At 42.4% G+C, this 144,179-nt stretch overlaps 1 protein-coding gene across 9 annotated transcripts; it reads right to left on the reverse strand.

The window, feature by feature from the left end:
* Positions 1-8,066: 8,066 nt before the first annotated feature.
* On the reverse strand, positions 8,067-77,780 carry mef2cb (myocyte enhancer factor 2cb). 9 transcript variants are annotated; one of them, XM_033618692.2, is made up of 11 exons: positions 77,533-77,780; positions 69,265-69,395; positions 45,320-45,534; positions 35,233-35,436; positions 20,459-20,602; positions 17,375-17,564; positions 16,456-16,503; positions 10,979-11,151; positions 9,394-9,523; positions 8,875-9,010; positions 8,072-8,561 (listed from the first exon to the last, which is right to left on the reverse strand). In XM_033618692.2, exons 3-11 carry the CDS (start codon positions 45,371-45,373, stop codon positions 8,216-8,218), a joined length of 1,425 nt encoding a protein of 474 aa, XP_033474583.1. In that variant the 5' UTR covers positions 45,374-45,534; positions 69,265-69,395; positions 77,533-77,780; the 3' UTR covers positions 8,072-8,215. The 9 variants fall into 9 exon arrangements, with proteins under 9 accessions (XP_078026911.1, XP_033474583.1, XP_078026917.1 ...); XM_078170791.1 differs by lacking the exons at positions 69,265-69,395; positions 77,533-77,780 and adding exons at positions 20,129-20,266; positions 67,050-67,598 and having other exon boundaries at positions 8,073-8,561; XM_078170785.1 differs by lacking the exons at positions 69,265-69,395; positions 77,533-77,780 and adding an exon at positions 67,050-67,598 and having other exon boundaries at positions 8,067-8,561.
* Positions 77,781-144,179: the final 66,399 nt, after the last annotated feature.

Genomic DNA, 144,179 nt, shown 5'->3' on the forward strand with positions numbered 1-144,179 from the left:
CCGTGCACGCGCGCAGTGATGCCAGGGAACGAGCGCGCGCATGCAAGTGCAGTGCGCTTAGAGAAATATATCCACACTTATCACCTTATATAAGATAGATAGAAGACATTTTCCACCCAACTATCCCCGCTTTTTTTTTTACTCTTTTACAAAACTGCATCTGTGTGATCTCCAGCTCTCAATCAAACCTTTTTACTTACCTCCAATTAACACAATCCAGAGGCGCTGCTGCTGTTACGCGGTGTCTGGTTACGTGCCACGTTTAACATCGAGTTTGTGGGACGTTTTCCAGGAGGGCAAACTTTCTGGTATCAGCCCCAAAGCAGATGCAGTCCCCATAGGCTACTCCCCTCGTCATTGAACCTCATGTAAACTGCTCGTGGCTCAACACCAGTGGTCAGGCTGGTTCACTTAAATATATTCAAAGCCACAGGAGTCCGGTACCCCACCTAGGCTGGGCTCCTCACTCTATAAGAAGAAGTCATATTTGCTCTGTATTTGTGGAGAACATTTAGAATATTGGAGTTTAAATAGCCCACGTTTCCATCACCAATACCTAAAATAGAAAGGGTACACACACCTTCGTTTACCTTAAAAAAATGAGAAGGTCGTGAGGCATTAAGGGTGCGTGGTATTTCACAAAATCAAGCTATAATAATAGTTTATTTTTAACGATAGAGCAATGCAAGATTTTTTTCTTATAGAAAGGAATCGAGAAAGTTGGTTGTTTGGAGACGATTTATTCAGCTAATGCAACCTGTTATTCTTTCAATAAGTTAGTGTCATCTTCTTATTAAAAATAGTCAATTCCAGGACCTTCAGCTTCAGCAGGATGATTTACGTGAGGTCCTTTATTTTTTAAATACCTCTCCTGAGCATAGGCTGCACAAGTCCAAAGTGTGTAATGGGAGTTAGAGAGGAGAGGAAAGAGTTTGCGCTCTTCAGTGATCCTCATTTGAATCATGTAAAGGAGGAACGCAATTTATGGACACTGTATTCTTTCTGTGCGTGCTAATTAGAAATGACTTGGTGGCGTTTAATCTAACGGCGTTTTGTGAATACACAGCCACCAGGCCGCGTGTTCGAGTCCCAGCAAAACTTACAGACTCCAAACAGATGAGTTGATTTGGTTGAAAATGGGGACAAACAAAATAGGACATCATTTATGTCTTATTCATAGCCTATTTGCATTTCTATATTAAAACGAGCTCATATGGAGACGCAATGTGAGCCACAATTTGGCAAATATTTTATATAAAACAAGGATAGCAAAATACTTATAGGCCGTAATCCTCCGTCCATCGACACTCACCACTGAGACAAAAAGACACATAATAAAATATTTTCTGTCCCTCCACTTTGAGGCCAGACATCATGTAACGATGCAGATGTAACAGGCGAGCCTTGTCTGCCACAGGAGACATTATTTTAAAACTAGTGTAATGAAACACCTCCAAGTTAAAGAAGCAGCCATGATATTTTTTGAAGCGTACCTGTAGTTGTTAAAAGGTGTGAGGAGCCTCGTGCACAGTGCACTGATGAAAACTTTTCCCGCCTTTTGGTAAAAGGGGACAAACAGAAGTGCATGGATAAGGCTATATGTAAAATATTTTTATTATTATTATTATTATTAATTATCATTATTATTATTATTCTCATTATTACCTCCCTGTTGTTTTTACCTTTCATTTCATCGTATCCTTCTTTTTAAAATGTGGATCTTAAACAACTGTGTGTTTAACTGATGAGGGAGTAATATTCATATCTCATATTGGCACTCGCAGAAAAACTGCTCGTGCTGCACTTAGTGGAGAGTACACAGGCTTTTTATGTCTGGTCGATCTACATGAATAGCTTCGGAGACTGAAGATGAGGATGAGGAGGGTGAAGGTTGAGGGGGATTCGACTACACGACTAAATGGTGACATCTAGTGGCGATTCTGGAGAATGTTAATGAGGAAGCTGTGGCCAGCCTGCACGGTCACTAAAGTGCATGTACACCTGCTGCTGGCCCGCCACCCCACCCAAATTGAAATTTCATACACAGTGCATGCACGTGCACGATCATAAAATACAGTTTGTGTTTTTGTTAGAGCCCAAATTACGTCAGTGAAGTTAGATAAGATGCTACACCTGACTGACGTTACAGATCCTGCAAAATGCGGCACGTGTAGCCTGAATTGGGACATTTTTAATGCATGGCCACTATGTTTCTGCACTGATAAAACATTATTTAAATCTACTTATTTTTTTATTTTATTTTCCAGGCTATCAGTTAATTTAAATATGTTGTCTTGTTTTTAATTCTTATTTAGATCGAGACTTTGCTTTTTCTTTCATATTTTCTAGCCATACTCTTGTTTTTTATTCGTTTTTTTATTGCATCTGTAGCGTTTAACACGATGAGTGGGATCAGATTGAAGCAACCTGTTTGCCAGCTGAAACGATGACGTGTTCTGCATCAGTCTGACCTTTTGAGAAACTGTGAGAACTGTTGTCACAATCGATTATTTCTGACAGATAATAAATTATATTGCGCCTCCGGTGACTTTATCAGCCTCCCCTCACCACAGGCTACTGGAATTAACCCTTCGAGTTCACTAAAAGCTTAATGCTGTGAAGCAGTGGAGGGACTTCATGGAGTGCGGCCTAATTAAAAACTGCGCAAACGCATTACAGCAACCCACAGGACAGTTTTGAGGAACTCATAAGCTACAGGAATACTGTAGAGATTTAAAAAATATATATACTATAAACTGTAAAGCTATAAAACTCACTGCTTAGCAGCAGAGGCACACAGATCCCTGTCGGAATATTGCAGTAATACAGCAAATAAAATATACCGTTACAGTAATGTCATATTAACTACTGAGTACCGTAAATCACAGTGTTATGGGGCGTTTTAAAGAGAATCATTTCTACACTGCAGCCTTCTGTAGACAGGATTTCAACACAATTATGATTTCATAATTTTCGATTTTGTGCGCACGTGTAATGATAAAGGTACGTGTTTGTGTTTTGTGTTTGTAGTTACATTACTTGTGAGATTTAAAAAAAAAAAAAAATCCAAATTTTAATCTGCTTCTTTGAGGCAACATTATTACACAGCCTTATAACACGTTTTCCAGTTTTGCGTGTTTAAAAAACATAAGACTTATTTAGGATGAATCCATTGGATGCTAAATATATATGGCCATTTACCTTATTTCACATGGGAAATTTAACACCCAAATTAATAGTTTAATACACAAAAAGGCGCAAATACACAAAATAAAGAAAAGGGTTAATTGGAATATATCGAAAGAGTTACATTCCCACATGGTGGTGCTTTTACAATTAAAATCTGAAACGAATCATTGATGATGAAACGTGTGTCTTCATCCTACAAGTAGGCCTCACAGGTAGCCTACTTTCAGTAAACGCATCATAACACACTTTTCTTTTCAGGTTATTTCATCTAATTGATGGGCCTGACTTAATTAGAGAGTACACAAGTCTTTCTTTGTTTCTATATTTGTATTCCGGACCTGACATGATTTGATTCACGAAAAGATGGACGAATATTTAGAGGCTCTGCTTGACTTCTGGAGGACTCTGGCTGACAAGAAAGATTTGGTTTCGATCGCACCTTCTATGACCTGAGTGACCCTGGGCTTTTAAAAGAGTGTGTCAGTCCGAGTCTCTAACGAAAAATAAAATAAAACGAATTCCCCTTAAAATTATAAATATTAAATTAAGTTGCAACAGGGACACTTTGAAAAAAACAGAAAGGGTTCGCAAAGCTCGCTCTGGAATTTCAAACACACTGGAAGTCTCCATATAAAACAGAGTTTGTCTAACTTGCTTGTTAATGTATTTATCCACTAAAAGAAATAAAGGAAAAGAAACACTTGATTACTTTTAGAGAAATAGAAATGAGCAAAATGAGCAAAACGCGAGGCATGTTGGAGATGGAAACGCAAAGAACAGAAATCCGCGTCAGCTGGACTCAAATGTGTCTAATATTTAAAATCAGTATTTGCGTGTACAATCACACCAACATCTCTTAAAAGACGTGCAACTCTTGATTCGGATTACTGTATTTCCAGAAACCAGAAACGCCTCATCCACTGCCATTATTATTAAACACGCAGCTCCACTGTGCGTCAGACATTCCCACATGTAACACATAAAAAGAAAAGGAAATCATTGATTTAACTGAATTCCTTCCTTTTCTATTTTTTTCTTTTCGCCTTCTTTTTTATTCAGGAGTGTAAGATAGTCCTGGAGTAGGCCTGGACCATTATATGTGCGTGTGTGTGTGTGTGTTAGGGATTTTTTTTCTACATCTCTTATTTGTAGGAGCAGATCACTGTGTTTGCATTGTTTATGAATATGTGTTTTTCCCTGTGAATGTAAGGTCCCTATGTAGTGTGTAGTGTATCACTGAGAACGATGATACCACTGTGATGTTAAGTGGGATAAACCTTGGCTTTGAATGTCAAATAAATGTCATGAATACTTCTGTCAGACTGCCACATTTTTAAAAAATGTAAATGTAAAATGATGATGCTATTGTCATTATTTCAATGTCCTATATACAATGTGTTGTTTTAAAGTGAAGCTGCTGTATGGCACCATGCACTGACTTCATGATGATTTTTTTTTAAGCTCTGCACAGTATGAAAGTATAGCCAGCATTTGGAGATGCATGCAGAAACAAGTCAAACACAATGAAATCACACCAAGTCACATCAGGATAACTAAGAAAGCCAGTAACTTTACTGAAATCTCTGCAAAATACAAATAGCCTTTCCCTCCAGCAGAGGAGACTTTTTTTATTTCATCCCCATACGTTTTCACTACATACAGCTGAATCAAGTCCCTTGAGTTACAGAGATGTGGATTTAATTTAATACCATCTTAGTCTCAAGTGGCGACAAAGGCCAGCTTATGCCGCTGAAAGCCGCTCTTGCGTTCCAGAAAACATTAGTTCCAAACCTCCCCCATTTCTCAGGTTTATACAAGCTACATTTGATACTACAGACTGACTTTTTAAGCATTTTAACATATTACTCTTTTTTTTAAAAATCCTTTTTTTTCAGCTTTTGAATACAACTTAAATAAACCACAAACACGGTGGAGCAACAAAGAATCCCCCATGTGAATGCAGGGACCTTAAGCAATGGTATTACATGGTTATTACACATGGCTGTACAGGTGTATGGTCTCCCCTTTTTCACTGCAAGTGACTTATCAACACATCAGCTGAGGTACTGCTTGGGTCAATTTTGAGGTACCAACATTTAGTCTATTATAATAATGACAAAAGAACAACTGATCAACAGGTGATGAAAAAGAACGCCTTTCAAATTGAACAAACACAAGAAGAAGAAAAAGAAACAAAAACAAAGATATAAAGACAAAGTTTTCTCCGTGTCTTTGGTTCAAATTATTGTCAAAAAACTACAGCACTCGAATCAACCATCAGGACATGTTGGCATTATTTCAATCAGTGAGCAAGTAGCATGAGAATTAGTGTGTGTGGTGTGTTTTGATCAAGTGGACAGCAAGCATGCCTGATTCTGAGCGGATAACAAATTGTAAATACAAAAAAGGGTATTTCAATGCACAGGGGGGACAAATGAGCAACAGGTGAATTACTGTGGTTATTGGCATCTACAGCTACATTTGACTGACTGCAATTGAAATGTGAAACCAATTGTACATTTGAGCAAATTCTTTTATTGTCTTGTTTCAATGCTTGCAAAAACCATAAATGAATGTGAAAATAAAAGTTGAGTTTACAACACAGAAATGCCACTGGCTTTGGTTTCTCCACACTTTGCTGCCTGAAACATCATGTTTATTTTTTATTTTTCTCAACCTTTTTGTATTGAATTAAAAAAAAGAAAAAAAAAGAGAGAACACCATTATAGAGGCTCTGCCCCTGTTTTACTACACAGACTGTATACAGTAACAACATAGTGAACCTGCATGAAATATGCACATAGAAATATTATAACACTTAAGTGACAGCAGATACGGGAAGTGGGAGGCAGAGAGAGAGAGATATGTGGCTAGTTTCATTGTTTAAAAAAGAGAAAAATCAAAACAGCTATTTATTTAAAATAAACAATTGTGCTTCTTCCATACCAGCATGATCAATTTATCCTCGTGTGTCTGACTTCTGAACTGTCGTGTGACATGTGGTAAATGATGTGGAACCCTGTTTTGAAGAATGGAACATGAGGAGCCACAGGACGACGACGAATCAAATTAGGTTTGCAAATGATCGGGGGGGTAATTAATCACAATGTACAAAATTATATTACATAAATATGATTCGATAGAAAAATCGTATAGATTGGCTCTGGGCTTGTGCAGCATCTCGAACACAAGCTACAATTGTGGTGATTGGAAATGGAGCTGAACGTCGCTAATGTCAAAAACATGTTTGATGAGATTAAGTGTATTAAATTAAATAATTAAGGTTAAGGATGAAATATCTGATGCATTCAAATGCATCCAGGCATGGATTGAGGGTCAGTCATATTTCCTCATCAGCGTGACAATCATGTACATCATGTGGCAACATTTATTTCTGTGTCATCCCCAGTTCCAGTCTCGTGACATTTTCCACTAACAGGTTGTGTTCTCAGCATTCAGGCCTGTCTTCCCTCCGTCACACAAACCCTGGCAATGCTTTCCAGCTGGTTTTTAAGGTTAGACTAAATACACGCCCGAACAGCACTGTTCCAGGCTCAAATGAAACAAACCAGACAACATGTGCAACTGCACATAGAAACTCCACTAAGAAACCAACAAAAATCATTAGTATATATATTTATATATTAGAAAGCTATACACAAGCATGTTAATTTCACAGATTTTTTTTTTTAAAGAATCTTAATATTACCATTATTATATATAATTAGAAATACACGTTTAAAAACAAACCTCTACAAAGATAAAACAGTTCAGCAAAGCATTGGATCTCAGTCTGTTTTTCATGGCTTAGGGCTGCAAAATCCTTTCATTTCCCCTCTGGGCGAACTATCCATCTCTTATTAGCAAAGCTATCAAAAAACACATTCTGGCTTATAGAAACTACAAAAAGCCACAAAAATGCTTTGCATTGTATTCCTTTCATATGAAAATATAAGCAAGTGTATCGTACAATTGTTTTTTATTTTTCCGTTTTTTTTTTCTTCGTTTATTAATACTGAATATTAATACTAGATCCAGAGTTTTCTTGATTACACTAACGTAGCTCTTAGATCAAAGGGTGGTCCTCGCTCGGCTCCGTTCTTTAAGGGGAGCGCTAACGTCATCAAAGGTTCCACACGTCTAGCATTGGGTCTGCCTGTTTACCTGTACAATCCTTCAAATGTTGCATAATAGCTTTTTCATTTAGTGAGTAAATAAATCTTGTAATGTCTGGCAACTTTTGACCCCTGCCCCTTCCCCCCTTGACCCTCTATTTACATAAATACGTTGAACCTGCAACATGACATCATCTAATGTTAACACACATTTTTGCAAGGGAGAACTGCAGAGAAGTTATATAGCAATGAAACCGACACTGTACACATGTATTGTTTGTCCAACTCAAGTGCTAAGGTGTTTTCCATTGGACACACTCACTCTCATGTTAATGTTTTTTTTTTTTTTTTCTTTTTCTTGTCTCTAGTCACTGATATATCGCTGAGGCAAAGTGTAAGTACGTTTTATGAAACAGAGTACCTGACTATTTTTTTTTTGTTTATTTGTTGATATGCATATATGTACACATACACACACGTGTAAAGATATATGCATACGTGATTCTTTTTATCCACACACAATACAATTTATGCATAGTTCCCCAACAAAAATACCCCCGGATCCCATCCCAACCAACACCCACCCTCCCAAACCCCCATTACAACACCCCACTGGTTTATAATAATGTCAATATGTATAGCACACACACTCAGCAAAAAGAAAAAAAGGAAATAATAAAAGGAAAAGAAATTACAAACATATTTTCGAAAAGGGCTGTCCCTTTTCTTTCCTTCAGCGTTAAAGAGATAAAAAGGAGAGAGGCCATGGGGTTGGGTGGTGAGTGACTCGTGATATCGAGTGAGAGGAGGAAGAGGAGGGAGCTGACTCGGGTGGGCATCCTAACGCTGCGTTGTCGGGGAGGGGGGGGCTCAGGGCAACTCGGGGCACTGCCGGGGAGAGGACAGAGCTATCATGTCGCCCATCCTTCTGACAGGCGCACCCGTTTGATGGAGGGGCTCTCGCGCTCGTCCAGGGCGGGCCGGGCCAGTCCCAGAGGTGAGTGGAACTCATTCCTGTGCTCATCGCGGTCACTGCCCTCGTGGGAGCTGCTACAACTGCTCAGACTATCAACAGGGGAGCGTCCCGAGTCCTGGCGGGACGAGGGGTTCTGGGGAGGTGGTACTCCACCGTAGCCCCCCGGTGTGCTGCTGGTGCGATCTCTAGGAGGAGAAACAGGTTCGGACTTGATGTGCAGGCTTTGAGCAGAGGGCAGGGAGAGATTTGAACCCTGACATAAGTGAGAGCTAGAGCAATTTCTGTAGGAAGGAAAGGAGACGCAAGGGGGTTACAGAATTACAGAGCAAGAGACAAAGTCAGTCTGTCACACGCAAACATGCATGCGAGCGCACACACACACACACACACACACACACACACACACACACACATACACACACATTCATGTACATGAAAACAGGGAGGTGTGATATTTGTGTTGGACCTTGCAAGTGAAAGTTGAAAACAGTGAAGGACTCTTGGCATCTCAAAAAAATAATCTCCGGTGATTTATGTGTTACATCATGCATTTCACAACAACACAACATCTCAAATTAAGTTCAGTGCACTCACCCTAGCTGGCCGAGGGCTGAATGCTGCATGTTCTGAAGGTGTTGCTGTTGCCACCCGCTCATTGAGCCGAGGTGAAGGGAGCTGCCGCTGTTGAAGCCAGACAGGGAGGACAGGTCTGCACTATTCAGGGAATACTCTGTGTACAAAAACACAGGAAATGGAAGAGGAGGATGAAGATCATAGGTTGTTCAGAGAAGTTCAAACAAAGTTGAAAAATGAATGCAGCTCTGATAGATGCTGCTGCAATGTGCTCAGTGTTGGTTGGTGTGACAATAGCACCCTCTGCTGTTGGAACTGTTGTACGACACTTACATTTTGAGGTTTCAAAAGCAACACATGTACTTGAAATGAGTCAAATAATTATTTTTACTGATGCACCAAATCTAAAACCAAACATGTTTGGAGAGTACTGGGCAAGTGAAACTATATTTTACAAACTGACATGTGTAAAAGGGAATTATTGAGAGTGTGTTAATGGACAAATGAGAATTTAATGTATAAAGATCACACAGTACATACCGGTACCATATGAAGTAGAGATGGCAGATGGGTAACCGCCCATGCCTTGTCCTGGTAGAGTGGGAGTTGCTACTGATACCACTGGGGTGGCCAATGATTGAGCAGACTGGGAGTTGTTTATTCTCTGGTTCTGTGACAGAAGACGGGAAGAGACAGAGAGCAAGAGAGACGGGAGAGCAGGCTTGAGAACATGAAATCAACTCCCAGACAAAACAAACAAAAAACTGCCATAAACCAAGAAAGTTTTTTTTCCCTTTGATTTTCTTTCATTTCTTTCTTTCACTCAACAGATGCTGAGAGAATGAATGTGATGCCAACTTCTGGGGAAATTAATCACTTGACATGCGGCACGGCTGAACCCTGCCAACCCTATCATTTACCACCCTTTCTGAGGGCCCACTGTCGCTATAGTAACACCATCGGTCTCCAAGGCAACGCAGGGTAGCGACGGCAAGGGAGAGGCACTTTACTGTAGCAGAGGGGAGGGCTTGGCAGAAAATAATGGAGGTTTGATGCAAAATGAAAGAGTACTCTTTTGTTGCCCTTCATTTCTACCTTCCGGGTAATAAAAGCTGTGAGCTGTACGTGTGCGGCGCAAGACTCAATGCGCAGACGAAAAAGATAAAAGGAAGGAAGGGAGGGAGGAGTAGATAAACAAGGGCTGAGGCGGAAAAGAGGCCAGGCAGCTTTTACTCTGACGCACCACTGGATGGCACTATGTGCTCTCACAAAATGTCATGAGCGGTGACATTGGAGCCTTCAGCAGAGTCAGCAACAATAAAGGTGAAAGTTACTTTGGAGTCTCAAAATGCTGTATCTAGCTGTAATAATCTCAGCAGTGATGGCAAAAATTGAATGCAAATCAAGACGTCAGACTCAGGTGACTGAAATGCTCTCAGCTCTACAAGGCACATTATGCTCTCAAGAACTATCTGGTAAGAAAAGCTTTCAAGTTTCAGATTCTTAAAGCCCGTCTGGGTTGTTTTTGAATTCTAAATCTAAATCTGAGTGGCAGTCTGACTTACCAATAGCAGATCGACATCCTCAGACTGATGGCATTGAAAGGGGAGGGTGATAAATTCAAATTAGTGAGTGTAAGTGAGAATATAGAGGCGGTGACTACGTGTGGATCTAGGGATGGAGCTGCTGTAGGATCGAGCCAACGGACACAGAACTAATGTGACAAAGAACTAAGAACTACTGTAACTTTACTAACTTAACACACCTTATCAGAGAGAGAGGAGAAAGAAATATCAGGGCTTCATGTATCAGCACCCACATTCAGACAGCGGAGGAAATACGTCTGACAGTATATCAGACTTGGGCCAAAAGTCAATTTTAAAGAAGGGTTTTAGTTTAAGAAGCTGCCAAGGCACCAGAGAAAACAACAAAAATGCCATGTGCCTAAAGTCAAGCTCATCACAAACATAACCTCATCAACCCAAGTCTGATATGAAGAGATGAAAGCAGCAGAGGGGACATGAAAGGAAATCAACAATAGCGAACCCGCCCCCCCGAAGGACCCCCCTATAGATAGGAAGATATACAGTAGGGAAATGAAAAGAGGGTTAGAGAGATTACTCACAATGGAGGGCATGTTGTTCTTGGCGCCAGGGGGGATGAGCACACGTAGGTCAGGTTTGCGGTTGTTCATGCCTAAGTTCATGGGTGGAGGAGACTTTGCCTGCATGTTCTTGTTCATGCCACCTGGAGAGACCAGCAGACCTGGCGAGTTGCGGTGGTTCCCATATCCGTTTCCTGAGAGAGCAAAGGAAAATGGGAGAGAAAAAAAAGAGAAACATGAAATATACTTTTATTTATTTATTTATTTATTTATTTATTATACTTTATTATGGTACTTTATTTATGGTAATTGAACCAAAGACAGAGCTATATGGTATTAGACCTGTTTCTAAAGTTTAACGAATCTTGGAAATCCTGCTGTTCATGATAGTGTAGTCTAATGAAGAACAACAGGAATCCATTTTCACCTCTTTCTGTATTTCTGTCTCATCTCTACTTCCTGTGGTAGATATTTAATAGCTCAACAGTCTGAAGAAGAGACTTGTAAATGATGTTTCATGAAAGTGGTGCACACTGGTGGGGGCAGATAGTCAAACACCCGTACAGTTTTTTTTTGCTTTTGCTCTTGATGATCACCGCTGTTTGTTTGGCAGTCATACAATGAAGGCACCCACTTGAGAGGACCTCACCCTCCACCTCTGTCACTGTCAGTTAAGGCTACATGTGCCCTGCAACAGCCAGCAAATCGTGTAAAAACATCTAATTACGGGTAGCAAGACCACAGAGGGATGGGACCCATCATTTGGCCATCAGAGCTAAACACATGTGTGGTTGTTCCAGACAAAGACCCTGCCTTGGGGTTGCCACTAGATCTGCGTTCCCTAAATAAGGAGGGCCAAGTGCAGCACCCATTTCCTCCTTAAACCGGTGGGGCGAAATCCCAGCAACATCATTAAAAAAAAAGGAGAGTGGAGCATTCTTGCAAGCAACATAGTCTTTGTTTCTAACCCAATCCCGCAGGCTGTTTTCCCCCTTACTTCTCCTTCCTTCTTCCAAGGGGTAGAACACAGGGCACTGTGTGGACGTTCCCACTTGAAAGACGGGCAGGAATTATACGTTAGACATAAATGAATTTCCTAATCATATACTCCAGGGGAAAATGAGTCGCAGATGTCTTCCTGGGCAATTTCCCTCGCTGATCTTTGTTTAATTTGAGAGCGAGGTTTTTGTTGTTTGGAAATGAAAAGTCTCAAAAGCTCAATTTGAACAATCTGAAGAGTAAACGACCGCTAGCGGTGAGAGAAAATGAGGCCGTCTGACAGAAAACGAGAAAAACAGTGTGTGTGACGGCTGGAGTGTGTGTGTGTGTGTGTCTTAGTGCCTCCGCTGGTATGTGTGATCATGTACAAGTTGATGTTAACAACATAGACTTTGTGTGTTATTGTATGTTTAGCCGCATACAATTTTGCCATGTGCATGATTCTACATAAGCACCATTTTTCTGCCACACTGAGTGTACATAAGCACAGCGCGACTTGAAACTTCATGCTGTACGACTGCTTATGCGCGAGCCATGCATATGGATGCACGTGTGTGTTTTGTATTGGACCCTCTTGGTTCCAGTGTCAATCTCACATTAGCAAAGACGCAGCTGCCTCTTCAGTTTTCCCGCTCTCTCATTCTCATGGCTGGCCCTTTGTGAGATTGAGTGGGTGCATGTGGAGATAGATGAATGAGACCTCACACACACATAAAACACACACACCCAACACACATATGCACACTTTAGTAAATAACCCAGCAGGAAGTACATCAGTGTTTCTGTACAGATGAATGAAAAAAAGAGACGGAGCTATAGAGAGACATTAATACACACTTTGGTCAAGATGACACGGACTTCATCTCGGTGACAGTTAATCAGACATCTGTGTATTGCCACCCTGTAGAGATGGCTGCGGTCCAGTCAATTATCTGTTAGATGACTATGATCATGAGTGGCATAGGCCAGTCCTTAAGCACTTCAAAAGTAAAATCATTGGCTAATTAAGCTAATGAAGGAAGAACTGCGACTCAAGTCTCTCTATTCTGTAGCTTCATCACCCTGATTTTAGGACAGTTGCATTCAATGGGGACTAAGGGATGAGGGCTCGACTATCATATGAGCTGAAGACGTGATACCCAGAGTTCATTTCCACTCTGCTCTTCTAACGCTGCTTTGCACGGTCGAGCTGCGGCGCAGGCTGGCGTCAACCGTTTACAGGAAGTACCAAAATTAAACACAGCCCAGCCAGGAGTCTGTGTTGCTGCTGTACAAAACTCACACGTAGAGAACAACACCTGATTTGAGATTCAGATAAACAGCTCTTTCCTATTTCTGAGGTGTGGAGGGGACAGCTGAGCTCAAAGCTGAAGGATTGCAATCTGTCTCTAAAGGTGCCATGGTTACAACTTAGCACACTTTGAGATCCATGTGTTTGACAAGGCTCCCCCAGTGTTCACTCTCTCTCTTTCTCTTTCTCTGTCTCTGTCTGTCTGTCTCACTCTCTCTCACACACACACGCACACACACACACACACACACACACACACACACACCAAGGAGAGGTGTGGTTAAACTCATGTACATTTTACTGTTACTGAACAAATTTCTGATGTCCTGTTGTGGTCTAACAGGCGCACTCCATTCTATTCCCCATACACACACTCTTCCGTTGCGGTTTGGCCAAACGTGCATTCAACCCTGAATTCTCCAACTGAACTAAGGTGTCACACTCACGCTTACAACTTGTACAGTTGGTGTGAGGTGCTGCCAAGAATGAGACAAGCGTTGTTTGATCTGCTGAACCTGGCTTGTTGTCAGTTCTTGTACGTGTGCTTTTTAAGCTTGTAGTGCAGTGTGATTTTGACCAGAGATGTCTTAAAGATGTAGCTGGTATGCAGCTCATTTGAGGGAGTAATTGGGGTGTGATCAAGGTGAGAGGTGACTCGAGTTTCCGTGTTAATTCCTCGCAGTGCTTTGGTGAGCAGAGTGCTGATCGGAGCATAGATGACAGCTACATAATTGCACAAATGGAGGTGGGAGGTTTATACAAGCTGGGGCCTCGGTCCGGAGCTCCCTTCATCAGCTCTCTTTCTCTCCTTCGCTCCTTCATGTTCTGTCTCTTTCCTCCACTTCACACTCGCTCCTCGCCGGCGAAGGAGTTGACAGATTGAACACATACCATATATAAATGAGTGGACGTACGCATGCACGTGCACACTTCACACAATATTTCCATAGAAGAGACATGATGACTCAGCCTTTCAGTGGCGTGCCCTATTTGCACTGGACTAGCTGGGGACCCTGTGTGATTTAGACTTCACCCCCACGTCTGGGTTTCATGCGGCATATTTGCACAGGATAAACAAAAAGTCTGGGTTTCAATTAAATGTACCGGCCAGATCCCGAGGATTATCTGCAGATATGATTGGAACATAGTGCATCTTCACGCTAACGCTGCAATGAAAGGGAACTTTCAAGTTTGTATTTTTGACAAGGGAAGACAAGTACACGATATGCTTGAAGTTCAAGTGGTTTAAGTCATGACAACAGTGTTGCTAGGCGACCGACAACAAAAACGGACTTTGCCTTGTTTCCTTAACATAAAAAAGTGAAGGATTTTGGGTTTATTGCAACTTCACAATTGTTATAACCAGTATACAGTATTTTTTGGAGGCAACTCTGGCATCTTTAAAAATTTAGACTCCTCTCAGAAACGTGAAAACATACAGTTACATGACACTAAAAATGCTATCACATCTCTTATTTCCACTGTTACCCTCATCATCGTTTGTCCAGACAAGGCAGTTTACTGAGATGACAATTCACACCAAATTCAAAATATCTGAAGAACTATGCTTGGTAATATATGTTAGGTAAGCAGCAGTGGCAAAATAACTTTTCAGACTTTTATGGGATTAAGACTCAAACGACTTCTGCAATCTTCCCAAACTGCAGAAATAGCATTAGCCCAGGTAATACTAATTCCATGTGAGAGTGCTGTTTAAAAGCTGTCATTTTCTCTCGTCAGTCTCTTTACAGACAGTGGAACCATGACATCAGAGGCACAAAGGAGGTGTTGTGTTTATGTGCATGTCGGAACCACACACACACACACACACACACACACACACACACACACACACAAGGCACCTCCTATGTCACTTAGGCCACACCACTTAAGACACTCATACATGGGCCAGACAGCTACTTGTACAATCAGCTTATCAAAACGTACGGTGAGGAGAAGAGGAACATTAAAACAGCCTTTGTGGTGCCACAGTGGCTGGGCCACCTCACACTGAGTCACTTAGAGGAACATCATTAAAATGGCTGACCAAGTTCACAGAACACTTCCATCTGTGTTCCCCCACTGTTTCTCCTTTGCACACATGCTTCCACCATCAGTGGATATTCATCACTGGGGTCCCCCCCCACCTCCTTACACACACTCTTTCTCTCTCCCCCTAGTCCCCCTAGATGAGATTTAAGAGAGCTTTGAATGGAATCTTTTAGCTCCCACATGACTCTCTCTCCACGTCGTGTTTTTCGCTGCTGCTGAGCGACGCACAGCTCTCACAGAGCGCCTCTGTTCCTCCAGCGCGGTGACACAAAGGCTACATTTGAAGCATGATCTGCAGCACGCCGTCGACGGAACACACACCACAACAAATGGTCCTGTTGTGTGTGTGATGAGTGACCAGACAGAGAAACCAGGCATTGACCCCTTGTGATGGAGCCCTAGGGGCCAGACAAGGCTGCCCAGCTGTACCCCTCTGACCCCCCCACTCTCCATTTTTACACTCTGCACTGTACGTCCAGGCTGTAAAATTTAACCCCTTAAAAGGCAGTCTCTTTGCCATAAACTTGTCCTCAGGGACAAATCCATTGACACACAGAAGCTAACACATAAGATTCCTTACACATGTTCCTCAAACATGGGTCGCTCCACTCTCCACAGGATCATTATGGCATGGTGAGCCACTCTAAACATTAAATTAGTTTGGTTGCAGACATGTGATAGCAGTTACAGTGCAACAAGCATATGTGTGCTCCAAATGGGAGCTATGGGTGTTGTCATTTTGAATTTACATCCAAATCCAGGAGGTGGTAGAAATGAAGACACGGCTCATTGTACAGAGGAACAGACAAAAGCCCACCATCCCTCCTGACTGCCCGTCACTCAATCTGCTGCTTCAAGTATTTAGTGCGATTTTATTTCTGTTTCCTCACACTTGTTGTACCGTTTTATAGCTGAACGCAGGCAGGATGTGTCACAGCCCCAGCACTGGGCAAACATTCCCAGATGAACTCCACGACCACTAACATCAACACACCATGGACAAAATCTCCACTTGGGGTTTGGGTTACTATTAGTCATGCATTTTATGGCCCAGAGTGGGTGAGTGGGTGCCATGTAAGTGTGTATGTGTGGGTGTATGTGTGTGTGTGTGTGTGTTAGCAGACAACTGTGAACGAGAAGAGGAGGCCATTCTTACCAGCACTGGTGCCTGCGCCAGTGGTGAGGTCAGCACCCATGAGGCCACCTGAAAGATGAAAGAGAGAGGAGAGCAAAAGAGAGAAAACCATTAGAGGATAGACACCCACATAACATCCACTATGCCTCATGTCTCTTACCTTGCTGGCCTTTCAGAAGCTAACTCAATTTAATCACAATCCAACTGTGTGTGTGTGTGTGTGTGTTTGTGTGTGTGTGTGTGTTTGTGTCAGTACGTCACATGTGTACTGATACCAGAACTAATACTGCTTCCCACTCAAACCTTAACACTCTGAGCAACTGGATACTGTGAGTGGATGCATTAAGCTGCCGTCCAAGAAAAATGACACATTATTATTTTTAAGCCATGTGAGGTGGAAGAGTGGGAGGGTCCAGAACGTGTGCGGTTTGGTGTGGATGCTGCGAGCGCCAAAACTCATATTTAGTTTGTGCTAGCGCTTCTAGCATCCAGTTGTAATGACAGGGTGAGGGTGTGGGCAGCAGCCTTCAGACCAGAGGGACAGAAAAAGGACTTTGGACAACAATAACAAACCAACAGGCCTGATTTGCTTATGTCACCAGCAACTAAAAGCCTATACATAGGGCCAGACATCCCATGTGTAGAACCTCACACTAAATCAACGAGACTGTGGGCTGGGATTTAATATGATTTAAATCTTCAGGTTACTTTGAACAAAAATCCTGAGCAGGCATTATGTGAAAATATATGGGAGGGACTTTAGATTCATTCACTGCCTTTAGGTGGAATATTGCGGGTAGCCGTCATAAAATAAATCACGCATTTAATGTGTGTGTGTATTAGCTTGACAGACGGGCACACACACACACACACAGTTGAGAAGATAGACAGATGGGATAACAGCATGTACATGGGTGCATGAGTGCGAGTGAGACCCTACCTGTGTTACCTGCACTGGGGGGTCTGTGTGTGACTCCGGGAGACATGCTGTTTCTCTGTAGGCCATGGTGCGCCAGTGGCAACAGGTTGTGGTTGCCTAGGGAACCACCTGGATGGCTGTAAATGAGATTGTTCTGGTTGCTAACAGGAATGGACACAGGCATGTCATAGTTTGATGGGGGCACGGCCTGCTGAGAGAGAAAGAGAGGGGAAAAGAGAGACACAGGCAGGAGTTTGATTAAACTGAAGATGCTAACGACTGCAGTGAGTGAAGAAAAAAAAAACAAGGCCTTCGAGTAAAGGATACAGAAAGAGAGACAGACGTGACAATTCAGAAACACTCCAGGAACACAAAGGAATTTAAAATTGTTTGACTACAGTCAAAGCAGAAGAAAAAAAAGACAGAGACAGCCAAGTTCAAAAGGACAAATGGACAGCTAACAATAGACAGCCATGCATAGATGAATGGTACAACTTCCTAGAACAGAAGACTAAAAATACAAGACAGTATGGATGGTGGAGGGGAGCACTGAAATTAAAGGGTAAGCGCCTAGAAAACTCCTCTCAGAGTTACTCAAATTGCCCCCATGATGATAGATGGGTTGGAAATACTTTGTCACTCAAACTTGATCCAGCATGGGCAGGTTGCTTCGGAGGCTACAGAGAACTCCCTGTAAAGGACTTCTGCTGCTGACATGTTGCAACTTTTGTCATTGTGATGGCAAAAGGTTGACCTGAGGAAATATTATGTTGCGGTCATTACATTTATATTCCCTGAAATACATTCCTGGTTTATTATATTAAAGAAATAAGGAGGCTATGGTTTACTGGGAAGAAAGCCAATGGCATCCCACTGTTCTAAAAGAGCTAAAGATAATTCAGTCTGTCTTCACCTCACTTAAGAAAAAGTCTGCAATATTTCTTGCAAGAGTAGCTTCAAGACCGGAGAACTGAATGCAATTAGGAATAATTTATTTTTCTGCCACATGGAGCTAATGCAAAGTGTTATTAAGGGGTAGACTCAGATCAGTCAGCAGTCTCATCAGGAACATGAGTAGAGGTAGCCTGTCGGCCCCAGGCGTCTAGTTTGTCATGTTTATTGTGTCACTTGGCAGAGTGGCTTAACCTTGGGAGTGCCCTGGAAGTGGTTGATCCTGCATGTTAGCTTTAGGAAGTAGAAAATAGGGCCCTAAATTACTGCCATGTGTCTCAGCGCCATGGAGGAAGCGCATCAGGGGGATCATCGGCCTGGCTTACGTGGAAGTGGGATGTGTGCCCCGGCACTGCTTTGTCTTCTTCAATTTTATCCCCTTTGCTAATGTTCTTTTTGCAGGCCAAATATTATTTCATTGCGGGCCTCTGAACGTTTCGCTTTTACTGCAACTTTACACAGGAGTGGGCTCGCCAAAACGCCATGGAAGCTTTCTTTTATAACCAGTGAGGGACTGTCTCTGGTTCTGTTTTATTTTTTGAAGACTTTCAGTAATTTCTTCCATCTTGGATTCCTTATTGGAGTTTTTATACCTCATGACGTCCCTATGTGGTGTTTTAAAGAGTGGGGGGAGCTGTCTCTGTGCTCACATTTGCGTGTACACACATCCCTTCGCTGGGTGTAAGGGCCCCGTCTGTAAGCTGTCCTTTAACTGGTGCCATCCTTCCTGTTTTTACTCATCTTCCTCCTCCGCTTCTCTCCCCTCAACAGTCCCCTGCAATCCAGAGGCCCAGTGCTTGGCAGCCACCCTGACCACACACTGAACTGCCACTTGTTGTGTGCAGAGTACCCCCACCCCCGCTCCCCGAATACCACCACCCTTGCTGTTCCACCCCCCCATCCCCACCCAGCTCCGATCCCAAACCCACCCTACACCGCCACGCCATCCCAGCTCACCAACCCCAGCCTTGCTTCTAACCACATCTCCCCCTGCTCCACGCGGCTTAGACACTACTGTTCTTCTCTAAATTATCTACCATGGAATTATCTCTTTCTCTGAAAGGCCAGAGCACTAACCATTCCAAGATGGTGCTTTCTGAACGAGGGGGCAGGCTCAGTTTACATAGAGAGCAGCTTTTATTTTGTGGTTTCTGGCAGCTGACTATAGATTAGATCCTTTTGTAAAACGAACACTATATAATATAAATCCAGCAGCTGACATGTCCTGACACATCTTTGTCTATTAACAAAGACGCTGTGAGGCTACCCGAAGACTTTGCCTTCGATTATTTCAGCGAGGAGGAGAGATAATTGAGTTTTGTGAGGAAGGAGATATGCTTATGAGTTTTTAAATGTCTGCTGCTGTTTCATCGCCACAGCGCCTGTCCTTGTTGTTGCGGGTGACTGAGCACTGTGTTTTGGGGCAGGAAAAGGAAAAGCGCATGCAGACCACACCTCCCCCGAGAGCCAGGCAAGGCATTATGGGTAACGGGTTCAAGGAGGGAACCCAGTAAGGTTAAAATTTGTCATGAGAGAAAGTCTGCAATTACTACAGCAGAAATGCCTGCTAGTTATGGTTACAGTAATGTCAAATTAGAGGACCGTTCCTCAACTGTAATCAAGCAAAATCAAAGAACTGTCTTTTTTCTTTTTTCACTGTGAGTATACAATATCATTTCACTCTGGTCTTACTCTCACTCTCACTTTGTGTATTTAGTCTAGTGGCAAACAATGGTGGTTAGCTGGGTTAGCTCAACAGTTACTGGCCAGTCAGCACTTTGTTAGCCTGCTGAGGATGCGGCGTAGTGTCAGCCCAGTACTTACAGGTATCTTATGAGTTTTAATCATGTGATCAAACTCCTCGTTAATCTGTTTGTATTTCTCCTCAGTGCGTGGGGTGAGGATGAGAGCAGACTCGAGCTCCGGGCTTTCGCCGCCTTTGTTCTCCTTCTTGCTTAATGCCTGCCAGGTCCCACAACCACAGAGACGGACGGACGGAGGGAGACACAGATGACGGGACGGAGAGATGGGTGGAGGGAACAGATGGCAAAAACGAGGAGACGAAGACGAAGCGACAGAAAGCATAGGGGAAAAAAGGGAAAGAGAGGAAAGAAAGGTGAGAGGAAGGTTCAGGGTTTAACGAGAGGTACTTACACACAGTCTCTGTCTGCTGATCATCAGATCAATGTCCTCGTTTATTTTCCTGTACTTGTCCTCAGACTCGGGGCTGTGGCCGACCGAGTCGTCTGCGTCGGGGTCTGGGCTGTCACAGCCGTTTAGGCCCTTCTTTCTCAATGTCTGCAAACAGAGTAGTTGCACAACATAGTTGAGGGGCTTTGGGGTGGGGAAAAGTGACCCAGGTAAACAGCTTGGGAAGGACAAATGGTGATGACCGGTGAGGAGGTACCCTTTAGAATCGATCCTGACAAAAGACCAATTTGAGGAAAGTCTGGAAAACCATTAAAAGGTTTCTCACTTTATTTAAAATGAACAGATTTCCAAAGTCATTCTTTTTTCTGTGAAAAAAATTTGGTCTGTTTCTGAGAAATTGTTCCACAAAAGAATTTAATCATTTTGGCAGGCTCCATTCTAACCTCCGTCAACATGGGGTGACACGAGGATACACTGGCCGCTTTGTGCACAAGAAAACATGCAGCTAAACATTCAAGATGGCACAAAGGATTTCATCGCATCCAATAACGAGACATAACAAGTGATCAAACTCTTGACCAGATGACAAATCATGGGACCTTGAAACCTCATAATTACACAGGAAAAGGAAAAGTCATAAAAGTAAAACACATTTTATAACCATAATCATCAGTGTGTCATGATTCATGAAATAGAATTAAAACTCAGTTGAGGTGCTTGAGTTCACGACTGTGGTATGTGTGCAATTAAATGTGGTAGTTTCTGTTTTGGCCACCTGATGGCCACCTGCCCCCATTAGAGTGGCCAGAAAACAGCAGACAGGCGGAAAAGCACACTCTCCACTGGCTCACCACTCCCTCCGAGTGGAAGAGAGACACAGACAAAGAGAGCGTGAGAGGGAGAGAGAGCTGCCTCTGTCCTTTTTTAGATATTGTTGACAACCATAACAACAGGGATAAGTTTCAGAGCACATTACTGTGTGTGATAGCACGAGGGTATGTTTGCTTGAGCAAGTAGGCATGTACCGATAGGTGCTGTGTTCATTTGCCTCATAAAGTGAGAGACAAAGACAGAGCGGAAGAGAAGAAAAGTACAGTAGCTGACAGTTAGAGATCTCATCAAAGGCACCCCACTCCCTCCTCCTCTCCACCCTGCTTTCACTCTCTTCTCCCCCCCCCCCCCCCCCCCCTCTCTCCTCCTGGCTTTAATAAAGGGAGATTAGTCTACAGGAGGAATATCACGGGCCTGCTCCTGTCTGTGCAGTCGTCGCTTCACACTGCGCTCTCCTACTTTCATCTGAAGCTCCATATCAGACAGACGTAATTAAATTTACTTTAGCACACCCTGTATTTGATGCTGATCAAGTGTGTGTGTCTCTCTCTGTATATGTTGTAGTGTGCGTACGTGTCTACTGGTGTGAGTGTGTGTGTGTCTTGTGTGTGTCTCTGTGTGGGAGGGAGGGAAAGAGGGGAATGAGTCTGTGTTTGTGTGTGCATGTGTGGGTGTGTGAGAGTGGGTGTTAGCGTCAAGAAAAAAGAAAGAGAGACTGAGCAGGAGCAAGGAGGAAGATAGATGCTAAGATAAGTTAATCTCAGTGAACTTCTTCCTCTCATTTGTTTGTCTCCGTCAGTGCTCACTCACGGAAGAGATACGAGTGCTAGCTACTCCATCACAACCAGCAGCACAAGTGACAGGGAGCGATCTGCCTGCTTAGAAAACAAATAACAATCCAGTCATCTCTCATGTCAGCACAACAAAGGCCTGTTTTGAGTGTGGTTTTAGTGAACTTAGAGGGCTTCTTTTGTGTGTGTGATAACTGTTTGATTCCTGAGGCGTCTCGTGGCGAGGCAGCTACTGTAAGCGTGTCAACATTTGCTGGCTCTCCTCTTCTCTCTCTGAATCCTCACTTGGCCCCCAGAGTGGAAATCTGGAATTCTGAATTTGAAAGCGTCTCTCACATCTTTGACAGTCTTCAGGAAATCACACCAAACAAATCAACCAAGGCGGTGCAGGAGATCTGACTTCTAAAAGACCTACAGTGAATCAGGCACTCTTGCTCTATCAGAGGTGGATGAGTCAAAAGAACAAAGGGGTTGCAGAGGTTTAGCATGCTGTCTTTTTTGGCAAAGGCGTGAGATGTAAAACTTTTCGCTATTTCTTTTGTGTAGTTTCATTCTGGCCTTGGCGATGCATCATATCGAACTGACAAGAGCTGAACCACTGGCCTTTTTCTGTTCACATGAGAATGCATGCGAAAAAAAACCAAACCAAACAACAACAACAACTTTTCTTCCTACTTGCACAGATTTCCACCACCTACCGCCGCCAGCACAGAGTGCATGAGAGATTCACTTCCATTCTAGGAAGAATAACACTGGGGGCAGCGCTGGAAGAGGAGAACGAGGGCTGGGGTAAAGGTGACACCCAAATGGGGCGACTGAGCTGGTGGTCTGGCAGGGGGGTGAATTGGGTGTTGACTGGGTGCAGGGAGCCAGGACGTGAGTGTTATATGACTATGAAGCATGTGGCAGAGGCTTAGCTTTCCACCAGGGCTCAGCACATTGAGGGTGCGGTACAAGGATGGTATGCCGCTCATCCCAGTTATGCCCACCTGTTTTAAGACATCACACCTGTTGCCAAAGGCTGACACACAACCCAACAACCAATTGGATCTGTTGCAGTGCTCATATAGCCATAGAAGGGCCTCTCACACTTGCCGTCCTACTGCCGCCTACTCTCGTCATCCTATGTATTTTCCCCTTCTCTCATAGCCCATTGCTTAATCTCTGCACTGAAATTGTTATGAATTTCATGCCCCTGTGTCACAGATTCATCGACTGCTGCTCCAAACAAGGCTCTGAGTCTCTTCTTCAGTGACATCATCACTAAATAAGACACAACAAAGACATATATTTCAAAATGATCTAGAGAATAATGATCATTGGAAAAAGTTGCTGCTACCCTCTCACTGAAAGACACAGGAGTATGGGTATGAAGAGCTGGCATGAAAATAGAGTCTTTGGGGAATATGCTAATAGGATGAGGATTAAACAAAAACACTTTGGTGCAGTTCACTTGTGCCAAGAATTCTATGCACACAATATTCACTCAAATTATCATTCTCATATTGAAATTATTCAATTTCACAAGTGACTCGGATTTTAAGTTTCATGAAGAAATGCTCATTATTTTATTCTTACAAAATGACTGCTGGCATAAAATGAAAACTTTTCTGAGAGCAATATTTAAGTTTATTGCCTTTGTTTATAACATTTTTCATCATCATTTAATTCATTTAACTTAATATATTAAGATATATAAATTAATTATTATTTACTTATCAGACGTCGGTTTATTTCAAAATAAAAAAGGCTTAGAATAAAACTAAATTTCCTTTCATATTGCTACAAAAAGAAAAAAGTAACCATATGTGGACATATTATGAAGTTAAGACAGACTGATGGAGAGAGGGGGAAAGAACGAGACTACAGCGTTAACAGTCACCAGGCACGCTCCAGAAAGTGAGTACATTAAATGGGAGAAAGAAGGAGAGGAGGAAGAAAAAGTATGACGGAGAGGAAAGACTGCAAAAAAGCTGTGTATGCTTGCTTGGCTCTGTGTCTTTCTCTGTGGCCCCTTTGGAGGCTTGCTCCTAATTAAACTCCTTCTTCATGATGCTCCCTCATGACTCGACTTGTCACAGGGCCTGTGTGAAGCAGGCACAGCATAGACACGGCGTCCTACATATTTAGACACCCGTCTCATCAGTACCCTTCAGCTCTGCACCCTCAGCTAGGCTGGCCTAGACTGGGCTGGGCTACGACGGGCTACAGGACTACAGCGAGAAAGACTAAGTGAGGCGACTTGGGCTCGATCAAGATCATCGGGGGCTAAGTGAAGCAGGCGTGAGCTACAGGGGAAGTGATTCATATTGTATACTGCTTGGTGTTAGGACATCTGTCAGAGATTTGAGTCCTCTGATGTTTTAATTGCAGGGAAAAAAAAGTCCAGCCTTATATTCATTTCATAGTTTGGGGTGTGGGTAATAACTTCATGTTGCTCTTGAGAGAAACTGTGGAGGGTATTTGGGTGTGAATTCTGGGTGGCCCCAGGGGGTCTGCTAGGGACAGCTGACGCCTGCCCAGAGCTCCTGCCATACCAGGATCCGTCTGCTCGGCATTCTGCCACCCTGCTCACCCTCTCTTTTCCTCTATCCATCTTTCTACCCCCATCTTTCTGTCTCAGTCTGCTGCTCAGTCTGTCTCCGTCTCCCTACCTCTGTCCTCTTCCCCTCGTTTCCTGCAATACTACCACGTCTCGACAGAAGCTTGAGTCAAAACACTGTTGGCTTGATGGGTACATCTTTATTTCTGATAGACTTGGGCTGGTTGACGGGTTGTGTTTGGAAAGAGCTCTGTTGCTGACCATTCCCCTCTGCAGTTATCTTGGCAGTGGCTGAAGGGTACGACACATTCAATATTGTGTTTATGGCTATTGGCGACAGCCAGGCCAGTGAATGTATTTCAATGTCTTCAACCCAATGGCTGACAGCATCCGTAAAAAAAAAAAACCTTCTACAAAAACAACCAGTTTATAATAGGCCTTTTATATCTTTGCCAACACTGTATGGTCTTCGGAATACACATACTATTGTGTGCAAAACCAAGACTTATGAAAGAAGATAGTATAGTACCAGAGTACAAAGAGCTCTCCCAAATAAATGTAGCAGTTTATGGTTCCGCAGTATATCTCAGCAGTCGATGGAAAACAAGTCGCTGACAGATGAGCACAATATAAAAGCATTAATAACTGTGCCACTTATGGTTAATCATGTTAGCTGTACTGTTAAAATATAATAAAATTGTGCTGGAATAAACAGCTTTGCCTGGCAGGGTCTCAGCCTCTGTTTGTCACTATGTTAAAAATGGTCGAGAACAGATTGATTCACTCTGACTATCAGAGACATGACAGTATGCAAATTATACAGACCTGCTTTCAGGATGTGTGAGACTGTGTGTGTAGGTTGAGTGTGACCACAGGGTGCACCTACAGTATGCACTACAGTCTTTCCAGTAACTGGTTTAGGATCCAAAAGTGAATCACAATGGGATTTAAAAGGGCTCAAATAATCTGCGAGAAAATGTCATCTAAAGCTAGGGGCTGCAATAATTAAATAGACTGTTTAAAATCAGACAGTGAAAACAAGTTTGAATGGAACACAGCTGGTTTAATGGTATCTGTGTACTGGTCTTGCACACTAACTCACAAACCCAATATTTAGATTATGTATTAGGGGGAAAAGGTGACTAAAAGTTTGGAAAACCACAGGACAACAGGGAGCTCCCTTGCTTTTACCAATTGACAAACTCAATTTCGTCAGAGCAGATTGGTAAAGAGCAATGTCGCTCGGTGTCAGTAGGGGTGAGGCAGTGGGGAGAAACACTGTCCCTTCCCATCACAAATAACAAGATGGAGGTGGTCATGAAGTGGACCCGCTGTGGATTAAGACCCCCCAGCACTGCTGCACAATGAGCACGCTCAGGGTGGCCTTGCTGGCGGCAGTGATGGGGTAATAGTATGTTTGAGATGTGCTCTCATTCTCCTTATTTCTATTTCTTTTTCTGTCTGTCTGTCTGGCTTATTCTTACTTGCTCTCATTTTTTTGTTTTTTTTTGTCTCTCCCCCTCACTCTCTCTGTCTCTCTTGCTCACTCTTTCTTTCTCTCTGCTTTTCAGAGTGGAGGGAACATCAGAGGGATCAGGCTGGCTTAGCTTATTGGAAGCAGATGGCAGACCAAAGGCAAGAAGGCCACAGTTTCATGAAGCGTGGTTTGAACATGCCAGGACCATGTCGAGGGGCATGCCCATGGATGATGGCTACATGGTGTGTGCAAGTGTGTGTATGTGTGCGAGGGAGTATTGGGGGGGGGGGGGAATGGTTGATTTTGTAGGTTACCAATCTGAGGAATGGGACCCCCAAATCACAGCCTGCCCCTGCCTGTTTTTTTTTTCAGTCATCATCATCTGTGCATCCCTTTGCACTGGTTGAGGCGACATTTGAAAAACTATGCATCAATGACTTTTCAGTGATTTGGTGGCTTTGAAGCCCCTTACTCCTGGTGCCCTGCTGCACTATAATCAAGAATCAAAGGCTGGCGCCTGGGATCCATCATCCCTGGCAAAGTGGTCGTGTGTTCAGTAATAACGCTGGCTAACTGTGTATGTAATTACTAGCTGTCTAGGGATTACTAGATTGACTAGACATAAAAAAGGGGAGTGAGAAGTAGAGCAAAAACTAGAGGAAAGTGTTAGGAGTAAGTGAGAGCGATAAGGTTCCTCCATGTGGCATTGCGATGGTGCATGTGCTAAAATCGCCATTAAGAAGAGCCCGCTGCAGACGAGAGCCCACTCACAGACAGACAGTCTTCGCTAGCCAGTACACAGCACAATACCAGATGGTGCAGTGTTTCCCATATGGAATAGACAAACACTAAGCACATGTCAGAATCCAACACTGTTTGCTACAGCAGCATCCCGGCCCTGGGAACAAAGTGGTCATTCACACTAGTCACTACACTGTATAATTACCCAGATAGACATTATGAGACACAATGCCAGCTCAGTGAAACTGGATAAAGAGGGCACTTATATGTGCACCCTCAACATACCCATCTTTCATTCTGTCTATGCTCCAGTTGCATAATTTGCCTCTATTCAAATCAGAGAAATGAGAATGTGTCTTTATGTATTTTTGATTCAACATAAAAATCAATTTGCAAAATTGTGTGTGGAAATCACTTGTTCTTGCCTTGTACATTGTGATGCCACATGTGTGGTGTATTTCAGTTATTCACATGTGTCCCCATGTGGTTTCACTGTGACATTATCAATAAAGGCTTTAATTAAATACTTAAAGTTATGATCAGATAGCAACAGCCTCAGCAAAATGTCTCTTTCTCTTAGGGTGGCAAACTTGTAAAACTTCAAGTCCCCCCTCCAGCCACCCTCTATTTCTTCTTTGTCCCCCGCACCAATCGTCACTTATCGTCTTTTGTCTCTCTGTCTCTTATCGCGTGGTGCCACAGCAGGAAAAGGGAGCCTGAGGGAGGCCTTGAGTAACAATGACCAGCCGGTTGACCTCTATACTGTGACCTTGAGTTTCCACACCCTGTCCAAAGCAGCAATCATGGCAGGGGAGGGGCTGAGGCCAGGGGGGAAGCTCCAGGCAGGGCAGGGAATGCCATCTATAAAAATAGATCTTCATTATTCTGAATTTTCCACAAATAGTTTCAAAGAACAAGGCATCATTTCATCTTAATGGCTGGCGTGAATTGTTTTGGGCTGTGTAGTGGAAAAGCCTTGCCTTTTGGCAGCGCGGCCTTAGAAGTGGCCTGCCTTTTTCACCGCTCCACACCACAGGGACCACATATTGGCACATTTCAAACAGTCTATTTTTAAAACCTCTTCTTGTTGTTGTGTGAGTACCTCAGACTTCCGCTTTGGCATATTGACCTTAAAAAACATCTCTGACAGAGATCCAAGTGCTACTTAGTTTCTTGTCTGGGGAGTTCTGCTTTTCTGGGCAGCGGGCATCTGATGTGGAATAAAATGCTAAGCCTGTAGATCATATACATTATCTGTCATCTTGCTTTTAGCCACTCTTAAGAAGTGGAAGAGGCATATAGTCTATAAAATAGGAACTCAGTAAACTTGGTCTCTTTATGTCTGAGGCTGGCGCCACAGACAGATGTGTTCCAGCGTGCCAGCTTCAAACGTTAGAGCAGATTGTGTGAGGAGACGAACTTGTTTGTGTGACGATGACACTCTCAGGGTTCGTCTCTTGTAACAGAGGTAGATCAGCTGATTAAAATGCACTTAATTCTACTGACTATTAAATGTAGTTTCACTGTAATAGAAAAGTTCTCAAAAACACCCAGACAGGAAGCCTCTGTTTGGTAAAGTGTGGGGGTATAAAAACCAGTGAATTAAATAATAGGCTTCTTTATCCAAGGGATCAAATGTTTATAGGCACAGCAGGGCCTCAGATCAATGGTCTTATGCATGTGGTCGCCGAGGGCAACTCTTCACGGTCGGTCCTCAGAAGGAGAGACGGAGGCTGAATGAATACTCTGACACTTCGCTTACTCACTCCTCTGTTTCAAAAACAACCCCCACCCACCCTGTTTCAAACACAAGAAGGGGGGGAGAGAGGGAGAGAGAGATTCCATGCCTATTCTTCTACCCTCTCCCAGCAAGGACCGCCAGCAAGGCAACTATTTTTAGCCTCACCACACACTATTTTTAGACCACTACCACTTTTTGAGCCATTTATTAGACAAAAAAAAGAGCACATCAAATAAAAGAGCGTGATGGCGGTGGTTGTTTTGGGGGTGGTGCTTTATTTCAACCATCTAACGAACTAGTTTTATGTGAGTGTGTGACGGAAATGCAGAGACTAAACGTGGAGACTTTTTTTTCTTTTGCTCTCTGCTCTTTGTCTCACCACGCTTCCCTATGCATTAGAACAACAATTTTCTATCTGATGCTTTAAGTCCACACCGAAGAGGACGGAGACGGGTGTTGACAGGAAAAGGAGGAGGACAAAGGCGCGCCTCTGTTTGTGGATTCACCACACTTTCAACACCGGAAAGATGTTACACATATGTATCATATGTGGTTGCTTGTTTGTTTTTTCCACCAACCTTACAGCTCGTCTGTAACTCTGCCAAAGACTTCCAGAGCCAACTTTCCCATTGTTAATAACGCATAAAGTACAGTATAAAGTGTGTGAAAAGTTATTGACAATTTCCCTCGCCCACTTGTTAACGTGTAATTTTCAACCCCATATACTAACTAGCATCGTTGTTTTTTTTTTTGAAGATGCGCTGTGCACGACATGTCACCACTCTTTGTTTTAACAAACTGCGATGCTGCTAGCTTTCCAATGTCACAAGGTTAATTTACTTAGTCAGTCAAAGCAGCTTCAGACCTTAATCCTCAGCTCACCAGGAAAAACAAGCCATGTTGCTGATCTCTTCGTCACTAGTAAACACTGAGGTACTGTGATCGCTGTGACAACCCCGCCCCTCACCTCCACCCCATGTTGCACCACACGTACCCTATCCTAAAGACCCTCCGAAAACGACTCCAAAGCAAATTACTGTGGACAACTGTGAGACAGGAGATATGATATGACTCCCTTATTTCTCTTGGATGCTGACACATGTCAAAGTCGTACAGGATAAATTAGTGAAGGCATTCAAGCCAGAGTAATTATACAGTATTTGAAAGCCATGAGAAGAAGTCATTCAGTGCGCTGATCAACACAGAAAACTCCTTAAGGCTAATGTTCTCCATGCTGTTTAGAAACCAAATAAGCACACAGAATAGCACACATGCTGGAAAATATTTTCACAAGAGCGAGGCAGAACATGAGCACACTGGCACTTCAGAGAGGGAGATCACATGTCCTGTTGACTTGAGAGAATATTATGAGAAAGCAGAGAAAAAGGTGTTTGAATTAATAAAGACAGGAATTTTTGAGGTAAATGACAGTGAAATCCGCCAAATTAGTCTCTGTAGTATTTGGAACGTGTGAAAAATCATGCGTTATTGCCAATTGAAACATTGTGCGAGGCATGTAATGATATGCTGCATTCGCTCGTTTTCTTTTTGCCATCTCCCAGACATACCTTCTTGATTTACTTTCTCTTTATGTTTCTTCATCTCCAACTCCACACCCCTCCTTACTTTCCCTCCCTCCCTCCCTCTCTCCCTCCAGTGGACTGTCACTGGGCTGAAATCACACCTGTGCTTCTCACACATCTCGGCACACGGGTGAAACATACGCAGGGTGAAACATGGTGAGGGAGCTTTGCTGAATCTCATTAGCCAAGCGGGTAGTCATTAACAGAATGACCTTTGGAAATAATTACCAGCCTTCCTCCCTCCATCCCTCTTTCCCTCCCTCCTTCTCTTCTCGCACTTATCCATCCCTCTGTCCCTCCCCTTCCCCCTCTCATTCAATAGTACCGTCTAGGTGAGGACAGAGGGAGAGAAGGGAGAAAAGAAGGGAGAGAAACTAGTTAAGGATGGGTGGTGAGGCAGGTCCCTGCTGCTGCTGTTTAAGATTACAGGGTGAGCTGAACTTTCAGATTAGGTTAATCTGCTGGAAATGGGATTGGCCAACAGCCTTTCCTCTGGCAGGCAGGCAGGCAGGCAGGCAGGTCAGCACAGCACCAAGAGGCATGTGCCATTCCATGTGATACTTGAGCCAATGGCATCAGAGTGTGCTGTGCTGGCTGAGGTCATCACAATGCCGTCAGCTCTGCAGGGTCCGAGCCAATTGTCACCGTGTATGTACACACACATACACCCATGCAGTGCAGCCATTGCGAGCACACACTTAGACCAAACGCACTTCCGTTGGTGTGTATATAAGCACAATACCATGCATGCACATGGTACACACAAATATTAAAGCAACCTTGCCTCTTTACACTCAGGTATATCCAGGCATTGAAGGGATATAGCTCCCTATCACAGCTCACTCACTAACCCTTTAGTTGTTTCACAAACCTGTGTTCTTTGTTTCGACAGTGGGGAAAACAAACACATTGTGGAACAGGGATTTGGCACGGCCCAAGTGTGTTGTTGGATTTGGGGCCGTTCAATCACAGCAAGAACCAGCCAGCGCCGCTTAGGTTTGGGCTTGATCTGCAGTCATCGGGTGGGGAAAGAAAAGACTCTTTCATGTGCTATTGCAATTAACAACCCCCATACTGGCATAATAAATCACCAATAAGAGCTGCAAGTGATTGTTCTTTTGCAGGAATAAAAAAAAGAGAGGAAAAAGCAGAGATAGATCTGTTCTCTTGTCATTTCCCAACACGGCTTCCCATTTCTCCTCTAATGCTGTTCGCATGTCCAGGAAACCGGCCTGGCAGACAGCAAGTATAGGAAATCTATCTGCGTGTTTGACTGTTTTATCTGGAGCCAGACTCAGAGTGTACTGTAGACCTGCCAGGACGACACATTTGGACCCGGCTTGGACATCCAATGATGGGAGGATCCGCTTTCTGTGTTTGCTTTCATCAAGCTACGAGAGCCTAGATGAGCTTACATGTCTCTTTGAACAATTAGCAATTAATTAAGTGGACCTCCCCACTTGTTTATGTAACAGCTGATAACACCGTGTAGTGCATGTTTTATTACCATCTCTTGGGGGATTCTCAGCCACTTTAGATACCACTGTATCCTGCATGACTTACATGGAAGCATTCAGAACATTAAAAGTCCTACATTTGTTTCAGATTGCCACCTTCTTTTTGTAATTATTATGGGTTTCTGGATGTCATTTGTTGTGGATGTGACAGTAATAACGTGTAGCCATTCTGATTAGCAATGCTTCTTTTGTTTTACCACTTGTGCTCCGAAGAGGATTAGCTTTGGTTTCTTGGTCTTTTGCTTTCACAGATATTTGTGGAAGTGTCATTCCCAGCTGAGACTGTTTTCAAGTGAGTCATCAAGACCTTCTTTACCACTCCTCTCGCTCCCTCTCTCTCAGTATCTCTTTCTTTCAACCCCCCTGTTTCGGTCTCTTACATGCATACACCCGTTGACCCCACATAGATTCACCCTAATGTGGGAAAAAAAGTATCTTAGAGATTATACACGTTCAGTGAAAAACTGAAAACTGAAAAAAGAGAAGAGTGAGGGAGCGATGAAAAAAAAAGCCCTCCAGCCTCTAGTAAACATGCTGTAGCTAGAGAGGCTGTGCAACGCTCTCAGTGCCACTCTCTCAACAACGCTAATTATCAACCAAAGACATGCTAATTACATAGAGCTTTATTGCTAATGTAGCAGGCCTCTATGCCAGCCGCCCACACTCTGAGCTCCGCTCCCCTACCTCTGCCTCTCCTCCCACTACACCTTCAGGCACAGCAGCAACAGAGGGAGAGGGATGCGTGCAGTTTGTATACTTCTAAAGACAAGAGCTTTCTACAGATTTGAAATTAAATATGTCACATATCACATGTCATATTTAAAACCATATTGTTCCTCTGTGGGGGGATTTAATCTACACCCCTGAATCCAGCCCTTTATCTTGTTCTTGACCTCCTCCTCATCATCTTGCTATCACAACAGGAAGTCCGCTTCGATCCTGCCTCCCTCCAAACTCAACAACCCACCCACGTTCCTGCACCTGTGACGTAGCCTAGCAGCGGCACACAAGGCTCACAAGGCCCCCCCCCCCCCCGACACCACCACCGCCGCTGCCGTTCCCCTCGCTCCCCCTCCCTCTCCAAGCACCCTCCTCCCACCCCATGCTAAACGTGCCAGTGTCAGCCCTGTGGCCAATCCCGTTAGCACGCCGCAGCTAAGGCTGAAGGCCTCTTCAGATCGATTTCTCCCGCTGTGAGTCGCTCCGAGTCCTCCAGGGATCACAGTGTAGGTAGTGCTCCGCAGCACTCTCCCCCACTAGGCTCTTTAGCGTCTTCCCCTGACACGGCTGTTTACACGTTAGCCATCCTCTGCTCTCTAATGGAGACACAGTTAAAGAGAGAGCTTCAAAGCAGGGAGCTCTCGTCACAGGCACTTGCTGAAACATGTGACAACTCTCTTCGTAGGTTCAGCTGGGGCAGGGTAATACACTGACTACACAGTGGCTGAAGGGCTTGGTGCATAAAGGATATCAGTGCTTGCAGGCACACAAGGGATATGAGTGGATGCTAAATGGGTTAATGTAAATGATATAATGCATAGAGGATTACTTTTTATCCCTTCTGATATACTTGGATATGATTAATTTTGCACAAACTGTGGCAATTCATATGGAGTTCTAATAAGACTCCAACTAAGCTTTGGGGACGCCGCATAGATGTAAACAGCTTTACTGGTTATTTAATGTTTTAGGCTTGCACATACGATTATAACTTTGACAAAACTGATCTCATGTTTAAAAAAGAATCCGAGCCTCAAAGTTATAGCCTCAGCCACATTAACAATTCAAAAAAAGGCTCAATAATATGAATTATAGAATGGGAATAAAAGCACACGCTACGCTGCAAAAAATAATAAGCTGTTATGCTTTATCTAGTGGATTTATTTGCGCTTCTAAATACTGTCCACGATAATGCACCCAGTCCATTCCCTTTGTTTTTGTCATTAAGGTTAGCCATACGTTGAGTGCTGTATCCCTTGATGTATGAGCTGCATTAACACACTACATATCTGACTGCACCAAACGGAAATGGCGATGGAACAAAAGCAATAATGACATCAGCGAACCACGTTTATTTATGGTGGGGTTTTTTTTTAACCTCCAGACATGATATGAAGGAAGAGGTGATTATATAAAGGGATGGGAACAATGTAAGATGAAATCTATTCCAAAGCAAAGGACATTTCATACCAACGCGAAAATGCAAAAGGTTTGTAGTCAGGTGCAGAGTGCCATCTGGAATAGCAGGACTGTTCCCGGTGGGCCTGTCCACCCGTGGGCGGGCGACAAGCCCAGCAACACCCATATGATATAAAAACATGTCCCATGCTGTTTGATCCTGTGTTAGACTGGCCAGCCAGCTCCATAGGTACCTTGCTAACGATATATATTCGTTATTTCTCACCAGGTCCCCACTTTTTCTTTTGTTTTCTTTTTAATCCTTATCTTACAATAACTATAGTGCTGTGCATGTTGCCATCAGGTGCCTGTTGAATTACCAATGTGCATGCACAGATGGACACACTAAAGGGTTTTCTGTGACCTTTAAGCTGCCTAAATTATACATGTTGGATTTATTATCATTTTTCTTTTATAACCATATATACAATAAAAAAAGGGGGGAAAAATAAATTACAAAAAAACCTTCTATTAAATGTAATGTCGCAGGAATAAAAAATGCCATCTGAATATGCATTTTATCACAATACAGTATAACCATCATATTGCTTTTGTGTGTCCACGTAACAAGCAGGCAAAGAATATTAAATGTACTGTATGTGATATTTTTGCACCGTTGAAAAATATTATTTTGTATTCAACACGACTTTGTGGGACAGGTGCAGTTTAATCATCGAGCACGGTGTGAGTGTAAATGTGTGTGCGCAAGAGAACAGGATAAACTCTGCATGAATGCATGCATGTCTGTGTGTGTGTGGCCCACCGGGTTTGCCAGAGCTACAGTGTGAATGTTGCATAACAGGTTCACGTTGAGAGCTTAAGGATCCTGGAGGGTGCCAGCGTCATTTCCTGCTTTATCTACCTGCCTACTGGCTGGCCTGACAGCGCAGTTTAACATCGCCTTGAGCCACACAAGCGACATGTGTCCAAAGCAAGTCAGATCAACATCCTCATCTAAGAGGCACATCAATGGTGACAAGACACCAAGGGCAGGGGTTGGTGATTGCACACCGCAGGGGATAGTCTGAAAGATCCAGATCAATGATAAGCTACCACTTTTGTGTCACAAAGAACACACAACACAAGGAGGCAATTTAAATAGATATGTTTTCTTGAAACAGATGATACACTGTGAGTATTCAAATGCCTTAAAAGTGACTGATATTCGGAACGCATCTTCAGGGAAGACTATGAGAGCGTTTCTGACACTATGTTAGGTGTAAAGACCAAAAGAGAGAAGTAAAGGTTGCTGAATGAGTCACAAATGCTGCAACCATCTGTCTGCTTGTGTGTTTGCATGTGTCTGTGCATGCCACAGTCCTCAGTGCATCTGTGAGCGCATGCATGTGCGCCGTCCGCGTTTTCTTGTAACTCACCTCCACAATATCAGAGTTGGTCCTGCTCTCGTGGGGCTCGTTGTACTCGGTGTATTTAAGCAGGACCTTGTCCATGTCTGTGCTGGCGTACTGGAACAGCTTGTTGGTGCTATTGAAGATGATCAGGGCGATCTCACAGTCACACAGCACACTCAGCTCATACGCCTTCTTCATCAGGCCAAACTTTCGCTTCGTAAATGTCACCTGGGTAAAAGAAGGAGACAAAAGATAATTCACAATGAGTGGATGAGGATTTATGTGTTAACATATAGTGTCACTGAACTGAATTTCACCTACGTATCGTCAAATCAATAAATCTTCCTGACTTGTAGTCATCATTTATATATAGAAAAAAACATCCCCCACCCTCAACATAAACAGGAGCCTGACTGAACGACTTTTCCTTTTTAAAATGAGTAATTCACAGGGAATTAAACGAAAGTGAAGTCTGCTGATGGTTCAACGCCCTCTGACTGTACCACCCCTCCACCATACCAGGGAAAAAGAGAAAAAAGAAAAAAAAAAGCTGGGCTTGTTTTTAAGGAACTGAAAATACTCTGTCTCAGACAGATAACGGTAAAGAAGATCAGTTGTTGCTCGTACATCAAAGAGCACAGAGGTTCATCATGGAACATATGTCACAATAAATCGGCCCTTTCATTGTCTCACTCCTACGTTTTTTTGCAAAAGAAATACACACACCTATTACTATTGTAATCTAAAAAAAAACAGCTGAGGCATTTTCTCAGAGTGACATTAACACACATTGTTCAGTTGTTTTGTTGCCCAATTAACCGCCTCTCATAGTGAATAACAAGCGATTGATATAAATAACGGATGGGTTCCCTGACTGTGCTTGAAGCTATTTGTGAGTGCTCAGATAGTGACGATGCACTCAACTTAAACCACAAGAATTGTCTTCTCTAATGGGGCCTTTTCTCCCTCTCTCTCTTTCTCTCTCTGGGTATCTGTAAGTGCATGTGTGTGTTTGTGTGAATGTGTGGCCCAAGACTGGTATCTTTAATAACACACGCATACAAGTGCCCACATTGTCAAAATAGAGCAGCCTCTATTCCTCTATTGTTTGGATCAAAACTAGAGCAGTGAAAGTGAGTTAATTCCAGTGAGCTGCACCTGGTTTCTTTTCCAAGCCATGTGTGCGAGCTCTTTGGCTGTATGGGAAAACGAAGGAGAAAAAAAAAAAAAAAACAAAAAAAACCTGCCACTGCCAGCTTTCTTCTCTGAGCAACACTGCTTTTTTATATTGAACTTTCTTTCATTTCCTTCTGTGAGTGTGTGTATTATTTACATTGGAGATCTGTATTGACAAAGCCTTTTTTTTGAACAGAGGGGAAATACTGCCAGAACTGTGCCCAGCTGGTAGCTAATGATCTCAGTTTGTTGATTAACTGCATGTTTGTCTATTCTCTTCTGACACTTAAGTGGGCCAAAAAACACAGAATGAAAACCTCCCAACACTCAGTTAAACATGCTCTGAATACAATTATAAAGGCTTTAACCGTGGGCTATAAAAACCTTTACAAAGAAAGCCTGTGTGTGTGGCACATCGGGGTAATGCATGAATAGATTTGCGGCATAAATCTATCACGCATTGCCCTTCACATTTTCTCTTTACAACTGCGATGTCTGAAAGGGGAGATAGGGTTGAATGTATATTGATAGATAGTTTTGGATTTCCTGAAATCATATCTCCCAGGATGCACCAGAGAAACTGAATATCAAACTATCCCTCACCTCCACCCTGTCTTTCTCCCTGTCTCCCTCACCACTCAGAGTGGGTGAAACCTTGCATGAACTGCCATATCCTGGACCAGCTTCCCCCCCTTAAAAGTTTTCCAGTGATGTCATCGCGTCACGCCGAGCTGTGTGTCAGACAGCGAGGGCTGAAACCAGAGACACGGACGGCATTCTAACTCCTTACAAACCAGCGTATGCAATGTCAGGTTCTGCACCTCGGCACAAACACGCATCTGATTCACCGACGACATCAGGAGAGAAAACTCCCCTGGGCTTTAAATACCATGCTGACATTTACACAGTCATACTGAAAAGTGAAAAAAATAAAACAAGTCTCATTCTTAACACTGTAGGATCAAAAGGCATCTTGTGACAATAAGATTAATTGTCATATCCAAGCCCACTCTGAGATGTACCGTCCAAAACTGAAACATGTGCACCCTAAAGAGCTCTGCCTGCCTTACAAGCACAGCGCCACAGAACAAATCGCACATGAGCGAGTGAATAAGATGACAGGACTGTAGGACATAAGGTCAAAGCAGACTGTTCAGGAACAGGACATGTGGAGTGTTGTCTTCCCCTGGTGTTTTGATGCAAGGGGCACCGGGGCGAACGCAGGACACAGCTAGCTGCCGGCCCAGCTCTGTTATCACCCACTCACTCAGTCACACACTCTGCTGGGGCCATTAATGTTTCAAAAGGTGGCACGTGGCGCACACAGTGGGCTGGGTGTGAGTCCCAGAGGTCCAGAGCAGCTGGTCTCAAAGGGGAGGTCCACAAACACTGGCTCGGATCGCTCGCATATTAGCGGACCACTTGCAAACATCAGCACAACCACACACACACACACACACACACAAACGCAGCAGTGTTTTTTTTCTAAGTTTTACTTGGAGACACTCCTTCGCTGCTTCTCGTTTCAAAAGAAAAGCAGAATCCAAAGTTGTCTCAAGCCTCACACTTTAAATGAGGAACTTTGCGTTCCCACATATTATAATTCGCACATAGACTGACTTTAACAACACCACAGGACGAGAATGAGTGTGATTATGAAAAGCCTTAACTGACCAAACAATAACACCTACATAAATATAACACCGCACCCCCACATCTCAATCTGACACGTACAACCTGCTACCTCCAAATCACATATATTACTAATGCTATGCACATACATCCATAAATACACGGGCATGCATATACAGTGCAAGCTCGCCTGTGCAACTACACACATCTTAAACGACAGTTGGCTTGCACATAAATGCTGTCCTGATGGTAAATACTGGTGCAAAACATCATGTGGGATGTGCTAATTTGTGCTGTACCTCAGCTATGCAATTTTTATGTTCAGTGTTCAATTTCACTGCTTGAGGTTGCTCTGTCGTGACTCCGTGGCCTCACATGATGCCGTCATGTGCCCATCCACATTCAAGCTGGTGTTGTCACCACTGGCCTTTCCTGTGCTTGCTCAAAACAGCTCTCGGCCCACACAGCAAACTACTGTAGCGTGTTGGACTCGTATTCGAGGAGTGACTGCTCTGCACTCTGAGTGGGTACAAACAGATGCTGTGAATGGCACACCTGAACCACAAACATTTACAGTTATCTGACAGTGAAAGAACCCGTGTTTCTGAGACTGTGTAAAGGAGCTAATTATTTTTTATATCTTATATCTAATTTATTGTATACTTCGAATATGCTCAAGGCCCTGTTATTCTGATGTTGGTGTATAGCCTTTGGATTTACTTTGACTCTATCTTTTCTTTCACTGAATGAGGCCTCTGTTCTTGTTCAGGAAAAAAAAACAAAAAAACTTTGTAAACCACCCGTATGTCAGTGTGGGTGTAATCTTCCAGTTTCCTTGGTCGGTGGGTGCTGTTAGCCACACCACTATGTTAATAACAGAGAACATGACGTTACAGCACATGTGCAACTGTGCGTCCTGGTAATAGGGACCAGTGTAAGTGTGTGAGTGTGAAATCAACTGTGTCTTTTCACAGTAAATTGGTAACCAGGGTGTGAAACCTATCTTCACACGCACACACACATACAGACAGGAAAATTTTGTAGACCATTTTTGGCAGTCGCTGAGGTAAAGACCAAATCATGGCATAATGGGACACTTAACTTTCAAACTGTCATTGTTGTACGCGTCTCGGACAGTCTCTGTGTATTCCTGTGAAGTGGTCGCAATCTAAAATTCTCAACCTCACACCCACTCTGTATTAAAAAAAAAAAAAAAGATGCAATACATGTTTAACACTATGCATCCTGGCTCTGCGTCTACAGCAGAGGAAACGTTGAGAGTTTTGGCCTGAATTTATTAAAGTGTCCTTCAGTTTTTGTGCTAGGAAACATCTTAAACAAGCAACTCAAAACAGTTTAACCTTCTAAGAGAGTGCTCAGTTTTGGAAAAACTTGTAGCAACAATAAGAGATAGCACAAAATTTTCTTTCAAAATTTGAGATCTTTTCTTCGACCAAAACACCACCACCCTCCCACCACCACATGTCTACTGATATTATATACGCAAATGCCTTCTTTTTACATGCTACACAATGTAACTTTCACTTACTTTGGCACACACTCAGCACTCACTCATAAGCAGAAGCATCGTGAACATTCACTGTAGACTCATAGTGACACAAAAGCCTTAGTCGTTCACCCCTATCCTCCTCCACAACCCCATCCCAAGAGAGATTCAGACTCATGCACACACAAATGCACTCAGACACACACCCCTGTAAACACCTAAACGTGTTATCATCACACTTCCTTTCACAGCGTATTCCTCTTTTTTGTAAATTTTCATTCAACCCCTTTTTTAATTAATTTATTTCATTCTTTCCTTCTTTGTCTTCTCTCTACATGTGTAGTTTTTATGTGTAAACTATCGCTGGAAAATGACCAATAAAAAAATATTTATAAAAATTAAATGATCAGTTTTGTTCTGCACAACTGACCCGTCACAAAAAAAGGACAAAGGAGAAAAACGCCCAGGATAAACAGAGGGACAAAAAGAAAAGCAGGGATAGTGGCTGATTCTCTGCCACATGGGTGAGAGGGGAGAGAGAAAGAGGGGAGGGAGGGAGGAGGAGGAGGAGGAGGAGGAGGAGGAGGAGGGAGGGAGAAGAGAGGGGGCGGACGCACAGGAAGCACATTTGTATGCATTTCCTCTCATAACAGGAAGAGGCCAGTGGCTTCCCCTTCACAATGGCTTCGCTTCTGCTTCCCACCTCCTGCCTGCTTCCCTGGGGGAGGAGGAGGTGGAGGAAGAGGAGGAGTGGAGAGACAGGCACCAAAAACTGCTGGTTAGCAAACCAAACATGGCCATGTGGGGACACACACACACACACACACACACACACACATGCAAGCGCGTGCACATACACACATAGATGTCAGTCAGCTATGGAGCAGCACGATTTGTCTTGAGACAAACACTTATCCCATTGTCAGGGGCCAAGCAGGAAGACATGGGCTTACGCAAAAGGAATAAGAGGAGCCCAAGACCTGGGTCTGAACTCTGCCTCACAGCCAAAGAAGCTGTTAAGAGGGGCATTACGACAAAAGAAGCTTTGTCCCACCTCTATGCTATGCTCTTCTCTCTCCTCAAAACCCCACTTATCATCCTTTTTCAGAGAGCCTTCATTATACAGTAGGAACAGGAGGCAGCATGCTCCAAACATTTCTTCGTCCGGCTTCTGATTCAAAAGCGTCCACTTTGAGGAGTTAAAAGCTAACCTACGGACCTGATTGAGCGGTGTCTTAATTGTGCCAATTTTAGTTATAGGTGTCTTAAAATACAGTTTAGATTGTTCTTCTTACCAGAACTTGTAATTACACTTCAGGACATCACTGTAATGGCTGGCTAGGCTCCTTCTCTGTATGCTCCTGTTTATGCTGAAAAACCGCAACTGGAAAAGGATATGCCCACTGACTGAAGAAAAAAAAGTGGATGTTACATCGCGAGGCCCAAGTTAGTGGCCGGAATGACAAAAATAACTTTGTTGTCATCCATGTGAGGTGGATTCACTTTTGTCGTGGCACTGAGGCTGGCACTGTATACTTAAGGCACATCATTTTCACTTTTTAACAATTTACACTTAAAAAAACAAAAAAAAAAAAACAAGAGCAGATTGGTTTAAACTGATTTTCACACAGATTGTATGTCCCCTCACATCTAATTGCTTCAGTGATTTCTGCTGCAGGAAGACCCTATTAACCCCGGTTTTCACTAAATGAAGTCTTCTTATGACAAGCACAGCTCAGCATTAGTTTCTAGTTGTAAAAAGGGAAGAGCAATGTGAAGGGGAGATTTAAGCGAGCTGTAGATTCTGAGCCTTTATGTGCAACAAATGTTCTCCAAAAGTTTCGGAAATTTTTGCTTTTTTTTTCATTCAAAATACATGCTGATAAATACCTCTACTTTGAAAATAAAAGCAACACAATGAGCACTATACAAAAGAAAGCAATGAGAGGAAGCTATACAGACCATTAAGACTTGCAGTGAGAGGAAATTAGAGAGGTGAGGTGAGAGAGTGAAATGAACCATGTGAAAAACATGTGAATGAGAAACGAAACAAGCCATACGTTGAGGAGGCAAAGGAGAGTAAAAATACAGCAGAGAGAAGGTGAGAGCTTAGTGAGCCCTTTTCAGGTGAGGTCTCGAAGCGCTGAACATATGACAGAGAGGAGCGCTGCGCGCCGTGGTACAAGGAGGAGATGGTAGAAGGTGGGAAACAGGGAATTAGAGGAGGGGTGCAGGGGTGAGGGAGCTACCCTGTGGGCCTCATTATTTTCCTGCTGTTAATTTCACTCGCACATTTTCTCACCCCGGTGCTGTTGATTGGAGAGAAGAATGCTTCGTCGTAGAAACAAAAAGACCCCTTATTTCAGCTGCAGCGCTGCAGTTAACATGGTGAGGGGAGAGAGAAGCGGCGCATGCAGGAGGGCAGGAAGATATAAAAAACATTTTTTTTTTTTTTTTTTCATCTCTTCCAGCCAAGTATGTGTTAGTGTGACTGTTGTTGGTGGGAGCTGGGAGATCCTGTTGTTTTACTTCCTGTCACTGATGACCTGATCCATGTTTAACCTTTGGCCCTGGGTCCCTTCCCCATTGGAAACCACATGTCCCACACAAACACACACACACACACATACACACAGATTTTCACAAACAAGTCATCCCAAATTAAGCCCACTGAGTGTACTGGCTGGAGAGGTAACACTAATTAGAGCCAATTGCAGTAAATTAGTCGATCCCCAAGACTGACTCCAGAGAGATAGATGCGTTTTCGATGTGTACATGTGTTTACGAGCATGCATTTGTCTACGCTGTGGAAACAAGACACTAAATACACCATCTAAGTATGTGTCTGAGTGTATAATCTGCTATGTCTCAAATCTATGCGCACACACACACACACACACACACACACACACACACACACACCTGTGCATGCATCTTGTACTGTAGGTGTGTGCCTATCTGTGTGTGTGCTAGCTGGGGCAGGAGAGTCTGCTCTCTGTGTGCAGCCCAAGAGTTTATGGCACAGGGGGCTCTTTCATGTGCCCGAGGCTGGGAGAGGGTCTGAGTGGTCGGGGGGCTTGGAGCCAGGGCTCACACACTACTGCCCACTGTCCAGAGCTCCGGGCAGCCAGTCAACGCCAGGGAGGCCTGGCCCTTCTGCCCCTGCTCTGGGGAAGTGTTTCGGGGCCTGGGGGTGGCAGCCCAAAGTGGCCGCCCAGAGAGAGCCAGGCCCTGTGCCCACTGTGATACTGCTGCTGCAGGGAGGGCAAGGGTGGGGAGGCAGTGTGGCCCTGTAGGTGGCAAGGTAGCGTTGACAGCCACACAGAGTGGTGCCACTCCAAAGTGGACTGCAATATGAAGAGTGGTTGTAGACATGTAAGAATCAGGGGGAATGTTACAATAGCTTTATACTGGTATATTCTATACTATACTATATTCTGTTTTATACATCTTAATGAGCTGTTGGATATTAATGTCAAACAACTATCACTGAAAACTATATTTATATTTTTAAACATCATAAAACCAATATCAATCTTTAAACACAGAGAGAAGCTTTAAGAAGACTTAATGCAAACCTTTTTAGACATAAAACAGTAAAAATATGTAAAGAATCTGAGGTTAAAAGCAACGCTATACAAATTCCTCTGGTGTTTATTTGGCTTGGGCTCTGGGACATTTCCTCAAAAAGGAAGTGAAAATATGCAAAGCCAAAGCTTCCGTTTTTTTTTTTTTTTTTCTTAAGAAGAAAATTTTAGTTTCTGTGTCTGTCTTGTGATGTCCGCCTCTACAAAATGCGGTGATGTCACTTATTTAGGCCATAGGTTGAATGACACCGAATAGCATATGCTCAGCGTGCATGTGGTGCTTTCCACATGACTGGGTGACATCATCTCAGTAGGGATCGCTATTCCACTAAAACAAACAACTAAATGAGTAATCTATCATATCAGAGATCAAAACAACAAAATCCAGTGATATATTGATTTTCCTTTCCCTGAACCCTTTCTCCCTCTTCTCCTCCCCTCCCTCCTCCTCCTCTCTCTCTCTCTGTAAGTAAAGCCCGGATATCTCAGGCATCGATTCCCCTCAGGTGTCCTTCCTGTCTCCCTCTTTCCCCTCCTTATCCGCAGGAGCCGGAGTGCCTGGTGCAACTGGCGGGCCCAGTCTAAGGTGGGATGAGAGAGAAGGGCTGAGATAACAGTAAGGAGGAAGTGTGGGTGCTGCAGCAACACGATAGCTTTAGTCCTCATCTGAAACTCTGTGACCTCCTCCTTGCTCTTGTCTCTGTCTGTCTGTCTCTCTGTCGGCCTGTCTCTCTTTCAATAATAAATACATAAATCTGAATACAGAGCGTATAGGCGCACGCTGTCACACACCTTCCCTGCCTGTCTACTAAATATTTCCTCCTATGTATCTTCCTCACTTTGCTCTTTCTGTGCTGCAGTTGTGACTCAAAAGGCACCCAGTTTTCGTGACGAGCTCGCCGTGTATCACAGACAGTAAAATCACGATTACTGGAAGTTTCGTCTTGATCTCAGGCTCACTCACATCCTCACTCCCCTCTCACTATCCTCTTGTTACTTGCAATCACTCTCATTGAGATCAGTCATGACAAGGGTCGCAATCTGCTTCAATTACTCCTCCAGTACTGCCCAATCAATTCCTCCAGCCTTTTTATGTCACTTTACTCTGGCCGTAAATGACTGGTGTTTGATAAAGCGTGCTGTGAGAAACTGTTGTGGACTATTCTTGTGGATGTCAGACGATAAAGATGTTACAAAAGCGATGAAGTGGGTCTGTGTGCTCAGACGAGAAGGCGTGTGTGTGTGTGTCTCCGTTCATGTTTGACCTGTGATCCAGGGGCCACGTTAGCAGCGTATGGATCCAATTGGGCTGCCAGGAAGCTGACAAAGTGTCAGTGGTCAGTCGTGCCACAGGAAGTGATCAATTGTGGGCCTCGGGGGCAGAGAGAGAGCTCTGTCTCTATTTCCTGCCACAGACGGTAGTGTCTGCTCGAATCACGCTGTCTACAATTTATTATGTCTCTTTCTCTCTCAAGTGATGCCAGCTGTTGTTCAAAAATGTCTTGCAAGAAATCCATTGTTGCTAGGTTTACTTGATGAGGATTTTTAAAATGTACATCTTGTGCTATGCAAAGGAAAGCTACTCCTGGTAAACGTACTGTTACTAAATTAGCTCAGGGAAAAATACGGTTTCAGTGTTTGTCTCCCAGGCTGCCCTTCATCTCCGCCCTGTTGGCCCACTACAGTGTGTCACTATAGACCATCCCATCTCTGTTTGGTTGTTTGTTTATGTTTTCTCCCACCCTGACTCTCCGACACTACCACCCTCTTCCCGGTAATATTCCACTGCCAGTGAGCTAAACTGGGTGGCATGGTGTGAGAGGTTGGGTGTGTGAAGGGTGCTACAGTTGCGTGTAGGCCGCAGCCCTCAGAGCGGGCAGTGATATGCAGAATGGTTTTGGAGAATTACAAATGTTCTCATGCAAATCCTTTTTTTGGAAAAATCCCAGTGCCCTCACACTGGTTTGTAGGATTGAGGGGAAACAAACCTGCCATTATAACCCAATGGAACTCTTCCACCCAAAGCAATAACTGTGCTATCCCCGCATACACCTCTCTGTCGCCCAGTGCACATATTGCCCAGACTCCCAGAAGACCTTCATTGTTGAGGGCTATGTGGGGTGTAGGGTGTTTCTCCTTCCTCCATCCTCCACCCCTCCTCTCCCCCCACCCTCATACTCATCCATCCTCCCATCCCCCAGGGACTTACCTGTCTGTTGCGTTCATCCATAATCCGCGTGATCTGAATCTTTTTCCTCCCCATCGTCCCCGTCTCTTTCTTTCTCTCCTCTTTCTAAAGAACTTTATGCTTTCTTCTCTCTCCTCTTTCTTCTTCTTTCTCTTCACTCTTCTGCTCTTCCTTTATCTGTCTTTTTTTCTGCTTTCTATTTGTTCCAATCAACTCAAAGATTCCAGCATCTGTACCTGCAAGAAAGAAACAGGGAGGGGGGGAGAGGGGAGGATAAGCATTAAATGAAATGAAATATGGCAAAATACTGAGAGAAAAAAAAAATAAAAGTGGCATCATGGCAGCCACAAGGGAGGGTGAAGAAAGACAAAGAATCTGTCAACAATGTTGTGAGAACCGCTGTGTTTTTCACTGTCGATATCATGCAAATCAGTTTTTGCATTTTTTTTTTCCCAGGCACCGACTATGAGAGGAGACAGCGCTGTCAGGATCTCGCTTCGTTCACAGAGAGTTTGACAGTGTTTTGGAAGTGCCGCTAACTTAAACGCTCTAATCACCAACACTGTAACATTACCTCCAGACTGAGAAATACATTTTGTTTCTTCCCACGAACTGCACTGTATTGACAGTGGAACTGCCAGACACAGCTTTTTCTACTCTATCCGCAGCTCATCTCCAAAATGGCAGACATGAGTCGCGGGATAGAATACAGATGTAAAAGCGAGCTCAGTCTTGCCATGTTCTAGCAAAACAAAGCCGAAAAACAAAAGAAGAAGAAAAGAGGAAAAAGTGCCAAGAGTGATCTTTTGAAACAAGGTAAAAGGACGTTTCTTAGAGACAGAAATCAAACAAAATTCCAACATGAACTTAATCCAGCTGGAGACATTGCATGTCAATGAGAGCATCTGAGGAGCATCTGAATGAACGCACTTGTGCATTTGCTTGTGAGTGCACAGTGGAGAGTGTGTGTGTGTGTGTGTGTGTGTGTGTGTGTGTGGGTATGTGCCCATATTCGAGGAGCTGAGGCCAGCAGCTGATGAGCTGGACTGCATGTGCGATGAAGAAAGCTGCGCTCCAAAAAGTTTGCGTGAGTGAGTGACTGTGTGTCCGTGTGTGCGTGCACGTGTGTGTGAGTGTGAACATGTGTGAGTGTGTGTGTGTGTGTGTGTGTGTTCTTGTGTGAGCTTGGCTAAGCCAGAGCTCCAGTGCATCTCTCCAGAGTGCTAAAGTAGGCCAACCCAATCTATCTCAGGGAGGAGCAGAAGAACTGTTGTTGTGTTTTCTTTTGACAGTAGAGGTGATAACGTCCCTCGTTATGCAAATGAGCATCCCATTATTTAAGCTCAGTGCAATGCAGGGGAGCTGTCAGCGCCGTCACATAAAAAAAAAAAAAAAATCCTCCATCTACCCTGCCTTTTTTTCTCTACTTTCCCCTTCTTCTCTCTTCTCTCCTTTCTGAACCAGATTTCCGGCACCTGGCAGCACAAGCATCAGACATTGATGTGGAAGACGACACCGCTTCACCAAAAGACATGTCAGTCTCAGTCTCTCTCTCTATCACTCTCTCTCTATCTTCTCTCATACACCCATGCTCTCTTCCTCACTCTCTCATATTCTCTCCCGCACACACACATGCACATTGTAATGCACTTCCCCTTCTTTTTCTTTTTTTTCTTATCTTCCCCTAACCTGAATCCATGTATTTATTGAGTAACATGCATGAGAAAGCACAAGAAAGCTCCAAACCCCTGAGGTGAGCGCAGCACATTGCTATGCACTTGACCTCTTTGTGCTAGAGAGTAGGACATTGATAATGAAAGCGCGTAATAGGGACATCCAGGGATACGGTGTCTCTTAGTGACAGACGGAGGCCTGTAGCAGTAGTGCATAACTGTAGATCTTTTCATTTGCAACAGACAAAAAAAAAGGCTGTGCACAACTTGCTTGGTTCTTTTAAAATCTATGGTACAGTAGTGTTTAGTTCAGTGAGACCAGTTTGATGATGTGAGCGAATGTATGAGATTTTTAAGGCTAACTTCACATTGATTATTGTGTATATTATAAGATTCTCTGCCAAAAACTTCTATCAGGCAAAATGGAAAACAAAGTGAGACAATGCAATCTGAACAATGATGAAATGCATGACAAAAAACTTCCTGAGTTGATGGTTTGGAATACGCCCACCTCATGGAAGAAATGAAACACAAACATAAATGCATCATTTGGCAGTTAGGACAACAGCCGGACTGCACCATCATAATAATAACAAGATCTAAAATAACTCTGTGGCAGCTCTGAAGAGGCTATCCAAAACATTTTAGCATTGCTCTGCGCAAACACACCCATCCATAGACAGAAAAACAAAGAGCTGCCCTCTGGAAGAAAACAAAGAAGGATGTTGTCAGACAAACTAGGATTACAAGCCAACACTAAGGCGCTTGGCACAAGACAGCCAGACAAGGATATCAATCAAGCCGGCGTACTTCAATCACAGGCTGACAGCATCATCCCCTCCCAGTCTTTGTGCTCAACACTACCCAGCCCGGGCATCGCTCCAAACAAGGAGGCGTTACCTCCGTGATCCCTGCCTCCTGGCCTCCACCTCCTCCTCGTTCCTCCCACAGCCCACTGAGCAGAGCTGAACCTCTCAATGTCAACAACCGCTGGGGCAACACCTTAGGCCTTACGTAACATTAACGCTAAGACTAAGCTCGTGTCCTGAACATTTAATCCCTGCTTTTGGCTCCCAGCACCAGCCAACGCTCCCTGAGGTGAGGCTCTGCTGCCGCTTAGCCCCGTGTCGGCGCTTCCCCGCCTCAGCCTACCTCCCACCTTCCCCATCCCTTCTCACTCTTGCCTCCTCTACCTCCTCCTACACAACCAGGCAAGTTCCCTCCGTCTCCACCTCTACCCCCCCCCACCCCCACCCCCCCCCCCCCCCCTTTCTCCCGCCAACACCCCCCACTTTTCCTCACACCCGCCCCCGTCCCATATGAGTGCCAGGCGGCTTCTGGATAAGAACTGAGTGCCCACCTCCTCATCGGGCTCCCTTCCCTCTCCTTCCCTTGTGGTGGATAGAGCATCAGTTAACTTAACAGATTACCACTGAATCACTCAATCCAATTTAGCCTCATGATGCCAAGATGGCGAAATGGAGCGAAATGCAGGAAACAAGCACCGCTCAGTGAACATGGTCAAGTGGCACAGGGCAGTAATCCGCAGCAGGAATTTTTCGCAGGGGACTGACACCGACACCTGACCTTGAGAGGGCAAATGAGGTGAGGAGGAAACAAGAGGAAAAAGAAGACACACAGAGCGAGACAGAAGAAAGAACTAACAAAGCTTGAGCACATTAAGCCAATTTACTAATCCCAGAGTAAGGCGCAGAGGGAAGAGGGAATGAGCTGTGGAAAATGAAGAATACACAAAAGAGTTTATTTATCTTCTCCGTGGAGTCTGACTAATGGTATGCCTGCATTCACACTAGCTTGGTAACTGGAAGGAGGCTGGAGCGAGCAACTGCTAGGGTCAGAGTGCACGCTGGCACCAAGCAGACAGAAGGACAACGGTTGCTCCTCTGCTTGTTTTATATCCTGGGTCCCAGCTCTCTGTGCATTTGAGTTGAGGAGGTGACAATGAAAGAGAAGGAGAGTAGAGAGAGGGAAACAGAGAAATGGAGAGAAGAGAGGGAAATGGAGTGAAGCATAAAGAGGGATCTTTTGAACAGGCACCAGGCCTCTCCAGGGGGAGGGGAAGAACTGTACCCACGACCCTCCCATCTGTTAAGCAGACGGACGGGGAGAGAGAGAGAGAGAGAGAGAGAGAGAGAGAGAGAGAGAGAGAGAGAGAGAGAGAGAGAGGGATGAAGGTTGGGGGAGGATAGGAGAGATGGAGAGGGAGCAGCGATTCAGCACATAGATCTAATGAGCATTCTCTCTCACTCTGAGTCTCAGAAGTGGAGCTGAGAGGACGATGAGAACATATACACTCAGTGCACCACAAGGCTTGATTCTAGGTCGCCTCTCTCCCAAGTGTTTAGTCACTAAAAACTAATATACAGCACACGGCGCTTTTTCACATTCTAATAGACGGTCTGTAGGGTGCTTGTTAATGTGGCTTTGTTATTGAGGACAGGCAGTGAAGACGACTCCTTTAAGTCGAGGTGGGGGCGACAAAAAGGGGAACTTTACCTTGACTCATGCTCGGGACTAATTCGTCACTTTGAAAGACAGCTGCAGAGTTTGTGAACGGGGTGAACCTAGAAGACGAGTATACGAGTCCAAGTTCCAAGAACAAAAGTTTCACGTAGTCATCTATCAGACTGTTTCTTTGAAATTGATTTGTGAGGAAATGCTCAAGTGAAACCGGTGCTCCTGTAAATGCAGTGTGTGTAGAATTTTGCTGATGCCGGTGTTCTCGAATCCTAATTCTACACATGTTATAGCAAATTGGGGAAGGTGATTTATCATGACAGGATTGGCGATGTTTTTCCAAGAAACCCCACCTCGGCAGCACAGCCTTGGCTCATGGTACATCTGCAACACATTTGGTAATAGTATGTGTCCTGAAAAAAAAAAAATACATATATATATATATATATATATATAACGCCAGTATCCCCTATCCTCCTAGGAAATGTGGTTGTGAGGATTTGAAATAACATATTACACTGCAGTAAGTAAACCTTTTAGGAGGTGTATGGTACATTAAATAAACGCTCTCTCTTTTTAAATAAACTCCCATTTCCTTGAAGAGGAGGACGAAAAAAAGCGCTTTAATATGGTTTTCCAAATACAATCTGAATGTCAGTACACACTCACACTGCTCCATTTTTACTTGAGCATTTCTGTCATGTTGAAGATTTTTTTTTTTTTTTCCTGGAGAACATTTAAGTTTTTTTTTTTTTTCAGATGTGTAGATTTTTGGAGGTTTCGTCTTTGTGTATTTGATGTAGCTATTTACGCGCGTGCCGGTGTAAATGTGAATGTGAGCACATTCATGTGTGTGTTTGTGCTTTATTTGGAAATAGTGGTACACAGCACTTTATCTCCTGTCAGGATGGATGGAGATGTACCAGCAGAAATGAGAGGAGGGGAAGGATCAAGCAAAGGAGCGAGTCGATGGCCAGGCAGGATGGGAACAGAAAAAAAAATGTGTATCAGGTCTCATTGTGCCTCTAATGTCATTACAGGCAGTGACTCCTCTATGTGGCACGCCGCACTCCCCATCTGTCAGAGCGAGATAGGCAGGGTGACGAATGGCTATCACTGCTACTTCCCTCAGCCCCCACCACCCCCACCCCCCACTCTAATGTCTGTATCTTTGTTGAGTGCTGGGGGAGAAGAGTGACCTAAACCTGGGCGGTAGCCCACGCGTAGGTGGGCCTCTATGGCTCTGAATCTCAGCAGATATTAGGGCTAATTTAACATGTTAGCGGCTAAAGAGATTAGCAACATGTACATCTGGGGATTAGAGTGATAGTGGTGGATCATCTTATAATGTGTTCCTTTTTTTTTTTTTTCTTCCACTGAGCGTTCAAGCTAAACTTGAATTTGAGAGGCTGTAATGTGTGTGTGTGTGTGTTCTTATGTGTGTGTTGGAGGATATGTCTTCACCTGTCTCTCTCTATTAGCTCATGATTTAGTCGGATCATTAGTGAGACAGAGACGGTTTTACATGTATTCTATTTTCAATCTCCATGTGCCTTAGAACTGAGACACCTGTCTATTGATGAGGGGGGAAAGTGAGCCAATAGCCTGTGGTTGGCACAAGTTTCATACACACTGTCAAGCGCTCATGAGTCTGATTGACATCACGGAACAACGTATATTGTTATAAGTAGCAGCTTGAGTGCTACGAGATGAGTTCTAAAATTTCTGGCCAAGCCCAGTTCAACCAATTTCTCAACTTAAAACTTCATACTTCAACTTTAAACTTAATTGATTTTCATACTAATGAGACTCTGCCAGCACTTTCCCCTCTTATCCTTCAATCCAACAGCTCTGCCCCGGGGTCTTGGAGGACAGAAAGACAGGAAACGCGCACACACACACACATACACACACAAAGACAGCTCAGCGGAAGGATGTGACATCAGCAGGCACAGACAATCAAAGGTGCTAAAGGTGCTTCCTTCCCTAAATCACTCTGTTTAGAGAGCAGAAATTGGGAATCAAAATACAATCAGCGACAGCAGATGATAAGTGCAAATAAACAGAAGCAAAGCAAGCACTTTGACTTCCCTAAAATGTCGAATTCGCTTTACGTTGCCTATACTGACACTGATTTATGTATATTTATAAGAGAACGCCTCGATTAAATTAAACTTATCATAGAAACCCTAACTTTTTCATATTGTGGGAAAAACTGACAGGAAAACGGTGTTGAAAATAACAACGTAATAAAGTGCCTCAATATAAATTATATTAACTTTTGAATCAATTTAAAATATTAAACTTTGTATAAAGTATATGTTTGGGTGAATATGTCCCTGTGACTGGAGTGGCACGATGTGAGATCAAAATATCAGCATTAACAGAAGTAGTTTCATACTTTTTTATTTACTACTAATTGATTCAGCACATTTGCTGCTCTAGCTTTTCATCACAACAGCAGTCAAACTGAAATAGGATGAATATTTCCTAAATAAATTACATTGCTTCTGGTTAGAGAAAATTTACTTGTCTTTAAAATGCATAAGAAATAAAAGCACTAATACGTGAAAGATTATGGGTCCACAATTAGCTATGATGCGACAGCTTTTCATGTAAAATGCAATCTAAAATTCTACATTTTCATATACTGAATGTGCAGTATATGTTTTTAAATTGTGAATTCAAACAGTCCAACAGCTTTAGCAAAGTTAGTTGTTCAACATTTAAGTGTTTGTATTATGTCCTAATTTGGCCTCTGTAGCATTTTGTTGTGGGTCCAGAGAAAATCTATTTCCTACCAAAGGTCTGGTCTGACTGCAGCTGTGGTTTCATAGAAAACAAAATGCCCTTATAATTTCCTGTTGCTGAAGAAGAACACTTGAAGTGGAACACTTTCCATTAAATTTAATATGATTAATTAAGGATATGTATATCTAGATGTAGACATCGTATTGTTTACGAAGAGTTTTGCCAACTGTAGTGTGATAGTATAAGAGAGTGGGGAGAAATGGAGGTAGAGGTAGTATGAAGCCCTGCCCTCCGTTTGGGCAGCTGCACGTCTCACTCAGCACCAGCAAACAGGGGCCTTGGGCCATCAGAGCTGCAATGAAGGCAGGTAGCCATCCATCAGAGCCACTATGGAGACAGGTGAGAGCCATCTTTCCATAGCCCATTGCTGGCTTCCCCAAGGACAAAATGACTTGACACAATGCGTCAACCCCCCTGTTTGAAAGGAGGCCAAGGGCTGTAAAGCCGCAGCTGCTGGGCCAAAGGCAGACGAGCAAGAGGGCATACGTGAAAAGCCAGGCGAAGCTAAACAGACGCGGATGGGGAGGCAGAGTAGCCGCTGCGGTTGTGGTTAAAAAGGCATTCCCTGTCGATTGTCAGCAGCTTTGTGTTGTGACAGTGGCTTATGGCCATGAGTGATAAACAAATAAACTTAGAGGACCGCAATGACAAACTTGCCACACACATACCCTTGTGCCAAGCTGGAAAAAATGGTATCAGAAAAAAAGGAGAAGAGAAAAAAAAAGCAGAAGCATAGGCGAGCCACAATTTGGAGAGGCCCCGGAAAGGCTGGAATGAATCACCATTTAGTGCATTCAGTCTTTCCATGGCATGAGCATAAGGAGGGGCTTTATTCAAAGTTTAAAGTAGAGATAGAAAAGATGATAGAGAGACAATAAAAAAAGACGCAACTTAATAGAGGTGACACAGTACAAGGTGGAAACAGAGTGAAGTTGGGCAGAGGGGTTAAAAAAAGATAGGTTCTGAAATATTTTTGAATATGGAAGTGGTGCAGATTGTGGTGATATGCACATCTGATGTTTAAACACAAATAGCTTCGCTTAAGTTTCACTTTATCAACACTGCCACAAGTTATTTCACTTCTTTCTCTTCCTCCCCTCTCTGTCTGTCTCTCTTTCCAGTCACTGTAAAGTCATTTACAAAGCTCTGCCGCAGGTCATGTTTTCCAGTGAGTGTAAACCACTGTCTCAATTCACATGTTGCCCCATGCACCGCAGGACCCAGGTGTGACCAACTGCTGACACTGAAGGGACGGGAACAGAAAATAAACACACACATGTACATGAATGCTTGCAAGTGTGTGTCTCGGCGCTGATAACTCATCTTTTGCTTATCTATTATGTTCATAAAACAAAAGAGCAACACTGTAATGAACAATGAACCAATGCAGGGGAATTGCAGTATAAACTCTTCAATGAGTGTACCCAGCCCCCACAGGAACAGCCGGGAGTCATGTCACTAAGAACACAAAGCACTGACATATTCACCCAATTATGTTCCCTGCCGAGTATGACAATGTCTCAGGATGTTAGCAATGTTCTCCAGTGGGGGGAGAAGGGCAGAGAGTGCGTGTATGTGTGTGTGTGTTTGTGTCAGAGGTTTGAAACGGAGGCTAAGGGCTCACTGCTGCACGGGCCACGCTTACTTATGTTCGAGCACAGCAAACTTCCCAGTAGTCGTGTGCCCCTGCCCCCCACCTCCACCCCACACTGTATCAACACCAGACATCATGGTTAAGACGATCCGCTGATGATTTCATCACACCCCCACCCCTTACTCTTTCTTTTTGCCACAGCATTCTAATCACCCTAATTAAAAGCTTTGTTCATTTAGAAATCTCTGATGACAATTTGTTTCACTCTACCCTACAGCAGTGGTGGCTGTGAAGAGAGGAGAATTAAATTTGATCTTCTGACAGCAATTATTAAATGCTCCCTCCTGGCCTCAATTAAGGTCTGCAGGCTAATGCTAACATGGCTAACCCTCATGCAACCACGAGGTGCTGGCGCACTTCCTTTTTCTTCGCCAGCTTTGTTTTGTCAACCCTTTTCGGCGTGTGTGTGTGTGTGCATGTGCATCCGTGCATGTCTATTAACTTGGTGGGTATGGAAATGTGTGCCTGCTAATGGGTCATTATCGGTTTTGCATACTTGCTGATGGGAAAGAGTAAATGAAATTATTTCCTTTTTTGGGGGGGGCTGTTTGTTGTAACTAAGTCAGCATGTGGTAACGGGCAGCTCAACAGGGGAAGTTGTGGAATTTACTATTTTCCCTTGTCTCGCTTAATCAGCAAATTTAGATTCCACAATGAAACTATTACATCAAATGATTATTTTTGAAGTTGTGACCGTAACAAACAAATACCGAGGCTGCTGGTGATCCCCTCTGCTTCTCTGCGGTTAAGACTTGAGCTCAGTGGGGTGAGGGATTCAACTTATTTCCTTTAAAGACGATCTATAAAACAGACACTTGTCATAAATAGCCTCACACAGCACTATACTGGGCACACACATGTTCAGGTTTGGCTATGTGTAAGCCTCAAAGGGAAACAAATTAACCTTTAAGGAGCAAAAAACCCCTACAAATTACAATCAACACTCTAAAGAACTCTGCCTAGTCTCCCTGTAGTTGTGACACTCCAACAGCATTATGTGTCATGGTCGCAGCCTTGCTGAGCTGAAGTGAGAGCCACAGCACTGCTTTGAGTCTATGCACAGCGTGTGGGTAATTTGCAGAGAAGGTTGCACACTTCAACAAGGATGTCCTTCATAGATTCGACCTTCTGTTTTTTTTTTTTTTTCTCTTCCCTTCCTCCGGTCCCTGTGCTCTGCTAGGAAACCGAGTAACCTAGATCGTAGAGTATAGGGAGAGAGAGGGATTGTGACAGAGAAAGAGTGAGACAGAGAGAAGGAGAGACAGAGGTGGAGTGGGAGCCTGAGCAAAAGAAGCAGTAGGACAGATTGAAAGGAGACAGAATTTGACACCCCGCCACCCCACCCAGCACTTAAAAAGATAAAATAAAATAAAAACAACTCTCTGCTAGGATGATGTCAGGTTCACTCCTCTTTCTTTTCTGGTTACCACAAGCTGATTGTGCTGATTATTGGTGAGCATTGTTTCCCTGTTGATGCTGCGCATCATTAAACAGAGATTGTTCCACTGTTAGTGTTTGTTTAAGCAAGACTGGTATAATGTTTCTAGGCACTGTCTCTCCACCACACACACATACACATATACACACACACAATGTAAACTTGAGACACAAGTTGTATGCATTGCATCTATAATTTATGTTACTCCCGTGCTTTTGTTCAAGTCAAACATACAAGGAAAGCATATTAAATCAAAAAGCTATATATCGAAAACTTTTCCAATCTCCACGGTGAAAAATCGACACGCACATTGGTTTTAAAACTATGAATCTTTTTCAGCACGTCGCCTGAACTACTCACAGTGCTTTACAGTTCCCACAGGAGATCTGGTGGCGGGGTGCATGAGGAGAAAGGTTGTATGGAGTGTGTGGAGGGTGTGTGGCGGCATACGGTACCTACAGATCAGCCTCTGTTTAGGGGAGTGGCCCCACCAAGGCCAGAGCCGGGCCAGACCCAGTCCAAGCCTCTCATTAGTCATCGGCTGGGTGCCGCGCTCCTTTTTGGAGTGGTTAAGGGGGAACCGGCGAGGGTCTGGCAGTTCTACTATACTCCACTCCCAGCACCATCACAACCCGACCTCATCAAAGCGAGCGCTCGTAATTTGTCACAGAAAGCAGCCAATTAACATATGTTAAGGGAGGAGGGACGACGTGAAGAAGGGAGGAGAGGAGGGGAGGGCGAGTGAAAAAAGATAGCGTATGATTAAAGAGTCTGCACAGCTGCACAAAATCAAGATGGCAAAGAGAGGTTTGAAAGAGACCTCAGACCCAGTAATCTGATAAAGCTTACTGTTACTTAACCCCCATAAGCAAGGGAGAGAGGGAAGAAGGAGAGAGGGGGAGAATGAAATAATAGAGACAAACAAATATTAAATTACTGCTGTGAAGCTACATGCTTTGGCAGAGTGCCTCTGCTCTCAATATGTGGCTACAGTGAAGGCCACTGTATCACACGGAGATGACCCTCTTGCCAAAGCACTACTGCTGTTTGACCACGCTCTATTTTTAGCCCAGCATTCACCATTGTGCTCGACGTAGTTCACAGTTGTGCTAAAATCTGCCAGGAACTTTTTTTTTTTAACTTTTTTTTTTTTTATTCCAAATTTTGAATGCCGGGTGCACCACAGCAATTTAGCGAAACAAAAAGGTGTTTTTTCATTTTTCATTTATTTTTCTGTCACAAAGTCTCAGACAAGTTGCTTACATTCTGACTTGTTTGTTTGCTTTCAAATTCTTGTTCCTCATGGTTGGTTTTTAACATGCTGTGTGTGGTTATTTATGCATGTGTGCACGGCTGCGTGCGACTGTGTGCCTGCCTGCGCGCGCGCGTGTGTGCATTTATGTGTCTGCTATTGTTGATGTTGTTGTTGTAGGAACATCTTGTGAAGTGAGTTGTGTGATATTTTGCCTTGTTGTTGGATATGGTGGCAGGCTGAATGCATTAGCAGTGCACGCCGGTGCCATTCTGTGTTCTGTCGTCTCTCAGCCACCTCTGCCTTGTCTCTCTGCAGCGACTGATCACACAGGCTGACAAGCAAGTTTGGGTCTTCGTCTGCCGCACCATCCTTCGCTACGTGGGCTCCGACTCTTTCAGCGAGCAAAATAAGAGAGGCGGGGAGGAAGCTTTAAACAAATTTGAGTGATTTTGGAATTGTACGTCAAGTCATGGGGAAATCCCCCCAAACAAAAAAGCAGCAAACTTGAACAACAATTCTGTATTCCTAATACAGTTATTTGAAAATGAACATTATTATCAGTATTATTAAATGAATGAAATGTTATTTTGACTGATATCAGGGATGGAAATGGACAGTAAAGCCACAAATGGCCGACAGAAAAGCATACCCTACACTATATATAAATCATGACTGTTTCTTTTTTCCTCCTCTTCCTCTCTCTTGCACTCTTATCCTTGCCATCAAGCATCAATCATTATTTATTTATTTTTCCTATTTGGGAAGTAAAGGGCTAGAGTGGAGGAGCGGAGGAGTGAAGAAGTGGGGGATGGAGGGATGGCGAACAGAGGGGGCGGCGGCGAGTTGTGTTTGGTTCACAAGGCTCGCTGCTCGGTTGAATTTTTCTCTTCTCTCCTCCTCTGTGTTGTGAGCTGGTGGTTCAGTGAAGGACCTGGCTGCCTGGAGTTCCCCCCCACCCACCCCCCCCCACTCAAATCCCTCTGCTGCGAGCACAGCTGCACCGTTCACATAACCTCGCCTGCCCCCTCCTACTCCCCCCCACCCCCCAGCTAATGATAGCAGAGCACGTCCCCTCCACAAGGCAACAGCTTTTTCCACTTCATGTACATACACACATACACACAAACTTGGCGTGTGTGCACACAAGAGCATCGGACACACATGCGGACTGGCGGGCACAACATATCCCTTTTCCTTCTCTTGGTTCCTTCCCTTCATTTTTTCTCATATCATTCAATTTCTTCCCCTTCTCTTCACCCTGAGAAAAATCCCCTGGCCTTATGACCCAATGAAGGCCTGAGAACGTTACCCCCCTCCCCACCCACACACCAGACATACACACTCACTCACACACACGAACACACTCAAAACCCACCCCTTCGACTCCAAACTCCCAGTTTTTCTCCCTCTGTACAACCCTGCACAGCAAGTGACCTGCATCACAGCTGTGTGTGGGAATTTGTATGGGTGGGTGTGTTTGTGAGAGGGCTGAGTGTGTGAATGTATGTATTTGCACATACCTGCGCACGTCAGTGTTCGCACCGCGTATGCTCCACGTACATTGCTGTGTTACTGCATGTGTTATACATTCACTTGACGTGGATATTTCTGTTGCGCGTGTGAGTGTCTATGTAAGCAGAAGAGGAGGGAGGTGAGGGCAGCTCTGGGCTCCTGCTGCACCTACTGTGCATTATCCCAAATAAACAACTCATTACACGTGTACTTAACCAAGGGGAGCTGGCGAGCAGTGGAAGCTAATCCCCGTTATCGTTCCTAGCGTTTCTCTTCCGATTAGGCTACAGGGAATGAGGAGCGCGAGAAGGTAGGCTGCTCGGTGCAGGAGGAGGAAGAGCGAGGAGGAGGCGAGAGGGAGAGAGAAGAAAGAAAAGCATTTGAGTTAACTTCCCACAAGTGCCTTTCTTACTTATAGTATCCCTCCTCACTCTATCTTTCTCTCTCCCTCTCCCTCTACCCTCTCGCCTTCTCTCCTTTCTTTTCCCTGTGGATTTTGCACTGCTCTTCCTTGTTTTCGACCATCTCTCAGAACTGGGTCATCGACAGGCTGTGCGGCAGCATTTTGAAGAACATGGGAGGGAAAAAAAAGCGTGTTCTTTCTATGAGAACAATCCAAGGCTTCTTTAACAAGTAGCCCGCTTATCAAATTAAGCTGTCAAAAGCACATTAATAACAGGCAGCACAATTCCCTTCACAGAGAAAGAGGGAAAAAAGCACATTCGGTGGGAAAAAAAGGAATGATTTCTCTTTTGCCGTGTAGAGAGACAGTCCACCAAGGGCAGGAAAGCTTTTCAAAGATTTCTCCCTCTCTCTAACCCACTCTCTAGTTCTCTCTGTCTGTCCCATCCTTAATATGATTATTGGGCCCCTGTTATGAGGGGCCAAGATGTAGAGCGCCACTCATTTAGTGGGTGAACAATATCTCGGGTTGGGACGCAGCAGGGAGGATGCTCATGTTTAATGGAATTACAGGCTTAACATGCGCTGTTTTTCCACTTTCTACCAGACAGGCTCCACTTGTGCTGGATGACAGTTAAACAGATAAAAGAGCGTCTAGGAGTGATGATGTTGTTTTAAGACTGAATAATTAGATGGTTCAATGGAGGGATATGATGCCCTATAAAGGGTAATAGGAAGAAGTAACAAGAGTGATATCTGACCACATGATTGAGACGTTAAATAAGAGCTTGACCCCGCATGATCTGAACCTTTTCATATATAAATAACTGCTAAATGGTAAAGCAAACAGGCTATAAGGAGTCATTTCTACCCTTAAACGTCATTGTCAGGGTGTTTTTTAGTTTTTATTGAGGGCTCCGTCATTCCAAAACTTGGATAATGCCATCAAAGACGTAGAGCCAGTTCATTCGGTAAGAAAGTGAGAGCAGAATATGAGGGAAACAGTGTACATTGACGCAAAGACAGAGAGTTAACACTCTCAGTGCTGTTCACATGGCATATGCCTGAGACGCAGAAATGAAATTAACAAGACACCTCGGCATACAGATGGCAGAGAGGAGAGAAAACCACCCTATGACCTTACACGCGTAGACTGAGTGTCGAAAAAACACACTTCTCATTTTGAAGACGTTGTATTATGTTGCCATCTTGACACTCCTCTTAAAGCCTCATACCCTGCTCAGTGTTTGTGAAAAGAAATTAACTTGCTAGTTTTTTTTATTTTTTTTAATCCACACTTTACAAAGTCTGACAGTGTCAGCCCGGCTGCTCATGCTGAACTGCGAGCCCTTTTGCGTTTTTACTCCAGAGACTGATTTTCTCACACCCTCAATTTGAGTCCCATCCTGTTTGCTCTGCCCTGAGGGGCCTGCTCTGCCGTAGCCCGGAGTGGGCCGACAGTGGATGGATGTGACGTGGAAGGCACTGGGACTCTGCTGGAGGGAGGCTGGAGCCACGACAGGTATCCCCCGCACTTCCTCTGCTATTTATAAAACCATGAGTCCAGCACAGGGCCAAAAATAAGACGGAGGCCATTTTTATCCCAAATAATAAAGGCGGCTCGTTCCCCTGCTCACACACTGTTAAAGCTCACACACGCCAGAAGCGTGGAAACATCCTCCAACACTGTACAGGAATTAACAACAGATACTAACAAAGTGAAAAACTCCTCACTAGACAATGAAACCATCTCTGTCCTCCTATCGAGCATGCTCAAACGTGCACACACACACACGCATACACACCAGACAAAAGTCAATATCAAGGCTGAGCTATTTCTGTAGAGAGCACTATTTAGGAAGTGTGGGCTGGGTGCCAGTATTCTCCTCAGTATCGTCTGGGCGTCATTGCACTGCTGCTGTTATACAAACTCACCTCTTTCCTCTCTCTCACCCCGCTCCTCACCCTTTCCACCCAGCCCCTTGCTCCATTGTCAGCGCTCCCTCTCTCCCCTCTGTGTTTCTCTTATACACACACAAGGTTATTTGTTTTTCCACTGGGTCGAACCACAGTGCCAGGTGAAAGCATCTATTGGCAGGATAAAGAGAGTGGCTGGTGTGAGATCACAAGGCCCCACTCTGCCCAGCAAACCTTGAAGTGAAGCGCCGGGCTGGAGTTTCAAACAAAGTGCCCCCTCATTCATTATACATGCAACTGCACTGAAAATCTCCTTCCGCAACACCATCTCTTCTCTCTGTCTCTCTCACTCTGCCTCCCTCTTTCTCTCTATCTCTCTCCTCACATCGTCCCTCTCCTTTTTCTCTCATTTTTTTCCAGACAGAGCATCCATAAAGTATGAATAAAATTAATGACATCACGAGCTGCACTTTGGAAGAGCCACTGTAGGAAAAAGCCATACATCACGGGGCAGAAGGAGCCGGGACCGAAAAAAAAAAAAAGTAAAAAAATTGACGGAGAGAGAAAAAAGGGGTGTGTGTGGGGGGCGTCGCTTCACCCTTCTCCACCCTCGGGGAACTTCATATTGCTGTGTGTTATTGAGTTTTATTTCAGATGCACTTCAGCTGAAAAGTTTGAGCACAATTCATTTTTTCTCTCCTTTTCACATTTCTTCATGTAGCAGCAACACCTCCTTTTCTTCTTCTACATGTCTTTGTCCTGCTTTCTCCTGACTTTTTTTTTTTTTTTTTTGGTCAGCTGAGTAATGTAAGTGTTCAGAACAGTCCTGTGCCGCGCATTCTTTTACAGGCTGGTCTTTGGTGTGGGAATGGCACAGATGACAGTGGAAAGGAACACTGGTGTGGACTTTGGCAGGACACCGCCTGGTTAAGCTGTGTGCTCTGCAGAAGAGGGAGAGCACTGAGCGTGGATTCTTCTATAGCTGTTTCTCGACTTAGACAGTGTTAACAGCATTTTCAACAGCACGGTCCCCTCGGAGTTGAGCAGACTTTGCCCAGATATCTGAGATGCGAAAATGAAATATAAGCACCACATTTGAGACTGTAATATTCTTCCTTAGAGCAGAAAAAGGAGGTAGATTTATCAATCGCGCTGCCTATTAGTGGCAATTTAGTGTGACACTGTTCCATTACAAGAGCAACATCACACAAAAGCCTGACTGGGTAAAATCCGAGACCTTATTCCTCTGAATCTAGTGTGAACACAAGATCTGCTAAAAATACGCGATAGCAGTGTGAGGCTCGGCCGCAGCGTGGATGGGGAGCAGTGGCGGCAGCGGCGCAGATTGTGGCAGCCGAGTGAGCAGGGGTTTCAGATGGATGTGAGCTTGTGTGAGGCCAAGGCACAGAGCTACCTCTGTGCGTCTCACCGGACTACGTTGCAGAATGACTCGGCTATGTTGCAGTCGTGACAAAGATAAATTACAGCCACTGGAAAACATTTCGACATTTTTTTTTCTCCCCTTCTCCACACCTCTTTTCTTTTTCTTGGCATTGGGTGTAGTCCAAATGTGTGCCACACTAAAGGGAGATGGTGAAGGAAGGGGGGGGTCTCTCTCTGAAAATATATTAGGGGGTAAGAAGTTGCCCCTTTACATTCACAGGTCAGGCACTGTGTTTTATGATGGAACATGCGCTGTCGCTAGATTTATGCACATGGACAGCAAACACCTCTCTCCCAACTAACCCCTAAAACTCACTGAAAAGGATTCCCAGTTAATTCTGGATTTACCACACGTGTTTCGAGCAGGTATTTCAGATATACGGTGTTTGTGGTAATGCAGACTAGGCTGATACTGATGCTGAGTAAAGATTAAAAATCTCACAGGAAGGCAACTAAAGTAAGTATCTGGTGGGGAAGTTAATGGACTCTTTTATAAATGTGTTCATTCAACTCCCATTGCAAGATTGAAGTCTTGATGCTGAGGCATTCAGCCTGATCTGAACTATCCGGTGTTTAGACAAAGAAATCCAACCTCTGTTCTACTCTAAATGTTTCTCTTTGTCTTATCATTCAAAGTCCTCTGCTCCCTGCACTCCTCCTGCCTTCTCGCCTCCCAGGACTCTCTCCTTGTCCAAATAACTCAGAGAGCAGGCCTCAAGTATGGCAAGGTGTTTTGGGTGTCTCTTTAGGTGGGCCGCAGCTGACGATATGATTGTGTGGTCAGCACAAGTGAGCAAAGACCACCCAGCAGGCAGCTGCTGCCATAATGACCAACAGGCCCGTGCAGGAAACAGGAAACAGGAAGAAGAAGGCAGGACATCCTGTTCATCTACATCGATGTGTTAAGCATGACATCACAAAAGCATCACTCTGTAATGAAGAATACCTGATCACAGGCCAGACGCTCTGTCGCTCTGCTCATAAATCACCTAAGCTCAAATAAATTTCTATCTACGTTTTCTGTGTGTGTGTGTGTGTGTGTGTGTGTGTGTCTGTCTTTCTGCGCATCTGTCTTCTCAGTTTGCCTTTTCAGCCCTCACACTGACACTGTTTTCCAGACTGCTCCATCATCCCAGACATCAAATCCTACCCTCCTCAGTGTGAGAATAAAGGAGAAAAAGAAAAATACACGCATTTTCATTTGAATATACACCAGCGACAACCTCACAAAACTCAGACAAAAAAACACAAAAGCACAAACATTCCGACGCGCAAACAGACGGAGACAAGACACAAACTTGAACGCACACACACACACACACACCTCCCAGACACACAGCACATACTGACAGACAAACACACAAAGAAACAGCAAACACAAAGCACAGCACAGCCAGAAGTCTACTTTATGCAGAAATATTCTAAAGTGTGTTTTACAATACAATTAAACATCAAAGGCTGATATATTCCTCTGTGATCTTTAACACCCCAGTGAACAAACCCCATACACCCCCATCCACTTACAGCGTACAGAGAAAGTTGCTGAACGTCACCGCTAATTACTAGATAGAGACAGAGGAAGACTTTGCATCATTATGCAAAAACCAGGACATATTCAAATATATGCATTCAATCCACCATAAACCATTCAAGGACTGTGTTATTTACTTTAGATGATTATTTTTTTTAAGTTTCATGAGTAATTGCAGCTCTTATGAAGATATACAGACAGTGCTCCGAAGGCAAAGAAACATTTGGGTAAACATTTCGAACATGCACAACAGTTAGGGACAAAGAAAGGGAGATCTGTTCGAAATGAGTAAATAAACACATGGTGAGGTTGAGCCCTGCGCTTTTCATTAGTTCTATAAAAATGTATGAAAACCAAAAAAAGAGAGAAACTTTTCCTCCCATGTTGCAAAAAAGAAGGAACACCTGCCTTGTGCAATAAACAAGAATACAACAAGCCCTTGAGTTATTATAAAACTTAAGTATTTTCATCTGCTTATAAACAGGCAAGAAAAAAAAGTTATTCTAAGCAAATGGCTTCACATTTCTACACGCTTTGTGTCAGATACATTTGCTAAAAAGAGAGTTTATCTTTAATCAACCACATCTGGATTTTTAGTGTTCTCCAGCATTTATTAGAAAGGACGTAAACCAAAGTACACTGCGTTATTTACAGGGGTGTCTCTTGACAGTTTAAGATATTATTTACTCCTTATATATGAGGTAAATAGGATTCTCTACAATTGACTCTTATATTACCTTCTTATTTGAGCCAAGGGGCATGAAGTCCAATTACAGTGCTCCAATATCTACCTGCAGATCTTGCCAACCTGCAATCTGCAAATGAGTGTTTTACTGAAGTTTAACTGAGCAAACTCTGCAAACCCCTTCCAAAATATTTGAAACCATTAGTGAAAAAAAACAACTTTAAAGCATAGCAAAAGGGGCCATTAAATTATTTGCTTAAACATAAATGCTTCTGATGTTTCCATTAAGAATAATGTTTTCACAGAAGGAGGGAATCTTGAAATGTGCCTTCTGTGCAGTATTAAATGTCCATGCTCTGAGGCAGCACACTGGTATACTTTACTCCTTTTTAAAAAGGCTTGATAGCACAGATTTTTGCAGCACTCAGATAAGCATTCACACATTAAACGGGCGTAATATTATTTGATTAAAGATAGGAGCAACAGTCCATCCTGTGCTGGTTTTGTCTGAGCACTTTTCAAACACATGGCGAAACCCTGACCATGGCACACAATGTGTCCCTTCCCTTCACTTAACTAAAGCTCTACTGAGCCCCTGGTGTACAGCAAAGTGCCCTGACAATCGGCTCAATGCCCTGGCCAATCACAGGGACACGTGACCTTCTAATCCCTCTCTGTGTGAGGGGGTAAGAGTTTGTTGTCAGTGTTGGTTTTGTGAATCAGCGCCCAAAATCCCAAATGATTTGTCAAGAAGGAGAGGTCTTAAGAGAATAAGAGAAACAAAAGCAGCGCAGGCCAGATAGTGTGGGTGTCGGTGTGTGCGTGTGTGTGTGTGTGTGTGTGTGTGTGTGCGCGCAGCAGAAAGACAGAGAGGGAGAGAAAGGAGGCAGACCGTGCCTTCGCCTAGGCATTTGTGTGAGTTTGCGTGCGACTGCATGCGAGCGTGCATGCGTGTATGTGTGTGTGTTTGCACAGGGTCTCTGAGATTACAGAGCTTGGCTGACAGAGTCCTCTGTGTGTAATCGTGGGTCCACATGCGAGCGCTCACCTTCCTCTGAGCGGATTAACCTAACGCTAAATCCCAAGAGAGCAACAGGCCAGACAGGCCACACAGAACAACTTCATTGACGATGGACAGGAGAGAGAAGGCCATGTGTAAAATCTTTTTATAGACTAATACACTTTTATATATTTTTTCACACGTAAACAACTCGTAGGAAACAGCATAAAGGATTATAAAAGTAATGGGACAATGCACAGGACCACTACATCCTCTCAAAGTGTAAAAAATGTATCTCAAATGTTGCGTACACTTTATGCAGGCGCTATATTTTATTTTCCAAATTTAACTAACTGTGAAATGCAATCAAGCAGTAAGTGAGTGTGTGCAGTACGCCTTTCACAGAGTCACAAATTAGGTTGATATGTTGAAGCAGACAGCAACACTTTATCACTTAAAAATGTACTTTGCCTTCAAAATATCTCACTAATAGACTACTTCAAATTTAATAGTTCTTATATATCTCAAAATGTGCTGTGAATATTAGATCAGTTTTATTAATTTTGAGAAACTGCAGCCATCTCTACATTAATAGCATTTTTTTAAACTTTTAAAATGAACTGTATTTATTTCAGAAGTAAAATTGATGTTTAACTTTAAAAGAATTTCACAAGAAAATAAGGGTATAGATGTGAACTTTTACGCTTGTATTAATGAACATGAGTTAGATGCACACAGCCAAGGCATCTCCACAATCTGTCTTAATTAAAACGAAGTGTGCTGTGGTAAATTTAAAATTTCATAACCCACCCTTACTTCATCTGCACATTTCATCAGTGGGCCTCACAACCACACTTTAAGCACAAAACAAATAAATCCAATTAGATTTCCAAAGCTGCAACCTGTGAAAGTTGCCACAGGTTAATTATGGTGTCATTATTAATCCTCTCACTGCAACAGGTTCAGTTGAGCCACACGAGACTGAGCTAAACTCACTGGATAAATATATCATTCTCGCTGTATGGCGAAATAAGTCCGAACAGTCTCAGTCACAAAGTCACAGAGGAGAAATTAAAATTCAGCCTGAAGACGCCAAACCTCTGAAACACTGATTTACACTAGCACTGTGTCTCTGGTCTGCATGAATTCACGTCCAAATAAGTCTGGAAAACTGTGTTCTCTTGTATTGTAGTTTGGGAAATATTAAAGTTTACATTAATCAGTCTTTTCTTATATATTTATGAAAGTTTAAAATGTGCAGGTTGTCCTGATTTAATGTGGAATAGCATAATAATTGTGATCACCTCAGTTTGGCACATCCAAACCACTGCTAAAGAATTACATCTTCACAAAGTAAGGCCATGTAAAGTGTAGTTTCCCTTCATTCTGCTGCTTTAATAAAGGTAATTATCTAAAATTTTAAAACTTCTAAACTCTACGTATTTTTTATTTTCCATTGTCTTCAAGTTTTTTAAGTTTCCTATCATATTATTTTGTAAAACTGCACATATCAGGCTACATTTTAAACTAACTAACTTTTCCTGTGCCATCCCACAGCGCAGAGGAGCAGATCATACTGTATTGTGTTATATTAAGGAGGGCAGCGGATTCAGTAGCTGTGGCTTTGAGGCTGTGCGCCTGCATGTGGACATGAGAAAGCTCCACAAGGTCGACACAACACAGTAACCCTACCTAAAACACGAGACAGACCCTGACCCCCTCTAATAGACCATAAACAGCTATTTGATGCCGGCGTGTAATTATATGACATAGTTGTCACCGGCATAAGTCGATCAGGGTCACAACAAATCAATAGGCGCAGTTAGTGTACTTTGTTGAGGAGGAAGCGCGCGTCAAAATAGACCCTCAAGTTTCCCTCTGGAAGATTAAAAAACACAGATCATATGATGTCTTGTGGATGTTTCTGAGCGTGTGTGAGCGCCGGTACTTACTTTATTTCGCGTGAAATCTTGCCCGGGTTGAAGTGAAAGATACAACAAGCGCTCCGCCGGTTGTTTGGTCCGGCCGATTGACAGGAAGGCTGAAGCTTGCTGCTTGATGGGGACGGACTTCGCCAAGACGCACTTAAAATCCAGGAGCGCAACTTAGCTGAGGACGTCGCCGGGAGGAAAAAAAAGTAACCTACAGTACGTGGTAGGAGTCTCTATAATGTCAGAGACAACTACACTCTCTCTCTCTCCCTCTCTCTCTGACTCTGACTCTTTCTCCCTCCCTCTCTGTGTCTCCTTCCCTCTCTGATCGGACAGTGTCTGCTCAGGAGGCGGCGAGGACGCTTCGCCTGGTCTCTCTGCTCTCTGCGAGGTGCCGGTGAGCGGAGAGGGACCCGGTGGAGCGGCGATGGTGATGGTGATGGTGTTGGAGGTGGTGCTAGTGTGCTGCTTGCTGGACGTCTGGAGCTTGCTGGTGATGTTGAGGAGGCTGTTTCTGTTCCTTCCCACAATCCTGACCGAGTCTTTCCCCAAGCCCTCTCCTCTCTCCAAGCGCGAGGAGAAATAATCGATTTTTTTTTCTGTCTTTCTTTTTTTTTTTTTTTTTGACTCCTGAAAGGGGGCGGGCTCACATTTCCCAACTCTACTTTAATGAAAGAGGCACGGCTCTTAATGCTTTATTATCGCGCCAGCCCCGATAGAGTGGACGCACAATTAACTGCTCAGAGAGGACCACTAGAGGAAGATGATGGGGAATGTGTGCTTTAACTAATGAACCAACGGAGAGCACGTTAAGCATCGTTAGCTGACTTTAGACAGCTAAATCCAGCTGCCCAAAGTTGATGTTTGTGTTGTGGCCTGTTGTTTTGTGCAGGTATCATCAGAAAAAGACAGAAAAGGTAAATCTCTCCACTTTGGAAATGGAAGAAACAACATAAATTATTTATTCTAACACTCATTATTTCAATATATGACACCCTTCTTGCAATAAAAAGTAGACCCGATTCATATATCTCGCTAACAATACCCACCATCATCCACTCCCCAACAGATTTCTTCCATGCCTGTGCAACACAAATGCTGCCTCCTCTCCGAGTTACTTACAAACTTTCCACCTCCTGCATGCCGCCAATCATTTTTCAGGACCCAGCTATCTCGTGCAGATAAGCCCTGACACAGACAGTAAGCATGGGGGAATTACCAAGCCTTTATCCATCCAACCAAATGATTTCAAAACATCCACTCTATTAGTGTGAAGATAACAATTAGAACAGCAAGTTTGCCACTTCAGATAAGACAGAGACAGGCAGGCTGTACAGAGATGTATCCCAGATAGGCCTCGTAATACTGCGGGTCTATTATACTCACATTATATGGGTGCTGCATCGGTTTAAAGAGTGGCTGACTTGAATGGAGCCTGTGGTACTCCAGTACACCATCGGGTCTCACTCTTGAGTTTCATCGATCCATACTCAGGGAAAGAAACTATATAATCCTGGGTTTTGATTGACATGTGTGCTCGAATATTTTTTGGTCAAAGTTTTGCATACAGTTGTTGATCTTTATCACTTCCATGCTAAAAAAAATCTTAGTCTAATCCCAGTTAATCAACTTTTTTTTGTCTACATGTAGACAAACAGTGAAGCATTTCCGTAATGAGCTTTGCAGTACATGTCTGCACATACAGACTGCGTGAAGTGTAAGTGGACACCAAGCAGCGTCCTAATTTTCCCCTTCCTTTTGAAGTTCACCTGTGAAGCATAAGCCATGTATGCAGTCAGTCACCCAGTCAGTCAGTCAGTCAGTCAGTCAGGGTAGGAAATGGCGGGACATGAAATCAGTTAATAAATAAATCAAGCTGGCTAATCTGCCTGACGGGCGGACATTACAGTCTGTAACTGAAGCCGCTGGTGTCTGATGACTCGGGATACCACCTTCACATCACCTGACCCTTTAATCTTTAATAGCATTTCCTCTGCTCCCCCCCCAGACCTCCACAATAATCAATAAGGTGTAGTTTGTTAGACACAGTGGGCTCATAAATGCAACATGGCACATATCAATGGCATCACATATCAGCGTGTATGAAACATACAGATCTGACACCCTTAACAGACAATTTCCTCCATTCATACCTTTAAGCGTGCGCCACCGGCAACTGCATGAAAAATGTCACCGGCATATGGACACCTATGGGTGCCTGCGTGCTCGTACATACCACGTTCAGTGTTCCTTCGTCTGCCGTCTTGCGTGCCCTCGGTCTCGTAGCTTTTCTGCGCTGCCTGTCAGCGATTCATCGGAGAGGTCCTTTCAGTGTTCACAATGCTTGAGGTTGTCTTTGGTTGGCACCTGGGAGGGGAAGTAGCATAGGGAAGCGTGAGGAGGAGAAGAGAGAGTGAACCTGCCAGTGAAATGGTAATTGTTTGCATGCACATTGCACATAGTGAGCAAGATCCATGTTAACATCTATGTGTGGATGTGGATGTGGATGTGTGTGTGTGTGTGTGTGTGTGTGTGTGTAATGTCCACATGAAGTACAGAGAAATAAGTGGGGGGAGGTGGATTGAATATATTTGAATGGTGAAAAATCATTAAACGAGGCAAACACTGGCTCATGCATATTCATAAATGACTGTCTGACTTGTCTACAGGGATAAACTTATAGTGAAGGCATACTTACAGCCTCACACATTTAATGCAAAGTAGGGGAGACCTACTGTATATTTTGCTCTTGAGACTACCAAGTGGGGGTCTACGGCTAAATCTGAATATGATAGAAACAACTCAAAGCATTACAGCCAGATTACTGTTACATTGTATGGTGGATAAATTCAGACATAGGTACACAATAAGTGTATGCAAACCAGCAGAGTGTGTTGCACGTTAAACACTGTAGGTTGTGGCAATCGAGCCAAACGATTTTCTCCTTAATTAAAACGAACTAGATTATTAGTCTCTTGCTATCTGAAACTTTTCTTGCTCAACTCATTAGCCATTGTCCATCCCTCCCACTCTCAGAACATGCAATCCTGAACTTGAGCTTTGGTGTGTGTGTGTGTGTGTGTGTGTGTGTGTGTGTGTGTGTGTGTGTGTGTGTGTGTTCAAGTGTGGGTTGACAGTCTCATCAAAGCCTGGTGGAGAAAAATCAACAGTTTGCCAAAACAATTATGTAATTTCAAATATGTCACACTGTGTACACACACACACTTTAGGCTTTTGGGTAAATGCAATTTCGTGAGGTTTGGCATCAGCTGTGCATAAAAAGAGAAGAGGGGAAACTGCGACTGCATGTTAAGTCAAACACATAAGTGCGGTTTGCTGATATTGATCTTGCTTGGATTGTTTCTTAAGCCTCTCCTGGCAGTCACTTCTCAGCGTGTGTCACACACACATATACACACACACACACATGCAAAACAGCTCGCCTGAAAAAAAATGTGTGTTTTTTTTTTGTAACGGAGAGGGAGAAAGAAAGGAATGCCTCTCTGAAGCAAAAGATAAACACTAACACATTTCCAGGGCAAACAGGAACAGCCCGGGCTCAGTGCAATCTGTTGTCGATCACGCTCACGTGAAAACACAATCTGCCTGTCACAGTCGATGATGTTGTCAAGCACTCTGCCTCACTGCTCCTGAGAATTAGCCAGCTATTACAGAAGCACTACGAGACACATGGAGTACTTTGTTGCATGTCAGATATGTCTGCGGATGCTTCCAGCTTTTATTTGGTGTGAGTACTGCGTTCAGTCACTCTCCCTGCGTCCGTTCCCTGATGAATCTGAGAGACATTTGGTGTTGTGACACTAGATTGACGCCACATGATGTGACGACCAAGCTTCGCAGGGGGTACAGAAAGACCTGCAGGCCAATTTAACTCACAGGCTCAGCTGGGAGTCTATAGATCTTACCTCTGCACATGTGTGTGTGTGTGTTTGTAAGTGTTTGTGCATCTTCAGGATAGACCGATACGGTTGTCTGAGGGGCAGTCACAATACCAATATTTTTAAACTGAAGTCATAATACATCATGCTGATGTTCAGCTGGAATATTGTGATTTTTTTTTCCTGAAATGTTATTGTTGACAGACTGGAAGAGCCTCTGAAACAGCATTTACACCGTCATGTAGTTTTAAATTCTGACAGATGTGTAGTTGTAGGAAATACTGGGAGCTTGGAGAAATAAACTGAGAAGTAAAATGACAAAATAATCGACAAAAATATAACAACCAATGCATTTCTAAAATGTCATATCAGCATTATATGGCTCCTACTGGTCTATATCCATATTTTTAAAGGCCAGTATGAAGCAAATAAATCATGCTACGTGTCATTTTTGTTTGGGTGCATAATATATGTAATATTCTCCATGAATTTTGGATAATTTACAGTGAAAACAATTATTAAACTACACTGTCTTGCTTTCACTCTTTGTTCACGTGAACAGATGACATCCATATTGTACAGGACCTGATCAGCCTGAACATCTGGGCTCTGTTCACAGGGAAAAACATACCTACTTAAGAAGTAATCTCACACTTTGTAAGAGATGTGAGACATTTCCCTGCCGATCCACGCATGGTCTTTGTTTAAGTCATTCAAAGCGTTATATTGCACATGATTCGGAGCTCCTTATTAACAAGGCTTATAATGAAACTCAGAGGGCAATATCATCAGTAATTATAGTCGCAGGAATTGTACCACTGTACCGCATAATTAGGGGAGCAAAGGTGAGAAAATCACTTTTAATTAACTGAAATCATATGTCCTCATATTACAAAATATATAAAAGAAAGAAATTCAGGATTTGGGGGAAGTATTTATTTGTACACTCAAATGAGCTTTTTCAATATAAAGGTGACGTCGCCCTTCCTATATTTGGATTGCAGGCAATATTACCTTGATAATTCTACCACTGGAAAAAGCAGTTAACCAGTATCTTCACACTGCTCGAGTCAAGACCATATAAATCAGTGGCTTGTGTTAATTATATTGCAAAAATATGTTATATGCAATAAGTAACCTTGGACATTTCTGTCAGTTAAGCCTTGCACTTGAATGACAGCTCATTAAATGCAGTCATTGCACTTCTGTTCTCAGCATCACTTTGAAGAACTAAAGAAATCACTCCACAATAAACAGATTTTTGACTTGGACAATATATGACCCCACACATGTCAAAAAGTCGCCTCGGTAATTGTATCTGTTACAGCACTGCTTCGCCGTAATTCTTGTAGTTTTCTAAAGCAAAGAGAGAAAAAAAGTTCTGTCTGCTTATCATTAGCTGATGTGTTCTATAATGGTATGACTCATTTTTCAGTGAAACCATACAGAGCCTTATTTTCAATAACACGGTTTTTCTGTGTGGTTTGGCCATTAACCGTGTCGGGTCGGCAGTAAATTCACTGTACCATTTCATATATTTCCTTGTTCTTACAGTTCAGTTTCAGAACAGCACCCTGTTGGATCAGAGCATACAGAACAGGCTTGAGTGCAGCAGCAACAGAGTCAGGAGACCTCTGAAACTGCCACGGCCACATAAACGACCCCTCACCGAGCAGTGTCAAAACGAGAGACAGCGCTGGTGATTTGCATGTGTCGTGTTTAACCAACAGTATTCTGTCTGTACACCTTTTATGCATTATGGATGAGGCACAAGCTGAACAACAAGCTCTCCCTTTGTTCTGCCTGATGCTCCAGTTACATCATAGGAAAAGCCCGATGGTCCTGTGACTGCGCTGACTGGCTGAGACACAGCGCCGCTGGGCTGGCCATGCTGCTGATCAGACCTGTTGCTTCTTCACTTCGCTATACTACCACATAGCTGTGTGTATGTAGATACAGACACACACGCAGATACACACACTCACACTTACAGTGGTGCCTGCTGGGAAAATTCACACCAATTTTTGTGCTGGATATATGAAACTTCAAAACATAACAACCAGACAACTCTTGAATTTTGAATTTAATGAACGATGATAAATGATTTCCACGAGACAAATATCCAAATAACATTTTGATATTTACAAGAAAGAGCAGCTGTTGACTACATGCATTATTTGATTATTCAGGCCTGATATCTGCAGATTAATTAACTTGATGAAACTGTCTAAACTGCTTACTGATTTTACAATCAAAATGCTTTAACACTGTGTGTGTCACAAATGTATACGTGACAGGTGCCGTCAGTGTGCCACCTGCTACATATGAACAGCATATTTTGCCTGTAGAGGTGCATTCAGGCACTGCTGTGTAATTAAATGTGCTGCCTGCAGGGGTGCTCTGCATCCTTCCCAGCACATTTAAACTGGTTTACCCGCATTGGTTAGCTGGAGGTATCCCCCATACAAAGTTTAACCAGTATTTTTTTTTTTTTTTTTAATGTGGTGGATAGCGTAATAACATTTTCATTTAGAGCAATAATCTAAACATTTAAGTAATTTTATATTAACAGAAATTAAATATCAGTGTAGCCATTATCCCACATCCTAACATTTTAATTATTTTTATTTCAATTTACTTCCCTTTTTTATTCTAATCCCTGACACTGGCACTCTAGCCTCCCCTCCTCCTCCTCCTCCTCCTCTCCTTGTTTCTTCTCTACGCTCTAGCAAGTGTAATTGCTGGACTTTCTGTCTGTATATCAGGGGCTCAAAGTTCTCTTTGTCTGCACTAGATTGCTTCATGTGAAGGGGAAAAAAAGAAACTCACTTTCAGCTAATGATTTTTCCTCCTTTTGAATGGTTGGAAAGTAATTCCCTATGAACTGCTCCAACACAGGCACAGTTATTTCATTGTTCTCGCTGCCCTTTCTCTAATTGTGCCCATAAAGAGGAGATGCCAATGTTAGATTTTTTTATTTATTTTGTCTCTGTCCAAGGGGGTGCCCACCGGTGTTTCCTGAGGTGCACAAGCTGTGTCTGAAACATCATTAGAGTTAAATATGCAGAAATGGAATAGATCCCAAGTTCCACGATCAACATGTCAAAGTTTAAATGATCTGAAATAATGCAACGTTAAATAAGCCACTTTTCATTCAAGTTGGGTCCAAATATTCCTCAGCAGAAAAATGACATGATTGGTTGTGTGTTTAAACGCCTAAAATGACCCCGTGTTTTCACTTACTTAACAAGGACCTCTGTAGCAAGGGACTTTGACACGGGAGGCCGCTGTTTGTTTCCCATTTCCTGTAACTGTCACCATTGGTTTCCTTTAACCATGACCACGACAGTTCCCTAAACTTAAGCAATAGCTCTTTTTTCAAATTCAAACCACTATCTTCCCCTAACCTTGTGACTAAACCTAACCAAGTTTTAACCAAAGTGGTTGCTGTTCAGAAAATAAGTGGACATGATCTCTAATGCGCACTGACAAACTGATAACAGATCAGAAAATGCTAATGTGGATTATTTTAGAAGGTGATTACAACGCATTCAGCCAGTTTGGAGGATACAGTGAATAATCTGTCATTTTACTTGTGAGTCCTTTTCTATGGCTTTTTTGAGTCCTGTAACTGCCTCTTCAGGAAGCTGCATTCTCTGCTAAGGCATAGGGAAAAAGGGATTTCAAACTCTAACAGACTAAAGCTGTTACAAAAATTCTACTGTCTATGTTTAATAGTAGTGTGATCTCAGTGATTTCTACGTTTAGAGTACAGGTCTGTGCGGGGGATCTTTTGATCACTCTTTCACTGATAATGTTTAACACTGACAGGGACCTAACTCCTATGCTGTAATACATTCATCTATGGCACAAAAGCCTACAGTCATTACTGTTTCCAATTCCCATAGTAACCATTACACAGCAGAAGTCCCTCCTGCAGCTGTTGACCTCAGCCAATTCCCTTGACAATTAAAGATCACTCAGCATGGCTATGCAACTTCTCCCACACTCTCAACAAGCAGCTGATAGCATCTCACTGTGAAGAAAAGCAAGTGGAGCAGAATATAATGTGTGTCTAAATGAGGGTTTCCCAGCTCTGATGTGTGATAGCGAGGCCTAGCGACCATCGGCGCGGGCCCGCGTTACACGGTGGAGCTCGGCAGACGAGCGGCTGCGTCTAAAGCTCTTTGTGCCTCCAGGATCACCCCCGACTCATTCTTATTCAGACATGATCAGAGGGGAGGCAGGCAACTGAGATTAGCTGCAGATCAAAGGAGCTGCCTCGCGCCAGCACTCGTGTTTTGTAGATTTAGGCGGCCCCAGCACACAGGCGTTGTATAGTGGCGGCAGAGCGTCATACTGTTTTCTGGCCTCGACAGTGCTCAGGGGGGTAGATGGAAAGAGAGAGTTTTCGCACAGGAGGCTGGACTAGTGCTGGAAATCTTCCATTATTAAATAATAAAGACAATAGAAGAGAATGAAGAAAAATAATACTATGCCATAAGTCATTACAGTGGAACAAACTTGTGCTTTCCTGCCATCACAATTGAAACTGCTTCCATATGTGTAATGGGTCGTGCTTCAGTGATAATTTGTTTTAAAAATGAAATGCACTTTCTACAGTAACATACTTAGGTAACTCAAGAGCATCTGGATCAGTGGTGCCCACCAAATAACCATGGAAACTAACTTCTACACTAACTACTGCTTCTGTCAGCGGCTGTTGCAGAATAAACAAACAGCAAATTACTTCTGTGCTGTATCCTAACCTTCCTTTTCATTTACACAAAAACACCAGTGGAAACCTCAAAAAGCATATCTGCATTGAATTACATTACACTAAAAACTAAACAAGCTGAACCCACAAGTCTTTGTCTTTGATACATTTCATCAGGTTTCACCTTTTATATTATGACACTGAATGTGTGTCTCTTCCCTCACTTTGAATAAAATGTGATTTCATCTGCATTCACATTTCAGACATTACCAGTGAGGAGATAAATAAACACGCCTCTACTTTTCATGCTGCATAAAGAACGGCAACAATGAAACTAATAGCAGAGTGTGAAGGTGAAGTGACAGGATGAGGAGAGTTTCAAAGGCAGAGAGGCAACTGCGTAAGAGCGCTCACCACCCCACAGAGAACGAAAACAACGCGTTTCCTCAACTCCGCTGACCATCAAAGCCGTGGAATTCAGGGGCAGAAAAGCTAATAAGTGAGGACTGAGCGGTTCCTGTAAACTGGGTCAAAGTTTCTCAGGTCCTGCCTCTTTGAGGTTAATAGCAAGAGAGCAGTATCTCTCCCCAGGTATGAAACAAGGGACATGAGTTCATTTCTACCCATCTACTTATTTTAATCTGCACATTTCCTCTAGTTTAGCTAATTACTGTTTTGTTTGCACGGAAAGGGTGGTTTCCATTTTTCATTATTACAGTAATGTTAATTGCAGTTGTGGTAGCAGATTGTGCAACAAAGGTATGGAATGTAAAATTAAACAACAGAAATCAGAAATAAAATTAACTCGAAATACGAGGATATCAAATTCAGGAATAATATTACTTCTTTTATTTTATCCAAAAGCTACAGTTAAATCATATGTCAAAGGAAAATGTCCAACGGAGTCATTCACCACTCATTAAAATCAAACAAAGCCTTTGCTTTAGTATGAAATTCCATTCGGTTGTTTTGGGAAAAGTGCCCTACAGTAGAAAGCCGTTCTAATGTCTCCATAACCCATTTGGTTGGGAATAAACCTCTCTCTGTTCATTTAACATGACAAAAGTTTTCTCCTTTGTTTCAAAATTGGCCTAATATGTCTTACTTAAACACTGAACTGTGTGACACATATTGCTACTGAAGTGCGTATTTGCCACTTAGGTTGAGGTTACCTTGAGGGAATGAGTCATTTCTAAAGCAAACAGCATGTTAAGGCCATGCTCTTTTCTCTCGCTGATAATTCCAGATTGTGCAATGAGATGTTCTAAGCAATTACCCTTAAAAGTACCAGTAACCTAAACTGACTGTGAAGAATTAGAAGCAGAGAAACAACACAATATAAAGTTCCACTTTAGCGACTGAAACCATTTGTCTTGCCTTGGAGAAATAAAAATGTAGACTTTTAAAACTTAAACACACACCGTTCCAGGAGCCTCAATAAGCTATTCCCCAAGTGCTCCGCAGAGGTGATTGGCAACAGCTGGGACCTGACTCCTCCTTCAGCAGTGTTAGAGCTTCTCTGGTGTGTCTCTCTGCTTTGTCAAGAGCAGGAAAAACTCAAAGTAAACACCAATTATATCTATCTTTTGGCCTTGTTCATACTGGCTTAGTCTTTTCTGTATTGACACCTAACAAAGACATCATTCACTAAATCCAACAGGGCTATAATGAAACAATTAGGCAACGGCACTTCAAAATAAATTTCGAGAACAGCTGAAATTGAGCAGCTCAAATATCAAAATTATGGCTTAATCTGTTAAACATGTCATGACCCACTGTGCCGAGTATGGTTTGAAATCCTGACAGGCAGGTTTTCCACCGACAGACTGAGATCCAGAGGAGCAGGGGGAGAGAAGGGAAAGGGAATAGGTGTAGTGTGAAAACTCACCCGTGCCGTTTCTCTGCTTCCCCAGGAAGTTACACCCCGCAGCACCAGTGAAGGCCCAGCTCAATCAAACAACAAAAAAAAAGTTTTAAAAAAGAAAGTAAAGCAAAAGAGATAGTTGACCACAAGAAAACAAAAAAACACCAACAAATTGCCTAAAATAAATGTCCTGCATGTGATAAAGCCAGACCAGCTGGCTTTGAATAGAAACCCCTGATTTGGGTTGTGTGTTTGCCCCCGATCTCTGTCTGAACTGAAACCGGGTCTGGTTCTTTCCAACCACCCCCCCGCACCACCACCACCACCCCTTCCCCACTGTCCCAGCTGAATCCACCTGCCCCTATCACTCCTGGGTAAATTTAGCCTTCTGAGGGATCAGTGACACCCCCCCACTCCCTTTCTGAGAGACACACACACACGCACAAACACACCAGACCTTTGTCAGCACTGGCATATATGCCCTGGATTATTGCCCCCCCAAGAATGCTGCCATCTTCACAGTGGCAAAAAAAGACCACCCTTCCCCCTTTTCCCCCCTTCACACATCCACAACTCCAAACTGCAGACGACATTCTTCTTTTGAATCACAGCTGCTACAGGTGGAGCTAAATATCCATACACTACAAACTTTCAATGTGTTTTTGTAACCTTTCGGTAAACATTGGACAGACTAGACGCCATGTTACATTAAATGGGCCACATCTCTAAGAACTGTATTGTGGACGATTGGAGATGAAGAGCACCTTGAAAACATTATTATTTCTTTAATTTGACGACCTATAAGGTATCACAGCTGCAAAATCACGTTAGATAAACTTTGCTGCACAAATACCGTTACTGCTTTCATAACCAGCATCAGCGTAATCTATGTCAATCATAAATAAATTACCCAAAAGGAGGAGATTAGCTGGCATTGATAGCATCTTGTCAAATGTCAAAATACCAGGTGCAATGGTATACACCTATAATTTGGTAATTATAAGCTCATTTAACTAAGTATATCTATGACTAAAATCCGCCTACATACTTGTTTTTCTCAAAGAGCCACAATGCTCAGGAAATGTCAGTTTTTCATTAATACCTGATAAAAATCATACATCTCCATCCAAGAGAAAAGTTTTCCTAAGCTGCTGGCATCTTGACTGTGAGCCATTTCTCTTTCTAAATGATACATTCAGTAGAATGTAAGTATCAACAAGCTTAAGTCGTAATATCCTCTGTGACTGTTTTCACATTAGAGTTTTGTGGGGGTGGCACAGGGGTAATTGCATTTTTATCAAGTATTTTCCAGTCAGGGTCTTATACCTGATGCCAAAATCTAATGTAGATAATGACACTGAATCATACATCCAAATTGGTGTTTTATATATCCCTCTTAAATCAACCAATTTGCGAATGTGGAGATTGATGATATGAAGGAAAGCTGAGTAGAATATAGATTGATATTTTCCCAGAATACATCCAAAAGAGGAAATCCACCGTGAGACGAGATAAAACAGTGGTGTTCCCTTGATGATAGGTATTCACACCCTTCTGACAGTGAAATATACTTTGTATTGATCCGGTTGTATTGTTTACATGTTTCTGGGCACAGGTAATCAACTAATCTGTTTATTTTTGGAAATTTCTGTCGCCACAGCTACCTGCGCGCCTATACATTGAGGGATCAGTGTCTGGCCAGTCTGGTATTTGTGATGACCTCATGGACAGGAATCCAGTGATCCTTTAGGATGGAGGCGGGGAGCTGTTAATGGATGTTGGTGGGAGATCATTTAATTTTGGCATCCCCAGATGAGGGAGGGATTCAGTGTCTTGATCAAAGCTTTAGGTTCAATCCCAATACGCCCCTTACCACTACCACTTAGCCCATACCCCTCTGCTTTGCACGTTCATATCTAGGGGTAAGGTGTCCCAATTCTTGTTGGGACAGAGCGGTAGGGTGAAGTGTTAGGACTACATGATCCTCCAAACAGAGGTTTTTCATAAGCCCCTTTTACACTGCCAGATATTCCGCGAATGTTGGGCCGTTTTGCCGGCAAGCTGCGAGCATTTAGACACACAGACTTGCTGTTGTTACTTGCTCACACCCCCCATTGCCCCGAAAAAGGCACATTCTGTATAAACAAAAGTAGGTAGGTGGCATTTTGCTGCACTCCCTGATTTTGTTTTTATACTGCCAATGCTGAAAAAAGACTGATTGGGCTTTCCTGCAAATTTGCACAATTCCTGCTAAGGGCTATAGACACTCTCCGAGTGTTAGGAGAAAGCTTTGGCAAGATAGCTGTACAAGGAACCAAAGAAACCCACAATCGTATTTTCCTTGTTTATAAAGATTTAAAGATTACGATAACCATTGAATTATCTTGGTTTAACGTCGTTTCAGTGAATTATGGTCCTTTTCTGTATAACAAGCATAACAAAAAATGCTAGTAGTGTATGTCTCGGTAGCAACATTACTTTTTTACTGCTGATTCATGTATTAGAGCCCCACATTTTTTCATATGTCTACATTGCTCCCCTTCTTTGATGGCATATGACACCCACAGTTTAACTAAAGTCCAACAGTGAAGTCGCTGCACCTGTTACTGCTTCTCTAATATTGGTGCAGACTGGCAGGGTAGAAACATCGGCTGCTAACATTAGCCTACGAAGCACCACTAGTGGCCTGGTAATGAAACATCATTCATTTTTATATGATGATAAACTTAAATTGTGAATGAATCGTGAGAAGCCATGCTCTTCTATTTCCATTAGATAAATGGCAAATGTCAATGTGATAATACCATTACCGCCAAATTTGCTTCTGCTTATGTAAATGCCATCCTCTATGATAACAACACTGATGTCATACCAGGGTCTTGAAGGGTTGTCTATTTCACAAGGGAAGATTTCAATCATTACCACCTGTAACTCTGCTCTGAGGGGCAAAGTGGCACTCGAAAACAAGGGGTTAAGGTAAAAATAAGAAATGGGACTGGGCCTTAATATGGTGTCATGATCTATGCTGTTCCCACAAAGCCAAATTACTGATTTTAATACCACAGAGCCTGAATAATACCCAATCATTTGCATGTGCACACACATTCACATTGTGCTGTGTGCGTTTTTATTGGCTTGTGTACTTTGAATAAAGACTTCTTCTGAATGCACTGCATTGCCAGTAGGGGCCTGGTGAGAGGGCATTTTTAGCTCTGTCTCCCTTTTAATGGGGCTTGTGGGGTGACTATGTAAATGGACAGAGGACTAAAGCGTGGCTGTCTTTTTATGAGTGTGGCAGGGTCAAGAAGGGGAAAAACAGCGAGCAGCATGGCAGTCTGTGGCACGCTGTCGACCACAAGAACCAGCGAGGCTGCAGTACAGTCCGTAAACTTTAAGAGTACATCCTGTCCTAATCAAACGAGGACCAGCCAGTCCACATACACTCTGTTTGGTTTGGGCGCAAGGATTTTGTGTAGTCAATGTATTTATGTGTGTGTTCATGCATGTGCATATGGAATTCACTCATTAGTGTACATATGTGTGTTCTTGCGCATATTAGTGTGCGTCCCCGAGGGGTGAGGCCGTGTGTCCGTGCTGTGGCTCACAACACTGTGGGCTATGCCAGCGGTGAAACACAAAGTGTTCTGTCAGCTGAGAGGTGACAGGAGCTCAACAGGAAACGTGGCATGGCGTCTCCTCTGAAAACTCCTTTCAGTCTGTTTTATTTTCTCTCTTTTTTTTGCTGTTGCTTTATCATTAAATCATCAACAGAAAATTAAAGTAATTATTGTAATGAACCCACTGACAGGTTTATGTAACTCTGGGTGGATTTATGAGCGCTTCTATAACAACTCTACAGTGGTCCAAGGCGGCCCCACAGTCTGGCTTGGAGCTGATGGTTATGAGAATCACTTGTAAGAATGCACGCATGTGTATGTTTGTTGTCTGAATCTTTCTTTAAATGATAATACTGCAGAATACTATGGTAGATGTTATGATTTCTTGGTCAATATTTGTGTGTGTGTGTGTAATCCAGAGGGGTAATTTCTTCTTTTGCCTACAGTGCACTGCATGGCGTGAGCTGACTTCAGCGTGTCTGCCCAGCCCTCTGCTCCACACAAGGTCGCTCTGTGTGTGTTCGGCCTCGGAGAATGAGGGGAGGCCACGGCGCACAATCACCACTAAGCACATACCTTTCTGCCCCACAGCCCCACCAGCCCAGACACAAACCCAGGGGCTGTATGTTTATCAAGCGTCTCAGGGTAAGACTGCTGATTTAGGACCACTGCTCAGGTCCCGTTAACCATCGTTTTCATCGCAAAATCATTCTCAATGAAAAGGATTTCAAGCGCTGACTTTACATCAGCGCTCAGAATCTGATATGCTCAGTAAATACCAGCCGAGGCCTTAACCCAACCAGGGCTGCAGTAGATTAACGAGGGTTGACCGAACCGGTTCTCTGGAGCTCTATCCTGATGAGCTCTGTTGGTTTTATAAGAGGCCCCCTGTGACAGGATCTGATAAAACACAGCAGGAGGAGGGTTTGAAAGAGAGCTGGAGAGTACAAGAGAGAAAGATTGGGAGAGACAAGGACATAGAGAGATTGAGAGAGCGCGAGAGTGAGAGAGCGAGTACACACCTCAATCCAAAAACAATATTTTGACTGAAACCTTACCCTCTCCATCTGGCTCTTTTGAAGGGTGGATTATGACTGGTGCCATGGCTAACTCTTTATCCCACACTGTTCCTTCTGTAAGTCCACTCTGACATTTTTCCTAAAGGACAGTTGTACAGGAAATAAATGAGTCCTGTGACTACTATCGGGCATTCAGAACATAACTGAATACAGTGAGGAATTTTTATTGAATGTGAAAGAATACAGGTAATATACTGAACATTTTCTGTATAGAAATATAATACAAAAAATATTAAAAACATATATAATATGGTCCTTTCTGAACTTGTAAGAGGATTGTAGGCGGCAGCACACGCTCTCCTTTCCTCCTCTCCCCCCGTACTGTGATTCATTGGCCTAAGGCACCATCTTTAAAGTGGCGGGCGGTCCAATTGAAACGTCAGCCCCATATCTGCAATTTAGGGGAAACGTCAAAGATATTAGCGAAAGAGTAAGAAAGGGCAAAAATAGGATGACTTCTTGATTAGCCACATCTCATAAGCTTTGGACCGAGCTCACAATATCAAAAAAAAATGAGCACTTGATTAATATTCACGCTTTAAGTTTTAATCACTGACGTCGGATAAAGTGTGACCACATCATTCAATTAAATCTCAGTGCATTGACTCTCATTTTCTCCTCATATTGCTCTTTGAGTGTTTTCACCCCTGAGTAAACCTCCATGGCAGATGTTTTGACTTGAAAGCCAATAGGAACGGAGACAGTGATGAACTTGTGATGCAATGTGAACCCAACTAAACTACATACTGTACCACATTCAATAATGCCATATTAACTCAGTATATGATCCCGACTTCCTTTGAACGCATGCCAAGCAAGAAATTGCCTATTAGTGTATTTTTCAAAGTAATGCTATATTTAGCATCAATGCATAAAGAGTTGATCCTTAGCTTGTTCAATCAGAGCATTGCATACTATGTATGTTTGTCATGTCAGTGCATTAAACCATGTAGCGAATCGTCGTTTAATGAATCATTCATTTTTTAATGTAAACACCTGCTGTAGGTGATTGAAATCAAAGTAAGATAACACAGCACTGAGGAATCGTTTAGCCCTATATTTACCTAATGGGCTGTACATTAGTGCACACGCGTACCATTAACGCTATATTGCAAACATTATCATGGTCTGCACAGTACTTTAGTGTCTCATGATTACTGGTGGTCCATATGGTAAACCAAATGAAGAACACTAAAATGTATGGAAAATGCAATTCTCTTAATTAATCTGTGGTTTTGCATTTTGAACAGGATGGGAGAGACACATGTAATGAGAGATTATGGTTCTTTTCAGACACTGCTTCCATGAGCACAACAACCCATGTCTTCACATTTTGGCTTTGCTGCACCTTATGCGTCATTCAGCTTAACTTATGCCCTCTATACACTGTGTGATTTTAGCAATCTTATAAGACCATTGCATGACACACTGTGAGACGTGGATCTAATAAACTTTGGTACGACGACACATTTGATGTGTGCAGATTGTATGATGGCCGTTTACAACTGAATCGCAGGTCACGACGTACGTCAATATGCAACGTCATCAGCGTACACCATCCATCTGTACCACCATAGGTCGCTTGCGCACCTGAAATTGCAGTTCCTCTGCAATTTCCTTCCATGCAGCGTCTTTTTTCTTGCCGCCATGATAGCAGCTGGAGGAAACATCAAATAAACAAGGCTTCTGCTGCCACAGCTCCACCAATCTTTCCTCTCTCTGGGAGTTCCACAGACTTTTGTTTGTATTACCTCCATGGCAAGCGATCATTTGTTTGGGTTTAGCGCCGGTGTCGCGGTGACCAGTGTGTCATTTCGTGCTGCATTTCTATTGGTTGATTAGTAGACGTAGGTCATAGCAGCTGTCACACTATGAGATACCTAAATTTCTGACACCATCAGAATTTTATCTGGGAACTTCTCATTGGTCCGACAGCCCATTGGTCCGACATCCCATTGTTCCAACCATATTAAACCCATTGTTCCGAAGTCCCGTTGTTCCATGGACACTTTTATGTGCCGTCTAGAGGTAATTCATGTAAAAACAAGATAGCAACCATCACTGCCAAATCAGCCTACAGCTGATTCAGAGACAAAAACTGACAAGATGAAAAACCTGATCAAATTTTAAGGTTGAAACTTGTTTATTTATGCTAAATAACATTTGTAGTTTGACATGGCATATGTATTTGACCAATTTTAACCATAGTAACAAGCTAAAATTGGGAAAATACTCATTTAAGGAAACTGAGACTGTTGAATTATTGCAACATTTCACACAGGCCAATTATTAAGTGTGACAGATAAACGGATGTTCCTAGCTTAGATTATGGAGCAAGGAAAACTCATACAGAGTTACAAAAAAAAATCACAAGGCTTCAACATTCAACACTGAAATAAACACGTTTATACTCTATCACACACTTGTAACTATTTGAAATAAACCCATTGTCCCCATATGAGGATGTAACTCTTTTTGCAAAACTACGTACTGACAATGCTTCGTTTTTTAAGCTCATTATCCCAAATAACTAGGAGAAATTATAAATGCATACTAAACAAAAGCATGGGTCTTAGAGTATCATAGGTTAGAATGAGGAGAAACTAAACCATTGGTGATGTCTTGGTGTGTGTGTATCACATCATTCCACTTAATTTATTGACATCCTCTAAGGTGAGGTAACTCATTTGCTTTCTTCATTCCTCCTCATTACACACCTCTTTCATGTTTTACAACTTGTTTTTTGTAAGTGTTAAATCACTTTGATGGCTCATTTTCAGTTTTTATTAAATGTGGATTCACATGGTAAATAAACAACTAATATCAGATTAATATATCACTTTCAACAGCTTAGGTTTTTATTGTTTCCTCCGACTATCTATTTTGGATATTTTGCTGCTTTTGTTTGCAAACCTCACAGCTCAAGTATCAGAGGTCTTGCTTCAACTTTGGTTTATATGTAGTCTGGTGTGGATGAGAAATTTCAGTTGACCCAAGGTCTCTTGAATCTTATTCAAACTTTGGATAAAATATTGAACTGCACCCCTGTCTGAAATTCTGAAATTTTGACTTGATATACTCATTGATGTGAGCTGATTTTCAGAATTTTTTTTGCTGTTGTGTCCTGGGTAGGTTTGGTGTCATATACAGCGTGGCTCTAGGGTCCAGTGGGCTACCCGTTAATACAAATGAAGGCATGGTAAGGTCTTCAGTAAGGCATGCCCTCTTAAAAATACAAGTTTGATTTCTTTGGATAATATTAGATAAATCCCATATTTTAGTATTAATTTCCAGATGGAATTCCCAATTGTCCCATTGGAACATCTGACGGTTAGTAAGTCATAAAGAGATATGACAAAATTTCTATTCTTGTCTTGCACGCAACTTGCAATATCCTTTGTAAATTTCAAGAAGCTACTGTCAGTATCGTGCGTGCAATGACATCTGGGTAAAACTATATGACAGCTGAGGTATATCCATACTTGGCTACACCCTTTCAGATTATGATGACAAAGGAGTGTTACCAACGCTTATGTTAAATGTATAACATGAGAGAGTACAGTGAAGCAGCCACAGCCTGCAGCTCACAGCAGACCAAAGCCTGAGGGAGTACAGTGCTTTGGTGCCCAGGGAAAACAAAGTCTCAGGCCAGAGGTTTAGGGTGTTGCCTGGCTCCTCTGTCAACTGCATTTAACATGACAGAACACAACTCTGACTCAGACCACATAGATAGAAAACTTCTGACTCTGTCAGGGGAAAAAGTGATATGTCAGTCGTTTCATTGCGGCATATTCTGTATGACTGCCACGCATGCAATGGAGTGGAAGTCGTAACTTGGTTAAGAAATATGGAAAGGCTTTTTAAAAACCCATTGTTGTTTCTTTATGAACAGTAGAAAGGGGTAGGAATAATAATAATAAAAAACTTTATGTTGTGGTGAGTTATCTGCTAAAAAAACTGTTCAATATTACTAAATTACTTCCCTCACATATCAATAAATTATGACTATAGACTTGCTATTGTTTTACATATAAGAAATCATTTATAAGGGGGAAAAAAACTATTTGAAGGGCATCATTAGATAGAATTTAGTGTTGAATACAACTTAATAAGGTGGGACATCCCTGTGTCAGGCCATGTCTTCCCTCCAACGTTGCATCTTCGCCTGATTTATATTTGTATTTCTGATTTATATTTCAGAGCACAGTGTGATATTTCTTAAATTAGCGTCTTCATTAAAAGGTGTCTTGTTTCTTCCATTAGATGCTGTCATGGTGGCAGTGCTGTAATCTGTCTGATGTAAATCCTCTCTGCTTTGTGGTGGCTCTGAGTAAGGAACTCCGCAGGGCTTATACGCGTGCCCGCCAGCCATATCACACGCACATTCACACATCCTGCAAAGACACACAGAGAAGTTTATGCAGAGCACACGAACCCATACACAGTGAGTACCAGCACACACACACACACACACACACATACATACATTGACACTGTATGTATAGGTTCACGGAAAGGAAAAAAAAAGAGAGCGAGACTTGTCATCCACCTGTCAGGAGCAGTAATCATTTCAAAGTGTTTCTCTCTGTGGCCTGTGCTCCACGCCCTCCGTGTTGAACACTGGAGAATAATCATTTAAATGTCTCCCAATCAGCCCTTTTGCCATCTTCAATTACACCTTTCCACCCTTACATTTGTATAATTTTCTAATCTAGCCGAGGCGTGGGGCTGTCAAATGTGCCAGAGAAAGCAGCATAGCACCGCCAAAGACTGACAGATGGATCCACCAAGATGGTGAGGCATGTCTCTGGATCTTCCATATGCCCTGGCACTGCTGGTGGATTATGGTCACATCCGGCTGGATTTTCGCTATCATTATTGAAAGGACTTGTGGTTGTTTTCTGTCTGTTGACAACCATGTATTTCTTTATAAAATAAAAGCAAAGCAGATATACAAGCTTTTCTGGAGGTACAAGGCGACTCAGGATGAAAAACAGCATGTTATAAATTCAGACTAAAAGCGACAGAATAAAAAAGTCAAATTTCTTACTAGGTTTTACGGTAGTTTAGCACTACACAAGTTGACTAGTTATTCTAACCTAAGTACAACAGAGTGATTACTTGTGCTCGCAGTAGCTCTGATTCTACTCAGTATTGATTTTCTGCCATTTCACAAGTCCAGAACTCACTGCCTTTGTGAGGAGCCACTGAGGGGTAAAAGCATTTTGAAAGGGCAGCTCTTGGCTGAGCTCAGGTTCTGGTAGTGCTGTTCTGAGTGGATGGATGTGGAGTGCCAGTATAACCCAGAGTCATCACCCATTACAGTGTTTTAGGTTAAAGTGCCCAACTGCCCACCACTCTCCGAACTGAAAAAAGCACCTAAAAGGACAGTGAATGGTGCATTGGACCCCTTGCTTTCTTTCTTTTTCCTCTTTTATTTCTGGAGCTGACTTAATTGGAAAAACTACATGGCTAGATACTTTATAGTCACATTTGCTCTCTTTCTCATTTTAATAGTATTTCAATGTAACACTCCTTGTAATATATATATATATATATATATATATATATGTATATACACATGTATATGTATATAGACTATGTACATAGACTATATGCCATAGACTCCTTTCCTATTTACAGTAGACCAGAGCTGTGTACATGGCTATGGCTACACGAGTATGGCTTTCTGTTTTTGTTTTTGTTTTTCCTGTAGTGTCACATTTGAAACTAGCGGCGACCTCTAGAGTTGAAAAATGATGAAGCCAACATGGAAGTGCCAAAAACTGCAGTTCCTTGAATGGCCACTTGAGGCTGGCTCCAAAGACACCCATGGTAAAATGGCTAACTTTACAGCAGAAATAAACTTGTTCACTGCCTGATAAATAAAAACTGTTTTTGTCTCTATAGCTAATTTCCCTCTTTGTGACAACTCAGCTGTTTACATTTCTTTTAGGCTTAAAGTCACACATGATTAAGGGCAGGCCACTTTGACTGACAGCATCAACCCCTTACTCCTCCATATACTAACCTCTGGCTCCAAACAATCACAACAGCAGTGACCGAAACTCCAGGCTTCAAAACGGGAGTCCATAAACCAATCAATAGTACATTATTTTTACAGTCTATGGTTTGATGTAACAGACAGGCCGGAAAACAGGTTAGTAAACAGTAGAAAGCAGCATGGAGGCCAGTGAAAATGTTACGGTGGTTTCTTCTTTTTTATATCCCCTACTTACACAGTTTCTTTCTAAAACTGGTGCCGACTAGATTTTGAACAATATTTGAGTGCTGCTTGGACAGAGATGGACAAGATTTTGTGATGGCGTGTCATTTTATTGCGGCAGAAAAAGGGCTAAAATTAGCACATCCACCAGGGTGTCATATTTCCATCAGTGCAAATTGGAGGTAAATGAAGCTGGAGCTGATAAATACGTGACTATTGCAGAGTCATTGGTAGATTGTAATCTTTCTCATTTAAGACAAAAGGCAGATGTTAGTGGGTGTTTGTAGTTTTTTTGTTAATCGGGAAAGGGGCTATACAGCCAATAGGTAGAACGCAAAAGTATCTCATGATTGTGTCTACAGTCGTTACATGGAAAAAAGTTAGACTTTCAGAAGCATCATTAGGAGGAATGAAAATGTAATCAGTGTGATTGCCAGGCAATGACAATGTACATAAATAACATAAATAAACGCTTCTCCGATGACAGAAATAAGAGATCAGTGGTAATCACTGCCACAGTGATGTTCAAAGATTGGTCAAACACACACACACACACACACACACACACACACGCACAGACATACACCCACACACACACGCACACGCACAGACATACACCCACACCCACACGCACACGCACACATGCACACACACACACACACACACACACACACACACACACACACAAACACAGACATACACCCACACACAGACTGATTAGTTAATGCAGATTAATTATGAACAAATGTGATGCTTCAGTTCTCCTGGCAAACTAAACAGCTTTGGCGTGTGATTTCTGACTCCTTAGAGTAGATTTAAGGGATCTGTTAAAATGGAACATGTGCCCTTGGTTTTGACTCAAATACCTGATTCAATCCATCAGCTCTCAGAGTGAGCCGGAGCCAAGGCCAGCACATCAAGTCACATTCATCTGCTCTAAAAGTGCGGATAGAGAAACATACAAAAGGTTTCATTCCAGTAGAAAAATGCAGCACTTTTTAGAAAACATGTATCTATGGGGCGTCGGTAGCATAGTGGATAGTGCCGGCGCCCCATGTATAGAGGTGATGCCTCGCTGCAGCGGTCGCAGGTTCGACTCCGACTTGCAACCCTTTGCGGCATGTCAACCCCCACTCTCTCTTTCTCACCCCATTTCACTCTGTCCTGTTCATTAAAGGCAAAAAAGCCCCAAAAAATAATCTTAAAAAAAAACCAAAAAAAAAACAACACATATCTATAGTTTAATATGCATATATGCTATTTAGGGATGCACAATAATACTGACACGTCATCAGTATCAGCTGATATTGGCTTTAAAATGAAATACTGGAATCGGCCAACATGCTTATTTCTTCTGATACGACAAACCAGTATTTTTTTATTCAATTTTTTTTTCATTGACAAAATGAACATGTACCAAACATCAGGTAAATTATACAGCACAGGTAACAAAACAACACATCTGATAGATACACAATATGAAGAGAATGAATGACAAAAATGAAAACAGACAGATAAAGACAACCCTTTCACAGTCGGCTTGTACAGCATTAATTACCACCAGAGCAATTAAGCCGAAAAGATAACTCTGGCATACTTGTAAATGACGGTGAAAGGATCATTAACCAAAGATAACATGTCTTAAGTGCTTATGATTTGGTTACTAACTTCCCAAGGAAAAAGACTGACAATATGGTATGAAATGCTGATACCCCTGTGTGAAGATAATATTCACGATCACCCAAGACACCCAAATCAGTCTGTAATGTCAGTGTATGAACAAGCTGTTATGAGTAAAAGGTAATGAACAGTAAAACAATTGGGCCCACAAATAGTAAGTCTGTGAAAGTCTATGTCGTATGTTGGAGCTCAGAGGAAAGAATCCATGCACCTAGAGTTCCATAATTTATGGCACCGCAACATCCTGACCATGGTAAATCCAGAGGTCCCTCCAAAGCAAAAACACTACAATGTCTAAGGATGAGTCCCGCAGTGCTGTGTTGTTGTCTTCTGATATAGTGTTATCCTCTCTTGATCCACCAACTGATGTAAACTCAACTGCTAAGCTAGCTAACAGCTAGCAAGCTATAGTCCACCCTTGCTAAAAGCTGCTAAATTAGCTAGCTAGATGCTAGCGGGCTAAACCATACACACAGTTCTTCCGATACACCACTTTGTCAAAGCGTTTTTTTAAGTCACTGAACTAAAGTCACTATTTAGTACTTTTTCCTTTGCCACATGCTACCATTACTCCAAGGTTGCCAGGTCTTACCCTTTTTTTCTTCGCTCTCGTCACAGGCTGACAGCTTAACAAGCAAACTACCATGCATTAAACTTGAGCTCTACTTAGTAAACTCTATTTTACAAATGTCTTAAAGCCCCACAAGGTAAACACTTTTAGAAAACAAGAGGTTGTAAATTACTATTTTCCTGAGGGCTTTTCAAATTCTAAAGGAAATTATCTTTATAAAAGCATATAAATCAGACAATGAAATATTAGTATTACACGAAGCAAACACAATAAGCTACACGGTCTTAAACCAAGGTAGGCCTACATAAATGAAAAAAATAAAGATAAACTGGAGTACAAGCAGACAGATAAAGAGATATATTCAGTCAGAGAATTTGGGGAAGAAAGTTGCATAATTTTCCACAATATATGGATATATCAATAACGGTATCGGTATCGGTTATTGTCCAAATGAGACGTTATATATCAGCATATCGGATATCGGCAAAGGTGTAATACATGAAAAGAGATGTAATAAACCTCAATAAAGCATTTTGAAAGCCATGAGGCACTGTAACTAGCCTATGTAATACTATGATCCTTCTTCCGACTCAATAAGAAACAATGCTCAGTACAACTCAGTTTTAACTTATTCAAGCAGTCTCAGCTCAACTTTAAGTGTCTGCCTTGGTCTCAAAGTTCAACCCTTTCTCAAAGAAATGACGTTTGTATGTTACAAAACAGAATTCTTAATTACAGTGTTGCGGTAGCGTAAAATGCTGCTGGATTATGTTCAGAAATTTCTTTTAGTTTACTAAAAACACGGATGGTAGGGGTATAAAGTGCAGGACCTTGACACCAGAAGCTGATGTCGATGTCAATGTTCTTGCCAGATACGTTAATAAGCAACAATTCTTCATTGTGTTAATCGAAAATGTAATTTGCTTGGCATTATTTGAAATTTTAACTTATTTTAAGTCATACCAGTGTTTTATAATTTATTTTATTGTATGTTACATAATTTATGCGTCTACTCAGGAGCCAAAGTAACGAAATCTCGTTTAATATGTGCACCGATGGTGTATTTGTTGAATGACAATAAAGCAAGTCTAAGTCTAAGTCTAAGTCTAATTATGTTTGCCTTAGAAATGTTTTTGCTGTTTTAAATTACTTGTATATAAATGCCATCTCCAGGAGACAGGGCTGCGAAGTTTTGATCGCAGGCTCTTGTATAAGAATAAACAAACAGTATGTTGGCCATAACTGATCACACCCTTATTACTAAATTAACTAAATCAATATTGCTCACTGCCTATCTTTCATACATGCAAGAAAAAAAGAAGGATACAAACATGTCATGTTCTGTCCTCATGTGTCAAAACATATACCAGATATGAAACCTGATAAACTAATCGTACAACACCTTGATGATAAGCCATTAGCAAAATCTGAACTAAGTTAAACATCTTATGAAAACATGTAAAGCTGTCATCTGCATTCCCCTGTCGTGTCAAACAGGTCAAAATAAATTAATTGTGTGTGAATGCATTTTTAGAACTTGCAATTCTATCACTTGTGCAATTACAAAGTGTCATTTTTTTGGATACTCCTCATCTGGTTAATTTGCCCTCGGCAGTAAACATCAGAGAGTCACTGTAGCTACAGCGATGGACAACTTAAACTTAATATCTGTCTCTTGTAAACATGTTTATTTTTTCTCTTTTATTCAGCGGGGTCTGTGTACCCTTCTGAAAGTGGAGGACATCCACTGATATTCTTTCGTCTTTCATTTTCTTCCTCTGAACTCCATTTCCTTCAGCGTTTGATTAGATTCCAAGGAGCACGTTTGGCTGCAGCTTTACAACACAGATGTGACAATTTAATAAGGCAAACGCGTGGTCTCCTCATCAGAAAACAGTCCCTCTTTTGTAACCATCTGTTTAGAGCAGTTTAAACCAATGCTCCATGTTATATTTAGTGTCATTTCTCATTTCTCACAGGCAGTTTCATATTGCTGAGTGACGAGAAGGATTTGGCCAAGGTCTGTGTTTTGGTTGAAAAGTAAACAAAACTGAGGGTATCTTTACCTTTGGCTCGATATAAAAGGTAAACAGGAATGAATGAATGGGAAAAAAAGTAATTTGTTAACGTAACACATTTTCAACAGTTTTATAAAATGCATCTATGGCTTACAAAAGAGAGACGGAGAGAGACAAACACTGCCTAGGGCTATTTTGCACAAAGCCCAGGACTTCATTGATCTCATCCTCATCAACACTTTTTCTCACAGTAGTCCTGTCCTCACATCGCGTACACATACTGGCTTGGGTTATCGGATAAATAATGCTTCCTGTCATAAGCCTTGCAGGTTGAACAGCTGTCTGTTTGAGGACAAGTGTAGCTGTTCAGATTTTTCCCAACTGGACTTCTGACAGACACTTAAACAAACAGAAATGCAACACCTCTGCATCAGATTCCTCACCACGGCTGAAGGAAGGAGTGAGAGATGGATTGTAAGACAGGGGAAAACTGACATAGTGTGGGCTATATATATATCAATATATATATATATATATATATATATATATGTACTAATATAAGATAATGTTGTTACCTGTCTATTCAGAAAACATACCGAATCAGTGCAGTGATGAACATTTTGTTCTCACACTGTTCAAAACACCCTCTGACTGGCTATGAATAAGAGTCATCTGTCAACACTATTTTCAGACTCACTCTCCTGCGAGTATCAAAACTAAACCGGGCTTTCCTCTAAGAAACCAGGAGAGAAAGTCGACACAAATCACACAATATAATCTTTATGTTTAAAGACAGCTGTTCTAAATCCTTAATTGAAAGTAGGAACCAAATGAACCATGAACATGAGCACACAGAAATGTGAAGTAATCCAGTGGAGCTGTTTTATGTGTTAAGGCGTAGCGAGGCACTTTTATGCTTTTCCAATAATGTAAAATGACACTAAAACAGCAAAACCAATGTTTAACACTGACATGTGGAGGCAGAATATTGTTCCTTACATGAATTTTGCATTGCAGGGTAGTCATAGTGACTCATCGAGCAACTTGGTCTCCTGCTGTTTAGCACAAAACCTGTCAAGTAGTGTGTGTTTTTTTAATCCATATATTCTTAAATCTAAATTACACTTCTGTTGCTGTGCACCTATGCACTCTGTGCGGGCTGGTGCAGGCACCTTGTGTGTGTGCCAGGCAGATAAATATATATATATATATTGCAGCAAATTGCGCATAGCATGTGATTTCACACATGCTTACATATAACATGCTACATACTAAAGCTCCATAACTGCCCTCCCTTTCCATTTGCTTGAAAGGGAGAAGTCAGGAGAGCATTACATAAAAGGCCACCCCCCATACTTCCACTTCCATTTTTGGGTACACTCTCCAACGTTGAACTCCAGCTCTTCAGTGATCTCCTTAAATACATTGTGAATTGAAATTAAGTATTTTTATAATCTGTCAAAGAGGGGTCATACTAATGCTTTCTAAATGACTAATAGGACAGGATAGGTTGATTGTCAGTGACTTTCAAAACGATTTATATGACCAACCCCCAAACAGCATGTACTACCATTCTGACATTCGCAGTTTTCCTTAACGTCATGAAACAAACGCAGTTCAGCTCAAAAACTACCTACTTAGGTGCTGGAAAAACAACATGGTTTGGCATTAAACTAACGAAACGTGATGTATATCACATACAACATGTCACATATGTCACTAGCATGGCATGCTACACATAACTGCATACTAGACTACGTTGTTAATTAAACTCAAGGACTTGAGTGAAAGTCCTGTGTTTGTTTGATCCATCCACCACACCTACCGCCCACCCTATAGGGGCTTCTTTGATATATTTGCAACATTGTATGGATTTTATCACTTTTTATGCTATGTCACATCATTACCTTCTCTGCTCCTGTAACCATTACTAAGGCCACTAGAGGTCAAATGGGTCATAATAAGCTGCTTGCATAGTCGACCTATGTGGTTGTTTTTCTGGGTGACAGCAGGCTGAATCATACAAGTGACAATATCTTTTAACTTACTCTATGAGCTGTTCAGTCTTTGCTTGTACTTTTTCGGAAATCCCTCCTCTCAGCTCAGATGTCCAATCAAAATTTTGTAGATTTTGTAGAAAATTTTGTAGTCAAATACTGCCATTCTGTCAGTGGACATCGGCGTCAGACACCAATGCGCAGAAGCACCCTTGGTGGCAGAATGATACGCACCAGCAACTACTAAGAGCGATAAAGTGCGTACAGAAGAGGTCAGGGAGAGGGGAGATGGATGGGTCAAACAAACTCTGGACTTTCACCCAGGAGCCCACTGATCATTCCCCATATGAAACCAAAAGTCAATGGCATTATTCTAATAACAACGTAGTCTGCTACTATGTGTAGCATGCAATGCTGGTGACATGCGTTAAGTAGCAAATGCCCTTATTCTTAGTCAAACCGTTATGTTTTCCTCTCGACCTAACCATGTGCTTTTGTTGCCTAAAGCCTAAAGGAAATAGATCGAAAAACAACGTGTTTTACCTACATTGTAAGTTTATTTTGAAAAAGACTGTATACATGTAAGAGCAGAAAAGGTGCATTTCCTATGGAAACAGAAGTGTATTTTGAAAAGACATATTGAATGTAGCAAGTGTAAATTGACAGGCTGTCTTTGAACATCCAAAATTGACACAGAGGAGTACCTTACGCATCATATTTTGACAGGTAGGTCCACTGACAAAGCAGAGTTGGGATGAAAACATGTTGGTGAGCTCCACAAACCATCTATGTGGCTCTGCAGAAATTCTGCTTTAAGTTTAACATGCAATTCAACTCAGTAGCAAAACAATGTTCTATTTCCCATCCAGTGAAAAGGTTTAATGATTCAGTAATGTGTCCAGAGATTTCAAACATAGTTTTTGGCTTGTAGCAATCACTTGCTCTCTCTCTTCACTTTTAATTTTAAAAAAGTCAAATTTAGTTTAGTTTGTGCAAATAGTTAAAATGGTGGGTTTGCATTGCAACCATAAGAAAGTGTGGCGTTTAACTGGCTAACAGAACTTTTGATTTTGGATTCTGGTTCACCATCACCAAATACACCGTTCAATCCCAATCAATACCATGTAACTATATTTGCATTGTAGATTTTCATTTTGCCTTTATAGAGTGTCGCCAGATTTATTTTGATAAACACTTGAGATGGCTGCTCCTTCAATGCCTTACAAGCTCCCTCATGCACATACCCCTGCAAAATGGGGTGGAGGTGGAAGTGGCCGGAGTTAGATGTGACACTCTGTCCTGCTCCTCTTCCACCTCAATTCTGTTCCACTAACTGTTTTTACTCAGTGTAACTTCTTCTTTCTCTCTTTCTTTCTGAAGAGCTTAAACATGCAACATATATTACCAGAGTACATTACTGTCTATATTCTTAGATCAATTGGAATTATGTATAACTCTGTTGTACTAGGACTCGGGGTATATAAAAATAAATATTCTTTAATCAATGCATTGTATCTACTAATCCAAGGATTGTAGCTTATTAAAATGTTTCATTAAATTGTTTAGGAGATCAAATGTTACAGTTTATGGTTTCATAATAGACACCTGTCAAACACCATGCAACCAAATACAATAGCTCTGCCACAAACACTACCTTGATGTTGTGACACTGGGTTAGAGAGGTGTTAATAAAAGTTATACTTACATCTCTAATCATAGTCGTAGCACACAGTATATATAATATATATATTAGAAACCAGATTACAAGAAAAAAGTTAGGATTTTATGAAACAACAGACTCAATAACATTTTTCACATAACAATTACTTCACAACGTGTACAATATTATGGAATACAGGGAAGAAAGAAGGGAGGTGCTGTTTGCAACCTGCACCTACTGGTATTGATGTACCGGCCCTTCCTCGGCTCACACATTAAAAGAGAGAAGCGATCACAAAAGAAGCTAGACTGTGCTACTGTGTACACAGTTTCTCTATATGTTGGCTGTTGGAGCGTAGAGACACATCAGGGATTCTTGAGTCAACTCAGTGCTGACTGAAAAATAGAGAATGCCTGTATATGCATAAACACCGTGGGATTGTTAGATTACAGTGTGATTATATATATTTTAATATCTTGAAAACTTATTGGATAATGCTTAAAAAATACACATGGAGATGCATTTCTTTGTAAGATTATAAAACTCTAGTTTTAGTGTATTTTGATACTAAATGTGCTCATTAAATGTTTACCATGGAGCACATACAAAGAGCTCCGCATGCATATTGCTTGTATAACAGCAATATCACAAAACAAAACATGCAGGAAAAACAAGCGCACAAATAAATTACCATTCTGCACGGATTCAAAAAGCTGAAAGAGCAAAAGATGGGGCGGAAATCATCTGCTGGTAATTGTCTCAGCAAAACTTCCTTCTCCAGCTGAAAAGCAAGGGCCTGGACCTTGGACGCTGCAGCTGATAAGGCTTTGTGTGGAGTTAGTTATTTTTTGGGGGAGTAGTGCAACCCGACTAAGAGACTTTATTGATTCAAATTAATTAATCCACTTATAGAGGAAGGGGATTCTGTAGCTCTGGAGCGACTTAAATAGTCCACACAAATTAAACTGTAAATTTGTTGCCTTTAATGATATTCCCAAGTAATTGAATTGCAGGAATGCTTCAAAATATGTGGCATTAGCATGCAAAAACCATGTGTTTTAGCAATGGATAACCCAAATAAATTTGATATTAATTAATTTTTGATACGGTTCAAGCCTATTTAGTGTGATTGTAATTACCATCTCGGTGGTAAAGTAAAAGCATGTGGGTTTAGTGAGGAAGAGCAGATAAAGCTAATACAAATTCATGTTTCAGATGTGAGCAAATAATATAGAGGAAAATGTATGTGAAAAGAGGGTTACTTGTGCATTTATCACTGGAGTACATAATTTCAATTTATATAATAATCATTATTAATGCAACATAACAAGATGTGTGTTGTTTAATAATTTCACTGCTGTGCACTGAAACTGCTAATCAGTATCTGAGGCAGTGTTAAGTATTTTCTTAACTTTTTCTTATATATATATTCTGACTTTGGTCTGGCAGTAAAGTTGTAGGTGTCCCATATTGCTCCAGTTCCTCTTTTTCCACCTCTAATACTTTGTGACAGCCGTACCACAGCATCCTTGGCTAATCCCAACAGGAAAAGCATAGATTAGACATTTTGTACCTGCACAGATGATTTTACATGCACTCCATGACAACTGCCACTACCCGTGCCAAAAAAAGAAAAAGTGAAAAAGATAGGCACTGTAGAAAAGTAAGTACGACATAATTATCCCTTTCTAATTTACTGAGTGAACTTGGTGGGATAATTGATGCAGCGTTGTTCCTCGCACATCTGTTTTCCGTGACACATGCCACAATGTGTATATGTATCCGTGTGCACGTGTGTGCGGCGGTTTGGCATGCTCCTGGCTTGAGACAGGTGAGACTGCTTTCACACTTTTGCTGTAGATGTTCTTTGTCTCACACAGGAACACACACACACACACACAGAGCAGTGGCACACACACTTTATTTGAAAAAAATATCATATCACCCCCCATTGTGTTTGAATAGTGTGCATTGTATATATTGTGAAATTCACTATATACTTCTCAGTAACTTAGATGTAAGTTTATACACTGAATACAGCCGTTATTCCTACATATGACATACTTCTGTTTTTTCGCAGCCCATCACTCATATAATACAGATTAAGCCATTATGTTAAAATCATATTGATTGCAAATAAGTATGTATTATTAACAATATGAAAGAACAGCAAAAAAAAAATTGCCATTTACAAAATTTTATAGGTTTTTTTTTTTTTTTTTTTTGGAAACTCATCTCAGAGTAGGCTACAACAGCTTAAGGGCAAGGTTTCCCAGGAAAGTGCTTGAAATCTGGCTTTCCCAAGTTAAACTACTTGTGTGTTTATAGCAGCAAGGTTGAGTTAGCTGAAGTTATGAGGTTCTGCTATGTGGACGGTCTCTTGACCACTGTCACATTCAGAGCTCACACTGTCTGAGCTATAGCTTCATCTTACCTCTTACCTTCCAGTATCAAAGCAACTGCCATTTTGCACTAAACCTGACAATCAGAGGCTGGACCGTCATGTTACCGTCAAAGTAGGCTAATATAAACAAACTTAAGATGTGATCACTTGAATCCTGCATACCATGAAAAAAGAGATAACTAAATAAATACACTCCTACATATCTCGGGTCAAAAAAATGGAAAAAATTTAATTATTTTTGACATGTCTAATCACAGAAACTTGTGTGAGGTTTGCATTTAAGGGTAAATCCATCACTGAAATCTTTGTGTGTTTCCAACAACACACCCTGCAACAACCAGCACAAGGTATCGTAAGAAAATAGTTTAGCATCCAACTGATGACAACGCTGCTCCCATGAAATTAGAAAGAACACAAAGTGCAGAATTCCACATCATCTTGCTGACAAACTTCAAGCCTTTTCATGGCTGCAACAAGCAGCAGCCTTATAAAAAATGGATCCCCTCCAGATCTACATATCGACACTGCATCTCAAGCCACTTACTGCACCTGCACTGAACGTTCATTCAAAAGAGCATCATTAGCATGCCATAAAATTGTTAATATTCTCATTTAAAGTATAATTTTTATTCAAATGGAGGTCTTTACTCCTAGAATAAATTCATCACTCATAGAAAATCTTTTTTTTTTTTTCTTTTTTTTTCCCTCTCCATGCGACCAAAATCCATTCAGAAAGTTTAATTTTGCTAGCTGGGCAGTCATTAATTTCAGGGCAGGCAGGAAAGTTGACACTTTAATGCAGCTTACACTTTTAATGTTCTCAGCACTCAGGTATGATTGGATCGATTTGAGTGTGTATTTTCTGAAGTAAAAGTGTGGTCCATATCTTTCTCCATTAGAGTATAAGAACGTTTTTTATAACCCTTATTGAGATGTTGCAGTTTTCCCTGAAGGTGCTGTGCCTAACATATTTATCGCCAACAATGCTGAATCACAGTTGACGATACACCATTATGGCAGACGCAACAGGATGACCTCCCCCAGTCAAAGCATAACCCCCCCCTCCCCTTCTTTAAAAGGACCCTATGGTGAGGGCTAATGAAATGCAACTCCTCTTCAGCTCCCCAGTGAGTTGAAGAGGATTTTTCTGATTGAAAACTTCCTGGAGGTGTCTTGCTTGGTTTGTGAAACGTTGTAATTACTGCTGGGGGTCTCCTCCCCGCTCTGTTTGCAGGGGGGCTGAGCAGCGTTTGCTCGCGCTCCAGGGTTCTCCCTCAGTTCAGCACACTTAGGCCCGTCTAATTAGAGTCTCTGCCACATCTCCGTACTGCTGTCTCCGTGCGCAGCTGGGGACAACCCCCAAATCAAGCTGTGGCACACAAACGCACACCGGCCGATGTTCTGCGAGCAACAACAGGCGACACTCCCAATGCGATGTGAACATTAGCTCCTTCCCTCTCCCTCTCCCTCTCTCATTCATCCCCTCCCTTCTCCTCTTCATCCACCACCACCTCAGTCCTCTTTTCTCCATCCTTCTTTTTTCCCTCGCTTTGTTCTCCCTGTTCTCTTCACCAAGCTCAGGCACAGCAGCTACAAAGAGCCCCACATAGGAAGATGAGAGGGAGCAGAGAGTGAAGAGGGTTCAGATGCTGCACAGCGCTTGTGTGCTCGTACGTGTGTTTGTGTTTCCATGTGTGTGAAAGTCTGAGAGTGTGAGGCGGCAGGAGATCGCCAGGGTAGTGAGAGTCGGTAGTACACCCAGAGGCACTGAGAAAGAACAGAGAGAACACTTGCCCCCCCTTCAAGAGCAGTTGTTCAACCCCCCGAGGCGAGGTGATGCAGGGATGGGGGGGAGCAACGAAGGGCGGAGAGGTGGCAGGCAAAGCTACACTCGTCTGCTTTTCTCTTTCACCTGTTCACCTTTACAGTCTCTTCAAACTCTCCCCCACCCGTTCCTTATACCCAGTGGGTTCATGGAGACTGGTGGTGTAGATTTTTTTTTTCCACTTCTCCTTGTCTCAGATAAAGTTGAGAAAACACCAGCTGCCTGTATACTTGCAAATCTATAAGATACAAACAGATGTGCTAATCTCTTGTACAGGTGAAATTCCCATGGATGTGTGAATGTGTGTGAGCATCAGTGTGTACATGTGTGCGTTGAACACATTCGACACACCTGCAAGTACTCTCCATTGCAACACAACTACACTCTTGTATTGTCCATTTGCTTTTTGGAGAATTTAATTATACTCTGTGGGGAAAAAAACAAGGTTTGTAATAAAGCTCACCTTCTAAACCCAGAGAGAGGATGATGATGTCGTCCTACTCTCAGGCCCCGTGTTCATTATGTATACTGCTTGTATGTTTCCATGTATGCATGCATGTGTTTGTGTGCGAGTGTGTTTGCGTCTAATGAGGCTGTGTTTGCTTCGATCAAGAGGGAGGGATGCATAAACATGGACGGGAACAGCAGCATTTGAGTCACATACAATGAGGGATGAAACAGTGTGCAACACAGAGCATGATGTACCCTCTGGGACTCGTTCACACACATACACACACACATACTGTACGCAGAAAAACACACATGTAGGCTGTGCATCGTGGCATCAATTGGTAAAAACAACACAAACCAAAGAACGACCATGCTTGGAAGAGGCCCTTGTTCTGATTATTTGGAGCAATGTACAGCCTTATACATTCATTTTTCTCTCTCTCTACACACACACATATATATAGATAAATACACACACTTGTACATATATATACATATATACATATATATATATATATATATAGAAGAGAAAACGAGAGAGGCTGGGAAACACAATCCTGCACCTGGAGAGACGAGGGAAGTGACCATATCTACCAAATACACTCTCAGTTCTGCTCTGGATTTTCTTCCATTTCTCTCTCCCTCCATGTCTCGTGTTTGAGAACACACACCTGCAGCCAGCCTCTAACCACGCGCCATGCTTCAGTAATCTGCTGACTCCCTCTGATTTACAGCTTTATGTCTGGTGAGTAGCCAAGGAACTCTGGCTGGCCGGTAACTTGACACTGTGCACCATTTATTAGACCCACTCACCTACCATACCAAAATGAGGGCAAAAAAAACAACAATGTGTATGTCATGGCTTTCATTCGTGAAAGACTATCTATGTGTGAATGTGTGATTTAGATGACAGGAAACCTGACAATTACTACACTTTCATACTTTGTGTATAGTGCGTCCAACTTGGGAGTGTCAGTGCTTCCAGTTGCAGGAAATGCAAATGTTTCTTGGATGGTTTACTTTCAATGTTTTCCAGTATTTCTCTGAGGCATTTTATCTCCGCCAGGCGTAAGGTCGGGGGGTGTGCATGTGTGTATATCTGTCCTCAGACAATCAGTCACATATTTTGTGTACACACTTATGACTATATGCTTTTGGATCTCTTGCCGTTGATTTGATTCACAAATGCTGAAGAACCTTTTTTTATTGACAGTTTTATACCTTCATTGACTCCTCACACCTTCAAATCAGTAGTGGCCGCAGGGGCGTAACTATAGACAGTGCAGGCAGTGCAGTTGCACTGGGGCCCATGGGGTGGAGGGGCCCGACTGCCACCTGGAAATACGCCCGTGTTCAAAGAAGAACTCACATTAAAACAAAAATGGTGCAATTTTCCATACATGTCCTAAATAAGGCAAACACATCTCCATCATGGTTTTCTGGTTTTGTAAAACAGTGTCAATCTATGACAAATTATAAAGTTATTCTACATAAACTATTTAAAAAACTAGAATTTACCAATAAAAAAACTATCCAGTTAAACTAATAATTTCCTATTTTCTTTTGTAGATTTGTCTTATACAGATATGTAATGATGATTGCTGCGTAATATGTATGTTAATGTGGCCAATATCAAGTATCTGCAAGTGGATGTAACATAAAAGCAGCAGTAAGACACACTGTTGCTAAAATATATACACCTAAAACTGTCTGTGTGTGTGTGTGCTTCATAACTTGTAACTAGGGCGTAATAGGGCCCCTCATAATAGCGTGCACTGGGGCCCATTATAACTACCTTATACGCCACTGTGTGGCCACAAGGTTTCCTGAAATCAGCTAGACTAAAAACAACAACACGTTTTGCCTTTGTCGTGGCTCAAAGTTGACATCTGTAGACAAGTTTGGTCTTATTTTAAACCAGAGCATCTGCATATAAATGATCCACTAAAGTTAGGCACGATACAAAATAAATTAGTCCCTGTTTTTGCTATCTTCACCTCAATCTTGACTATAAAAGCTGTGCCGCATTCCGGCTGTAATGGCTGCGATGCGTGGTGTCATATCAAACCGAGGTTGTTTCAAAAGCAGCATTTTTTAGACTTCAGTTTTTGTTGATTTGGTCATTTTTTCTTGATATTTGTGCTACTATCTCAAGTAAGTAAGTAGGTTATGTAGTTTAATGTTTATTGTTTTTGTCTGTGTTCATGGCTGTTATTTAGTACTTTGTGTGCTGTAACCTACAGCCAACATTTGAATCATTAAATGTCCAGTAATGAATGACATGGATTAAAGATCTGTAGCTGTGTTTTTCTTATTAAAAATACATTTATCTTTTGATAATGATATTGTATCTGTTTTTGACATACAGCGCCTGTTAGCAGGAGAACTTGATCTGCTCTGAATATCATGCTGCAGCTCCATCAAAAAATAGACGAGGTGCGTACTTTCATTTGCTTCTGGGCCGCGTCTGAAATGCACTATGGCTCATCTGCTGGAATTAAAAGAATTGTCTAGAGTGGCCGCAAGCGGCTGCCTGGCAGAGATGTGATCAGGGTAGTCGTAATAGAGACCACCAAAAGAGAGGGAAAGTTTGATATTAACCTGTAGATTGAGCCTAGCTAGCTAGCATTACTATAATTAGCCAGCTGATAAATAAAGCAGCTTCTCCCTTCCCCCCATCTGCTCATGTTACCGAGTCTGTGAGACAAGGTGAGCTCAGCGGTGACTAAAATATATATGTTGAGCAACCATTTGCAGCAGTTTACACTGAGAGGAGATTTACATCTAAATCAAGGGCGATTCAAACTTGCTTGTGCTGCAAAACGTGACTCCTGGGAAGTCTTATTAAGCTGTTATTAATACTAAAATACAGTCATGCTTCCTCAGTATAAAAGTCAGAGACTGTCTTATACCCAAGCCAGCTCTAGAAATACAGTTTTATATTCATCTGTCAAAGCAAATAAAACATCACAGAGTAACTGTTAAATTTTAGGTTTAAAAAGTTAAGAACTATTTACTCTAACATCCACAACAGATGCATGTGTTTTGTTGTTATTCAGTTATTTGTACATGCATATTAAGAGGGCAGGTGAGTCCATCATCACAGCATATCACAGGGCCCCAGTTTTTTTTGCTGTGCTCCTATTTTTGATACTAAACAGTGGAGAGGCAACAGGAAATGAAAGGAGAGACAGAAGGGATGATGTGCAACAAAGCTCCCTGACTGGACTCATATGGTCATCATGACAATTACATGGTTCTTCAACCCCTAAGCCACTAGGACATCCCTTAAATCATTAAAATCATGTGTTGAATCTTTGCATTATCAGTAATTAAAATGTAATTTGAAAGAAATGGGAAACATAGATTATGCTGGTATTAATGTTTAACCTTTTCATGTTTTGTATTTATGAATTTTTGCTTTTCATTTGTAATTTTGATCGTATTAGTGTGAATATTAAAACATTAAAAATAAAACAACAAGAGTAAATAAAAGCAAATGATGTCTAAAATGATTTTTTAGCCCAAACACAACTCCCACTCCGAGAGCACAACATACTGCTTGGACTCTTCTCCCTCATGATTCCACCAGTAGCCTAACACTGTCATTAACACTGTCAAGAGAGCAGCTCTTAAAACCAAGCGTGTCTTGCTTTTTCCCTCCACGGTGTAGGCCGTGCGGATGGAGTTGTCATCAGTTTAGTCCTCGCCCTTGTTTTAACACATCTCCAGGGATCACTGCTTCTCGAGCAGACATTTACATTTACTCTTTTTTGCGCTGGTATTTTTTTTTTTCCTCTTTAAACTTGTTTCTTGGCAGGTTGACCTGTCGAGAGGAAGCCCACGGTGCCTCACAGCCAGTTGAGCTGCGTTCAAAAGCTGTTAGAACTGTGTTCAAAAATGCCTCCTCTGGTTTCAGCCTCTGGGGAGCTCAGAATACTCCAGAGAGCAGCTTTTCTGTCTGTGGAAAACTTGATAATATAAAATATAATAATAAGGAAATAAATAAAAAAGTTTTTTTAAACAGCAGAGAATGCATTTGAGGATTCTGTGTATTAAACAGAGCACAAGTAAGTGATATGCCAATAAAATCATGACTTAATTATGACTTATGAATGAGCTATTTTGTCGATCATATCACCACCTCTTTCATCTTGGTTTTAATGAGATTGTGTGTTTTGGCTACACAGAACTGAAATGTATGCTTTCTATGAACAGTAAATGAGAGAAGTCTAATGTAAAGCACATCTGACAAAGTCCTTGATGAACAATTTGAGGCAAAGACAGACTGTTGCAACAAGTCTGTCAAACTGGCCCTAAGCAGATACTGATGTAAATGGCGAGTTTCTCAAGGCTAGAGAAATGAAAATCAGTCATGGTTTGTGAAAGAGGGAGTATCTCTATCGCCTTGTCCTCAAAAGCAAAGATAATTGCATCCAGGCGATCATGTGAGCGTAATCTTAAAAAAGAAAGAAATGCATGTGCAGTATGTGGAGCGCTGTATATCATACGCACACATGTTCATGCAGGCAGTGTAGCTGCGAAATACATACATGTACAAACACATGTTAAATTGACAACCAGCTTAACTAAGCAATAAAATGGGTGTTATATGATTGTATGTGTATGTGTATGTGTGTGTGTGTGTGTGTGTGTGTGTGTGTGTGTGTGTGTGTGTGTGTAGGTGTGTGTGTGCGTGAGACAGAAAGTGAGAGTGAAAGAGAGAAGCAGACAAAGAGAGAGCAGCATGGCCTCCCATCTCAAGGAGGGAGAGTGATACAACTGAGAAAGCAAGAGGACGTGGGAGGCGAGCGGGTGGGTGAGGGGTGAAGGGGAGCCCATCTAAACTCATTTTGAAAATCAGAACTTCTTTTCTAAAGTCAGCATTTCAAATCAGAGCGTGTCCCCTCTCATTTAATGCATCATTTTGCGAAGTGATAAATTTGTGAATTAGACATACATCCTTTTTGCTTTTAAGATACTGGGCCTCATAAGGGAGGGAGCAGTGTGGAGGATTTAAGAGCGTTTCGCCGTGTCAAACATTAAAACCCACAGGGAGAGCATCAGCACAATTAGACTGGGGTGAAGGGAAGAGAGAGAGAGAGAAAAAAAATCCACAGACAAAATCAGGATCTTAAGAGCAGCGGCGTTATTCGTCTGTACAGTAACGTGGTTATCTGTCGCGGGTGATCCTTTTAAACGCTTCGTTTGCAGGGATAAAAGCAGAGCGGAGGAAATAAACTTAGTTCTGCCTCCAATCTGCAAATCCTTGGTGGTCATGGAAGATGATCCCAATTTGCTTCTGAGCAGCACTGTCAGATCTCACAATAATAAATAATTTAAGACTTTAAGCAGCAATTATGCTCGATAAATGTGGAAAGCCTGTAGACCACTGCTTGCCGTAGCCAGACGATGCTGAGGTTCCTACAAAAATACACTAGTCGCTACTTATGTCATAGCCAATAAATCAAGCAGAAAGGTTAATGAGAAATATTTGATATAATATCAGGTACGTTCCTAGAAGCTGCTGCCAGTCTTTAAGTTTATATAATATAACGTCTATACCTATATATATTTATTCATCATGAGTAGATGATTTGTTTGGTATGATAAACCATACCATTACCATTAACTATTCAAATTCTGAATTTGAGTGGGTGTTACTCTCAACCATTAAGTTCTGTTTAAAGACCCTAGGTGTAAAACATAGTAAATTACAATAGATTTTCATATACTCTATATCCGTGACTTTTTAACGCACCTCCAGAATTGCAAATAAGTCTCTTTGCGTTGGTGTTACTGAAGTTTTGTAACACATTGCTCATAAGAGGTCAAACAGGAAGTTCGACCTCTCTGAGGTCTAACTGACCTCAAACACGCTTATACTGAACTTTTCTTTGTTGGTGAATAACTTTTTGGGAAAAAAAAGTGAACATATTTTTGTGTATTGCTGTTCAATAAAACATATAAAACATTTATCGCAAATTTGTGCAAAAACAAATCCTTTAATTATACTTTTCTACATATTGATTTTTTGGAAGATCAGAAAAAAAGAAAAATATCTAAAGTTAAAAAAAAAGGATGAATTTGCAATTATTATTCCTACATATATATTCACGGGATCTGTGGGCTGCAACTAATGATTATTTTCATTATAAATTCATTTTCTGAGTATTTTCCTGATATTTGTTCAGTCTAAAAACATCAGAAAATAATGAAAAGTGGCATCCCAATTGCATTGATTTCAACGTGATCATTTCACTTGAAATGGCAAACACAAATCTGCTTAAACAATTAAGCGATTATCAAATAGTTGCTGATTATTTTTCTGTCGTCAGTCAATGGACTGATTGTTTCAGCTCTAACCCCAAACAATGAGGACGTAAAGCCAAAGTGAACGAAACACAACAAAATAATTATGCATGTGACTGACTGAATCCCAATCACACTTACAGTACAGTACCGACACTTAAACCAGTGATGTCATACAGCTGATAAAACAAGCAAGGCTGAAATGTAAATAAAGGTATTTGCACACCTGAGGATCCACAGGCGCACCTACTATAAATGAATTAATTATGCAGCATTGACTAATAAATACATGCCAGAGTGGCATTAAAACAAACTTTTAAGTACTGGCAAAGACTCTTTGAAAGCCGTGAAACGTGTAACTTCAGATCATTACACTCCCAGTTTGGACTGCAACCAATAAACCAATCAGTCAAACAGCCAAGTAAACAATAAGTAGAAACAATCTGCGCCAAGGCGTGCAGGGAGATAGGGCTGTCTGGTTTCAGAAGGCTGTGCTTAGGTTTGATTTCTCTCTCTGTGGTGTGGTTTGTTCTCTCGTGAGCTGTCTGCCTCTTCTGTAGCCCCATGTTTGCCTTTTGTTTCCGCTAAAAGTTTGCCAAATCATCAAGTCTCCTTCAGCTTCCACAGCTGCTTTAGATGAGACACTAAATGTAGAACAATAATTACACAATTTAACAATAAAGGATGAGAAATTACTCTCTATTGCTTAACATGTTTGTTCTTTTTTTTACAGTGTAATGTCATTCGATTAATCTTTTTAGAAACGTAGATCTGAAGTAAACCTTCCCCCAAATCATCATTAGTTCCTTTTTGCGGAAGAAAATAGCGCCAACACAGCATTTACATTTATTACTGACTGGGAGCATTTAATTCCAGGATGTGAGTTGTGAGGTCTGTTACACAGCATGCTCATTTTCATTTTTAGGCTGGCAAAGGCTGCAGAGGGAAACAAAGCCAGAGAGCAGCAGAAAATGAGACAGAGATACTTAGAGAGAAAGGCAGGCTATAAGGTTTAGATTCTGGCTCGGGCCGATGTTTACCTAGAAGAGTCACTGTGTCCGTTTGGGCTAGATATTTCGGTGGCCACTGGAATCCAGTTTGTGAATACCTGCATTGAGCCACAGGGGCAGAGGCAATGCTGTGAGGCCACGGACAGGCAGGAGCCACTGGTCACCACAGTTTGAACATGGTGCCCTCATGCTGTTTGCTCCTCTGCCGCCTCCTCTCCTGTATGGCCAGCACTGTGTTTGCTCATGCGTGGATATGAAATAGCAGCAAATATGATGTGATGTGTGGAAACGAGTGCCACCTTGCCGAGACCGAGGTGCATGTTTATTTTATTTTATGAAGTTTTTCGTATGCGTCTGTGTTTGTCTATATCCTGACAATCTCGGTAGAAATATGAGTAGAGACGTGCGTCCATAAATGCTTAATCATAAAAGCTTGAGTGGTGATACGTAGTTGAATGAATGAATTTTCAAATCACTCTAAAGTAGTGTGTAAACATTCTGGATATATGTCTTGTGCCAAGCGGTGGCACATATAACCTTAATGCCACTTACCTTATTTTTCAGGTTCTGAGGATCATTTGAAAATAGGGTTGGGCAATATAGTATTATATCGATCCTGTGATATGAGACTGTGTTAGATTTTAGACATTGCAATATCATAAGTATTGTCTTTTCCTAGTTTTAGAGGTACAGTGTAAAGGATTTAGTAGCATCTAGCAGTGAGGCTGCAGAACTGAAACTTTTCCTGTGACTACAGTGACTGACGCAAAAACGCAAATGACTCCATCTCAAGCCAGTGTTTGTCCATTCTGGGCTACTGTAGAACAACATGGCACACTTTATGAAGGAGGATGTGCTCTGTATGTAGATATAAACAGCTTGCTCTAAGGCAGGGGTGTCAAACATGCGGCCCGTGGGCCAGAACCGGCCCGCCAAAGAGTCCAATCCGGCCCACTAGATGACTCGACTTAGAGGTGCCAGGTTCCAGGAGCAAGTTTAACAATGCATTGTCTATTTCATGTAAAATTCTGCTCCAGAGGCTTTTCTACCCCGACCAAAATACAGTTCTCTGATATAACAATTAATGCTTACGGTGACCATGTTTAAAGATATTGAACATTGTGTAAAATATTGTCAATCAGCAGCTTCAGTTCAAAAGAATCTGTATCAGGAAATGTCAGGCTGTTCATCTGTTCTGTAAAATGATGAACGTCTACAGAATGTACTCGTAATTCTTTACACAAATAAAGGGAAAATATTGGAGCTGATGGTACTTATAGGTTATTGTGTGATGGTTTTATTGGTCCGGCTCATAAAAATGGAAATCAAAATGAAATCAAAATGGGCTGTATGTGGCCCATGAACGAAAATGAGTTTGATGCCCCTGATCTAGGGTAAAACACAACAATTTATATTTTCAGGTGATTATAAATGAATGAAAACATATATAAATGTTACTTACCATCTCTATTATTTGCCTTTACCCGCTTAGACCTTACATCCGCATTACTAGAGATAAATCAAACATCTCATAGCATAATTTTTTGTGAAAGCATCAATAGCCAACACTACAATATTGTGGCAATGTCAATATTGAGGTATTTGGTCAAAATATATCGAGGTATTTCATTTTCCAGCTCTTCCAGCAGTTTCTCTGTAATGTTCACCATCACTAGCAAAGACAGCTGGCGTATTTTCCTCACAGTCATAAAGATTTTTTCATGATTAATTTGTCTAAAACAGCTGTTATTTTATTGCACAAAAAAAGCATCAAATACAGTAATTGTTGCCAGACAACAAAGGCTACATCAGCTGCAGAAGTTGCACCAGTATCTTGCACTAAAGGCTGACACAAACGAGCATCGAGCCCGAGTATTCCAGGAATACTGTGGATGTGGCCACAGGGGTATGAAGAGAGCGGAGACAAGAGGAGAGGACTAGAGTGTAGGGATTTGAAAGAGAGACGAGGGAAAGAGAGAGAATTCCCAAAGACTTAATTCTCCTCTGTTCTCTTTTTGAGGCCAACAAGGTTTCTAGTTTCTCTATCGTTAGTAAAGCTGGAATCCTACGGTGAAAAGTAGAGTAATGAAATGGCATTATATGAAATGGCATCCTGACACCATGCGCTGTCGACAGAATCTTTTAAAGTTAACAGGCCATATAATTCATCCACTAAAATATTAGTCCCTTTCCCACAGGCTGGGGTTAGTCATGGAGAGCTGGAAGGGCTGTTTGCTGTGTTGTGTTGTGTTGCGGTGGGGGCTGAAATAAGCTTATTATCAAATTTCACTCTGAAACTGCCTCATTTCTTGGATGCATGAAATGCCCTGTCTCTTCTGTGAGGGTGGCTGGTAATGCTGAGTGGCAGGTACTCCAGAACAGCGCCAGAGTCCAGTCTGTCGCCAAGGTGATGACGTTATGGCAACCAGCTGTCAAACGGCTGGATAACCGCCGTCGACGACAAAGACGCTCACCAGAACCAGATGCTGCTAGCATTACCACCAATTAGGAGTCAGGAGCTGGGTGCCTGTCAGAGAAGAAGGAGGCCAACAGAGAACGGGGAAACAACACCATCACTGTCAGACACAGGGCTGCGACCAGTGAGGGACAACAGAGCTGTGGCGGGAGAAAAAAAGAATAACAGAGGAAAGACAGCAAATGAAAAGAGAAAATGAATTCCAGTGACTGTTGCTTGTGGTTACTAATTAATTGGGGAACTTTGTCGACTTGTTCCATGAATGAAAGTGAGAAAGGGGAAAGAAATTAGATAGAAAAAGCTGAATCTGCCACATCGGCCCGCTGACGTTTGCAATTTAGATTTGCTGTCCTGAAACACCCCAAACTTTGTGTGACAGTCCACACGACAATCTCCCTTCTTTTCATTTGACATTTGACGCTAGGATTATTAAACAGACAGACAGATAGACAGACAAAAACAGAAGCCTACTACCTGAGTCATCAACAGTGTGGTGTTAGGCGAACATCGACGTAATGAGAGGGAGCTACAGAAAGAGACTCGCAGTCTGGCTTTTGCACAGCATCGTTACAGCCGCGTAAATGTCCTCTGAACATGAAGAGCTCTGTTGTCTAGTCAAGCATGTTCTGAATGGAGAGTAATTTCATGTCCTTGTGTAAAAGTATACCCTATTGTTTGAGAATTAAGCGCAGCATATAGGCCTGTAATTATACCTCCACAATAGCGGGTTTTCAGAAAAGGGCTGGAAATAGCATTGGAGGGTTCCGGTCTGAGCTTCGAACTACAGAGCTACTAACAGGCTGACAGACTGTAAAATGGCAGAGAGCAGAGAATAGAATCAGAGACATTTTACTGCCTGTGGATTGGAGGGGGCCGCTGCCATTGTCCAGCAACTTCCTGATTTGCACTGTGGTGCATGGTTTATAAATGTGGGTACAGTGCTACGAAGGCTATTGTTAAAGGCGAGACCATTGTAAAGAGCGTTTAAAGGCAGGGACATGGGGAAAAGAAAGAGAGAAAAGTAAATAAGATGAAAGCGCATCGAAGAGGTGACAATTAAACGAGGAGCGGAAACAAAATGTAGAGTCCAAGTAAGATTCTCTATCAGTCCCACTCCATAGCCATTTCGTATCCTGAAATAACATTGTGCTTTTACCCCAATTTCATAAGTGAGCCGCCTGGCATGGTGCCTAACTACCCAGCAAATAGAGGGAATAATATCATTATATCATATACAATACGGGGAAATCCCAGTGGTGAGCAGACTGCATGAGCAGCTGTCTGATAGAGACAGTAGGCATGCGCACGTCTGTGTGTCTTTATGTGTGTGTGCATGTGTTGTGTAAAAGTGTGGGGAGAGGTGTACAGTAGGTGTGTGTTTGAGTGTGTGTGTGTGTGTGTGTGTGTGTGTGTGTGAGCCTCGTCATTGACTTTGGCTTTATAGCAGGCTCCCGGGCAGTGCTTTACCTGGGACCTAATCAGTCAGTGAGCCTCACTACCTCCCGGGACCTCCCAGCTGGAGGGGGGGAAATGTGTGCATGTGTGTGTGAGAGAAAGAGAGTGAGAGTGTGTGTGTGTGTGTGTGTGCGTGTGTGTGTGAGGGAGTGTGAGGGAGTGAGAGAGAGAGGAAGTCTAAAGAGGGGCTGCAGACGGCTGTGCTGAACAGAACGGCCTTCTGGGAGCCAGTTCGACCCCGCCTTCTCAGTTTCAGTGCCCACGGCTCTCTCTGACTGGCCACAGTCAAGGTGATCTTCTGTTCCACAATACACACCTCCACAGGTGCACACGCAGACACACAAATGGACAGACGACACAATACAGACAGATTGAAATGTCACTGTTGTACTGATGTATCAGAGGGAAATCAAACTGTCATGTACTCCTCATTCACGCCCACACATACTGCACACACCCAAACAGAGACGGCAGAAAATTACTGAATGGTGGCAAATAAGGTCATATAATTTCTTTCCATAGGCAAATCTGGTTTGCACCCAAATTTTTAAGGGGAAATGACCCACACAAATTAATCAGCCATCAGTGTAACGCCTAACTGCTTCTGACAGTATTTACAGGACATGGCAGCCTTTGTCTGGAGCTGGGAGCGTTAAGCGTGGCCAGGCGGCGGTCTTACTCGATGAGGAGATGCTGGACGTCAGCCACGCTGAGCTGCGAGAGCCCCCTGGGCCTCAGTCCCTGGGGTGAGCGCGGGTTCAAGGAGAAACCGCGTACCAGTCAACTGCCAGTCCACAAGCTTCCAAATGGCCAACCTCCACCTGGAGAATCACTTTACATGGAGAGAAAAAAAAGGCTACGAGGTGGAGAGAAGGCGACCGGGGAGAAGAAGGATGGTGAGGAGGAGAGGAAACAGAGCAGGTTGCCATGACGAGGAAGCAGGGGAATAAAACACAAACAGAGGCGGGTGGCACCAGGGTTGTCAGCAGTGAGAGCAGTGACAGCTTCCCTGGCATGCCTGGCACCCTCCGTTTGCAGAAGTCTGGTGGACGGAGAAACTCAGACTCCTCTCTTCTCCTACAATACAGTCCCACATCACACCGCCTCTCTCTCTTGTTTTTATTGAAACTTAAGCTTCTCAGTCTCCCGTCTAATATAAACTGTGTTTTGTGGTACTGTACCTTTCCAAACTAATCCTTCACAGTCATGGTCCACTGGTTGTGACAGGAAGACCACCTGTGGCCAGGCAGACTGTGACCTAAATGGAGCTTATGGCAGGTCAGCTATAACGCGTGTGTATGTGTGTGTATGTGTGTGTGTGTGTGTGTGTGTGTGTGTGTGTGTGGCTTCAAGGAGGGGGAAGGGTGTGATATGTGTATCTGTGCAGTATTGTTTCAAAGCGCCCTGTATGTTTGCATGTGTAATGTGTGTAGTGTATGTAAATTTGATTTTCTTTGTATATCACACTCTTTTATCAAATCTGTTCTCCCAGCTCGCAGATGGGCCTGCCGGATAATGTTGGAAAGACAATAACTGTTGAGGACGAGCCGACATACTGTGGAGGACCTGGCAAAGGAGAGCCCGCTATTTGTAATGGGGGGAAAACAAAGATGATATAAGATTTATTGAACCAACACAGCAGAGCAAATGAACAACAAATGAACGGAGCTCAGTGAAGGATAAAATAACACAGTGGAGAGGAGGCGTCCACAAACAGCAGTAAAAGCAGTCCTGTATCGATCCGGAGCAGTGAGCCTGCCAGCTACTGCTACCTTCCTCTTTCCAGGAAGACTCTGCACATACAGGATAGACCTTAAGGCATCTCATTGTACCCCGTTTGGTTGTTTGTGTGCGTGTATGTGTGCATAAAACACAAGCTAAAAAATATGTGCATATATTGCCCTCAGTCTGTGATCTCAGGGAAAGACAGTAGGTCTTTTATTTCACAGATATGTACAGTACATAACTCAAAGGGCCAGTCTATATTGTATGAATGTAATAGATGTCACTTGCAAGCATTTTGTCCATAATGAATATCCATCACTGGATGGGCCTGCACAGTATTGGTTGACACACAGTATAATCCTGATTGCATATGAATTAAGTGGAAGTGGGTTGAAATGTCACAGTGCACACAGTGACTCAGTTAACCACCTGGAATATATGACACCACGTCTCCTCTGGTGAAGACAGGACATCCCTAGCATGGGGGAACTGGGTCAAGGCTGAAATATTCATGGTGTAGACTCCACACACACACACACACACACACACACACACACACACACAGTCACACATATTCACACTGGGACAGACCTCAGAACTGGGAGCTGCCAGCCTGTTGCTGGGGTGCAGAGCCAGGCAGGGGCAGCTAAGCTTCCTGGTTTGTGTCTGTGTATGTGTGTAAGTGTGTGTGTGGGTGTGTGTGTGTGTGTGTGTGTGTGTGTGCATGTGTGTGTGTGTATGTGTGTGTGCAATGTGATCTGTTGTCAGGAGATAAGGTGACAGCAACTGGGTACACAGACATATCCATTTTGAGTCTGCTTGCTAAAATATAGTCGCAAACACGACCCAAACCCGACAGAGCCTGAGGTTATTTACATGTCCATGCCAGTTCAGGCTCATTTTCGCGTGTATAGTGAGGGTTTGGGTCAGGTTTGAGCCTTTTACATAAATATTATCATGAAACATCCCATGTCACAATTAAACTCACTACTGTGGTTTTACTGTTTTGAAATATTATAGGGGAAGGTAATAAATGCCAATATATTAATAACATTGTGGAGGGTCAGGCTTAAAAAAAGTGAAATACTACCTTCACTGACTTCCTCCTCTAATAAGTTCCATACCATTCAACAGTGGTGATTCCCTTTATTTGTGGAACTAGTTTTTATTTAACCTTGCAACAGTAGCCCCTTTTACACAGCCTGTTCAAGGCTGAAAATTTGCTTTTATAAAAGTTGTGATCGTGGAATGGGGGGGGGGGGGGGGGGGCAGCGTTGTCTCGCTTTTAATCCAACAGTGGGGGAAGTAAAAACGCCAAATGTGTCTGTGTTAAAGTGACAGCCAGCAGGACGGGACCATGGACAGGACAGGTGTGACATTTTGATGACATGCTATTCAACTTAAAAAGGGACTTGAAAAGCAGCTGATAGCAGTTAGCAGCTAACTCAAAGAAGAAGAACAGTAGCTGAAAATATCCACAAATGGGGGAGACAATGAGGTCCGGGAGCCCCTTACCTTTCCAGCAGAGAACGAGATAGTAGACTACATGATTGTTATTTCCATGTTATACCATTGTTATTGGTAATGAAGCGCTGCAGACAGGTACGTCATCTGTCTCACTACACGGCAACTTTTTGTGTCACGTCATGCCCATCACACCTCTTTTGTTTCTGGAACATCGGCACGTTGTCTAAAATCACACACTGGGGGGCAATATGCTGCTGTTGTTTGGTGCTGTTTGAAAAATCAAAGGCGATGTACTGAAGGGACTTCGTAGCAACGCTATCGCGTGATCTCTATGTAAAAAGGGCTAATGTTTGCTTGTACAGTCGCTGTCTTAACCAAGAGCAAACATGGCTCTTTAAAAGGTGAACTCTGTATAGCATGCATGTAGGCTGCTGCTGTTCCAGGGTCCCCGCCTGTGTGAATGACGGCATGTCACAGAAATACTTCCCATCATCATTGTGTGGTATATTTTGTCAAAGACAGACAGTATACCGTACAATTTAAAAGCAATTCCCCCGGTGGAGTAAAACGGACAAATGGTTAAATATGACTAGAAATGAAACTTTAGTAAGTGAAACTTTGTACTGTTTTAAGGTTAGTGCTTTCACAGGAAATACCCATACATAATGCTACATATACAGTGTAACTGTGACACACTTAATGAGACTACAGTTCTGTCTTCCACACATTTCATGGCCTCTCAATGAATCCCTTACAATGTGTCAATCAGAGGGCTTTTAAAAATGCATTTATGTGGATGGTTCCTGCTGTGTAAACTTTTCCTATTACAATGTGTAATGTACTTACAGTACATGAGAAAATCCATTCTGAGTTTCAAAAAAAAAAAAAAAGAACATTCATAAAAAACTCCAAAGATGGACTTTAATATTTTTTCCCAACTTGATTTTATGGATGTAAAGGGCGTCAACAAAGGGAAGGACAGAGGTCAGTTTGAGGTCACAGTGGCTTTTTATTTGCCATTTTCTAGTTTAAGGACTTGACAAAACATTTGAATATTGCCAGGTTTTTGTTTTTATTAATAATTAGGTCACCTCTCATTGTTCAGTGTCAAAAACAAATTATCCCGAGCACATGTTTGTCTGTGCTATACTGTCTACAACTATAATAAGAAAGTGGGTTTACAACAAAGTTTTGAATCAACACCATCTACTGTACCATCACATCCTTACATTATGCAGTAAGATTTTTTAAACATCTTGTTGTTTCACCTCGCCTGGTGTTCGGTATGTTCAACACTGTAAACAGATGTTATTGCTATACAGGAATAAAGTTTGCGCTTCCCAAACGCCACGGTGGAACAGAAAGAATCAGACTCAGCACTGTTCCTACCTCTACTTTACACCCAACACACACACATGCCACACACGTACACACACAGACAGACGGTGAACCGAGAACACAGTCCCGGCACAGCGGCACAAACAAACACACTAAAAATACAAACTACGCATATCCAAACACTCCCACTCCTTAATGAGCTAGCACTTTTAAGAAAAGACTCCGCCACAACTCTATACCACACACTGATACCTTGAGGAGAACTTGCGATCGGAAGAGACGAACAGAAGAAAAGAAGCACTCTGGGATATGAAAGAGGAAGAGAAAAAGAGGAGGTGAGAGGAGAAATCAAAAAGCGCCTGGAGAGAGGGAGGAGAGCAGGAAGAGTAAAGTGTTGCACCTCGCTCCTCATATCTCTAAGGAAGATGATAGAGGGGATAGGAAGAGGGGGGAAAGGAGCTGGAGCGGAGGGTGTCTGGGTGGAGGGGGGGTGGCGGTGTTGGTGGAGGAGGGGTGGTATGCTGTCGCTCTCGGCAAACAAGCGGGTGAGTAAATAGACTCATGGGCGTAAGGGGTGGTGAAGGTAGGTGAGGCAAAGGGGAGGGGGAGGGAGATGCACAGATGCTGTTGTGCTGGGGGAAACTCAGCTGTTAGGGCTCCATCTAGAGACCCAGGCCCTATATGTTGATGAGACTGGCGTATCTGTCTCGTTTACACACACACACACATATCGCCCGGCCCTCGTATCCCTTCCCCCCTTCTTGCACTCCCTGCATCGCTTTCCCATCAGCACTTCCCCCGCTGTCTTCAAACATCCCTAACAACCCTCTTCTCCATCCTCCAACCCTTTCTCACCCACTCCCGTCCTCCCCAGCCCTGCAGGCCCTTAACCTAGCTCTCATCTCCCTATCCCTTAAACCATCCCCCTTCTTCACCAGCCTCCTTCACCCCCCTCCTCTCTCTCTCTCTTTCTCTCCTCTCTGTCTATCTGTCTGTCTCTCTCTCCCTCACTCCCTCTTTTCACTACCCTCCTCCCCTCCGCCGATCATATCCCTTGGGTCTGTGCACTGCTGCTCGGCTGATGAGGGGGAGGATATCGCTGCCAGTGCTTTGATCCTATGAAAGCTGATATCCAGAACAGAGCTGCAGATCCCGCCACTGGGCACCCTGGCATTTGAACGACATGGCCCTGTGTAAAGCCTCAGTGAGGAGGCCATTCCCCTATAGCTTGCCAGCTGGGAACGTTAAGTCTAGACAGGTGGAGCTGGCTGGTATAGAGCCGATCATACCTGAGAGGTTGTATGGAGAACATAGCACAGTAACCTGGGCAACATGCAAGTAGTTGGTATCTACTGAGCTGCTTTTACAGAGCGCTGTCAATTTGAGCGTATATATGGTGCCATGTAATGACTATAATGCATGTAACATTGCATACAAATTTTATAAAATATCAGAATATTGAACTATGTTTAAAAACTACAAAAGTGCACTCAGAGTGCAGATCTCCACCAGGCAACCGCCAAAGCTGATTGTGGCCACTCTGGATAAATCTTGTAATTTCAGTAGATGTGCCATAGCACGTTTGAGAAGTATCCCAGAAGCTAAGAAAAATACATGCTGGTCTATTTTTGACCGAGTCACGACATGTTGCACAATGCACATTGAGCTTTCTTCTAACAGGCACTAGGCATAAAATATAGATACGCTGTAATTACTGGGATTGTTGTATTTTTAATAAGTAAAACAGTCACAAATCTTTGATCCATGTTCATAACAGCACTTTTAATGGTATTAACTCTGTCTGTAGGCTACAGCACAACAAAGAGGAATTGACAAGGATAAACAAGACAAAGAAAGAAACAACTATGTAGCCAACTTACTTACTTAAGTTAGAAGCACAAATGTCAAGGAAAAATAACCAAATAAACAAAATCTGCAAGTCAACAAAATTAGGTAAGTAATGCTCACTTTCGGAATGCTCCCAGTGTGGTGGACAGAACAAAACCAGGTGGACCGCAGAAACCTGCAGCTGGTGGAATTGTTCCTCCTGGGTCCCTAACAGTCAAGATGGCAGTAAAGCTAACAAAAACAGAGACTAATTCATTCCTTAACGTACTTAACTTTAGTGGGTCATAACATACTGGGTATGGAATTCATCTGCAGATGCTCCCATTCAAAATGAGACCAAACTTTCCTATGGATTCAGCCACAGTGAAGGCCAAAATGTGGCCTGCAACAGACTTGGTAAGGCTTGCTGTTTTTAGCCGAGTCGAAAACTTGCGGCCCCAACTGGGCAGTTAAAGAGGAGTGAAGAGTCAGCAGTCAGTGATGTTACAAAACACTCAATAAAATAGTTTTTTTCTTTGCAAATGTGAACCACTAAAATCAAAGGAGATCCTTGAGCATACAGTCATAAATGCGCACACAAAAATGAGGCTGACTGGTTTGGTAGTGTGCGAGAATAGCTGCAGACCGCACACACGCACACTCATGATCTCCTGGGAGAGATTAAAAGATTGGTGTTGATGAAGTTGTTGCAGTCAAATCACTTTCTTAAAATGCTCTTTCTGTCAAAGTCTAAATAAAGTCCTTATCATCACTGACTATAGCAATCAATTTACATTTACTTAGACTGAAATGAAATTCATACTGTGTATTTAGTAAAAAAGGAATTGCATCACCAGCTTGGGAGACTATGTAAACAGACAACTGGGTTATATATAATTACCCTCTTTGCAAGTTATCCAGTAGCTATTTAGTGTGATTCAGAACAACAACAAACTATAGAAAAACCACAGTGAGATCACTACCACTGTTCCACTAACTATCCAATAGCCCAACTCCAGGGCATTGTATAGGCATTTAGGATCGGCAGGGTGCGTATACACAACCCTGCTTTCTTTTTATGTTTTATGTTTCCCTAATCTAATTACAGGGGGCTGTTTTCTTTGTTGCAGTTTAAACCGATTTTATGACCGTTTGATTTCTTCTGCGGCTTGGGCGTCCGCTCCCACCCTAAACTTCTCTAAATACTGCAGAGTGCTGATCAGGCAGCTTGAGACGTAATGTTAACTGAGGAATGTGCAGCCCGCTTAATTACAGAAAGCCCCGTGAAGAACACAGCGCCTTCCGCCCAGCTCACTCAAAAAGCAGTTTCTGTTATTTTACTCAGTGCCAGGCGAGTGATTTCTCTATTTTGTTTTACAAGCGAAACCAAAGGAAGTAAATGGGTGCTTACCACAAAGTAGATAAAAGATAATACTGCCCAGCAGTGCCAGGGAAAGAAAACTAGAAATATTTGTCAGGGGAAATAAAAAATTTGGAATATACTTAAGAAGAAATCACGGTGGCACCTTTTAGACCAAGACATAGACGATATCTATTTAATTTACTCAAACCCTCATGTGGGAAACAGTGCACTAAAATAAACTTTAGTGGAATGACACATAATAATCATATCTTAAAAGAGTGTAATGGAAAATATTCAGCTTTCGACAGACTTCTATAAGTGTCTAGCTGGTTACATCAAAGCAATTGTGAAGAAAGTAAACAATTAGCCATGGACTGGGAATATGTTCATAAATAATGGATTTCTTTTCTCTCTTAGAAAATAAGTTCTGCAATGAGTAACCTTATATAGATCTAAAAGTTTCATGCTGTGAATTGACACACAAGATATTAGCCTTTCCCCCACAGGCCACCATAAGGGGAGAATAAAAGAATGCCAATGACATTTGTGAATAACCAAACAACCACTGGAAACTTAGAAGCAAGTTAAGCAGCAGAATTAGAAGTTGTGTTATAATTGAGAAAGGAAGAAAACTGCTAATACAAAGGAAAAAGAAAGAGGAATAAAAAGGAAAATTAATTCGCATTTCTTATTAAAAGTTCTTTGTTTTATGTATGGTATGTATGTTTTTTTTTTTGTTTTGTTTTGTTTTTTTATCCTGCTGCTACGAGTTTCAGCGAGACTGTTTTCTTCATTTCCAGGATTCATCAAGGCACGATTTCAACTTATAATGTACTTTCAAATAAAGTCCAACCCCCACCCAATCCTGCAATCATAAGTGCAAGCACACACACACTAACACACACACCTCTGAGCTCCATTTACAGCAGGTTGTCATAGTGTTCAGTGGGGGATGGGGACAGGAGAGCAGAGGAAAAAAAGTTTCCCGCCTGTCCATCACTGAGCTATCAGAGTGTTATCTGTGCCAGACGCCCACCATCCTCAGCAGCGATACTGAGACAGCATCCAGGACCTCAGGACGCCGCGGGAAACACAGCAGGACACCAAGAGAGGTGTGACAACGTCACTGGATGCAGCAGGCGCAGAAAACTGAACACACATGTGCGCGCACACATAGACACACGTACACCACACGCATGGCCACACAATGCATACACAAATTCATGCACACACACAGAGACACAGTCAGAAGGGAGACACAAAGACAAGCACCGACACCATCTGATATTGCAAAACTATCACGCCTACGCAAAACAGACGCTAGGAATACTTTAAGACAGATATCTGCGGTGCCATATCATATATGGGCATTAATTAAAACTTACTGAAAGAGACAATACTTCTGAATTACAGTATATAAAAGCTGAAATATATATATTGTCAAGGGTCATATTTCCCATGTTTCTACAGCAGTAAACCTCTGTTAGCATAGACTCTGTCTGCACAGGAAATGTTACTCTATTAAAAGACGAAAAAGGTAAATAATTTGAAGTACATAACATGAGATGAACATGATTTTTTTTTTTAATCTAACAGCGTTAAAAAGAGCCGTAAAAGACAGAGAGAGACTTGTTAAAGCCACCCATGTCCTGCCAGTATTGCACCACAAGAAGAAGACGAAGAAAACAGAGACATCGAGTCCAAAAATCACTTGGAAAAAAACAGCTACTGCATGTTGTTCAATATTTGGAAGACTTGGTGACTGTCTGCTCAAATATTGCCCCGTGGCTGTTGGGCTTGAGAGAGGAACAGAGTGGCAGTGAGACTGACAGTGAGATCTCTGTCAGTAGCCAACACTCTGTTTATCCGTCTGTCTGTCTGTCTGTTTATCTGACTGTCAAATTATCCCTCTCAGCAAACAGCTCGCCATGAGCCGAATGTAAATAACACGGTCGACGTCGGTCACGTGAGCCATCTGGTCGGGTTCCTCTTTGGTCAGCTGAGCCGTCGCACTGGCCACGTTCAAAGGAAGCACGCTCGGTTGTAGTTGAAGTGGTGAGCTGATTTTGTGAGCAAATCTGGGGCTATTTTAGTGATGTGGTCAGTGACATGCTGTTTGAATTACATATTAGGGGGTCAATTTACATTACAGGTACACTGTCTGCTCTATGTGAGAAAGGTATATATTGTAAACAACAACAAAGAATGACTATCTACAAATTTTATGTGTTAGTACGTGTGCATGTGTTTTACTTCCTCTCAATGCTTAGTCCTGAAGTCACCTGAACATTACAGGCCTGTTCGTCTGCCATTTTCCCTCAAGCCAGAGTATACACAACAAATTACACAGGTTGGCCCAGTGAGTGACAGAAGCTTTCAATAAAATCAGATCATCCCGGATGAAAATATCCTCTGTTGAAAATCTCGATTCCATGCGGATTATGCAGCAAATATACAGCACGCAGACATAAACAGACACATATCAGTGCATTGATTCATGAATACCGTCATCATTGTCAAAATGATCTCTCTTTACATCAAAAAAAATCTACACCGACGTCTCTCTCCTCAGCTTTTGAGATAAATGGCTTCAATACACGGCGTGCCGGAATCCATTATGAATGCCTTTTATGAGTGATTGACATGGATTTAAAGCGCAGGTCATATACAAAGAACTTAACATCAGTTAAAGGCTTTGGAAAATATGTGTAAACCGGGGCTATATTATTTATATACTTAAAGAAATAAAACAGTTTCCAGCTATATGTGTACGGAGCACTTCCTGAAGTATAAAATTCCCTTTCATTTCGCTGTAGAGTTTTTACTGTATGTTGACCAAATGCCTTCTTCACTCAACCATTTGGTCTTGAGTTGGGACTCTTTGTCTTACCCACTCCCCGACAAATACACAAGCAAAGGTTTTGACATGTGTAAACAGACACCCTCTGTACCTCCCTAACAAAACTTGTCCAAATCACTTAAAAAGCCAAGAGGAGTTTCCACCCATGGCAGTTGTCCTCCAGGTTTAATTGGGTGTATCAGCCAAACGTCTCCAGATCCAGACGTACCCCACACGCTAGAGAGAAAACAGTGTGCAACTGTCAAGCAGGCATTAATAAAGTTGCTCTTTTGAAAACTGAATACGTAGAAGTGTTTTACAAATGCAGATTGAGAACAATTTCACAATACGCTTGTTCAACATTCATTGAGAGCCAATATCCAGCCGAGATGATAACTGAGACATCACTAGCAGAAAACTCTTATACATCACTAAACAATATCACTGAACAATAACTTAAGGAACTGTGATTTGAACAGTACAAAGAGCGCCTTTGTGTGCGTAAAATATGGTGCTATAATGCACTTGTCACAATGACAAAGGAAAAAAGTCAGCACTCTAACAGAGGATAAAACTCAATTTCACATTTCTCTGTAGATTTCCATGCAAAAGCGCAAAAGGATGACACATTTGCTTCATTTTAGCATTATCGACTCTCACAGGATCCCAGGCAATTGAGAGCAAAATTATACAGTCTGCATGACTCCGCTGAGAGGCTGACAGCGAAATGGTCAGAGGAGGTGAAAGGAGAGAATGAAGCATAGCAGGAGTCGAGGAGACGGACCCTTTGACTGGGGCCTGAGACCTGATGCCACCCAGAACGCATGCCAGAGTGCTGAAAAAGGGCAGAGAGAGAGGGACCAGCATCCGACCACTTCACAGGAATGAGCAGGATGTTTGGACACAGCTCCGTACTTCACAAACACCACTGGAGCCTAAATCCTCCACTGCCACCATGTCAAGGCCAAGCTAGAGTATTGGCCCAGACAAAATATATGGATGTCTGTGTGCTGGACTCCATACCTATATCTATGTACATCAACAGACCTCTATTTACCAGTGAGACTAACGGCGGGGCTCGTCTGTCAGTGTCCGTGCATGATTATGTTTGATTATGTGTCTCGATGTGTATATACATTAATGAAATAGAGATTTTGATTTGTATGTGTTGGTATGCCCACGCACGTGTGTGGGTATGTGTCTGCATACGTTTATTTGTGTGTATGTGTGTGTGTGTATATGATGGAGGAGGAGAAAGGTGGCGTGTGGAAAACTAGTCTAGCTCAGAGCTGCTGCAGTCTGAACCTGTGTGGCTGCCAAAGAAAACTGTGGTCGGAAGAGTCTGCTAATAGAGCATGAGGCATGTCACCTGAAACTAGAATCATCTGAAACCCAGAAACCACAGCAGGCAGGCATCTCCATGGTCCTCTATTAAAGGGCCGCCAGAGGCCCTGGGTGCGTGCCACCCTCCCACCGGGGTCCCACCATTAGCTAGGCCTCTTCCGTTCGCGTGCCCAGCTGCACCATGGGACACCTAGTCGCGTTAGATGCGCTATTAACGCCTGTTCCAACGTCTGAGCTCACCTTACCACAGTTTCCCCAGGAAGAGCCATCATGTGGAGTAGGAGACCTGGCGAGATCCTGGTGAGTTACATATCCTCACATTCACGCTACAGATTTACAGTAATGTGCAGACAAGAGCACAGGGGCACATGTGGACCGACACTTCTACTTATACACTTAGCACGTGCTCACGCAAGCAACCTCACATTTAGACGTTCATGTGTCCACAGGTCATATTACATACGTCTGTTGTGGTGTCGGTCTGTAGGAAACAACGGTGTCTTTGTGTGAAGGCCAGGTATCTGCAGCGGGTGTGGGACATTGTGCCTATTCATTCATATGGTCTCATGGCTTTCCCACCTGTCTGCCCAGCTTCTTTCGCTCATCAGAGTCAGATTTATTCCTGCAATCTGTAGCTTTTAGCTCCAGAGCTCTTTTTAGTTGGAAAGTAACAGTTCAGATGAAAAGGAGGAGCTAGTGCAATGTCAGTTGGCTGTAAAATCAAAAGCTGTCACATCAAAGTGCCATTTTTTTCAGCGGCTGTTCAATCAAATCAAGTATTGCTATCAGGTTTTAGCTTTACAGAGCGCATACATGTATTTCAAAGACTTTTTATGCATTGTCAGTTGATCAGTTGAGGACCTCCCAAGTTGCCGTAGTTTTGACCATAGAAATTACCACTTTTTTTTTTTTGCCCGTCTATCAACACACGGGAATCACACCTTTCTAGGCAAAACTTCTTAGAGGCAAGAATGCACACATCTCATCTTAGCACAGGTGCAATAAAATGAATCCCCGCTGCAAGAGTAGCAATTTGGTGACAGGCTGTGGGTGGCGGGGAAGACGAATCGTGTCAATGGCGGCCATTAAAAAGGACCACACACTCTCCAGTCACTGGCGAGGCATGATGGATGATTATCTCAAGGTGTGACAGGTGCTGCAATGGTGGGGGAGCTCTCGCTATCCTTCCCTTTCTGCCTCCCCCCTCTCCTCTCTGTCTTTCTCTGCTTCTCTCAGCGTATCTTGGTCAATGCTTTAACACCCCACTAACATGACTCTATTGACACACTCCAGATAGCGTCTGGTGGCTAATGAGTATCTGAGTGCCTCTCTCTCTTTCTCTTTCCCTCTGTCTCTTTCTTTCTCTCTCTGCTCCTCATCTCCCTGTTATCCTCTTTTCACTGTCAGAGCAGTACAGTCTGGCCTATCTCACACACAAAGCCATTAGAGCTTGGCTGGTCACACACACAAGCTTACACACACACATACTTCACAGAAATATCACGCATTGAAATAAAAACACACATTAGTATCACCATATAATGAACCTTATATTCTGTAATAGTTTACCTAATTAACGTTTTGCTAATCAGGAGTGTCTTTTTATGTCTTCACACCAAAGGTTAGCGAGGAAACAAGTTTATGAGAGCTGTTTTTTCTCTGGTTCACTCACAAACCGGGAAGTTTGTGCAGTCTTTAACATCTGACCCCAGACAAGAATAAATCACTATGTACTATATCTTCCCCAGTGACACGGAGTCAGGGGAGTTTCCCAAATGGAAAATTAAAATATTTAGGAAGCACAAGGATAACAACTCCCAGTTTCAGACAAATATGACCAGGTCATGGATTTGCTTTGCCATTTCCGATTGCAGTCATATCCGAGCATCGATAACTCCATCGAGAATCTGAATCATTTTTTAATAGACAGCCGTGGTTTATCACGTGGTTGTGGTCTGTCAAAGAGGAGGAAAAGGCATTTGTTAGGATTAGAGGCATTGTAAGAGGGTATAAAACAAATGTCTTTGCATCCAATTGTGTTGACCTTTAGCTAGTCAGAGCTAAACTCTCAACGCTGCTGCTCGTTAAAATATAATTTACTACTTGGTGACTGGCGGTGGTGTTGTGTAGGGTAAACACACCTCTTTTTCTATCAGTCAAAAAGCCACTGGAAAACATAGAAGAGTATACCCACTTCTTACTCAGTAACCTACCCATCTACCTAGTAGTACACCCACCTCATCAACTGCCACTACATCACTGGTGATTGTTCAGCCTTCACTCTGAGTAGCAGACGTTTCAATCACTAATATCAAGCAGCAAAAGACATGCTTGTGATATTTCAGATGGCTTCTATGATGCTAGAAGATATTGATGCTGGCAGAAATTGCATCTGAATTGTTTAAATTCAAATTTGCAACACACCACTGAACCACTGAAACCAGGACCATTAAACTAGTCCTGGCTGAATTGTTTCAGACACTGAATTTTTATGGCACCACATAAAACCAAAGGCCGCGCCTCGAAATTTATTGTCATCATTATTAATTTTAACTTTGAAGTGCAATTTCGAGATCATTTTTCTAAATTCACATTTCTTAATTCATATTGCAGTAAGCTGTCTGAGCCACTCAGCCCTGAGTGTCGACTGGAAGGTAGCCATCTCCTCCGAGGCTGCCAACAGTGGGCTCACAGTCTTTGGCCATGTGGCACCGAGCCTTGCTCATTTTCCCTGCCAATGATCGCGACACATTCTCCTCACTTGGTGAAAGAGTTGCAAATCTTGTCATTTGTGTTACACTCCCGGACGTCTAATCTCACACCTTCAGCTTGAACAGCAGAGGTCTGGAGAAATTTAAACTGGTCAAATTTTGCCAGGGCAGCATTAGCATCTTGCGGCAACTTCCTCTTTCTGCAGTTAGAGGCAAACAAGACAAAATAACTTCGAGCTATTTTGGCTTCGATGTTGCAACTTTTGTGTTGATTAATCCCTTGTGTGGACAGTCACAGTACCTTTCGTCTGCCAAGATCTCTTTCTATATCAGGACACCTTGATGTGCATTGTCGTGCTTATATCTTTGTCACATGCAAAACAAATACAGGCAGGATGTGTTACAATTGTCATCCTTTGTTTAATTAGGTTTTTTCCCCCTATCCATTTAACCCATGGTTAGGTTAGTTTACCCAGATACTGTACAACTGTTTCACTGGAATTGTTTAGAGCTGTGATGATCTTTACTGGATTAATGCCAGCCAACCACATTAGTTATTAAAGGAGCTCTAGACAATATTTAGAGCATATCTATAGTTCAGAGATTTCAGAGTCTGACACAGGTTGTCTGCACAGGGTTCTCAACATGGAGGTGGCTTAGCGGCTAACAGCAAACAGTGCTAACAGAGTTGAAGATGTTAACCTGGGGGGAACCCAAGAGTGGGCGCTACGCTTCTCAACAACGCTGTAAGTCAGGTATGGGTGTGCCATATCATCTCTTTCATGATGATACTGGTATAATTTTCAATGATATGAAAAATTCATATAGTGAATTTCGCAGTGTTACAACTTGTTGATATATTGACCTCAAACTGTTACCCATGGCAAAAAAAAAAAAGCTAGGCTGAAAGCGAAATTATGACCGACTCTGCGGTGGTTCCAAAAAAGGAGCAGCTTCAGTAGTGTGGAATAAACTGTGGTGCCATTAGGCCTGGGCATCCGGTCCTCTCTTTTGGTGACTTACCACTCAGAGGGAACTCATTCAGCGGCTCCTCTGGCAGCAGCACAGCATCTCTCGCTCTCCTCTCTCAGCGTCAGTGTCATCAAGTGATTTCGTCATAAACCTTTGGTAATGTAAACCTACGTGCCACCCATGGCTCAACAAAAAACTGCATATATGTGTCTGTGTGACGGCAAAACAGCCTGTTACATGTTACAGCGTGATGATTAGAGGAGAAATGGCAGAGCATAAAGGTCCAGGTGGAAAAAACACAACTCAATCATTTAGGATTTTGCTAAAAGAGAGGGTAATCGCCTGCTCATTTATATATATATATATATATATAGATCCCAGGGCACGTTTTTAGTATTTGAGAGCTGTTTAAATTTGTAATTTGTGTCGATTTTATTTTGTTGAACTGTTAATATTGTATACAGGATCTGATTCTCACTCTGAGTTACTGTTGTTTACAAACTAAAGAAAGGAGAGCGAATTTGTGTTCAGTTTTTACTGAATATTTGAAAGCAAACTGTTGGCATAGATTTATTTATTTATTTACTAATTTGTCATTTCATCAAGAATATCAATATCACAAATATACCCAGAAATATTGTGATTTTCTTTAGTGCCATATCGCCCATCCCTAATGCAGAGCATATCTATGATTTTGAGTCTGACTCAGGTTGTCTGCACATGGTTCTCAACATGGAGGTGGCTAAGCGGCTAGCAGCATACAGTGCTAACAGCGAGAACAACACTAAAACAGCAACAGTGCTGACAGAGTCAAAGGTGTTAACCTGGGGATAACTGGAGAGTGGGTGCCATGCTTCTCAACAACGCTGAGTTGGGACGGCCTTATCAGCAGTAATCAGTAATTTACAGGGGTAGGGGACACAAGGGACATGACCCCTGCACTTTTTGAGAGGACAGGATTTGACCCCTCCACTTTTTACAGTCTGAAAACCAATGTAAGAAAAGCTCTTCAGGGTTTCATAGAGTTAAAATCTTGTTTTTGATTTCCAAAAGTACAAAAGAGATTTTTTAAAAAAATGTAATTTTTGCTTACTTTGTATGACATAATACAATAATTATGTATGTACATAATAACATGAAAAAAATATATTTTTCTCCTTACTTTATCATGCACTTGCACTGCGCCCGGCATGATTTCATTCTCTGCTTAGGATGTCATTACTCCACCATACCTTTACAAAGCAAACAGAGGTTTGCTCTGAATGTCATTTACAGCTCTTTAATGAACAGTAGGGAAACAGGTCGTTTTTGCATGACTCACACTCTCTTTGTACCACATGCCTTTCACCCTTTGTTTACCACTGCAAAGACTTTCTGTGTTCATTTCAGAATGAAATGAATCACCCGATTTGACTTCAATTTACATTTTGTGGGTTATTCAATGTTTCTTTTTTCACCCAAAAACACAATGTTTATATTTCAATCGTTTGTGTTGCTTTTGTCTGATGTGCCACCTGATATGTTTACTGTAAATCCACTTGTGTTTATTGTGGTTCTTTTAACGAGGGTCTGAAAATGTCATATCAACATTACACCACCCATATAATTTTTCAGTTGTTGTCAATCTCAAGTTTAAAGTTGCACTGAAATAAACAAATAAATCTAACCTCTAATTATACAGCAAAAAATTGAAGTAATTGCAATGCCCTATTTAAAAAAAAAAAAACAAAAAGAAGAAATGTGAAAACAGCCAATTAACATGAGGAAAAGACCAAAAATAACACAAATAAATACAATACGTTCATTAGTCAATGTTGAATAATGGCTTTTAAGAAAAAGAAAGTGTTAATCCCCAGACAATAAGATCCTTCTGATACCTTCATTAAAGACTTCTTCCCTGCACTGTATGCTAATGAGATGTCTTAGTCATATTATTATTTGGAAAGAGAATATTTTAATTTCCATCTCCTAAATCTCATGAAGAAGAACGGGTACACTGGGTTAAGGAATGTCAACCATGGACCTGTCTTTAAGGTCAAGCATGCATGGTTATACAGCTCTGTGAAAACTTGGGGTTGCACACCTGACGGACCTTTATACCAAAGAGAAATGCAACATTAAGTATGGCAGACAGATAGACAGACAGATAGAGAGATAGATGTGCTTTGATTTATGAGTTACAATTATGTGGCGCTGTATATCAGAGACTCCACCGTGGCTACTAGCTGGCTGGATTTAAGCCATAAGGACAGACTGTGAAATAAGCAGGGCCCCCCACTCCCCACCCGACCCTTCCCTCTGGGCTGATGGTATCTCCCTCACTATATCAATTTCACTGTTACTGCCCAAATTTCCAGGCTCTGTGAAATGGTCCAAATAGCGTTACAAATGGTGAGAGATAAAAGGGTTAAACTAATTGCAGTTAGATAGTAATAAAAGTGATTCTTTTTTATTCTATGTCTACTATGCAAGACTGTCTACACTACATCCTCAATAATACCCAGGCTGATTAAACTTTTTCCCTCGTCTATTTCATTATTAAATGAAATACAGCCCTATAAGACACATTGCTATTGCCTATCTCAGAAGGCAGAGAATTCGACATGCTAATTTTGAATTATCACACTTACAGTAGCGCCGTATACTCAAAAGATACATGCCCACAACTATCTCTCTTATTCTCTAGTTAACAAATCCTATTGTGTTCTTGGGTTTTTAAATCAATTCCACTGACAAGACGTGACCAATCTAGAGCCACATACGTATATATTCCCATTCAAACTGTACAATATGCTGACACGGCTTTGATTTTCGTGGATTCAGACGTTTCTTCCCATGTTTCATCCCAGGTCCTTGTTTAAAGTAGTGCATCAAAAGTCAGAGACAATATTGGAAATGATAGCTGTCATCAAACTCCGCTCATCAATGATTCAGTCTCAAACTACAAAGAAAAGGAAACAGAACAACAAGCTGTGTGTCTCGCAGCTCATAATTTACAGTTCATATGTTTTTAATACATACTGTGGCAACCGAATGGAATAGCTCTAGATTTGTAAGTGCCAAAAAGTTGTCTTGTTCCCTGACAGGCAAATATTTTGTTTGTAATAATGTTTAAAAAAAATAAGCTGCATCTAGATTATTTACAATGTGAGTGACAGGAGGGACGGTAGGTCTTTGGGCAAACAAAGCCTTAGTAACCTGCGCCACACACTGTGCCAGTGCTGACAGTGTTTATGTAATGCTGGGCAAAAATCCATTATGTCAAAACTCATTTCCTGCAAAAGAAAACTAAACAGGACCTGTCTACAGAGGGAAGAGAAAATGGTGAATATTGCACTTTGAAAAATTGATTCAGCTTTCCAGACCTCCGCTGAGTAATGAACTTGAGAGAGACGCGGCTGGGTGCTGTTTAGATAGCATACAGGTAATACACTGTGTCTGTACAATACTCATTAGTGTTGGTGAGAACAAAATGTGGAGAAAACAAAATGTAACATCTGACCGATGTGTTACCTATGGACAGTACAGCAAAGACAACTTCTTTTCCTTTCATTGAATTTACTTTTTTGATGTATTGTAAAAGTAGTTTCAGTATTTGATTTTTATTTTTTAACTTTCTAATTTTGGTCTAATAACAATATTTTAGCCGAGCCTTGGGTTATCCTGATACATGATGATGTGGAAGTTTACTCCTAATCTTTAGTCCCACAACAAAGGAGCTGTCACATTGCAAACATTTCAGGAACTTACCCACCTCAAATAAACTTTTCGATAGTTCCCCAAACAGAACTAATGACCTTGAAAGGAGAGCAAATTAGCAAACATACAGAGCCATCTGTGTGCCCCGCAGGCAGGCGAATTATTCCGTCTTTGCCAAGGTAGTGTAATGAAGCTCGTACATTTTACATGCAAATCTCTGCCTAATCTTACTCCTCTCCCTGCCAATGTCTCCACCAAATAAATATATAAAACCCAATTATGATTTAATTAATAGAAATCTACCGTTCCGTGGAATTGCTACTTTGGCTGGGTCGACTCTGGGACTTGGGCGTATTAGTTGCACCGTTAAACCACTATGTGGCTTCACGGTGAAGCCTCATCAGCTCTTGCTCTTCAAACAGGCCCCCCGGGCAGTACAGGAGGCATCCTGAGGTCTAAGCACCACAAACCCACCGACCCTTACAGCCGAAGCAAGACAAACCGCTGGGATACTGTCATTCCTGCTTGATTCCCCTCTCGTTCTTTCTCTCTATTGCAGATGCACAAAAGATATTTGAAGTCACATTCGCTATAGTGACCTCAAGAGAGCTCTTGTTCTGCATCGCTCTGTGTGTGTGTCTGCCCTCTCATTCTCTGTCAGAATGAAGACAGCGGACATGCTTCATTAGCCTCTCAATGGCAAGGTGTTATTAGAGCAACCGAAATCCCAGAGACAGTGTTTTGTCTCTTATCCTGCCACATAGAGGACAGCAGATTCACAGCCACACACACACATACATATGCGTGCACGGCAATTTAAAACTTTGCTTTTACATCCAGTCACTCAGCAGAAATGAAGCTCACTCCAGCTCAGGCTGCCTATTTCAATCTGCATGACTCATTCGGTCAATCAGATGCTGCATAGGCAGCTCCTCCAGACCACTGTGGTTTCCACCTTAAATGAGTCAATCAGTCATTTGTTCCTGGTCCAATTTCTTGACGACATAAATGTGACTCAGATGAACCCCTTGCGCAACTCACACACACATACGAACACAAACACACACACACACACACACACACAGGTGCTGTTTACATGCAGAAAAAGGCACAAACACACACATTAACATATATATGGCCGGTTTTACACAACCGCACAAGTGCACATGAGTGTGTACAACCACACCATCACACACACAAAGTTTATCCTGGTCTGTTTTCTGGAAGTCATCCACTAAGTGCCCTGGATCTGGCTGCTCATGTGTACCCACTGATAGGAGGCCATTCAGCTTAGCACCACTGAGCTGGCCTCTGCCATGCCAGTCAAGTGTCTGCCCATACAAGGACATGCCTTTGTACCCCATTCAACTGTCCTGTCCTGTCCTCCACCCCTCTCTGGCCTGACCTGCACAACCTTTGCCCCGCAGCCTAAATGACTGGGTTTCCCTGTAGGCAGCCAGGAGAAGTTGATGGCCAGCTAACAAAGTAGAAGCCTGAAAGGAAGGATAACTGCGCTATAGCAAAGCACACTATTGTCTACATCTGAAATCTTTAGTTTGTGTCACCGTGAGATGCATAAAACCCTGACACTTTGTGTTGGAGGATAGGATTCTTTTCTGTCAGACAGTATAAGCTTTGACTTCAGAAAGGCTCATGTGCCGTTCCTGATATCTGCTGCTGTCTCCTCTGGTAAACAGCATGTAGGCAGTAAGACAAAGACTCACACTCTTCTTCTTCCTTTTGTCTCCCTCTGAATTTTCCCCCCTCTTTGACAGTCTCTGTCATTCCCCCTCAGCTCTCTCTTCTCCGTGCTTCCCCTCTTTAACTCTCACTAGGTGTCTACCTGCCTTTCATTCTCCCTTTCTGTCTGCTCCCTCCTTCCCTCTCCTCCCTCTGTCTCAAGCAAGGGATCCAGTGACTGATACGGAGTGATTTTCCCGGGGACTGTGGGGATCGCAGAGCAGCTATCAGGGCCTTTCAATCTCTCCACTGTGGAGGGCGATAGCAGGATCCTAATGGGCCTGTTCTATCAGCGAATGGCTGGTCCCTGCTCTGGAAGGAGACAAGGGGAAAGAGAGGGAGACAGAGAAAGAGAGAGCGTGTGTGTGTATGTGTGCGAGACTGATCACTCTGACGCCTCCATCTGATAGCACTGGAGAGGTCCCCTGTCAAATGATACAGCACAGGCTCCTGTCTTTCTTTCGCTCTTTCTCTGCTTCTCTTTCTGGGTTTCTCTTTTTATTCAGTCCTTTCTTCTTTTCACTTTTTCTCAGCTCATATATTTGCCATTGTCAAATGTGCATCCTCATGTGCTCACTGATGTCCTTCTGTTCAGGGCTGTTTTGCCTGAACACAAATGATATTCAAAGACACTGAATACCGACAACAAAAACTTCGACTGGTACCCATCTCACCACCTAATTTAGCATTACACCTTTCCCATTTTAAGTGTAATGCTGTAAATTCAAAATTTGACAAATATGCTATTTGTATTCCCTCTACAGCACAGAGACAGCTACTTATCCCCCCATAAACACCTTCCACCCACTCTTTCTGTTCTCACTTTGCGGCAATTATTAGGAGCTAATAGATTTGCAGTGTTGCCATTCGGTGATCCAATTACTAGGATCTCCATTAGCAATTAACTTCTAGCTAAAAATAACAATAATGCCAATTACATGCACACTTAATCACATAATCAGCATATTCTGTCACTACACAGTTATTGTGATTACCTCTATGTTTCATGAATTGCCTTGCCAGAGGGACGAGAGCACACATCAATGACAATTTTGATTACATGAGAATTACAAATGCAACATCGTATGCTAGGATAATGAGTGGGCCAGAGAGGCCATTCTCTGGTTCCTAAATTGATTTCTGTGGATGACAAAAGAGGATGGGGTTTGGTTTTTGTAAGTGGATGGACTGTAAATTAATTGTGAGCACTAAGCTGACAAATGTTCATAGACAATCAAGCAATATTTTCATATTTCTCTGATTTGGGTTAGCTGCTCACATTCCCAGTCTGTTCATAAAATGTGCCTTTATTCTTGCCAGAATTTGGGATACAAGATGGTCGGAAGAATAGCATCCAACATATACAAGAAAAGTTGAAAGCTCCAGTTGTACATGCAGGCAGCTATTATCTTACTGTTTATAACATAAAGAGATTGGTGGCCAGGCTTTTATTTAGTTTGAAGTGCACAGTAGCCAACATGCAGCAGTTAACAAATACTTAAGCCAAAAATGAAATGTTGAGTCTAAACACCGATAAAATTAATGTTTACAACATACAGGCTTAGCACAGTGCAGTATTTTCACTGTAAATACAACAACAGCTGAAGCGTACATGGCAAAGTGGTAAATATAGAAGTAGTATTTGAAGAAGTATTTCACTGCTGGATAAATAGTCTTTTCATAAAGCTGGGTGTCTAAGTAGCAGAGAGACACAAATACTTTAGAAATTGGTGCTACATGACCAGAGAAAACGGGCCGTGGCATTTGCTTTTGCTCAAGAGGTAGAAACCTACAACTACCAGAATGCACTTCGCCTCTCCAGACCAATAAACACTCCCAGTGGTGGCCAATGTTATGCAAGCTTGTGCGTTTTAACACAGGAAATCTTCACAAACATACTTTGGCTTTTATAGAGTGTTTTGCCTAAGATTTCAAATGAAATGCTTTGACATGATCTGTCAAATCAGACATGACTTCTATTATACAAAAGTAACTGAAGTAAGTGCATCCCTCAGTACAAAAATAAAGCTTTAAGTTTCCCATACATACATTGATTTATTTGTGACAGCCTGCCACAGTGTCAACACTGACCTGCCAAATTTTGATCCTCCTTTTGTTTGTTTGTTGTTGTTTTTTTACTATTTAAAATGAGTAAACTCTGATTTTATTGTACAGGTACACGCAGCATATTGATTTGCTCAGGGACAGGGCTAACTGTTAGCGTCACATGGCTAACATTATTTAAGGTTTTGACCTGGCTTAACGACAGGGTCAAGCAGTTTCATTGTCGGTGTGATTTTCTGGGACCGTTAAACAGGTCAGGGTTGGATGTTAGCCACTGCTGCTGTGTTAGCTTGAGCTAACGGGGCAGACGTTTAACTGACCGCTCACTGGGAAGGCAGCGGCTCCAGGGAAGGTACTTCAGCACTGCATCTAATCAGTGTATTGGCAGCTACAGAAATGGCTCAAACCCCCATCACAATTGTGTTGTCTTCCTCTAAAACTGTGAAAAACACCTACACTGGCGACAACATGTTTGGCTTTCTAGTTAGCAAGCTGCCCTTGCTCTTCTTCATCTTCTTCCTCCTCTTCACTGTGTTAATTGGCGGTGTAGATGCTGCACCAGTTAAGTGGATGAAAACAATTAGGCTTGGTATTTTTGGCACTATTTATCAGCTAGAATTTTATTATTACAACAATAAACAATAAATAAATATTCCATTATCAGTTGATAATATGTCGGCCCAATAAATGCAATATGCATCCCTACTAAAATACGTTTGTAAAAACATTTTGGGCGAGAAATAGGTAAGAGAATCTTGATTTATATTTGATCAGCACTGCTTAGTTTTACTGTTTGATCTCAGTTTTTTTACCTCTGTTTTCACAATACAGGAAACAGTATGTTGCCCACTTCCTGTTTACAAACTCTCAAATTACAGCCAAACAGTGCACTAAAATGTGTTTCTGAGGACATTTTAGGTGAAACATTTGCAATACAGTTGCAGAATCTTGGTTTATCTTTGATCAGCACTGCCTAGTTTTACAGTTTGATCGAAGTCTGGTTGGATTTTGAGAGAGAGAAAGAGTGAAGTGGCTCTATCTTGATCTGCATTTATACTCTTTGTGTTCGTGGTGGCGGGCATACGAAAATGCAGAAGTACAATCCATAGTTCAAGCAAAAGCCCCTAGAGCCAGTGAAAATCCACAGGATGATGCAAAAACACATCAAAAATGCATCATCCAGCAGATTTGAGCCGGGAGATGAGCAGGGGGATCTCTGCTGGTAAGATGGAGGGAAGTTTACCATAGTTCATATACACACTACTACTCACATTGTTATTATAAAAAGCTGGTAAAAATTGTCAAAGTGTCCCTCAAAGTAACTTTGTGGCTTTATGCCCAAAATTTGCACTCTACATCCAAAAGTCTCTTTTGGCTTCTATATTTTGCCCACTCACAAAGCTCGGGTTACCCTTAAGTGTGTTCCTAATGAAGTGTCTTGCTGCCTATGTGTGATGTTTATAAGCTCCTAAAATTGTAATTAAATCTTAATATCGTTTCAAATTATTGACATGAATGATGACAATCACTTTTTTAGTGAAATGTTCCTTTTAAATGTACAGTATGATACTGTTGGCACCACACTGTTCATTGGCAGAACTTTGGGATATTCAGGTTCTGCTTGTTTTAACTGGATATACCCCAGAGATTGGTTTGATATTGCTGCTCTGGTCCAACATGGGACTTTCCCTGTCCACTTCCCAACAGTTTGCATTCTGACCATGGGTGGCGCTGGCAGGGGACCTGGTATTGGAACATAAGTAAGACATGAGAAAATGGGGAATGTTGGTGGTCTTTCCAAGACGACGGTGGAAATGTCCAAGTATGAAGCTCTGAATTACTGGTCCTTATGGATGTCTTAAACGGGGGAGTTGCTGGGGTATTGATATGTGCCCATGTTTCTCCATTTGTTTTTGACCATGCCATTTATTCAGCATAATTAACTGCATGCAATGTGAGTGTTGCTCATCTACTCTCAGTCTCTAGCACCGCCTGTGTGGGCCCAACCACCCCCACAATCACAAACATACACAGGGGACATCCAGTTATGATGCCTTTTATGGGATTGGAGGGATGTGCGGATGGATGGACAAACTGCAGACTAAATACCTCGATGATTCTCAAAGGCAGAGGCCTGTTGGTCTTTGTCTGTCTGTGTTTCTGTTGTGCTACTGCATGGAGCTGGGTGTCAATGTATGTGCTTCTAGAGTGTGTACATCTGTCCGGAAAGTGTCTCTCTCCACAAGCTACTGTGTGTCAGCAGCAGCCATGCAGGCCCCCCTGTGGGGATTCTTGGAGTGAGTCTGGTGCGTCTACATGGTGTCTGGTGTCTTTGCAGTAATGACCAACAGGTGTGTTCTATTGTTAGTGCCTGCAGTGTTACTGCAGTGACGAGAGAAGAGTGCACGACCATACACGGCTACAAGCATTTGTGAAAGTTAAGTGTGTGACTGCGTGTTAGCCAAAATCACATCCTCCACCACTTTTTTTCTCCTTGTCTCATCAAAGGCGTGTGATCACCGCACCCAAAGCAGACGCCATGTCTGCCGCTGTGTTGGCCTCTTACTCATCCCTGCCTTGGGATCAAAAGACATTTAACCAGGACCAAATACTTTTCCCTGCCAAAGTGTGGCCTTTGATTAAGGTTTAGCTTTGGACACCATGTGAGGGGTGGTTATGACAGATACAAGCTTTCAAGAAGCCACCAGGGTAAAACTTTGGGAATGTGTATCATCTGCTTTTGGAATGTGGAGATACGGGGAAAAGCATTCCTGGTGGCAGGGTTTGAATTCCTCCACCCAGACTTGCGTACAACCAGACCAGCCTGACAGTTGCGTCTGTCCTAGAGGTCAAACTGTTCGTAGGGCATGCTGGAATGCAAGCTTGCGCACGGATCTACTGTAAACACATGCACAGAGGAAGAATCTATTCTTACACGGTGATTTAGTGTAAAATAATTTACCCCTTCTCTTGTTTGTTTAAAGAATTTGTCCACAGACGGACCGATTCTTAAAACAAACAAGCGATACTTGTGTGTTTCATGTCGTTGCATAAACCTTCCACAGTCAAATTATGTTGCCTTTTTTTCCGTGTAATTACCCTATGATACCATGCTATTACGCAAATATACTGTTTTGTATCTGAATGAGCGTTTCCCTCTCCTTTTTTTTATAATGTGAAAAGTATGCTTTGTTCATAAGCCATTTGAGCCAGTGGGTACACTGTGGTTAGGGCCAGCGGACCAGGTCTGGGAAGTGGCTGGTGAGACAAACGAGGAAGCCGACACTGCTGGAGATGAAGTGGCAGTGGGCTGGAAGCTGGACAGAGGTGGCGGCTGCAGCAGGGCACCGTAATGGGGGCACTGGGATGGCGTGGTGTGGTGGCACCATCCGGCCGGAGAGAAAAAGAGAGGGAGCCTGTCTCTGAACAAGCAGACTGGGTATACTTCTTTTGCAAATAGTAATAGGACTGTGGTAGCCTGCCTCTCTGGTCCAGTCAACTTTCCTCTCTCTCCCTCTGTCTCCCTTTCTCTCATCACTGACATGTGCTGTCTGCTCGGGACACACACCATCATTCAAAGGGGAGTTTATTAATAGGCCCTGAGCAAACACAGTCAAGTCTAAAAGTTTCCAAAGGGCTGTGCCACAGGCTAGAATTTCATAATGGGATAATAACATGTATGGATTATTACACATCCTCTTTATTTATCTGTAATAATATTAGCCTCAGCTAAGACATGTCACTCATTATGAGTGGCAGCTTGCAACACTTTATGGTTTGTCAGTGTGGAAATGTTTGATTTGTTTCAATATGAGGAGCAGAGGACTGAACACTGAGGTTGTGGTGATTCAGTTTTTGATGCCCCGCCAGACTGAGAAGAATGGGAGTATTTAGTATGACTCTAATGAGGGAGGGGCATTTGTTGTGGTTATTAGATCTCAATCACCTTATCCATCTGCTCTGAAATCACCGCCTGCACTAACGCTGACACGGTTTAAATAGGGAAGGGGAAACCTTCAAAAGCATCCACAAGAATCAAAAGAATTTCCCTTCTGCAAGAAAGCAGCAGGTTTGCTTCACCTCATATAATTTTGGGTTTTGGCCTGTAAATAATTTGAAAGCCCCTATTTCAAATGAAAAGCCTTTCCGTGCACACATGTCATGCTGTGTGCATGGTTGCACAAAGTAATAGCAGTCATTTGGTCTGCATCATTTGAAAGCCCAGCTATTCTACATAATGCATTATTATAAGATATGAACAAAAAACAACTTCAGTGTCTGCTACTAAAATGTCTGCAGCACCTGTGGCAGACTTGAAGTGCTCGCAGGCGAAATTATTGTTGGGCATAGAAGTACATTTTTCCTAGAACAGCTGATTTTTCGTTGAACTCCATTGTCTAAGATCATGTGTTGTGATGTCTGGGAATGAGCGAAGGACATAGAAAGATAAAGGAAGGTAAGACACAGAAGTTTCCACATGTTCCAGACAAGAAGGCGCTCCTCCATCATGTCAAACCCACATTCAAAAACACACCAAACATCAAAGGCTCTGTGTTTACATCTGAAGAAAGGCAACCGTATTGTTACATCTCTTCCTTTGACCCTGATCACGATCTCTGCCACAGAATGAAGGCGGCAGACCACTGTGTTCCCCAGCCACCACAGAACTGACCGCTGCCCCCACCCAGACAAACTAGACAATCCCATAAGAGCTGGCTGGATAGCTGGGCCAAAGAATGAAGCACACAAGTCTCAGGGGAAGCCAACCATCCCTTGGTGAGAATTTTGGACGGACCCCCTGGAGCTGAGATGATCGTGGATCCAGTCTGGACTGGAAGTGCGCTCTGTGAAGTCCAGGATCCAAAGACTCAGATACACAACCTTCCACTTGTGACCACATTAACTCTGACCACTATGACTCTTGCCTCCGAGCTGGGTTACATTGCAGCACAGATGGAGAGTGATTCTGCAATATTTTCTCAGTTTCATTCAATGAAATCTTTACTCGACACTCCAGCTTCAATGTAAAAGCCATGAACATAGAAACACAGGCCACATTGTCCACTTTAGATTTCCTGAAGACACACACATGATAACCTGCAATTATTGCTGTCACATGATCTCAAAGAGAACTGGGACAATGATACAATCCCAACAACCTTAGAGGTTAGTTTTGGCATGGTTGTGTTGTAGTTTGTGGTTCACAGTCAGGTTGGAGACATAGTGGGTTATTAATCTAAATATACACATGATCCGAACCATAATGATGTTCATTCAGAGAGAAGAAAATGTCCTTATTCTTTCTCATTAACATGTGTCCATTTCAAAATCCTCTTTTATAGAAGGTTAGAGAAACACAATGAGACCCAGGCTTGCTATACTGGAACATATATACCTCTATGTTAAAATAGTCAGGCAATTTGAAGGCTAGCTAAGTGTGCTTTGACTTGAGAGTTTATTGTCGACAGCAGGCCAGCAAACATGAGTGAGGTTTTTTTCTTTCTGAAACGGGGGCAAGAAGCTCTGTCGTTGTCTGACCACAGGAATCTGGCCATCCAGGCCGGCCCCTCTAATGTGGCCCGCCACCACAACCTCATGCATTCCAGAGCGCACAAACATGTTGACCAAACGGGACTCATCAATCCAGATTATTCCAGCACCCAGCTCTTAAACATCCACGCTGTTTTTCACTTGTTCCCTTTCACCAAACCACCTGCCCATCAGGCCAATATGGTTCTCATTAAGCTGACATCATTCTCAACACACCATTTCCTTAAGCCATGCTTCATTATTTTCCGGTAAACGTTCAGAGTGATAGACCTATAATTTGGGGCCTAAACAAAAATACACAACAAACTCCAAATCCAAAGAGTGAGAACAATTTGTTTTTCACTTAATTATGTCAAACTTTATTAACAGTGCTATATGAATCAACTTGTTTCTTTACTGATTTCGGTTTTTTTTCTTCCAAACACTGTGGTGAAACACTCTGCACTGAAACACCAGCCATCTCAGGCATTGTCAGAACAATTATATTCTGAGTGCAGATGATAGTTTGCACTACAACTCATAGAAATGTGTCAGCAATGATGGTGATTAAGGTTGCTGGATAGGGTCAGTCTTCTTGTATCACTGATCGTCAGGATCCTGTGATGACTCTCACATCAGGGTGTCTCAGCTCCAGCATTTCCATTCTTCTTTCAATTTGATAGCTAATCAATGAGGGGCCTGGAGGAGGACCAGCTGAGTTCAGACGAAAGGATCCTAATTGAATCTGACAATAATTTTCACATATTTCTCTTGCTCTGTCTCAGATGCCATTAGCGACATCACTGTGATAATAGTTGCCATGACAGCATGAGCAATGCTCATTAATGACCTGGCTGGTGGTAATGTACTGGGCCATATTTCCCTCTCCTCCTTCTCTTTTTGCTTTCTTTCTTTTTAAATCTTTTCTGCTTTTAAGATTATGCAGAGATGTTTCATCACACAAACACCTGGGAAACAATGCATTAATCAGAAAAGTATATGGATTGAATCTAATTTTCCTGATTTATTTTCATTATCTATTCACATCTTTTGCTATTTTCCTGAGTGAACATAAGAGCGTCTTAAGTGTGAAATCTTTATGTACAATAAAATGACTTTAAACAAGGGGTATGGGGATCATTTTTGCTGTTGATATAATCCACCAACCACAGTCTCCACAGCAAAGTGGTTCATGTGGACAACAGCATCCATGAGGATTCTATTCTTATGCTCCAAGCGCAACAGAGCAAAGTCGACGCAAAACAAACATCTGTTGTGGACAGGGCTGTGTTTTCAGTGTGGTCTGGAGCAGCTTAACGACAGCCGTGGACAATTTCCCAAGAGGCTTGGAAGGACAAACACCTCCTCTTTTGCTAAGGACAAACGTTTCTGGAGGGGACCGCGTCCGTCTGCGCTCACTGTAAACACGACAGTGTCAGGAACCAATGTCACATGCGACTGGTGGGGGACTTCCGGCATTGAGGGCCAAGAAGGCAACCACAGAGGCACTCTGTGGAAAGAAGCAAACAGCTGTACTCAGGCACACAAACATGCACACTTGCACGTACAGTACATGCACGCACGCCAATGCACGCACAAATTTAGACACACATGCAAGTTGTCTGGGTGCAAGTGAAATTACAAAAACTACTGCATAAAAGAACAATGACAAATTAAACCTTACGTATGGATTTAAAGTAATCTTTAACTCAGCAGTTACATTAACAGTGTGAGTAACAGTGTGCTGCCAGTAAAAAGCAATTATGTGTGCTGCTGAATTGGGGAACTGAAAATGTCTGTCTCTGTCTGTACTTCATGACAACCCAGCATTAGGAGACCAAAAACGTTTCAACCGAGATCAGCACCCTGGAAACAGCAAATATAGAGAACTGCCAGGCAAATGTAGTGTAGTGTTTAAATGAAGTGCAGTTTGCAGAAAGCACATGCCATACATGCCTCACCAAATTGTGGACTCGAGTCACATGACCTTAACTCGAGTTGATTCACAAATTTGATGACTTTAGACTTGACAAAATAAAAAAAGGCTTGCAACTCAACTTGGACTTTAACACCTATGACTCATGACTTCACTTGGACTTAAGCCTTTTAACCTGAAAATACTTAATACCTTCCCACAAGGCCAAAGATGAAAAAGTATGTTTTTTAAAAAAGGTGTTGTACGAATCAATTAATTTCCTTCAATTTCATGAATCAACTAACATTAATGCTATTTATTGCCAGTAAGTCAACACTTAATTCCCCAGATCCACTTTGTTTGAACAAATCCAACAGCATCCAGTTAAGTTGCAGAAGAAAACCATGAACATGTAACATTACGTTACATTACGTTACTGAGTGCTAGTTGGAAAAAATGATGCCTAAGACAATTTTATCCACTGACAAAAACTGTGCGGTGGTCAACAAAAAAATGCATGTGTCAAAAATGGCGGACGGAGAAGCAAATTTAAACTTCGAACAACATTTGAAGGTGCACAAAGAACGGTAAGTCGACGCTAATACTACCTGTGCAAGCTAATGCTAAGCTAGTGTTAGCTTAAGAGATAAGTAACTTTTTAACAAACCTGTTTTAACATTCATTCATTCATTCAATCATTTTCCATAACCACTTATCCTGTTAAAGGCCGTGGGGTGATGGGGCCTATCCCAGTTGACACTGGGCAAGAGGCGGGGTACACCCTGGACAGGTCGCCAGACTATTGCAGGGCTAACACATGGAGACAGACAACCATTCACCCTCACATTCACACCTTTAGAGTCACCAATTAACCTGCATGTACTGTGGGGGGAAGCAGGAGTACCCAGAGAAAACCCACGCTAACACAGGGAGAACATGCAGACTTCGCACAGAAGGGTTCCCCCACCCTCGAAGCCCCCAGCCTGGATTTGAACTGGGACCTCTTGCGGTGAGGCTACAATGCTAACCACTGTACCACTGTGCCGAAAATAAGTACAAATTTTAAAAAGCATTCATGAGTTTTGTAAATTTAATTTTATTACTTTGTTTTTAAAATAGTATGACATTTGGTGAAAAGTGCAGTATGACTTGTTTAGGACTCAAAACTCAAAGTTTAGGACTTGGGACTTGAGTGCAAATCTTGAGACTTACTTATGACTTGCAAAACCATGACTTGGTCCCACTTCTGTGCCTCACTAAGAAAGACATTAATAAGTGGACATTAATAACAGCAAGCTGCTCACATCAGTAATCATAGTCATCTGGTTTATGGAGTTTGGATTTATTTTTTTTGTCAG

The sequence above is a fragment of the Epinephelus lanceolatus genome, chromosome 9 (assembly GCF_041903045.1).
Source record: "Epinephelus lanceolatus isolate andai-2023 chromosome 9, ASM4190304v1, whole genome shotgun sequence".
NCBI lineage: Eukaryota > Metazoa > Chordata > Actinopteri > Perciformes > Serranidae > Epinephelus > Epinephelus lanceolatus.

Bases quoted from the DNA above. Each gene is read 5' to 3' on its own strand.
- mef2cb (XM_078170791.1), bottom strand. From the start codon at position 45,373: ATGGGGAGGAAAAAGATTCAGATCACGCGGATTATGGATGAACGCAAC. The intron at 11,152-16,455 runs GTAAGAATGGCC...TTGCTCTCTCAG, and splicing joins TGGCGCAGGCACCAGTGCTG to GAAACGGATATGGGAACCAC. The intron at 9,524-10,978 runs GTGAGTAATCTC...CTTCTGTCACAG, and splicing joins AGAACAACATGCCCTCCATT to AACCAGAGAATAAACAACTC.